Here is a 144,179-nt window from a genome sequence, read left to right on the forward strand (position 1 = left end):
GTGAACGGTTTACAAGTTCCTAAAAAACTTGTTGGCGGCTCCCTACTTTATTTGTCCCTAATCGTAATGTCAATTCCCACTTCCTATGAGTGCCAAGCATATTCACAACATGCTTTTAACGTAGGCGCACTTCGAACGACGCCTACAATTTGGCGACTCCACTGGGGAGGATTCTTAATTATTTATCGATTTGAGTGATCGGTATTTAATTAAGATGAGTGGATGAGACTTGAAAGATTCTTGAAAAAATATTCCTGTGATTAATTTGGCATTTTTGCATCTGCATAGACGTTTTAACGTCACATTCAAGTCTGTCCCGTAGGAAAAACTGGATAACTCGGTTGCGCGCAAAAGCAAACAGGGCACCAGTCAGATTTTTTGACTGCCGTGTCACGGTACAGTGTACCGTCTGACGGTAGACTGTACCGTGACACGGGAATTTCTGCCGTGTCACGGCAGTCCTAAAATCTGTCCGGTGACCTATTTTCTTTTTCCACAGTCGACTTCCTTCGATTTTTCTAAAAAAACGTATGTGTTCTACATGCGTCTTAGCCCCGGGGGATTTAAGCTCTATCAACCCAAAAACGCTCATGGCAATAAGGGTTCATCCGAGTTATTAAATCCACCCAAACCATGGAGTCGAGTTCGATTTCATCACGAACTCGCGGAGCCGCCCGTTGGCATACACCCTCAAGGGAGGCTGCCTTGCTAACGCGTCCAAACTCTTAACCATGGTACCCTTTTGACACCCAAAGCTTGACCAATAGTTGAACATAGACCTCGACTTTAGGTTGCGAACTTTTTTTACATCATCGTGCCTACATGCTATGTGTTTGTTCGGTGCTAACCCTAATGTGTTTGTTTTTTTGTTTGACCCATGACCGAGGGTTTTTTCTCACATAGTAATTAGTACGGACTTAAATCGATTAAAAAAAAAAAAAAAATATCACAAAACTGACTTGGAACTGTGCACCGTGTCACGGCATTTTATGCCGTGTCACGGTGAACAGTGCCGTGACACGGTAAAAACTACCGTCTGACGGTTAGTCTTAACCGTGTCACGCTAGTCTGCACCGTGACACGGTGCCTAGGAAAGTGTCCCGTCAGTCTTTTTTCTCGATTTTGTGTCCGGTATTAAGTCGTGTCTAGTTATATGGTCAAAACACGCGTCTATAACCTCACCTAATCACCTACATGTTATGTCCACACACTTTTCTTTTTAGTCGTACATCACTTTTGCCGTATTTTAGGGAAGTCTCGTTTTTTGTGTCGTTTTTTTTTCGGAGTAAGTCGGATGGTATCCTCCCATGTTTTTTTTTTATTTATTAAAAAATAATAAGTAGAACTTCGCTTTTTTCTTTTTTTTTTTTTTTTTTTTTTCTTTTTTAATCCGGATGGGTTAAGGTTAAGTGTGGTCATTAAAAGGTGCATTTGTTTCGGTGTCACAGCGCTTGGGCAAGAAGCAAGGGTAGATTATTACGGTGCGAGTCCATACCTCAACAACCTCTCGTACTAAAGAGGCGTACAAGGAAACCACCTCAGTCATCTCCACAAGATCCGTCTCCAGTCTACTTTCAACCAATGGCCACTAAGGAAGACATCGAGAACCTCAATAGGACAATCGAAAGGTTGACTGACATGATGCAGACACTTACTACTAGAGTCAGCACTGTAGAGCAAGACAAGCAAAACAGTGTTACTGCTGCTGCGATGGACAAGATCAAGGAACAGATGAGTAAGATTTCAGAAGAGTTCACTTATGTGGAACAGCCTGTCACTTCCTCGTCCATAAGAGAGAAACTCCCTAAAAAATTTTCAACTGCTGATATTCCCAAGTTCAAGCCTACTGATAACCCGTTGTTCCATTTGAAGGCTTTTTCTGCAACCATGGCTCTTAAGGGAGTAGATGTGACACTCTTCCCTACGGTGTTTCCTCTTTCCTTAGAGCATGCCTGTCAACACTGGTTCTATTCCCTAGAATCTAAGCATGTCGCGACCTGGGAAGATGTTGCTGAAAGCTTTATGAACCGATACAAGTGCAACATTCAGGCCAAGACTTCTGAACGTGAACTCTCCATTCTCAAACAGAAAGAGAATGAAGGCTTCACTACTTACCTAAGTAGGTGGAGAGAAACAGCTGCACTCCTGGTAGACCCTCCCAAGGAGAAGGAAATGGTTCGCTTGTTCATTTCCAATCTGACGCATAAATACAAGCAACACTTGAAGTTTCTGCCTTTAAGTACCTTTGAAGCTGTATACGATATTGGAATCAATATCGAAGATGAACTGATGAAGTCTGTTGGTAACAACAATAACAGCAGCACTTGGAAAAACAAGAAGAACGACACTCCTTCTTCTTCGTCTTCTAAGCCCAATAATACTACCAACAACATCGACATTAGTGATGTGCTGGCCCTTAATGCTCCTCCTCAAAAATTCCAAAGGCAAAGGAGGATTTATACGCCTTTGGGAATGACCTATGATGCTGCTTATGACCGTCTTCATAGTAAGGGATTGATTATGCCAATTGGACCATTCCTAGAACCTCGACCTGAGAATAGGACCGCTAGTTATGACCCCAATGCTTATTGCAAGTTTCATCAAGGCAAGGGTCATAACACTGAGAAGTGTTGGAGGCTGAAAGACGCAATCCAAGACCTGATAGATGCTAACCAACTTCCTGTCCCTCCGGGGGGCAAGAAGCCTAACATTCAAACAGGTCCTCTTTCTGATGCTCTGGCTATCATGGGAGATGAAGTCTCCTTTGATCCGTCAATACTCATTCAACCTGTGAATTAACCTCTGCCAGAAGTTGTATTTATCTCAAACACTGAAGAAGTGAATGGGATTTGGGATAGTGATGATGAAGATATCTATCTCAAAGATATAGCCTGTTCGTCTCTCGGCACCAGTGAAGATGTTTGGGGGGACCTTGAGGTCAAGGTTCTCACTAGAAGTGGACGGTTGCAACAACCTAACCCACCTCCACCTCCACCACAATCAGATCCGATAGTTGATCCCATCGACCCTGTGAATAGCGATGTGGTCAAACAGCTACAAAAAACCAAGGTGGAGATGAATGTATGGAAGCTTTTGGCCACTTCCCACGAGCATCGAAAGGCTGTAATGAATGCTCTGGTGAAGATAGGAGTCGATGACGACATGACTCCCCAAGGACTGGTCAACTTCCTCACTACTGAGCTGCCGAGTACCAGCAATCTGATTTCCTTTTCTGATAAGGATCTACCCCCGGAAGGGGACCAACATAATAAGGCCTTACACCTCACTATGGTGTGTAGGCAGATGAATGTTCCTATGAGCCTGGTTGATAATGGCTCTGCAATCAATGTGTGCCCACTCCGTACTGCAAAGAAGTTGGGTATAAAGAATGAAGAGTTGACTCCCTCCACTCAGGGGATTCGCGCTTACGATAATACTCGCCGTCAAGCCGTGGGTACTATCATACTGAATATAACCACTGGGACCGTTGAGCGTCGCACCAAGTTTCAGGTGGTGGATATCAAGGCCTCTTTCAATCTGCTGTTAGGACGCCCTTGGCTTCATGAGCTAAAGGCGATTCCGTCATCGCTCCACCAGAAAGTGAAAGCCATAGTGGGAGGGATTCCGATTACTATTGATGCTTCTCCTATGCGCATTCAAGTTATTGATACCCCTATCGTCCATGTTGAACACGACGAGGAAGATGAAGATCTGTGGGGTTTTTCTTTAGATGATGTTCTTGCGATCGAAGAAGAGGAAAAGTGTCTTCTCGACTTCGATCCTTATTCAAACACTAGTATCAACGCCATTATGAAGAAGCAAGGTCACTTTCCTGGAATGACCCTTGGGCTCAAGAAGAAAATGGCTAAATCTTGGGGCCATCCTGGTGCAATCAAGAAGGACACTTTCGGCTTAGGATTCGAACCAACAAAGGAAGACTTGAAACGGGCCGCCTAGAAATTGAAGGCTCGCAACAATGCTCGAATCACGAAGACAGAAATGGCCATGGATCCATATCCGTTCACTCTCAACGGCCAGTACATCAAAGAAGGGGAAGACTTCCCATGCTATGAATTCCCCGAGCCATTTGTCCATGATGGGATCCGTGAACCAGGATTCGAAGTATTCCTCGATTGTGACTTCCTCGATGAAGAACTCTCCACAGTCGAGAAGTCAACCAACCTGAACTCTGATGATCTGGGAATTAATCTTCTTTTTGGAATGGAGAAAAATGAATCCAAGCCGGTCTGCAATGATAACTCTAAGCTCGTTCAAGCGGTCATAGCAAACAAGGAGTTTGACCCCTCCGAGTTAATCGTCCAAGCTGACAACATTTCAAGGGGATGGCGCAAGACATTGAGGATCACTACGCCAAGTGGAGAGAAGTTGGAAATAACCGCTGGCGAGGGTCCTATGTTTGATGAGTCTGAATCATCTGGGTCCGAGTCCGAGTCTGAGTCTAAGTCTGTAGATGAGTCCTTAGAGTTTGAGGCCGACCCTCTTTCTGCTATAGAGTTCAGCCCTAAGTCTCTTGTTGAGCCTTATCTTTCTAGTCCTAGTAATTCTGGTGAGGTCGCAGCTGACCTTGCCTCTCTTGATGTTTTAGCCAGTGAATTCAATAAAATGAATACCTTTGCTTACGATGTGTGCCATTTCCCTAGCCCTGATCAATATTGCTTTGCTAATGATAAAAATGACAAAGAAATAATAAAAGCAATGGAAGAACACGAAAATAAAACAACAGTTATTGAAGATACAGAAACAGTTAATATTTCCAATGATACAACTGATAAAGAAGTAAAAATTGGATTAACGCTAAGTCAAGATGAACGCAAAGAGCTAATTAACTTGCTTAGTGAATTTGTTGATGTATTTGCTTGGTCATACCAAGATATGCCAGGAATTGACAGGGATATAGCTCAGCACACGATACCACTCATCCCAGGTATGAAGCCTGTCAAACAAAAGCTGCGCCGAATGAAACCAGATGTGGCTCTCAAAATCAAAGAAGAAATCAGGAAGCAATTGGCCGCAGGTTTCATCAGAGTATCCAAGTATCCGGAATGGATAGCAAATGTGGTCCCAGTTCCAAAGAAGGACGGAAGAGTCAGAATGTGTGTTGATTACAGGGATCTCAATAAAGCAAGCCCAAAATATGGGTTCCCTCTACCTCATATTGACATTCTGGTCGATAATACAGCAAATCATGCACTCCTGTCATTCATGGATGGTTACGCCGGATATAATCAAGTACTGATGGCCGAAGAAGACATGGAGAAAACCACATTCATCACACAGTGGGGTACATATTGCTATACGGTAATGCCATTCGGGTTGAAAAACGCGGGTGCCACCTACCAAAGAGCAGCTACAACACTCTTACATGATATGATGCATAAAGAGGTGGAGGTTTATGTCGATGATATGATTGTCAAGTCTAAAGATCGCCCAGGCCATATTGTCGCACTTCGCAAATTTTTTGCAAGACTCCGTAAGTACAACATGAGATTAAATCCAGCAAAATGTGCATTCGGAGTCACGTCAGGCAAATTACTTGGATATGTGATCAGTTCTCGAGGGATTGAAATAGATCCTTCAAAAGTAAAAGCGATCATGGCCATGCCACCACCCAAAAATGAGAAGGAGATTCGAGGCTTCATTGGAAGGTTGCAGTACATAAGTAGGTTCATATCAAAGCTCACAGCGATATGCGAACCTATATTCAAGAAGCTTAAGAAGAATGTCCCAGTCACATGGGATAATGACTGCCAAAAGGCTTTCGACAAAATCAAAGAGTATTTGGCAAACCCACCCGTGCTAGCGCCGGCAATATCTGACTTTCCTCTTCGACTCTACCTTACGGTCACAAGAGAAACGATGGGGGCGATGCTAGCACAAGAGATCGAAAGCAAGGAGAATGCAATCTATTACCTGAGCAAGAAACTCCAAGGATATGAGACGCGATACACGCCACTCGAGAAATTGTGTCTCGCACTTGTATGGGCCGCACAAAAACTGAGACATTACATGCTCACTCATACAGTGCATGTTGTATCTAAGATGGATCCTCTCAAATATCTATTCGAGAAAGCAACACTCAACGGTAGATTATCAAGGTGGATAGTCAATCTAGCTCAATTTGACTTGAGATTCGTACCACAAAAGGCCATCAAAGGTTCTGCAGTTTCTGACTTCTTAGCAGACTTTCCGCTAGAAGAAGCTGAAAAAGAAGAAGATGAGTACGATTTCCCTGACGAAGATTTACTCATGACTGAAGACGATAGTTGGACACTCTATTTCGATGGAGCCTCAAACCAAAAGGGATGTGGTGTGGGAGTCTTGCTCGTATCGCCCAATGAAGAACACATCCCAATCTCCATGAAGCTTGACTTTGATGTCACCAATAATGCCGCAGAATATGAAGCATGCATTTTGGGATTAGAAACAGCTGTCGCCTTGGGAATCAAGAAACTCAGAATCTATGGTGACTCCTCACTAATCATTAACCAAATCTCTAAGAGATGGAAAGTGAGGAGTGAAAGTCTCGCTACGTATCAAGCTCATCTGGAAACTCTCACGGAGCAACTAGATGAAGTGGAATATACGTATTTGCCAAGAGAAGAAAACCAATTCGCCGACGCACTAGCTAAGTTAGCATCAATGGTGCGAATTCCAGCTGACACGATCAGAATGCCACTTACTATAGAGAGAAGATATGAACCAGCTTATGTTCATGCACTTGATGATGAACAAGAAGAAGATGAAGAACCATGGTATACAGACATCCTCAATTATGTGACAAGAGCAGAGTATCCTCCTAATACTGATAAAAGGGCACGCCGTGCTTTGAGGCTCCTGGCCTCACAGTATGTGCTCATCAGGGGAGAACTCCATAAGAGAACCGCAACAGGAAGGAATCTCTTATGTGTAACTAAAAAAGAAGCACATAAAACCATGGAAAACCTTCATGCTGGTATATGTGGAACTCACATGAATGCAAAGATGTTAGTCCAAAAGATTCAACGACAAGGTTACTATTGGACTACTATGGAGCGAGATTGTCACGAGTACGTCAAGAAATGTATGAAATGCCAAATCTATGCAAACTTACAGCATGTTCCACCTTCACTTCTCTACACGTATACTTCTCCATGGCCTTTCTCTACTTGGGGCGTCGACATCATTGGAAAAATCACACCACCAGGACAAGGGGGGCATGAATTCATTCTCGTAGTAATCGATTACTTCACCAAATGGGTTGAGGCAGCCTCATATGCCAAGCTGACGGCAAAACATGTAGCTCAATTCATTGAGAAAAATATTATATGCCGCTATGGGGTACCACATGAGATGATCAGTGACAATGGAACACATTTCCAAGCCGAATGCGCGGAATTGTTGCAGAAATATCACATCAAACATCATCGATCATCACCTTACAAACCACAAACAAACGGAGCAGTCGAATCGGCCAACAAAAACGTGAAAACCATCATCGAAAAGATGACGGAAAATTATAAAGATTGGCCAAGTAAGCTACATTTCGCCCTTTGGGGTTATCGAACCTCTGTCCGTACATCAACAGGGGCTACCCCCTTTTCCTTGGTCTATGGCGTCGAAGCGGTACAACCAATCGAGCTCGAGATACCTTCTCTCCGAATCGCATTGGAAAGCCAACTAGATGAAGTCGACTAGATTAGAGCAAGATACGACGAACTGGTCTTGCTTGATGAAAAACGCTTGGCAGCTTTGCATCATGTCCAAACCTACCAACAGCGTATGGCACGACATTTTAATAAAAAAGTCAAGACCAGGAACATCAAGGAGGGTGACCTAGTGCTTAAGGCCCTCCGCAAAAATGTGTTAGATCCAAGAGGAAAATTCAGACCAAACTGGTCAGGACCGTACATTGTTAAAGCCATTATGTCCGGCGGCGCGGCACAATTGGTAGACATGGACGGTAACGGCTTCCATAATTTAACCAACTTGGATCAACTCAAAAAGTTCTATGCCTAGTCGCATGGGTTCATGACCCAATAGAGCTACGTCTGGCCTGATTCCTTTTTAGGATACGTAGGCAACCCCTCAAGGGGGCCCGGCCACACTAAAATAAAAACATACTCCCTCCATTGATTTAATATGTGCCCGGTTCAACATTGCGTCACGGCAAAATTTAAAAAAAAAAAAAAAAAAAAAAAAAAAAAAAAGTACATATGCCGCGACACGGGAAGAATTCCCGTCTGACGAGAGAAAATCCCGTGTCACGGCAAAATCCCGTGTCACGGGACCTTTTGACCGTGACACGGCAGTTTTTTTTTAATTTAATTTCCCGTTTTATTTATTGGCGCATTTGTTGCGAATTTCCTGTTCTAGCTTTGTTCTTCCATTGCGTCCGATTCCTTGACTCGGATAATATATAAAAGTCATTGTAATTTTTATTTAAGAAATAAATGCGCTATTATTATTAAAATAAATGCGACTACAATATTGGCATCATACGCCTTATTTTAAATAAAAATTAAATAATAAAATGCAAAGCACTATTGATCTAATCTCTCTTCTCTTTAGGAACATCCTTCTCTTTTAGGTCGGCCCTCACCATTAGTGTGTCTTTTGTAGCCCGAACCGTCACACCCCTAGTCGAGCTTTCGCCCCTCTCACCTTTCTTGAACTTTTTTGGTTGTTTCTCCCTATACACCATCTTTTCTTTACCCTTTCCTTTCACATAGGTCTTCTTCCTTGGCATCTTAGGAGTCTTAAACTCAATTCCTTGTGTTCTCGGACCTAGGCGATCTTTAAGAGGAGCTTTCTTATCTCCAAGACGACTCTTCACATCAGACTTGCGTGATCCGAATCGTTCCCTCTTGCTTCTAGGGTTCAACCATGCCTTGTATGCACTAGATAAGGGAGGAGGAGCTTGGTCACTCGCAGAAACGGTCCACAAAGGTCTTCCAATCCAATAAGTCTCGTACTTGTGAACGTTACTTTCATGCAACGATACTTCACGAGGACTATCGTTATAGCGTGGAATTACTTGTTCAAGTCCATACTGCCGCATCAGTCGAGAGGGACAGTAAAAGGTCAATTTGGAGATACTAGGAACACGGCAATATGGTGTTTCATTCGTGCCCACCATCCTAGTAAGCCTCCACCAAGGCACCACCCAACGAATGGAAAATTCTCTCTTTGCAAAGAAATTTTTCCAATCTTCATACGACATGTTCGCAGAATAATTCTTCTTCCTACGGACTAAGTCGTTAGGGCCATATTTTTCAATATCATCGGGGGCTTCAAATAATTCCAAACGCTCCATCAACCAAATCTGCAAAACAAGAAAACAAAAAGAACATTATTCGTAAATAAAAAATAAAAATAAAAAAAAAAAAAAAAATTGCAGATTCCCGTGACACGGCATTTTTGACCGTGTCACGGCAGATCCTAACCGTGACACGGTGACTGTTTTGTGTCACGGGGGCTATTCAGAGCGTATTTTTACCTGTAATAGTACCAGAGAGCCCTTCCTGATGGCTTTCCGGTCAGATTTTGCCTCGTCTAAACCACGAAGTGTTTCTCCAAGGCACGTCCGCATAGGAGATCTTCCGGATTCTACATGCTCAAGCACAGACGCTAGACAAGCATGTCCTACCTTACCGTTTGCAAAAAGTAGCTTGCTAAACATGCAAAAAATATATGCCCTTCTACGATACACATGATAAGACTCAGAGACAGGGCGATTAAAATATAAGTTAGCAAGTTTTTCTATATCTACTTCATTACCACAAACAATTCTATTTAAATCTGGATCTGTTAGATTCAGATGGCGTTCAAAGTCTTGGTAATAGTATTCACGTAAGGTAGGCATGGCTATAAGATTCCTAGCAGGAAATCCAAAAATTGCGTCAAATTCCTCCGGCAGAGGACAGATTTCATCATAATCAAATTTGAAACAGTGCGTTTCTGGACTCCAATAATCTAATGCTGCCCTAAGAAAATCATGTTCAATAGCTACATGTCGTAGGGCTAGCAAACCCCTGACATGAAATAATTCTAACTCTCTTTTTTCAGCATTGGTCAAAGAATAAGACCAGTCGCGCAATGTATTATCAAAATTCTGAGACATGATTATTGAAATATGAAATTCTAAATTATTTTGTGTTTCGTAATTATGCATATCATGAATAATCTGGTCTTCTTTTATAGCAAAAGCGCTCGAAACTGCCCAGAATTTATCTTTTCGCACGCGTGAAAAAATTGCTGAATACTAAGCTTCCCGTGACATGGGAAATTCCACCGTGTCACAGGAATCTTTGCCGTGACACGGCTGACTTTGCCGTGACACGGTGAACAGTGCCGTGTCACGGCACCTTACGCGCCTGCTTTTGTTTCATCTTTTCCGTATCTATCCGGATTTTTTTTGTATTTTCTTATCTTTAACGCTTGTTTTTTCAGTCTTTTCTGAGAGTTCTATTCCTAATACAATTCTCACTTTTTTTTTTATTTTATTATTTTATTTTTGTCTTTATTTTACGATGCTTTTTTTTTTTATTTATTTATTTTTATCTTTTTTTTACGATGCTTTTTATTTTTTATTTTTTTTATTTTGGGGAAGATTTTTTTTAGTCATTTATTCATCATTTTATCTTTATTTCGTTTCTTTTCTTTTCTTTTGGGGAAGGTAATTTTATTTCTTTTCTTTTGGGGAAGGTCGGTACCCTCCATTACTCCACTTATGTCTTCTTTCATCGTGTCATTACTAAGTACACAATCACACACAAAGAGTCTCAAAACACACACTAACACACACAATAGTAGATATATAAACTGTAAATAATGTACAAAGAGTCGTAATACATAAATGTATCAAGTGTCATCACAGTATGCACATAAACCCTCGGTCAAAAATCTCTAGAATCAGAATCAATCTCATCTTGTCCCTGTGCACGTGGACCTCCCTGTGTGTATGGAAACGGCGAACCAAAGAGTCCCTCGACCATCCGAGTACGGGGAGTAGCGTCCCTACTAGTCCCCGCAGGCCCAGTAGTAGTCAAGCTCAAAGCAGGACCCGTCCAGCCGGAAAGCGGAGTAGACTGGCCAAAAGATACTGGAATCGTCGGCGAAGGCATCGTCCCATATAGCGGAACCGAGAACAGGCCCGACAGTGGTGGAGGAACCCCGGATAATGGGGCCGAGAATGAACCAGGATCCAAGGGAGACCCAAACTCAGGAACGGGAGGCTGTGAAAATGACGGACGCTGAGAAGACTACCCCTGCTGCCACTGAGCCTCCTGGAATGGCTGAGTAGTCTGCGGCTCTCGCTGAGAACGCCGGTGAGCCTCAGGAGATCGTCTACTACGACCAAGCTCCTCCTCGTCCGAGCCTCTAGGCCTCGAGCGCGAGCGGGACCTACGTCGCTCCTGAAAAAAAAAAAAAAAAAAAAAAAAAAAAAAAAAAAAAAAAAAAAAAAAAAAAACACAAAATCAAAAGGTGTCAATGATGCAAAACAAAACAAATGGTAGAAATGAAAAAGTAATAAGTGATACCTCAAGGACGTCGCTAGAGCTCCGACAACTCGCACCACGCCGAAGCTTGATAATGCAATACTTCAGCGCGTCCACCAGCTTCATAATTCCCATCACCTCCGGGCGGTTAGGCTGAGGACAAAACAAAGAAAAATCAGTAATAAGCAGCGTTAAAAGAGTGGATAATACGTCGAAGAAAACTCACCGGCTCAAAAGCCTCAGGCACTGACTCCTGCGCCTGTCTATAACCCTCTGGCGCGTCAGGAATATGGTCCTCCGTGATACCGATCGGCCCAGGGTAGCGGACAGACTGAGGAGGAATCTGAATCCTCCCCACAGGGTGAATGGTCGTCTGAAAATATGATCGAATAATCAAGTTATTCGACTATTTAAAACAGAGACTAGTAAAGAAGATTCTCAAAATCATACCTCGGGAAGACGGGGTGGAGGAGCCAGAGAGGGAAGCAAATCCCGCGCATAGTCACTCTCCATGTGAACAAGCTCCTGCCACGGAAAAGTGTAGCGCTCTCCCCTGTTGATCAACCCTCTGATCAAGCGGGAGTCCAGCATCGACTCTGGCGGGGAAGAAGGCACCACAAAGCGATCGCCGCTATGCTGACGGACGACTCGCTCCCCCAAATACCAGACGAAGCGCCCAGTACCAACCAAAATGGTACGGTACACTGAAAGACGTAGGGCCTCGGGCAGATCAGTCATCCCGGCCCAAGGACGATACTGAACATCAATGGGAACCTGAAAACCATAAAATGTTAGGCGTGAAACGACAGAAACAACATCAGAAGGAAAAAACGCAACAAAGCTAATCCTTACGCCAACGGAAGAGGTGCCTCGGCGTAGTACCCCACGAAGCGCCGGAACAGACTCCACCCGTGACTCTCCTCGGTCACGCCAGCTGGCCCCGACAGGGAAGTCATGGACCACTCCCCGACGCCGGCGAGGAGCCAAGTCTGGGAAGTACTCATAGAACCATAACTGCCACAAAAACAACATTCAGCATACGAATCGAAAAGCCGAAATGGAACAAGAAAAGGAAAAGATCATCACCTCTACGACTCTCCATAGGCCGTAAACAGTGACAGGGGACTCGTCATTCAGCTGACGGCAGCCATGACGTAGAGATAGAAGAAGATCCGCGTATCCAAGACTGGCCCAGCTGTAGGATCCTATCTCGGGAATCCTGGCCAAAGAAGGGAGGTAACAGAGGAGCACGCGTGAACTCCTGTCAGGAGAGAGGGTCATAGAGATCAGGATCAAGATGAAGATCTGCACCCGCTGCTCGGCCGTCGTGTCCTCCATATCGAAGCCGCGAGCAAGAATTGAAGCCGACTCCGATCGTCCACTTCTAGGACCACCTCGTGACACCGGACGAGTCCTGATGTGCTGAACGATCGGACCTAACAAATCAGCTACCTCAGCCGATGTCCAGGATAGATCAGACATCTGGCCTACTGCTCGGTCGGTAAAGCGCAGCCCGCTGATCATGCTGAAGTCTAAAGGGGTCACCGTCATCTCCCCCCAGGCAAAGTGAAACGTGTTGGTAGTATCCCAAAAATACTCCAACAACGCACGAACAACCGTCGCGCCGCAACCCCGGGGGCTGCGATACCCTACAATCGCCGCATAGAAATCGACCAAGCCAGACGCCTCCCATAGGGCGCTCGTAGCAGGATCCTCCGTAATGACCTGGTGAAGTCGAGGGATCAAATCACCGGCCCCGGACCCATGTTGGCGAAGTGTGCCATCGACTATGCCGGAAAGTGCACGATGAGAAACGTGGTTTTCACGGCAGAAAACCAACTGGTCTGGAGTCCAGGGAGGTGGAACCCACCTACCCCTACTCGTAGAAGTCCGAGGCTCGGACTCCAAGACGTCGTCGTCCACGCCCTCAGGGACAGTGGGAGTGTCCTCCCGAAAAGCCCGACGCCGACCGCGGGTAGAAAGGTCGCAATCTCGTCGTCTAGGCATGCTATTGTCAAAATCTAAATGTCTAGCATCATTTCCTAAACATTTAATTCAAATTGCATATTTATAATAAAATCTAAATAATTAGCATCGTTTCCTAAGCTATTTAGTTGTTTATTGAATTATATGCTAAATTTTATCAAAACCTAAATGTTTAGCATCATTTCCTAAACATTTTAAATTGCAAAATAATAATCTTAATACTCGGCATCATTTCCTGAGTTATTTAATTGTTTATTGAATTATACGCTAAATTTTTACCTCAAGGCTAAAAATTGGCAAAAATTATAGTATTTAGTTTCTCCATGACAAACTAATACTACAGTGCTCCTATCCGCATGATACTATGTTCTCCATGACAATATAGTACATATACATCATCACATCATTTCACAAGATTTATCACTATTTTTTCACCATTTCAAAACATGAACATTATCTCACAAAGTAGCACCCAAAGATGGTGATTTGCTCAATTCTCCATCTAATCATGCAATTTTTATCTCGAATTTCTCACAAACACACATGTACACATATACAAATAAAATCATGGCAAGAATTTCAACATAAAGCTTCAAAATCAAAAACCCCCAAATTGATTTTTTTAGGGTTTGTCATGAAATTGTTAATGTAAAGCAAATTCAAAGAAAAAAATCAAAAGAAACTTACATGAATGTAGAGGATCGAAAATGAGGAGAATATCAGAAATTACAGCAAATTGGTGAGATCGAACTCCAAAATTCAAAAAAAATTTCCGGCCACCAGCACGACTGCCGCGACACAGTCAACAACAACCGTGACACGGCGAAGCAGTTCCGTGTCACGGCGAGCTTCAAAGCCGACGGAGCTCCGATGATTTAGGCGGCAGTTCCGGCGGACACAGCAACAACAGCAGCAAACAACAGCAGCGAGGCAGAAGCAAACGCGACAAAAGAAAATTAAAAAAAAAAAAAAGAAAACAAAAATCAGAACAACCGTGTCACGGTTGCCCTTAACCGTGTCACGGTAAGCTTTGACGGCCGGCGGTTCACCTTAAACGTGGCGCGGCAGTTTTTGGTAAGAGAGAAGCAAAAATGGTGAAAGGTGAAAGCAAGTGTGAAGAAGAAATGTGAAATGGTGAAATAGTGAAAGCAAGTATGCGAATTTAAAGACAGAAAAAGACAAAAAGAAAAAGTAACCGTTGCTTTGACTAATTCAAACAGCGAAAAGAAAAAGGAAAAAATAATAGGGGTCCCGTGACACGGGATACTAGTCCCGTCTGACGGAAAACCCTGACCGTGTCACGGGAACCTTGTGACGTGGCGCGGCAAAACTGAGCTTGGTCAGGGAATATTCTTGGCCTTTTGACCAGTTTGATTGATTTTCCGAGCTTATTGGGCGATTATTTTTCGCTAGAATTACGCGGAAAATCTCAACTGATATTTAAGGGGGACTAAAATTACCATTTTACCCCTAGCAAGCGTCAAAGTCTATTTTTTGGCATTTTAAGCATTCACTTATCAATTTTCAGTAATCGTCGGTTTTCCTCAGGCTTGGAAAGCGTTATCGGTGGATTTTTTCTTCAAGTATAGAAAACCGCCAAGTCGGCTTTCCTCAGGCTTGGAAAGCGTTATCGGTGGATTTTTTCTTCAAGTATAGAAAACCGCCAAGTCGGCTTTCCTCAGGCTTGGAAAGCGTTATCGGTGGATTTTTCTTCAAGTATAGAAAACCGCCAAGTCGGCTTTCCTCAGGCATGGAAAGCATCATCCGTGGATTTTTCTTCAAGTATAGAAAACCACGAAATTCCTTTGTCGGCTTTCCTCAAGTATGGAAGGCATTAGCGGTGGATTTCTTCAAGCATAGAATGACACCAAATTCGTTCGTCGACTTTCCTCAGGCATGGAAAGTATTATCCGGTAGCTTTCTTCAGGCTTAGAAAGCTACCAAACTCATCTGTCGGCTTTCCTCAAGCATGGAAAGCATTTCAACAAACGTCATCCGGTGGATTCCTTCAAGCATAGGAAGCTACCAAATTCATTTGTCACCGATACACTGGTGCCAGATATGTATTCTATCCCTTTACTCTTTTATCTGTAGAACTAACATTTTTCTGCAGGTATCGGCGTATACAGAATGATTTAGGATCGCAGAACGTCTTAAATCATTCTCCGTCCCTATCGACTACTTTGACTATCGTTTTCGAAACTAACGTTTCTACAAACTCAGTCAAAGTGGGGAATTCTGTAGACACCTAAAAATGTCTCCCCAAAACCAAGCCCGATGATAAATAACCTTTCACCGCCACTGTTGGTCGGGTTTAGTATTTAATCCCGAGAGTGCTTAAAAAATCGTATTTTATTAAATTCATATTTTTGAAAGGTCCGTGGATCAGTCTTGGTGTTTGGTAAAAGCATAGTTTTAATTTGTTTTAAGCCCAAACCTTTTTTATTTTATTATTATTTTTGGCCCAAATATTTTATTTAATTTTATTTATTATTTTCTTATTTTAGCCCGAATATTAAAAGTCAGAAAAAAGGCCGTAATTATCAATCGGCACTCAAAAAGCCGAAAGAAATTAGGGTTAAAAAAATGAATTTAGACGGAAAAGTGGACTGGAGTTGACCGTGTCACGGTCAGGCTTGACCGTGTCACGGTCAGGCTTGACCGTGTCACGGGAACAGTTCCCGTCTAACGGTGGGACTTCCCGTGACACGGGAGATCTGCCGTGACACGGGAAGCTCCGCGTCCTTTCCGCGTAAACCCTTAACGCGTTTTCCGTTCCGTTTTCTGAAAATTTCCCGCGACACTCCAAAGACTGACCGTGTCACGGGAACTTGTACCGTCTGACGGTACAGTCTAACCGTGTCACGGTACAGTCTGACCGTGTCACGGGATATTTTTTAGGGTTTTTTATCATTTTAGGGTTCCGTGTGCTCCCTCAGCACATTTCCCTATAAATACCCCCTCATTTCTGATGAACGGGGCAACCAGAATTCTATTATTCTTATTTTCTCTCTTCTATGCTCTTAACCTAAACACTAGCCTACCCTTTTTCACTTCAAAATTCCCTCTTCAAGCACTCAAAGGAGTCCATATTTTACTCGAGGTTCTATCCTTAAACCAAGGCGTGAAAGGTAGAATCGTTTGAGGGTTTGGCCCCAAAATTAACCTTGTTTTTATTTAATTTAATTTAATTGTTGTTTTATTATTTCCTTGAAGTTACTAACTCGTTTTATTACTTTGTAGTTGCAAGCAAACAGATTCAAAGTAAGAGTTATGCTCTTTTTATTATTATTTTTCTAACGATTTTTCTGTTGTTAGAATTATGATTAAATTGGTTCTTTTATGTTTGTATTAATTCTATTATCTATTTTGATCACAATATTGCATGTTAAAGGGAATATGTAATTGAAAATCACGACTAATAAGATAATTTCGACAACCGGTTTAGGTTCCTTTTTAATCTTGTTGTTTAATCAAGTGATCACCAAATATTAAGAATTATATGTGCATTAATTTTGAACCAATTTAGTTAAATAATAGTTTGGAGCGAATTGAATTATTGTTTGTATGCCTTTGAGATTATAGAAATACTTTTCACTATAAGAATCGAGTAGAGGCCAATACGGGCGAATGTGACTCCATGACTCACTTCGTACCATCATCCCCGATCCTCCTTTCGTTGTTCCGAACCATATGGAGTTAGTAATCTCATGGATTATGAATGGGGTGTAACCTTCACGGGTCAATCGTTGCCTTCGTTGTCCCTTTATCGTGGTTGCCTTTTTATGATCCGTGAACGGTTTACAAGTTCCTAAAAAACTTGTTGGCGGCTCCCTACTTTATTTGTCCCTAATCGTAATGTCAATTCCCACTTCCTATGAGTGCCTAGCATATTCACAACATGCTTTTAACGTAGGCGCACTTCGAACGACGCCTACACATACCGGCCAAGGTATAAAAATTTTCCAAGTTAATCAAACCTTTTTTAATTGAACTAGACAAGATGTCAAATTCAAAGAAGTTATAAATTCATTTTCGAGAGGTATAATCCCTCTTGAGAAGAGAAATCACCCCTCTCGAGGGGCTTATGTTTCGGGGTATTTTTACCCCCTTTTTATAGACAAATGAGAGGCCAACAAGTGGCCCGATTATAAGCCAAAACGTGGCATCCTGCTCAGCTAAATAAAGGCCAATAAGAGCATGACACGTGGCCTAAAGAAAGATATCAGAAAATGAAGGGCTCAAAGCCCATTAAGGAAACATGCCTAGCATGAAGGAAACCCTAATACACGTGTCAACCACGTATAGGGCAGCCAATCTTCCTAGGTTATGAAACCCTAGGAGCATGATCTCCCACTTTCCTATAAATACTCCATCATTTCATGATGAAAAAAAAGAACACACAATTCTAAAAAGCACAATGCCCAAAATATGCTCTCACTTCTCTCTACTTTCTCTCTCTAAAATTCCGTTTTCCGGTTACTAACTTGATCGTCGGAGGCGACACCAGAGATCCGTTGTTTTGCAGGTGTTCAAGCCGTACGAGTGTTGCATCCCGGATCTGTCTCCCGTGGGAATCCATACCCCCTTTAGGGTTATCCAAAAAATGCTCGAAATAGTATTTTCCTTAAAAACACTTCTTTTATTCTGATTAAAACTCTAAAAAGTCAACTAAAGTCAATTTATCAATGCTAATTAAATTAGGAATGAAAAGAACCTTCTAGAAGAATAAAAATCAATTCTAATTGCATTAGGAATGATAAATCAATATTAGGCCCTCCTCTAGATCATTGGACATCACATTAAGATCAAACCGGGCCCAGTTTAGTAATTTGGCCATAACTTCCTCATTATTCATCGGAATTGGGCTTATAATATATCGTTGGAAAGCTCTTTTCAAACCCCATCCAACTACACCATTATTGGACCCTTGCTATGGACCAAACCAAACTGGATTGGTTTTTTTATTAAAATAGGTTTTCAAAAACATAGAGAAAGAAAATAATTAAAAACTATCCGCAACACTAGACCTTCCACACTTTCACCTGATTCGACTATGATTTAACGCAAAAGGTACTCATCACCGGGTTTGGTTTTGGGGAGACACAAATGGGTGTCTACAATTGTATATATAAGATGTCGTAGAAAATTAATTTAAATTTGAATTTTTTTTTTTTAATTTTAGAGGAAAATTCAAATATACTAATACCAATGATGTATGCAGTTGATAATGTAAATATAGAAGACAACATCAATGAAGAAAGAAATGATGAAGAAAGAGATGAAGATGATGCTATAATAGGTATACTGATAATTAAATGCTCTGTAATTTAATGATGTAAATGCAGACAATTAATTTAATATAGTCTAATTTCTGACAAAAACAATATAATTCCTGACTAATAGAACCTATTTCCTAAGAAAAATAATATGGTAATTTGTGAAAAAATCTGATTCCTGACAATTTTAATGTATTTATGACTGGATAAAAAATCTAATTCTTGTATGCTATAATCTAACTGACTATTATTATATTAAACCTGACTATTATTATCTATTTCCTGACTAATATTATTTATATCGTTTTCATTTCCTATATAATTCCTGACTATTATTATTTTTTTCCTAACTAATGTTATCCTAAACTTGACTGAGATAATTTATTTCCTGGCTAATATATTGTAATTCCTGATCCGAATAATCTAATTCCTGACAAAGACATGCTAATTCCTGAGTATAATAAATTTTATAAAATATATAATTACTGTGTATAATATTGTAATTCCTGACAAAAATACAGTATGATATGATTTATATTTACTTTCGTTGCAAATTATTACAAATATGACAAGGATAAAAACATAAGTAGGTGTCTATAGGTTATATTGTGTTGGACTACAATGATGGGGTTTTTTTATACAAAGCTCATTCAAGATCTGTTGGTTTTAGTGTCAGAAAATCAACAAAAAGAAGATATACCAATGATAAACTATATGAGTTTTATTTTAGATGCTCTAAGGAAGGACATACAAAGGGTAAAATGAAGATAGCAGGTGAACAACATTCAGTGGAAATACCCATATTGGGTAAAACTGATGAAAAAAAGAGAAAAGGAAGGGAGGTAAATGAGACAAGAACTGGATGCAAAGCTCATATTCATTTCAAGAAAAATAAAGAAGGAAATTTTGTAGTTCTTACACATGAGTTGGAACATAATCATGAATTGGTAATAGCAGTTTAACGACATCATCTAAGATCTGAAAGACAAATATCAGCTCCAATGGGTGAACTAATTGAGAGCATGGTTGAAAGTGGTATAAAACCAATGGATGCTTATAATTATATAAACAATGAAGCTGGAGGAGAAGAATGTATAGGTCATACTAAGAGAGATCACCTTAACTATGTATCAAGGGTGAAAATGAGTAATGTTGAAGGTGGAGACATGCAGAATGTATTAGACACCCTTCAAGAAAGACCGGATCAAGATCCTTCATTCTTTTATAGACTGAAATTTGGAGAAGAAAATAATGTTGTGAGCTATTTTTGGCGTGACTCTCAAATGCTTGAAGATTTCAAAGCTTATGGTGATGTTTTAATCTTTGATACAACATACAGAATAAACAAATATGGGTTGATAGGTGCTCCATTTGTTGGTATAAACAATCACTAGAGAACAACAATGTTTGGATGTGCATTCATAACTGATGAAAAGACTGACACATTTGGTTGGCTTATTTCAATTTTCAAAAAGACAATGTGTGGAATAGAACCAAAATCAATCTTCACTGATCAGGATCTTGCAATGAGAAATGCCATACCAGAGGTAAGTAATTTGTTTTTATAATATATGGTTTCCTTTTTAAAATATTTTAATAACTGATAAAATTAAATCAATACCTGTTTTAACTTTTCTAAGAACTATTTAATTCCTAAATAATAATATATGTTTTAGCTTCATAATATATGTATTCTATAATTTAATGTATCCTAATTCCTCACTAAAATAATAATATTTCTGAAAAAAAAATGCAATACCTGACTAAGATATATTAATGACTTCAAATTATTTAATCTTGATTAACATAATCTTATTCATGATAGCAACATTCTTAATCTTGACATAAGTAATCTAATACATGAACGAAATTATATCATTAAGAATTAAAAATGTATTTAATTTCATTTTAAGTCAATTTCTATGTTATAATTCCTGAGCAAAATATTCTTATTCTTTTTTAATTTATCTAATTTCTAACTGATTAAGATAATATATCTTATAACCAGGAAAAAAAACCAATACATGAATAAAGAAACAAAACAAAACTTTTTTATAATAACAACAACAAATATAATAACAGCAACAAATAAAGAAGTATAATGTATTACTAAATTTGAAGTCATTACGTATCATTTTTTTCCATATATTGTAATGATATTGATTGAACTTAAAAGTTAACAGGAAAAAAAAAAAAAAAAACCCTAGAATCTGAATCTTCTTCTTGTTCTTCTTGAGATTTTAAACTTGTTTTTTCTTTTCATCTTTTTTTTGTTCTTTCTGTTCCTTCTTTTGTTGAACTTCTTCGTTCTGCTTTTTTTGTGTGCTTCCTGACATTTCTCTTGTGCTCTCTTTCTCTTCCTCACTTCTTCGATTTCATTCTTTTTCACTTTTTCATAGAGCTTCATCAGTCCATCCTTCACTCTATCTCTCCTTTCCAACAGATCATTTATTTTTTTTTTTCAAAGTTTTCAATAACATTTTCTTCTGGATAGTTTGATGAAGTAGAAGACTGAGAATTGTTTTGCATATTTGAGGAATACAGAAAAAAAAAATTAAATTTTAGGAGAGATAACATAACAGAACAAAAACATGAAAAAAGTGTGAGAAAATAATGGTTTTATAGACAAATAAAAAATATTAAAAAAAAATTATTACATATTTTTTACCTTATCCAAAACTCTAAGTAAATATCTTTATTATTACATATTTTTGTCCTTATCCAAAACTCTAATAAATATCTTTATTCTAAATATCTTTTACCAAAACGTAGAGTATTCACAACCACGCTAAGTAAACTTTAAGACTATTTAATTCTTGATAAAATATTTTTATACCTAACATATATTAACTAATATCTGACTAAAATATGCTAATTTCTAATTAAAATATGCTAATTTCTGACTTTAATATATTAACTAATATCTGACTTTAATATGCTAATTTCTGACTTTAATATGCTAATTTTAGAATTTAAAATATGCTAATTTCTGACTTTAATATATTAACTAATATCTTACTAAAATATGCTAATTTCTGACTTTAATGCTAATTTATGACTAAAATATGCCTGACATAAATATACCAATATCTTACATAATTTATCTAATATCAGACTAAAATATGTTAATTCCTGACTTGAGTAATCTAATTCCTGATTATAATAATCAAATATATCCGACTAAAATAAATATGCTAATTTCTAACTAAAATATGCTAATTTCTGACTAAAATATGGTAACTAATATCTGACTTTAATATGCTAATTTCTGACTTTAATATGCTAATTTCATAATTTAAAATATGCTAATTTGTGACTAAAATATATTAACTAATATCTGACTAAAATATGCTTATTTCTGACTTTAATGCTAATTTTTGACAAAAATATTCCTGACAAAAATATACCAATATCTTACATATTTTATCTAATATCAGACTAAAATATGTTAATTCCTGACTTGAGTAATCTAATTCCTGATTATAATAATCAAATTTCTGACTGAAAAATATAAAATCCTTGTTTAAATAAATTAATTCGTTTTTTAGGTTTATCCAAATTCAAGACATAGATTATGTCTATGGCATTTGCAAAAGAATTTTTTGTCACACTTTGGAACTCTAAAAACCAATCTTGAATTCAAAAATATGTTTCACAAATGCTTAAGTGGCTGTGATTCAGAATCCGAATTTGAAGATTGTTGGCACAAGATGGTTCAAAAACATGGATTAGAAAAGAAAAATAGAATGGTTTGACAGGTTATACGGGCTACGAGATAAATGGTGCACAGCATTGAGTAAGGACATTTTCTCAGCTGGAATTTTTTCATCTCAAAGAGTAAAAGTAACAAACAGAGCAATTTCATTTAAGGCCAACAGAACCACTAAGATTTTAGAGTTCTTTCACATATTTGAAGCTACTGTGAAAAAGATGGAGAAGTAATGAAAAGAGTGACAACTTCTGATGTACTACTGAGAAACCAAGAACAACAAAAAAAATATTAAAACATGCAGCTGAAGTTTATACTCTAAACTTATACAAGGATTTTAAGTTGGAATTTGATACAATTCTAGGAGCATATGCAAGAGAAAAGGCCACTTCAATGCAATATGTTAAATTCTTTGATATTTCTCTAGATGAAGATTATAAGCACACCTATCAAGTCATATATTACACTCTAAACCATGAGTTTATGTGTTCTTGTATGTGCTTCACAGAGACTGGATTGATGTGCTTTCACATCCTCAAGATAATGCAAATGTACAGCATACATGCTATACCAGAGAGATACATTCTGAAACGCTGGACAAAGCTTGCTAAATCAATGATATGGGATAAGAATGAATCAGGTACGTACATACTTTGTTATTTTAAAATTTATTATTTGTTAATTAAATATGAAACGAAAGTAATTTACTCCTAATTATAAGAATTTATTTCTGACAAATATTATATAATTCCTGACAATAATAGTTTTTTTCCTGAAATAAATATAGTTACTTCTGATAAAACAATTTAATTATGACAAACATAAACTTATACCTGATATAAATATTATTATTTCTTATAAATATAAACTTATTTATTACAAACTTAAACATAACATAGAAACTTATACATTAATACCATTTTTTGCATAAGTAGGAATCCTCTCATTACCATCAGCAGTAAAAACTCTAATGTAAAATTTTGAATCAATATCATGATAAATATTCAGTCTTTCTCCTTCAACAATACTATTGGATGATACAAAGCTTGTCCATTCATCATCAATAAACATGCCACCACAGGTTCCTGTATTTTGTGGTACGCTTAAGACTATAACTTCCCAAAATCTGCCATTATTCCCACGATAGACTCTAACTGGACCTCTGAGTCTTAAAAGAAAACCTTTCCAATCTGCAGGATGTGGCTGAAATATTAGAAGAAAAAAAAACACACACACACACACACACACACACAAAATAGAAATAAAACATTAAATTTTTACTAAGGTACAAAACAAATATATAAGTTAAAAGCTTAATGTATTTACCAAACTAAGCCGATAAATTAATCTGAACTTAACAGAACATTTTGCCAAATTTTTATAGAAATCATTCATTGTCTTCAAGATTGTACAAAAGAAAAAATATAACTTATTCTGAAGTTATGATATAAGACTCAACCTTATATAGAAACAATAGAGGTTGTTAATTTAATGTTTTTTTATAGAAAAAAACTTGATTTAAACAGCCTTTAAATAGAAAATAGTTATGTATGAACAGCAATAATTGACATGTAATTTAACAGAAGAAATTATGACTTTTTTCTGTTTTTTAATGACTTTTTCATGATGCAATAAATTACTTTGAAATTATATGACTTTTTCAGTTTTTTCAGATTTGTATGAGTTTTTGAAGATGCAATTAAATACTTTTTCAGTTTTTTCAAATTTGTATGACTTTTTGAAGTTGCAAATAAATACTTTTTCAGTTTTATATGTCTTTTTTATGACTTTAGTCAAATTTCTATAACTTTTTCATAGTAAAATATATTAAATTATCATTTTTTTATAACTTTTCATGATACAAGAACACTTATGGCCCAAGGAGAAAACAATATTGTTTTTACTGAAAATTTTTAACTTACTTTTGACCAAACGTATTTTATTCCTGACATTTAGATTCTTATTCGTGATTAAATATATCTTATTCATGCCTATACGTATCTTATTCCTGACATTTAGATTCTTAATCCTGATTAAACATATCTTATTCATGCCAAACATATCTTATTCCTGACATTATAATCTTAATCCTGATATATATATTGTTATGATTGACAATAATAATAATTGGCCAAAATAATCTTATTCCTGACCAAAAGAATCTAATTCTAGACTATAATCTAATGCCTGACTGAAACAATTTTATTGCTTACTAATAACTTAAGTCCTGAAAAACATTTTTTAATACCTGATACACATATTTTAATTCCTGACAAAACTAATAAATTACAAAAATAATCTAATTCATGATCTAAATATTTTAAATCCTGAAAAAAGTACCACCACACCCTCATGTATTGTTTATTATCTTATTTATCATGAATTAAATCAAAGTACTCAGGAATAAGATCAATTTTGTAAGGAATAACTTATGGCTCAAACAGAAAACACATACTAAAACTTATTGCTGACTTTTCTTATATTTTTTATGACATATATAATTTTATTTCTGATGTTAATATTGTTATCTCTAATAATTATAATATTATTCCTGAGCTATATGTTTTTATTCCTGAGTGAAATTGTCTAATTACTGACAAAAATGTAGTAATTTTTTTTTTTTTTTTGTTAGGAAATTCAACTACAGATCATTCATTTATAAACACTCCTTGGAGGCAATCAATAACAAAGAATTTTTACAACCTTGTGACAATATGTCAAGGGAATGAAGAAGCATCAAAAATATGTGATGATACTTTGAAACAAATGTACAAATCTGTAAGGAAAGTGTTCCAAACAATGAAGAAAAATCACTACAAGAAAAATGTCTTTTCGTAGCGATTATTTCGTAGTGGTTGTACATTCGCTACAATATGCAAGTCTGTTTGTAAAATAATTAAGGAATTCATATCATTTCACAATCGCCATAGTTTTCCCATATAAAATCAATACGGAAAACATAATAATACATATCCACACTATTTTTACACATTTATAAAATTTTGAGAAATCGTATCATTTACAATCGCCACTAAATCCTAAAAATCGATACGAAAAGCCTTTTCAACACTAGATATATAAATATTGTTCGACAAAGAATACATAAAATATGTCATTGCTTATTGGTGAAACATTTAATATAAGAGTTTGAGGTTGCGTGTTCGAATCTCGTAAAGATCATACGCATTTTTTTTTTTTTTTTTTTTTTTTTTTTTTGGTTTTTGTGAAGAGAATGAGTTAAACATTTATAGCAATTGTAATCGCTACAATAATCACCACGATTGGATGTAGTTTTTTGTATCGATTATTGAGGCCAACTCCAGCGATGTTGTAAACCACTACTAAAGGTTAAGACAACGGGGCATATTGTATCGAATGACCGTTCATTGGGAAAGCTTTTTGTTGCAATTACAATCGATATTGAAGGTTAAAATAATCACTACGAAAAGGTTATTTTCTTGTAGTGAATTCGTGAACTTGATGAAGAAGAAGAGAGAAGAAATACAGTAAAAGATCCAAAATGACCAAAAACAAAAGGAAGGCCAAAGAAGAACAAAAGAATTAGAGGACATTTTGAAAGAAGAAGAACAGCAACTAGAGATCCAAATGAGTTTGAAACAAAAAATCCAAATCCACAACTCATTTAATATAGGGTCACTCATCAAATAATTTTTTTTTATATTCAAATTAGTTGTAAAATATACTATGTTTCGATATTTTAAATTTTTAAAATTAAGGTTTGATATTTTTTTATAATTCCTGACTGAAGTAATTAATTTTTGACTAATATAATTTATTCCCTGTTAAATATCACTTTATTCCTGATCAAAATAAACTAATTCCTTACTATCATTTTCTTATTCCTGATAAAGATAATGTAATTTCTGACATAAACAACAATATATCTGACTGGTATTATTAAAGAAAAGAGACTTAATACCTTACTTTTAATATATATATATATATATATATATATATATATATATTTATAATAAAAAAGAAAATATATACATATATAAATAGTTGTAAAAATAACTAACAAAAACAAAATTTATATATATCTATACAAAACAAACCTAATATCTGACTACAAAAAGACAATATATATACATATGAATAATTGTAAAAAAAAAAAAAAAATTGTCTTTATTTTCCTAAATCAGTTATTCAATTTCTTTTTGTTTTCAATTTCTTTTTGTTGTTTTTGCTCCAACAACCATTGCCTCTCTTTTGCTCTTTGAATGGCAGCCCTTTCCTTCTCATATTTGGCCTCAAGCTTCTTTCTTGCAGGATGAGCTTTCCAAATTTTATGCTTGTTTATAGAAAATGCAATGCAATCGTTCCACAATTGCTTCCGCAAAAAATTCTCTTCTCTATTAGCGAACTCATAAGCAACTCTGCATCTATACAGCTTCTGATTTTGCTTCTACAAATTTATACAAAAATACAATATAAGAATATTAAAAAATAATAAGTAAATATCCAAAAACAAAAGATAAAAAACACTTACATATTTAAAGTCAATAAGACCTCCATCTAATCCAGTGTATTTTTTCATACACAATTCAGGTTCATCCCATTTCAATTTTGAAATATGATTATTACCTTGTGGATGTTCTTTCTTTTGTAAAAAAAATACCAACAACTCTAATATATATTACTCAGATATTTAATTTTATATATATATATATATATATGTAAGAATCTAAAAGTATAATTTTCAAAGAATATACTCAGATATTTAATTTAAAATATCTTACCAACACTTTATCTATTCCTGCAATATCTCGAGTCATATCACTCCTGTTATTTATCCAATCTATTTTTGGTTCAATACCAGGACTGAAATTAAAAACCAGCAGAGTAAAATGATTATGGAACCCAATGGGAAAAATTATCTGCAAAATAAATAAAACATAATAAGTAACACAATTATTTGTATAAAATAAATTATTAGGTTAGTAGCTGATACTTGGTTAAATATAAATCTAATTCCTGACTAACAGAACCTAACACCTGATAATAAATATATAATACCTGACTAAAACAATCTATTATCTGAGTACTATGAATTATCACCGGGCAATGAATATCAGCCAAAGTTGTTATTCCTGACAAAAGTAATTTAAAACCTGAATGATTCAACCTAATATCTTACTAGAAAAATTTTATTTTTAATAAAATTAATTTAACTCCTTACCTAAATAATGTAATATCTTACTAGAACAATTTTATTACTGACAAAAGTAATTTAATTTCTGACTTAAATAATGTAATACCTGGCTAATACATCACTATAAACCTAACCAAAAATGATATAATACCTGACAATAACAAGATAAAACCTGACCAACAAAAGCTTATACCTTAATAAGTTTAACTAATTCTTGAATAACCAATATATATTACCAGACTTAAAGAAGAAATAAAGTAAAAAATTACCAACTCTGTTTCAGCTACGTTGATCAATGGAAAATGCTCAACTCACTTGCACATGCAGTTATAAATTTCAAATCCATTATGTTGTTTCAATTGCAATTCAAGCTCCTTTTTTTTCAATTTCTCTTTAAACTTTTCATATTCATCTGGATCATTTTTCAAAGTCTCCATAATTTTTTCTTGTTCCTTAATGTAGTTAACTTCTTTTCTATAAGCAGCTCTTCTTTCTATGTATCTCTTTGTAAGATCCTACAAAACAAAAAAATTAATAAATATATTATGAAAAACAAAATATAATAAATAAAAATTGTTAAAAGAATAAGTATTGAAAAAGAAAAAACTTACAACAACTTCAGTATGAAAAACAAATCTTTTATACTGAAAAGTTTCTACGTCTGTTATTTTGCTCTCTTCAATATTGAGCACAGAAGCCGCATCATGAATACCAGAATTAATCCACTCAGAGGGACGCAGAGAACAAAACTCCTCTTTCACCAAAATAATTTCGCTCTGTGAAATATCTTGAGTGGGAAACTGACAAATAACAGTACATGTATCTCTTACATACAGACTGTTGTTACGCCTCTTAACTCCCTCATCTTCTCTAGTAGGATCTAACTCAAGCTCCTCAAAATATTGCATAAAAAATAGGAAATCACACATATATTTTTCATGTTCACTTAATTTTTTCAGATACAAAGGCTTATTTTCTTGCAAATTCCTACATACAAGAATGTCTTGATTTTGAATCGGAATCTTGTGAATAGGTGGTTCATCCCAATCTGAATCACCACTTGCTTCCAAATTAGCCTGCAATCTATGCTCCTATTTTTGTCTGAATTCATGCCATCTCTTCTCCCTTATTTAAGAATATTTATCAGCAGCAATAAAAGTAGATTCACCGGGAACATTTGGAGCAGTAGGAGTACTATCAATATCAATTAACTCAATGTCTTTTTTGGGAGGCTGATTTCCTGATACGATAAACTCATCACCAACAATAGGAGGAGTAGGAGTTTTATCTATTTCAATAATGTCAGCAGTAGCAGCAGTAGGAGATTCATTTGTTATAGATTGCTTTGGAACAGATTCACCAGGAACACTTTTATTCCTCAATAATTGTAAAACTACACATGCATCTCTAGGCTGAGGTTGTACTTCCTACAAGGAAAAAAAGAAATGTTAATATTCCTGCTACAAGTGTTTTTTATAATATAAGTTAATTTTTTATCAAATTCTTCTTTCTTCATAAAATTAATATAATATCTGTCTAGAACCATTTTATTCTTGACAAAAGTAATTTAATTACAAATTTAAGGAGTAATTTAATTCCTAACAAAAGTAATTTAATTAGTGACTAGAGCAATTTTATTCCTGACAAAATAATTTAATTCCTGACATAATCAATGTAATTCCTGACAAAAGTGATTTAATTCCTAACTAGAACAATTTTATTCATGACAAGAACAATTTTATTCCTGACAAAAGTAATTAAATTCCTGACAGAAATAATATAATACATGACTAACATAATATAATACCTGACTTATATAACGTTATTCATGATATATTTAATCTAATTTCTGACTGAAAAAATCTAAAATATGACAAAATTAATCTAATTCCTAACAATGTATGATACATTCTGAAACAAATTAAAAATATGACATACATATTTTAATTCCTTACAAAACAAATATAAAATATGACAAAAATAAACTAAATCCTAACAATGATAACAATCAAATTTCTAATTAAATTATATTTATTCATGACAAAATATATTTAATTTCTGATTATAAAGATTAAATTACTGAAAAAATTTATCAAAAAACACTACCTGATGCGCCTGATCAATAGCTAAAGGAGGTTCTTCTGTAACTTTAGACTGAATTACTTCATCAGATTTAGTAAAAACCTGAAAGCATCACTAGTGCATAATTGAGTTTATGTAACACATGATTGGTAACACTTCTTAAAATGCAAAATATTAGATTTATAAGTAACACTTTGGTAACACTTTATTAAATTGTATCACTTAATGTAGCACTTTTAGCATAGGTAACATTTTAAAGTATCACTTTTAAAATAGGTAGCATTTTATGGTAACGCAAATATAGATGTTACCTTATTTTTTGGAAAAACAAAATAAATAAAACATTTAAATAAAAAAAAATACAAGTGTTAATCCCAAAACTTATACCAATTCATTAAAATAGTCAATTAGCCGCCAAACTTAATAGAAAATTTGGGCCAAAACCGCCATATTAATAAAAAAAAATACAAGAAGAAGAATATTGCAATCTCTCAAAAAAAAATTTCATCTTCATTCCCAGTTCATCAACAACGCCCTAGCAACGATAGATAATCAATTGGGTTTAAGCAAAAATCTATAATTCCATCTCCATAATTTCATCATAATCTCGTGCAATTTCATCTGAAGTTTCGTTAGATAATCAGTTCGTCTCGCGCAATTTCATCTGAAATCAAGTCATCTTGGGCAATTTCATCGTGATATTGGGTTTCATTGTATTCGTGCTTCTAATTTCAGGTACTTTATTATTTGTGATAGATGGTTTTCTAATTTTTTGGTTATTAACCTTTAATTTTCAAGAATGTATGATCTGAATTAAAGCTTTTGTTTTTCGATTGAATTGTGAATGGTTATTGCCTTTGTGTTTGATGTGGTTCTATTTTTTAATTGAATTTTTTGATTTGGGTATTTCGAGTTTGGTTTGTGATTCTGAATTTTAATTCTGTGCTATTGGTTTTTTTTTTTTTTTTTTTTTTTTTTGGAGTTCATGCATGTCGTAGAGGGCATTCTAATTGCTACTTCTAAAGCTTGTTTGCATTATTCGAGTGAATTTGTGTTTCCTTTCTTTTTTTTTTCATTGCTGATGTAACAATCCATCTTGATGGTAATTGCCTCTGTTGGGTAGCATAGTTAGTGGATTAAATTTCCAATTAATTCCATATAATGATATAAACCATGATTAGTAGTAGAATTATTGATATTGAAGAAGTGAAAGCAGTTGTTTGTTGTTGTTGGTAATGGAGTTTGAGGTGATAGAGAGCAAAGATCATGTAGGTCCATGTGTGTGGCTCATAATGGAGGATTGATCTTCGTAGAGGCTCATAAGAGACTAATTGTCCATTTCCTATAATCTTTTGGAGATATAAATATAATTGCCACCACCATATAGATAGTGTGCAGAACTTCTGAACCTGTTTATGTTATTTTTCATCCTAAAAGTGTACACATCATAGTATGTGGTAATGTGATAATGAGTGAGAAACTTATTTTTTCTTCTTCCAAAGTCCCTAGAGTAGAATCTGTCTAGTATTGTATAACATAATTCTATTGGAACAATACTATTTCTACATGTCTTACTTTATGGGAGTATGTGTCTATGAATATTGTCATCCTTTTAAACATGTTAAAATTATATGTGATTGTTTACAATCTCTCAATTCGTGTATGTTTAACTTTTCTTAAAGGAGACGAAATGAGTAGTTGGACCAACTTCTTACAATCTAGTCATGAATATGAGAAAGGTGTAGAGGATTATTTAGATAAAGCGTTCTCTACACGAGCAATTGGAGATCAAATTACTTGCTCGTGTAAGGCGTGTTATCACCGCTTTTGGCATCGTAGGGAGACAGTGTTCAATCATTTGATTGCAAACGGGATCGAGTTTGGTACTGAAGGATGGCATTGCTATGAAAAGGGCAAGTCATCAACATCAAATACTAAGAGGGATGTTGAAGACATGCATGACGATATTGAACGTCTGATATATGATGTTCATAGAGATATGGCAGAAAGGTATGAAGGTGTTGGAGATGAGCCCAATGATGAGGCTAAGTTGAAGATGGAAAACAAGTGTTATATCCTGGGTGCAAAAAATTTTCAAAGCTATCATTTCTTATTCGTTTTTACCTTTTGAAGTGTACTCATGGGTTAACTAATATAGCAATTTCAGAGTTTTTAGAGCTTTTTCGAGAAGTGTTACCAGATGCATCCAATTTGCCTAAATCTTTTAATGAGGCAAAGAAATTGATAAAAGATCTGGGTCTTCATTATGACAAGATTGATGCATGCCGTAATGATTGTATGCTATATTGGAAGGAGCATGAAGCTGCCACGTCTTGCTATGTTTGTCATGCTCCAAGGTGGAAAGAAACATAGACTGAATTCCAAGAAGATATTAACAATCAACCATCTAAGAAAGTGCATCAGGTCCCTGAAAAAGTTCTTTGGCATTTCCCTCTTAAACCAAGGCTTCAAAGGTTGTACATATATTCAGAAACAGCAGAGCTAATGAGGTGGCACGATGAAGAAAGAAAGAAAGATGAGTTATTGAGGCATCCTGCTGATGGTGAGGCATGGAAAGAGTTTGATCAAAAGTACCCAGATTTTGCTAATGAGACACGTAATGTTCGTTTGGGCCTCGCAAGTGACGGATTCAATCCATTTCGAACTATGAGCACACAACATAGTACATGGCCTGTTGTTCTAATTAATTATAACTTACCACCATGGTTATGTATGAAGCCAGAATTCTTAATGCTATCTCTCCTTATTCCCAGGCCCACCTCTCCTGGAAATGACATTGATGTCTATCTTCAACCATTGGTTCAAGAACTCAAAGATTTGTGGGAGTATGGGTTGGACACCTATGATGCGGAGAAGCGTCAAACATTTAAAATGCATGCAGCTTTACAATCAACGACCAGCGACTTTCCAGGTTATGCTATGTTATCGGGTTGGAGCACCAAAGGGAAGTTTGCATGCCCTTATTGTCACTACAAGACTGATCATCATCACTTGAGTAATAGTAACAAATCCTGTTATTGGGCTCATCGTCGATGGTTAGATGAAAATCATCCTTGGCGGCATGATATGGTGTCTTTTAATGGGGAAAAGGAAGAGAGGACAACTCCAGATCCTTTAACAAGGGATCAAATTTCAAGCTTGTTGGAAAACTGGGAAAACAAGTTTGGAAAGTTACAACCAAAGAAGAAATATGTAGATTGTCCTTGGAGAAAGTCCTCTATCTTCCACATTTTTCCTTATTGGAAAGATTGTGGTTGTCGTCATCATTTAGATGTCATGCACATTGAAAAAAATGTTTGTGATAATGTGCTCGCAACTTTGTTAGACATACCTGGAAAGTCAAAAGATCATCATAAGGCTCGATTAGATCTGCAAGAAATGGGTATAAGGGGAGAACTACATCCCGTGGATGCAGATGACGAGCGATATGTTTTGTTTCCCAAAGCATCATTCTCAATGACGAAGGAAGAGAAAAGCATATTTTGTAGTGTTTTGAAAAAGGCAAAGCTGCCCCAAGGTTGTGCATCAAATATTGCAAGGTGTGTACAAGTCAAGGAGGGGAAAATATCAGGGTACAAGAGCCATGATGCTCATATAATAATGCAACACTTGCTCCCGTCAGCTATTAGGAAAACTTTACCAAAGCATGTTGCTTTACCTCTTATGAGAATTAGTGGCTTTTTTAGGGAAATATGCAAGAGATTCATCAATCCGAAAGATTTGGATCGCCTCCAAGAAGGAATTGTTGAGACTCTTTGTGAACTAGAAAGAATATTTCCACCTTCTTTTTTTGACATAATGATCCACTTACCGATTCATTTGGTTGATGAAATCAAGCGTGGTGGACCGGTGTGTGATTGGTGGATGTACCCTATAGAAAGGTACCTCGGAAAGTTAAAATCATATGTTAAAAATCGATGTCGCCCTGGAGCTTCTATAGCATAAGGTTATTTAGATGAAGAGTGCTTGATATTTTGCTCTAGGTATTTGAATGCTAGTGTAAAGAAGCGATCTAAGTGGTTTAACAAAAGTCAAGAGAAAACTGATGAAATTGATGAAGAATCACCTTTATTCCCTAAGGCAGGTTATCCTCTTGGGAGGAAAAATAAAGGGAATAAGAAAGGGAAGGTATACACTCTTGATTCAAACACAATGGCTCTAGCACATCGTTATGTGTTGTTTAATTGTCAAGATGACCAAGTTGAGAATTATATCAAGTGAGTAATTTTTTAATATCTTATCCATTGTGTTTAAATTTATATTTTATTTTATTACCTTACTTATATGGTTAATATTATGAAGGGAACATGAAGAGTTTGTGAAGAAGAAGTCTAGAGACAAACGAAAAAGAAGGTGGAAAGAGGCGCAAGAGCATAGCAATGAATTCATGGTTTGGTTTAGAGAAAAGGTTGTGGTGGATAATGTCCCGGATCATATTAAGTGGCTATCAAAAGGTCCTTCTACTATTGCAAGGAGGTACATTGGATATTTTTGTAATGGATATAAGTTCTACACTAGAGATCATGATGAAAGGTATAAAACTTAAAATAGCGGAGTCTCTTTAACTGCTTTGACTCCAAGCTTCGCAAGTAGCAAGGATCACAATCCTGTTCTTGGTAACATCACATATTATGGGGCTATAAAGTCGATTATTGAGGTCAATTATTAGAGTGCGTTTAGTGTTGTGTTGTTTTAGTGTGATTGGTTCCATGTGGAAGTAGATGATTATGGACTCACTCGCGTTAACTTTAAGAAATTGTGTTCTAAAGATGATCCTTTTGTCTTGGCATCACAAGTGCATCAAGTGTTCTATACTCAAGATGGCCTTGAAGAAGATTGGCATTATGTGCACAGAAATTTGCCAAGAGACTTTTTTTATGCCGAGGGGCAATCTGAACACACATATATGAATGAAGTTCGTGAGCCCGCAGAGGATGTAATTCTGGCTACAGACCATGATGAACACCAAAGTTGGTACAAAGAAGCTGCTTATGATAGAGTTGAGGTGCCTGTTGACCGTGAAATGATAGATCAAAATCACGAAGAATGTTCTGATATAGATGACACAGATTGGGATTGGATGGAACCATCAAAGTGACATGTTTAGATTGTGATTTTTTTGGATAATTAACCTTCGTTTGAACTTATTATTTGGATTTGACAAACTATTATTGAAGTGTGCTATTTTTCTGTTTGAGCTTGTTTTCTTATGAAAATTATAAGTTAGTGGTTAAATTTGGTGTTGTGCTTTAGAATTTACTCTAACCTTTATTTTAATTGTTAAATTTATTTGAGGTTTGATATTATAGTGACAGTATTTACTATTCTGTCTGCATTTGAGTATTCTGTTTGTTAAATATGTATATAAGATTTTTCCTTCTGTTTCATGGGCTGATTTTCCCTCATAATTCATAAGAGTTGATATTACTATTGCTGGTTGAAATATCTCATCACCTTAGGTGTGTAAGGTGTATTTCTATGATAAACTTGTGTTTGTCTTGTAACTTGTTAGTTGGAAAATGGAGACAAAGAACATTATAAACTTAGCTGTTGGTATCATGATTATAAATATACGGCCAATGCTAAATCACTTTTTAATTTGAAAAGGTCTTCATTTTATCTTGTGCACAGACAAAGATCTAGCCTTATCTTTATGCATTCTAAAGGTACACCTTTTTCTCTCCCTATGCATTCAACTTAGCTTTCCTCTAAATAGTATGCCTTTCCTGGGCAGCTGAGTTGCATGAGGCACATCTGTGAGGCATACTCCTATTTCATCCTTTTTTTCTTCTTTGTTTGCTCCTCTTACTCTGTTTATCTCATGCTTCTGCTTGGCTGCTCCTTTATTACCTCGTATTTTATATCTTCTTTAGAAAATTAGAGAAGGGGGGAGGGGGGGAGCAGCAACAGAGCATTTTTGCATAAAATAAAGTAAAAGTGCGTAGTTTAACTGGTAAAACTAAGCTTTTGTGCAAGAGTGCATATGGGATATGGGTCGTGCGATTTTTCCTCAATCATGATGCCTGGAGATTCTCAACTCACAGACCTTCGCATCCTGTTTAAATCAAGGTGTTATTATCAAAATGTATCATGGTATGTAAAGACCCTTAAAAGGTCCTCCCCCCCCCCCCCCCCCCCCCCCCCGCAAGATCATGTGCAACAAATGTTATATTTTAATCTAGTGCATGCAGGTTATGAAAACTAAGTACGGGATTGTAATGGACTCAGACCACTTCTCAACTAACAACAAGGCCCCAAAACACAAGTCCTAAGCTTACAACTCTCAATTAGTGGGTTTAGCCCATAACACTCAGAGATACTCTACTACAAACTGACTGCCCTAAGCTTCCCCCTGTTTTCATTTATATACACAAGTCCCCAAACTGATCTAGTGGCTGGTTTTGTCTTCACTTGCTGAATTCAGAACTGAAATCCAGAGCTGAATTCATAATTGAAATCCAAAACAGAATTCAGAACTGAAATTCAAAACTGAATTCAGTTCTGAATTTCAGAACTGATATTCAAAGCTAAATTTCAGAACTGATATTCAAAGCTAAATTTAAATATGTGAATTGATTATGAGCATGAGAATTGAATGCTTTAGTCCCTTACATTTTAATGAACCTGATGCAACTGATATTCTGCATGTATCTATCAAAAGCTACATTTTTTGCTTCAATGTTTCCCTCCTTATATTCTTTTAACTTAGAAAATCTCCTCACCATTTCTGGCAAGAGAATGGAAATTATTTTAGAGACCAAGGTAAAGCTTATTAACATTAGTGGACACTAGACAGGTTATATAAATTCTTGCTTAGCAATTTAAGTATAAAACACATGCTCAAAATTTTTTCTCGAATCTGCGAACAGATATCTGTTGTAGACATTGTAAAAACTTCTAAACTGACTGCCTTGTGTGTTATTTGTAGGAAGAAAGATTTAGATGGCAGACTATGAGAAACTTAGACAAAAACTATAGAACAAAATAGAATCAGGATGAAGGATTTAGGGGTTACATTCCATGGCTTATGAAATGAAGCAGTCGATGAAGGGATCGAAACAAACGAAAAAAAGGAAGAAGGTGACAAAAGATACTGACGAGTATACACCTGATGAAGAGGCTGAACTGAACCACTCAAGTGAAGAGGATGAAAATGAGATAAGGAAAAACGCTACAAACTTGAGGTCTCGTTCAAAGAAGGTGGTTTTTTTTTTCAACTTAATTTTGTGAATCATAATTGTTCAAAAATCATGTAATACTTGTATAATGATTTTCGTGAATACTTAATTTCAGGTTGTGGCATTGAGAGGGAAGATAACCACAAACATCAAGGACACGGCATGTGTCTCTTCAGTACCAATGGCTAATCGAATTAAGATGCATCTTCAAGACACCGAGAGACAACACTTAGATCAAGGGTTACAAGCTAAGGGAGAGATTCAACGCAAAGAAAAATCCAATTGGGCAAATCTACTACATAGAAAAAATCAGCAGTCCATAATCAGCAAGAGAAAGAGGTTGAGATTGGGAATGGTGCCCAAACTAAGACAGGGCACATTAAGACAGTGGTTGCCCCTGGTTCACTCAGTGCTTATAGGCAAATACAAACACAGTTGCTAGAAAAGGAGAGGAGAGCAAAACAAAGTGATTTATTACTACGACGGCAACTACGACCTATTAACATAACTAGTTCATAGCCTTTTAACATGGCTACTTCACAAGTGAATTTGGGGAGTCCACAAGCACAAAGTTTTTCACAACCACAAAGATTTGGACATGACTTACAAGAAGATTATGAGAATCATATGGGTTCAAATGAACGCATTTTGGAACAATATGAAGATGAAGAAAATGATTCTAGTGAGGATTTGAGTACTCTTACCCCTGAGGAGCTAGGAATAATGCAAGATGCACCACTAATGAATCAAGATCACGAAAGTGAACAAATAGGTAATGATCACTATCATTCCGTTCTAAATATTTTAAGATAGATATGTTAAGAGCCATATATGATTTTAATGACTATGTCGAGTTAATATTCATGTAGCACTTCCAAAAAGTAAGCGAACCAGAGGACCAACTATGTGTAAAGATGTCCATTAATGGACATTAGAGGAAAGTAAGCCTATTGTTCTTAATGAAATGGGAAAGCCTATTGGTCCCGATGATCAGACTGTGAATACATTTACAAGATTCTTAGGGACTTTAGCTCGTAATTCTTCTCTAGCGCCGTTAAACAAGATTAGTTGGCATTATGTTCCAGACAAGGAACAAATTTGGAGTTACGTGAAGGTATGCACTTTTTTTTAAACGAATTCAAAAGCTGGCATAATTTATTGCTCCCTAATTTTGTTGTTTAATATTTTACTTAATACAGAAGAAATTCATTATCTCGGAAAATGGGAAAGATTGTGTTTTGTCATCTGTGGGAAGGCTTTGGCGTAGATATAAATGTAGTGTAAAGGCAACACACTTTACTCCGTACGACAATGATGGTGATAGGTTGGCAAATCCACCTAATACAATTCCAGAAGCACATTTCAAAGAGTTGCTAGAATTTTGGAATTTGGAACAAGTCTAGGTAAAGTTATGTTGTTTGTTTCCATTTATATTACAATTGCTTATTTCCCTCTCAAATTGAAATGTGTTAAACTATAAACCGTGTGGTATGCATGCATGCAGGAAGACGGCAAAAGGAAAAGGGAAATAAGTATAGATCAAAAAGATAGGCACACTATGGGTCCTATGACTTTGGCGAGGAAACAACATAAATTGGTATGTTTTTATACCATTCTTCCTTCTTTATCTTTCTCACTATGATCATGTAAACAATATTTATTCAATTCTTATTTGGATGTGTTTTTTTATTTTAGCAACAACTAGATGTTGAAAACAAGCCACCATCCTTAGCACTCATGTACAAAGAAAGTCGTAAAAGGAAAGCAGACAATAAATACAAGACAACTTATGAGCCCACCCAAAGTAACATCGTAAGTCCTGTTGTCTGCATATTTTTTTGAATATGATTATTTGTCTAAAATCAGTTTTTTAATTGTTATATTTCCATTATAGGACAAGATGGAGGAGGTACAAATTCAAAATGAAATTGATGGAGATGTTGCATACTATAAAGTAATGAATAAACCAAATAACTTTGGCCATAGAAAAAAGCAACCAGGAATATGTTCACTAAGGGGAAAGAGCAACAATCCAATAATACCCGATGAGTTTTTAAAGCCCTATAAAGACCAAATTGTTAAAGAAACTGTAGCAGAATTGATCGGGAAATTAGATAGGTCGTTGGTTTACTAACCCTAACCAAATTAACAATTTATAATACCTAAACTACCCTAATACGAGTATAGGGGTAAGTAAAGGGTCGAACCCAAAAGGACTAAGTGTATCAATCTATGCTAATTAGACTACTAGGAAAGCTTGTGAGGTAAATAAAGGTTCAACTAAACACTACTAAGAGCAAATAACTAAAACTAGGGAAAGTGGAATCCAATTACATCAATACATTCAATAACATCATACAATTAGATGAAAATGACCTTGATTAGGAACAATCAACACATTTAACTCACTCTCGCACAATTAAGCATGTTAATTATCCTACTAAACTAATTCACTCTCGTGCAACTAGCCTAGCAAAGGTATGGAAGAATTTAGGGCTCTCAACCAACTCACTCTCACACAATCGATTGAAAACACAATTAAAAGCATAGAATCAATTAGCTAGAAAGATTCTAATACATAAAAGCATCATCCATACGCAATAATCAAGAAACAATTCCACACTAATCACAATCAATCATTCAATTTATTAACATGACCTTCATCCATTTCCCTAGAACAAAACCTAAGCTAACATAATGAACAAAAATATGGAAAACAAGGTAAAATAATAATAAAAGCAATAATCAACAACTAAACTAATTAATCTACTCAAATAAACAAATAAATAAGCAAAAACAATAATAAATGAAAGCAATAAAGGTGAGAGAAAGTTAGGAAAACTCATTGAATTTATGAGAGGAAAAATCCACAAATTTGCTTCTTCAAAATCCCAAAAACTCCATGAAAAATCCAATCTTTCTCTCTCTAAACTACTCCTAAACTAGAGAGAAAAACTCCTAATCTAACCCTAAGAGAGAGAAAATAAAATGAGCTAAACTAATCTAATCTAATCTAAAATAATGTTAAGTTAAAAAAGTTATGAGAAAATAACCCCAAAGGGGTATTTATAATAAAAGGCTAAATAAAATAAAGTAAAAGAGAAAACTAAAAAGAAATAAAAACTAAACTAAAATAATTGAAATAACTAAACTTAAAAAAACAAAAAAAAACAAAACTAAAACTAAAATAAAATAAAAGGAAAATGAAAATGAAAAGGAAAAAGAAAAACCAAACAAAACCCAACAATTTCCCCAAAACCCACGAAAACCATCAGCTCTCCCCATTTCTTTCCCCTTTTCGAATTCGTGGCTGCTCTGTTTTTTTCCATCATCACCATCACCATCATCAATTATCATAATCACCACCATCAATCCTCATCGTCATCAATCAAGCATCAATCAAGGCCGTCCGATTCTCATTAAAATCACGTGAAAAGCTCGTGATTGACCCACGAATGCGCGCCCGCACAGAGGTCGCGCAAAGCTTCTGCCTCGACTCTGATTTTGGACTCAATTGTGTGCGCTTTCTGACAGGGCTGCGCGTCCGCGTTTGAATGAGGTGAGTAATTTGGTGGCTGCTCTGTTCGAAATCGCTGCTCGTAGTGGTTGTTGATGGTGGTAAATGGGTTGGTGGTAATTGGGCTGAGATGCGTGTTGTTGCTGCAGTTGTTGTTGGTTGCAGTGGATGCGGGGGAAGGTGATTATGGTGGTTGTAATTGGTGTTGTTGTGGGGTTGAATTGAGGTGGTAATTGCTGGCGGTTTGGTGGCGTTGGGTGGTTTCGATGCGATTGGGAGTTTGGTTTGTGGGTGTGATTGTGGTGGTGCGATGTGGGGTTGCGTGGTGGGATTGAATGTGAGCTGAGGGAGCGGGGGAGGTGCAATGTTAGTGTTGTTTATGGTTGTTGTCGCTGCTGTTGCTGTTGGTGTTGTGATGTGTGGTGGTTTGTGGTTTTGAGAGGGCTGAGAGGTGGTGTTGCGAAGGCTGGTGGTTGAAATTGGTGGCGGTGGCTGGTTTAATGGTGGTGTTGGGGTTTTCTTGGGTGAATTGGTTGTGGTGGCTGGAAATTGGGGTTGTTGGTGAGTGTGTGACGTGGGTTAAAATGGTGTTGAGGAGCTGGGAGCAGGGGAATTTGCGAGATGGAGTTGTGATGGTGTTGGCGCTGCGTGGTGTGTGGTGGTGTTGCGAGGTGAAGCAGGGGAGGTGCGATGTTGGTGTTGTTAGGGTTGTGAGGTGGTGTTGAGAAGGCAGGGAGCAGGGGAAGTGATGTTGTGTGTGTTGTTTGGGGTGGTGTAGGATAGGAGATGGGTGTGGTGTAGGTTAAGAGGTGGGCAGTAGGTTGGCTTGTGCATTATGCCTCGAACCTTGACCTCCGAACACAAATTTGACTTTGAAACCCGATCGACCACGGACCCGAAAACACCTACAACCAAAAACAACACGAGGGTGAAATGGAAAATAAAATAAAATAAATAAAATAAAGTAAAATAAAATAAGATAAATAAAGTAAAATAAAATGCTAAAACTAAAGAAATAATAAAATTAAATGAAATAAAATAAAATAAAATAAAATACGAAACTAAAATAAATAAGAAAACGAGATAAAAAGAGAAATTATTAAAAATAAAAACTAACGACTTAAACTACAAACATTAAATAAAACACGAAAATAAACTAGAAACTATAGAAAATTACAAAAATACTCAAAATAAAGATAAAAAACGAGAATAATAAAATAATAGAAATAAAGGATATAAAAGGTGAAATTATTGGAAAATAAGCCGGAATACGACTCAATAAACACCCTAAAAGTGACATAAAAGTCACTTATCAAGAATTAATGAAGACGCTCAAGCAAATTGATCCTGAAGTGTTGAATACTTTGACACGATCACTTGAAAATGTGTCATCCAATCCAGAACTTACAGATCATATTCCCATTGTACACTCTAATGAGCAATAGCGAAATGAGGTAATGGTTAATGTATAATATTTTAAAAAGCACTAACTCTTATTATTGAATTATTTCATCTTTGTTCTAGTTGTTTGATACATGATGCTTTCACACATAGGATCAAATGGATGAAGATGAAGAATAGGGATAGCAACTGATGATCTACAAGAACTTAATTTTACCGCTTTTTTGTTGCTGCTACCGTTGTTTTGCTGCTGTTTTCAGCTGTTTTGCTGCTGTTTTTTTGTTGTTACTGCTGTTTTTTGCTGCTACTGTTGTCTATGTTGCTGACTCTTGCTCATTCGGTTTGCTGCCACTGTTGTGCTACTGCTAGTTGCTGCCAACTGATGTCTACTACTGCTAGTTGCTGCCAACTAATGTATGCTACTGCTGGAAGCTTCCACTATTGTCTGTTGTTGCTAGTTGCCGCTAAAGACTGCTGATGGCAGCATCTGTTACTATTTTTTTTTTGTCCTTACTTTTTCCAAGCTAGAGATAGAACTTAATATTCTTTGTGTTTGGATTATCATATTGTTTGGCCAAACATTAAAATTGGTGTTTATGGATTTTTTTTTTTGTGAGAATTATGAAAGTATTTCAATCCAAATTGTTTTCTATCATGTGTTGATTACTTATTCATATAGTTGTTGTACATATAATTTTTTTTTTCTTCTTATATTTAAAAAAAAATATAGTAAATAATAATAATAATAATAATAATAATAATAATAAGAAATGTTACCTATTAATCTATAAAGTGTTACATTACTTTGCAAAAAGTGATACATAATGTCGAATAAAATGCTACTATATGTCGTAACATGATTGAAAAATGTTACCTAATAATCAACAAAGTGTTACATAAGTTCAAAAAAGTGATACATAATGTCGGATAAAGTGATACTATATGATTGAAAAATGTTACTAAAGATAAGTAAGTGTTACATAAGAAATAAATAGTAACACTTTAAAAATGATACTAATCATGTTAAAAGTGATAAATAAAAGGGTTTATAATAAAATTTTTGAAAGTGTTACCTAATGTTACCCAAAGTGTTACATTAGACCTTAGGTAACACGGGCGGATGTATAATAAAGTGTTACTTATTGTCTATAATAACACTTTTACCACTTTGTGTAACACTTTTAGGGTGTTACTTAAGGTTAATTATGTACTAGTGCATATGAATAATACAAATAAAAAATAAATACAATAAACACATTTATTTATATAAAATATGATAGTTAAATACAAAAACTACTTATATAAAATATTCAGTTAAAATACAAATATTATACCTTAGACGACGTGATGTCATTATCTTTGTCATTTTTATTTTCTTTTTCAGATTCTTCTCGAATTTCTTTTTCAGAAACTTCTGCGTTCTTAAGATAGTTGTGGTTCTTGTGGGGTAGGAGGAGTAGGAGTAATTAAATTAACCTAGGCATAGAATTATCTCCCTTCAAGAAACTCTTCCCTTCTTGCACAAGCCTAGCCTAATTCTCATTGATACCAGAAGAATAAATTTCATTGAGTCCCTTAGGTTTCTTTGGTGTTCTTGGAGGTGATGTGGAACTAAGAACACCTTCATCACAAACTAAATGAACCAGATTTTCTGATGGTTCTGTGCCAGGGTTAGAAAATACAGCATCTTTTGCACCAACTGAAACATCAACTAATTCTACTTCTCAATTCAAATTTTGATCAACATTAGTTTCTTGAACAACATTCAAGACATTGAATTCATCTGCATTATTCTCTGGTATCTTTTTATTCCCACCAGTTTCAGGCATATCAGTTTCAATCTCTACATTAATTTTGCTTCCTTGGTTTGCATCATCTAAATTGTGTTCATTATCTTCAATTTGATCTTTTTCCAAACCAAGATCAGAAATAATATTATTCACCTACATAATATGAAGATTAATATCAGATTCAAATCTTAAATGACTTTAATATATAATAATAATAATAATAATAATAATAATAATAATAATAATAATAATAATAATAATAATAATAATAATGATAATAATAATAATAATAATAATAATATAATAATAATAATAATAATAATAATAATAATAATAAAGATAATTAAACTTACAATTTCATCAGCCTTAAACTTTTTATCAAACCGATCCAAATCAGTAGCTAAACTTTTGGTCTAAATAGCAGCTTCAACTATTGCATCAATGTTTGCTAAGAATTCAGGATTAGAATAGATATCATCTTCTCCTTGAGATTGAAAATCTTGTGAATATGTTTTTGTTTCATCCTTCAAATAAATAGCAAAGTCTATTTGGTTCTCTGATACGATCTTCAAGTCACGACAAATTTCATCATTTTCTTCTTCACAGGCTAATAAAAAATAGAATAAAAAGAGAATAAGTTAAATATAATAAAATATCCTAATTCTTATTCCTAACAGAAGTTATATAATGAAAAAATAAAAATATGTTAATGCTTAGTGTTGTAATTTAATTCCTGACTAATATAATTTCTTTCCTGTCTATAATAATTTAATTCATGATTGAAATAACTTATGTCCTTAATATATTAATTTCATTCTTGACCAAAATTAACATATTCCTGACTAACAGTTTTTTATTGCAGATAAAAGTAATCTAATTTCTAACTGACAATATTAATGTTGATTGACATAAAAGCAAGTTAATACAAAATCAAAACTTGTAATATAAACTTTAAAAAATTAATAAAAAGATGAAATTTTAAACTTACATCGATATCCATATTATCAATAACAACATCAGTGGGATACTCTTTAGGAATCATGTACATTACATATCTAGCTTTGTCATCTTCAACTTTCTTCAAATCAATGCTAGTAAATTGTACACTTTGGTCTTCCTTCTTTTCAACTTTCTTTTCATATAAATCTTCATCATCATCAGCGTCTTCAAGCTTAAACTCAATATTGTCCAGCCGTAAAGCTTTTAAAAGAGCTTGTTCACTTTTGCCAACATATTGTTTTGGTATGGCATGAGGAAACAGTTTGACAGTACCAAAATCAATATTTTCTGCAACAGACTTAATCCTCTCATCCAAACTCTCACAACTCCAATTCATTACAAATGGCTTCCGATGCAAAGTTGTTCCAAACTCAAACTTTTGCAAAAATGCAATTACAAAAGCAACAAGACATCCATTTACTTGTTTGGATTTAGTTGTCAACTCCTCTCCTGCCTTCTTCTTCAAAAGAAATGCTTGAAAGTCTGCTATTGAACAACATAAGAAGTCCATAACATAACCAGCCCAGTTGAAATACTTAATGAAACGTACATCTTCTAAAGACTTGATGATGTTAAAATTGGGGTTTGGGGGACTTATCACCCATTGGAGCCAAAAAGTTAGAGACAACAAACATAACAAATAGTTTCTTAAAAATCAGAACCACCCTGTCTATTTTTCTCAAATATTTGATAAGTAAGAAAATTGACATATGTCTTCTTCTTCTTACTCTGCACAACTTTTTCAGATTCCTTCTAACTTGGAACAACTTTTTCTTCTGTTTTCCTCTTCTTTTTATTCTGTGCTTCAGATTCATTTCCCTTTTCTGAATCATCTTCTACATCCAAACACAAAAACTTCCTCCACTCTATCTTCAAGTACTCGTCAGGATTAAATGATTTCTTGTTTTTAGAAATCACTTTCACAGCTATATCGGTATAAGGAATACCCAACACATCAGCAATATCAGAACTATCAATATGAATTGCATGTTCTTTTTTACCCACAATCAGATTTCTAGACTTGGAATTATAATGAGTTACTATATAACTATACAACTGATGGCTAATATTTTCCTTCAGATTCATATGAAGCAATCCACCAAAACCAATGTCTATTACATCCTTCTTTTGCCCATCACTTAAATCTTCCAAAATTTGACAAAGATAATTAGGACCAGATTTATTTCCAAGTTCAAAGTCTAAATATCATCTTCAGTAAGAGCATTGAAAAATTAAAAAGTATAAAATAACATTAAAATTATAAGATGAATAAAACAAACTTATTCTTGACAATAATTATGTTATTCATGATAATAGTAATCTTATTTCTGAGGCTAATTATCTTTTTCCTAGCAAAATTAAATTAATTTCTGACCAAAATAATCTTAATCCTGATTGAAGAAATATTATTCATTACTGAAGAAATTTAAATACTGACAAGAAGAACTTAATTTCTAATCAAAATCATCTAAATCCTGACAAACATATACTAATTTCTGATAGAAAGAATATAATTCCTGACAATATAATAGTGCATCCTGACAAAAATAATGTATTTAGATTATAAGATGAATTAAACAAACTTATTCCTACAATAATTATGTTATCCCTGATAATAGTAACCTTATTTCTTTGCATAAATATCTTTTCCCTAACAAAAATAACTTCATTTCTGACTAAAATAATCTTAATCCTGATGAAAGCATTATAAAATGTAATGACACATATCTTAGGCCTAATTTAAATAATCTTATTTCTGAGCATAATTATCTTTTTACTGACAAAAATATCTTCATTTCTGACCAAAATAATCTTAATCCTTATAAAAGATATAATCTTAATCCTGATTGAAGCAATATTATTCATTTCTAATGTAATTTCAATACTCAGAAGAACTTAATTTCTGACCAAAAATATCACATTAAAATTGTGAAAAGAATAAAACGATCTTATTCCTGAAAATAATTATGTTATCATTGATAATAGTAATCTTATTTCTGAGGCAAATTATCTTTTTCCTGACAAAAAATAACTTAATTTTTGACCAAAATAGTCTTAATCCTAATTGAAGAAATATTATTCATTACTGAAGTAATTTCAATACTGACAAGAAGAACTTAATTTCTGACCAAAATCATCTAAATCATGACAAACATATACTATTATCAAAATAAAATAATAAAATTCAAGATAATATTATAAAATGCTAATTTCTGATAGAAAGAATATAATTCCTGAACATATAATAGAGAATCCTTACGAAAAAAATGTATTATCAAATTACAGCAATATAATTACATACAACAGTAAGCTAATTGTACACAAAAATATTCTACATAAAAACCTTAAGTGCTATGTTTACTAACAACAAATTGCATTTTATCGAACATCTGGCATGCATCTGGTTATACAAACAAATTTTTTTCCCGAATTCAAAAGAATTTATTTCGAATGTCACACCTAACAGATCAACTTCGTTTAGAACCTGGTTTAGGACCACGCTTCTCCAATGGAGGCTGTGAAGGATCCCTACAGAACAAAATATTAAATTAGTGAATAAGAATTTTTTTAAAAAAGTATAACCTAAAAATAACTGAAAAATAATAAACCTTTCAGCCATGCATTGCAACTATCTGAATCTGTGTTGGTTCGTTTCTTATAAACTTTTAGAGATTAAAGGTCAGCCATTAATGTAGTCGAAAAGGATGACTATTAGGGTGTATATAAAAAAAAATTAAAATTAAGTAATGGAGTGTAACTGCAAATAAAATTAAAGCTAGAAACTGAAGGAGTTATGCGAAATATTCGGGAAAATGGAGGCAATTTGATAGTAATGGAGTGTAACTGCAAAAAACGTGGGGAAGAAGAAGAAGGAGAAAGGCAGAACGTTGGAATGAATTTTGATTTTTTTTTAAAAAATGAAAAAAACAGTTTATTTAATGTTCGAGCCGCGCGCGGGCTGAACTGTTAATAAACGGGCCGCGGGCGGGCCAACTAAAAGAACGGACTCACATCAGTCCATTCTACACAATATTTTTCGATATTAAATTAACAACACTAATCTACAAATAAGAACACCCAACCAAAGACTAATTCAAACTACTATTCCCCATTATTCACAAAACCCATTGCAGCAACACTAAAACTAAAATTACTTCAAAAGAAAAAGAAAACAGTAGCAGCAAAAAAGTTCAATAATTTCTAACTTCAACACCAAAACTACCCAAAGCAATCACAAATTGTCAAACATTATTAATATAGCATAGATTTACAATAAAACAACAAATAAATTTGATAATTGAATTAAAATAAAATTAGGGCATTCAAATTAATTCAACTACTTACCATAATTCAGAAAATATTGAGCGTCGTACACTTGAAGACAATTGAGTATTTGAAACTCAGCAGTGGTGGGTACGGAGACGGCGGAGGCAGCGGCGGCTGTGGGTGTGGGTCCCTCGTAACTTCGCAGATTACTTGTTGAAACTTTTTTTTTATTATTTGGAGGAAGTAAAAAGTGATTTTGTTTAAAAAAATTTACTTTATACAAAACCGCTACTTGAAGTAGCGGTTTACTGATACAATAACCGCTACTTCAAGTAGCAGTTTTATTATACACCGCTACTTGAAGTAGCGGTTCTCTAATAAACCCGTAAAAAAATTAATTACTCTAAACCGATGACGTGGACGGTAAGGTGGAAATTTAATAAAAAGGGAATGTATTTAGGGAATTGGAGTTTTTCCCAACATTATTTTGGGAAAGAACTCTGACTTGGCTCCACATGAGCAATATGTGTCACCTTATGTGTTTCATTCATTACCCTAAAACTCTTCACATGTATAACATTTATACTTAATTTCCCCATAAAACGTAACTCCTAAATAATTATTGCAATTAAGACATTTTGTTGATTCCTTGGATGCTAATTTCCTAGATTCAATACTAACCAAGCAATATACAAAATACTCTGTATCATTTACATAAATTATTATTTTATTATTATTATTGTATTCTTATTCACTTATAAATATTGTTGAACACAACCCTTTTATATTTAGTTTTTTCAAATATACAAATATATAGTGATCCGGGGCATCTCTTGGGCTAATAACTAGTTTAATTTAATTTATCTATGTGTCAAAAAAAAATTAAGGAAAAATTCAGATTTACTACCAGCAAAAACACCCCGTATCAGATTTACTACATGTCTAAAAAACTATTTTATATTACTACCACCATAATTCCTTAACTGTATAAATAACTACCAGTGACTAACTCCGTTATTGTATCTGTTTGAGGGGCCCACAACAATGGCAGTCACCCCTCCACTTCATTGCCAACACCTCCCCCTTGCCGGCACCGGCGCGACCCCATCACACCCCTCTGCCGGCGCAACCCTACTCCCTCCCTTTCCCCCACCTACGCAGACAACACCCCTCCCTTTTCCCGTTGTTGCTACCCCAACCCCCACCCTCTACAGGAAATCGCTCCCCTCCCTATTCCCCACTTCGAAATTCGCCCCCCTCCCTAATTCTAAATTACCAGCCCCAAACCACCCTAAACGAGGGTTTTGATTTCGGTGGTTTGGGCCTTGTGGTTAAGGATTCCGAATTCGATTTCGATTTATAATTTTAGGGTTTCAATTGGCTGGTGGTTTGGGGCTGGTGGTCGGGGCAACAAGAAGGAGAAAGGGGTTCGTTGGCTGTGTAGGGGTGGGGGAAAGGTCAAGGCGCCGCTGATGAAGAATTTGGTGGAGTTTCGCGGCGGAGGTGACGGTTTAACAACGGACAGGTGACAATTTCGGTGCACCGACCACGAGGTTAGGGGTGGTTGGCAGGTGGGGAAATGGAGGAGGTGGGGTTTGCCGATTTCAGGGAAACATTTGGCCGCCAGCAAGTGGAGGGGGGAGGGTGGATGACGCCGGGAAGGGGAGGGGAGGTGTTTGAGATTTTTTTTTTTTAAAAAGGTTTTTTTTTTATATAATTTAAATTATTATTTAATGAAATATGGGGTCCACTTAACGAAATCTTAACGGATTATGTTAAGTGGTAGCAAAATATACAGTCAGGGAATTTGTGTGGTAGTAATTTAAAATATTTTTTTAAATAGGTAGTAAATGTAACACGGGGTGTTTTCGATGGTAGTAAATGTCAATTTTTCCAAAAATTAATTCATCTCGATACCGTTCCTTTGGGTTCGATCATTGACTTGCCTCTATACTTCTATATAGGTTTGTTAAGTGTTTATAAATTTAGTTTGATCGAGGGAGGATTAGTTTCAACGACCTAGTTCCACCCCTCGTCAATATTTTACTCCATGACTTTTCATGGTCTCCAAGACACGTCTTACAATGCTTTTATCTCCATTTTCATACGTGTAAATATTAAAAAACATAGATATTAAAAATAAATATACAACGAGATTAATCCAACAAAATCCCACATGACTATATCATTTCTTATAAATTTAGAGGATTTTAAGGACAAAGATTTTAAAGTTGTAGCCATATTTTACAATGGAGCTAAACATTAGGAACAGGGGGAGTATTAGGTCTTGTTCACTTCACCTTATTTTTTCTGAAATGAAATTATTTTAACTGAATTGAAATTATATTTGCTAAAATTAAATTATTTTTACTGAACTAAACTTATTGTTATTGAAATGAAATTAGTTTTTGCTATAGTGGAACTATTTTATTAATTCTCTATTATATGTGTTTTTTAAAGTTACTGATTTTTACTAAACTGAAATTATTTTTAGTGAACCGAACTTATTTTTACCGAAATGAAATTACTTTTGCTGCACTAACATTAATTTATTTAATATTATTATTGTGAGTTGAACGAAGTGAACAGGGCCTTAATGGTTATAGATTGTATTTTACTCGAGAAAATTATATTTACTTAACTAAACTTAGGCCTTGTTCACTTCACCATAGCTTACAAAAATAATTTCAAGTAAAAATAATGTCAATTCAGTAAAAAACAATTATAATTTAATTAAAATAAGTTCAGTTCAGTAAAAAATAATTTTAGTATGTTATTGTGAAGTCTAGCACGGCCATCCGATTTAACAACTAAGTTTTGATTTGGGAGGAAATAGTTTTGATTAGAAACGGGTATGTTTGAAATGAGTTCATTTGGTTGGAAGGACGGTTCAATTTGGTTCTGATTATTTTCGGTTAATTCGGTTTAAATTTATTTGTGCACTTTAGTTTTGATTTGAAACAGATCCATTTAGCTAGAAGGACGGTCAATTTGTGATTATTTTCGGTTCAGTTCAGTTTATAACCGTCTTGGTTTATAATCGGGTTGGTGATTATATAGATCTGGTTTATTGGGTAGCATGTCAAACTGGGTCGGATTAAAATGGCTTCATTTCGTTGGTGGGTCCATTCAGATCGAGGAAAAAACTTATGGGTCAGTTTGATTCAGATTAATTTAGGTCGGGTTAAAACCATGTTCTAAGTAGGTTTGGTTGAGTTGTAGCAATGTCAATTGTTACTCTCGTCTGTTTCGTAATAACTGCAACACTTTTCTTTTACATTCGTTTCATAATAATTGCAACACATCTTTGTTTGGTAAGGACCAACTATATATCTTTCTATAATATCTCCCACTAACCCTACTTTTACAAATATATTATTATTTTTCTCTTCTACCAATCCCGCTGACACTACTTTTTTTTTAATTGTTTCTCTCTCTTACCCAACTACAATTTTCCTAATATTTTTGTACACACCCTAGTGTTACGATTATTATGGAATGGAGGGAGTAGTTCATATTCAGTTGTCAGATTATATCATCTTAGTTTATCATACATACTTTAATTTAAACTACCTCTATTTTATAATACATGCATTGTTTTGACTAATCTATTTTCTAACACACTACATTGACTATTAATTTTTGTATGCATTAAGTGTTATAAAAATTGTACAACAATAATATTCTAAAAATATACATTGAGACCAATCCAACAATATTTTACATAAATGATTTTGATTTATTTGTATATGTTAAAAATGTAGTGAAAGTTAGTAAATGACTAGTACAAAAGGTCAAAACAATACATGTATTGTGAAAATAAAGCACTAGTGTAGTATACAGATTTATAAGGTACTCAGTATTAATAGTGTTACATTCTCACGTTATTATTGGCTTTTTTTTTTTTTTTTTATCAATTTAGAAATAATGCCACGATCATATTTAGTTGTTAGATTTAATATAGATCATCATTAATTTTAAGCCATACTGAGATAATTTTCCTATTTTATGGAACTTTTGATTTTTACCACTAAAAAAATAAAAATAAAAAATAAACCTGATACTCCCGCCGTGTTTTGATAAGTGTTACACTTATCAAATTCGGTCATTTTTTAATAAGCGTTACATTTCTTTTTTTGGGAAAAAACTAAATTTTAATATTATATTTCACTCTACTCATGGTCCCAACCCAAACTCACTACTACTTTTTTATTACTTCTTTCCTCTCACATTATATTCATTACTTTTCAATAAATTATTAACTTCACTATCTTTCTTTTACAATTTTATAATACTCCAACTATCCCACTTATCTCTTATTATATTTAAGTCAATTAAATTGCCTAAAATTATGTGACGGTTAAAGTGTAACACTTACTAAAACACAGAGGGAGTATTGACTTTTACCACCTACTCTTTAATTTTTCTTGGTTTATTTTACCACCACAAAAAAATGTTATTCACCACCGATATCCGTTAAATGTAACGATTTAATTTTTATTTTCGAATTTCATGCCAAACACATGGTCTCTAGTAGTTTTGGTGGTCATTTTGTCCCTTAAGAATCCGATTTGAGGTCGAAATTGACAAAAAAAAAAACTTTAAGAAGTGCATCATTTTTCTTACTTAAAAATAACTCGACTATTGTGAAACACGCAAAACGAGACACTTTCAATAATCTTTTGTCAATTTTTTAACCTCAAAACCCTTTTGGACCAAAATGACCCCCAAACCTCTAAAGACCATGTTTTTGGCATTAGTTTTAAAGAAATTTTTTAATTCCGTTAGATATAATGAAAGGTTCTTGAAGACATGTTGTGAAAAACAATTTTTGGATTTTTTTGCGGTGGTAAAATAAAATATAATAAATAAAGTGTAGGTGGTAAAAGCCAAAATCGGGTTTTTTAAATAGTGGTAACAATCAAAAGTTCTTAATTGTATGCATGACACTACAACAATATTACAAGATTTATACTACCTCGGTTTCAATTTTTTGCAACGATGTGACATTTACCTAACATTTTGGTAAATTTTGTATTGAAAAAATTGAAACTAGTAATCCCACCTTTGGCTCATCTTCTCAAAATAATCCTTTCTTTGCGTGTTTCAAAAATAATCCCAACTATATATCTCGTCTTCTCAAAATGAGACTTTTTACCTTTAACCTGCTTTATTGGTTAAATTTATTATTATTATGATTATTTTAATCCCACTTCTCCTACCTCACACCCTTCATCCATGTCAACCACCATGACCACCACCCATCCATCACCCTAACTACTATGGCACCACCACCTTGAACAGCAGCCCGACACCCACCCTCACACCGAACACTACCCAGAAACACTGGAATCCCAACCCCCACAGCATAATCCACCAAGCAACCTCTAAATCCCTACCTTCCTGCCTCGATTTCCCAACTAGTCATCCCTAAAACCCCCACTCTCGCACTAAAAACCTACCCTCGACCTCGAAATGCCGGACTGAAATCCCACTGGATCGAAACCCTATCAAAACCCAAGCTTGAAATTAAATGGGGTAACAGGGGAAGGGGGAATTGAATAAATAAAATCAAAACATCTCATTTTCACTATTCTATTTATTTCAAACAAAAATAATATTGAGAATGAGGATATTGTAGCAAGTAGAAGAAAGAGAGGTGGAGGAGGAACAAGAAGACGGAGAGAGCTGCCATTACTTTCGGGAAGGGGATTTTTGTTTTTTTGTTAGGATGTTATTATGTGGCGGTGGTGAATTGGGTTGTAGGGAATTAAAGGGGGTGGCTGGCCGACTAGCTATTCTGGCAGATGGCTGGGTCCAACTAGTCTGTAGCGGTTGATCTAGCGAGAGAGAGGGGCTCAGGTAGGGGAAGACTGTTTGGGAAAAGGGATTTTTTTCTTCCTTTATTTTTTAAATATGAAAGATAAAAATATCCAATTAGAAGACAACACGTGGCAAAATACCCTCTAAACAGGTTACCAATTTCAGTAACAGGTAAAGGACTCATTTTGAGAAGATAGAGTATAAAGGTGGGATTATTTCCGGAATACGTAATGAAAGGATTATTTTGAGAAGATGAGCCAAAGGTGGGATTATTAGTTCAATTTTTCCTTTTGTTTTTAAGTCGTAAATAGATAGATAAAAAAAAGGAGCATGTGATGAAGAGAGAGAAAGAAAGAAAAGACAAGTACAGAAAGGAAAAAAAATATTTGTTGCAAATAATTTGTAGTATTCATTTATAATACATGTTGCAAATAAATTAAAACGAAAGTTGTAATTCATAGTTTTATGACTACATTTGGAAATTTAAAATTACGAGTATACAACTTCCTGTTAAAATTTTATAACTACACTAGATTAGGTCTCGTTCCATACACGATAATTTCACTACATTTAAATGATAAAATATAAAAAATTGTATTAAAAATAACTTAAATAAATAAATAATGCAACTATAACATATGTATTATTTTCCTATTTTGCATACATAATGACATAAAACATGAAATATAATGAAAATAGTCCATTAGACAAATGAGTATATTAAAACCACATGGTACACCATATGAATGTTTTAAAAATTGCCGTTATATAATAATAAAAATAATAATTTATGTAGTACGAATCTATTATTCAATAGATTCATCATTTGAATATTGTTAAAAATTTACCTAATTTAAAATATGTTCAACATTTGTAGAAATAAATTATGATGTATTAAAGATGTGACATACAATGTAATACAAAGTATTTATTATAATATATTGCCCCATTATTAAAAGATATTACGAAATGGAGTAGTAATAGCTATAAGGAATATGTTTATTACTCCGTATTATAAAAGATTTGGAATAATACTATAATCTATAAATATAACTAAAGTAACAACCGCTGATATCATCCCCTATTTAAAATGTACAAATGTCAAGTTGCAGTAAAAAAATTTCCCTTCTAAATCAATTGCTGACATCATATTTTTATTTTTATTTTTACTTATATTTTAAACCTTCTTAAATTTTGCCTTAAATTATTAAATTATATATTCGGAGTATTTCTTTTTTTTGTTTTTTTTGGGTAGACAATTATTGTATTATGTTATTTTCTATTTAATTTTTTTACATTATTATGGATTTATAAAAAACTATGAGGCCTCCAAGTATAATTTCTCCCGGTTTAAGAGTACTTTTTATTGTATAATTTGGTTAAAAGTTTACTATCTTCAAATTTATTTAGATCTAAATACCATTGCAATTAATGATTATGTTTATATATATTTTTTTCTCATATGACGTACATATATTAAATATATTTATTTCAAAGAAATTTTTTATGTCGTGCATCGCACGGGGCTAATTTAGATTACAACTATAGATCATCGTGCATGGCACGGGATCTAACCTAGTAGTTATATTATACGAAATTCCCAAAGAAGATTTTAGCAAAAAAAGGAAGTGTGCTTTTGGAGGGAAAAAAACTACACCAAATATTGACACATGTCATTTCTGGTGTCTGTTTTAGTATTATACACAAGTTTAGAACCCACGGTTTTAAAGTACAATAATACTTTCATTATTCGTTTATTTTAAAATGTGTAAAACGAATCATTGTCTATAAGAAAAACATAAAAAAAAAAAAAAAAAAAAATATTATAAGAAACATTATATTGTGATATACAAGTAATGTGAAAAGGAAGAAATATAGAGTAATAAGATTTTAATATTTAAGCTTAATCTTATTCTCAATAAAGTAGTATAATATAGTATTACATCACATTTTTTATATACTTTACTACTACACTTTCATATTTTAATTTAAATTATTATGGTTATATATTATTCCCTTTTCTAAATATAAGGCTAAACTTAACAAACTTCTTTCAATAACAAAGAAAAAAGTAACAAACTTTTTAGCGGGAAAATTCTAATGATATAATGCCAAGTGTACTTTAAGGTTATTTATGGGGATTACTTTAGTATATAGTATAGATTACATCACATTTTTTATATACTTTACTACTACACTTTCATATTTTAATTTAAATTATTATGGCTGTATATCATTCCCTTCCCTAAATATAAGGTTAAAGTTAAAAAATTTCTTTCAATAACAATAAAAAAAAAAGTAACAAACTTTTTAGCGGAAAAATTTTTAATGACGTAATGCCAAGTGTACTTTAGGGATACTTATGGGGATTACTTTTGTATATAATATAGATTATGATTATTATTATTATTATTATTATTATTATTATTATTATTATTATTATTATTATTATTATTATTATTATTATTATTATTATTATATCTCAAAAACAAAAAGTCATACAACCTACAATAAATTAGTGGAAAGCCGAGATACAATCTGGGCCCCCACTCCTCTAGCTATAGCAAAGCCTACCCTAGTAAAAATATGAGCTGCAGCACGTGCTCCAATGTCTTGCGTCGTCGAGAACTCTAAATTCGCTTAAGCAACGCAACAACCTCCTTCTCTAATACACTAAATGAAGAAAAGGAGAAGGGAATGAACCCATATCCAATTGCATGACAACGAGCCTCATACTTAACCCGCTTTCGATGAGCTGCATCAGCCACAACCTGTCCAGGAATAAAGTCAGATAGCCCTAACTGTGTCAAAGGAGAAGATCCTGTCAAATCTACACAAACATCGCAACCACGATCCCAAGAATAAAGTAACACATCAGCAAGTCTGAGGGCCTCGTCGTTCCTTCCAGACAACCCAATATCAACCTCTTTCCTTGCTGAAATCCCAGAATGATAGCAAACATCAACTAGGGTATCCCGAACAGCATTATGTCTATGTTTAATACCCACGATACCAGCACACGACACCGCGTGATCGCCAAAAATATCCCCTGGAAAAACCCTCGAACAAGTAGAGCACGGTGTCGAGGTAGAGAACAACGGAACACCCAATCGGTAGCATAACACACATCGGTAAGTCTTTGCGTTCATAGTCTGACCCAATCCTGAAATAGGAACGGCCCGAAGCCAAGTAGACATGTGATCTCCCTACTGAGATTTCCACAATGCTGATAGACGAGGGGATAATGAAAAGGTGGATTCTGCAGAATCGGTAACCTTCGTGAAATATACATCTGCCAATTTCTTCATGAGTTTCGGGGAAGCGACCTCACTAGGATTACTTAAAAAATCAGACTCCACCGCGCCATTAAATAGACCCAAAGCGTCTTCAAAAGCTCGACCATGACCAACAATGTCAGCATGTCGTAGAAGCTTTGTCTGCAACCTATTAGAATGTAACCGAGAAGCAAGAAAAGCATAATGCCGAACATCACCTGCAGAATAAACATTAAGCCCTCCAAGCGCAAATGGTAAAGTGGCAAGCCACCACTGCCAATCGCCAAACCCAGGTCCTGAAGCAGTAACAATACGCTCCAAAGAAGATCGAAGAGCCTCGTCAAAAGTGCGCTGAGCTGCCTCAAAAGTACTAGGGGGACAAGTACGCAACGCAAAGTAGAGTTTAGAAACTCCGGTACAAGCCCTAAGTAACAATAGCTCACACTGAGGATCATCTAGCGTAGCAACCTTATCCATAAGCGCAATGGTCTTGGTCACCCTATGCATCACTAGCTCACTACTAAAACCAGAATCAAAACTAGCAGGACCACAAAGCAACTTAACACCACGCGAAGGTCGAGCAATGTTAGGTGGAAAGACACCCACAAGCCTACTTCGGGGGTCTTCTGTGGGCCAGAAAACTTCAGTTTTGTCCACGTTAAGATGTAACCCAAATAGAGGCTCTTCCTTCATAATCAGCTGCAAAATCTTCCCCACCACCAATGTGTCACCAATAATAGTGTCATCATCTAAATACCAAGCCTGAAGACTTACATCAAAAGTATATCTGATTTTACACACCAAGGGTTGTAAAACCAAAGCAAAAAGTAGAGGACCAAGGGGATCACCCTACTGCACACCCTTAGACGACCATAAGGTGTGGTCCCCATAATACAATCTGGCTGGATTAGAGTAGCAGAATTCAACCCACCGCAAAATACCCGAACAACAACGACGGACTTCATGTAACATGACCGCACGATCAAATAGATTGAAGGCATTACGAAAATCCACCAACAACATTGAAAGACCAACATCAGATCCACGAACCTCAAGTAATCGATTCACAGCATGAAGAATGGCCTCACCGCCTGAAGAAACCCCAACGCCAAATTGAAGACCATCAAAGTAACTTCCCAAAGACTGCCCAACCATAACAACACCGACTTTCGAAACCAGACGTCGCCAAACGGTACCCACATCTATAGGACGAATTCCACCACCGGGCTTGACAAGGGGTGTGAGTGCTAGTAATATTATTATTATTATTATTATTATTATTATTATTTTATTATTATTATTATTATTATTGTTATTATTGTTATTATTGTTATTATTATTATTATTATTATTATTATTATTATTATTATTATTGAAATATTGATTATTGATTTGAAAAGACCAAAACCTAAATCACTACCTCTCAACTGACACATCACATACTAGAAAGTATTCAAAATAATCTATACTTAGTATTTAAAAACTATAACCAAGATACTAAGAAAGACACATTACCTCATCCATTCTATTACACTTCTCTAACCATAGTGTCACATGTCATCTTTCATTAAACTTATACTCCGTCTTTCATACACACTTTATCTCTTCATCTTCATATCTCCCCTTTAATTAAACCTTTTCCTATTCTCTCTTTAATTTTAGCCATTTCACCTTCTATTTAAGCCTCTTTTTCGATTAAAGTTCCAAAATTTTAATTTCTTTAATCATGTTTTCGATTACATATTATACCCTATAATAACTTATTGACATATTTCTCCAAAAAAAAAAAATAAAAAAAAAATAAAAAAAAAATAACTTATTGATATTTTTCCTCACTTATCTCTCAATACAATTTTATATGAATAATCCGTGCATTGCACGGGACAGAAGGCTATTTAAATCTTTAATTAAGAATCAATCAAATTTTTTTTTAAAAAAAAGAGAGAGAGAGAGAAGATTACGTCTCATTTAATTTAATGATATAAATAACTAGAAGAATTAGTTTCTTTTGACCTAAACTAATACATGCAATGTCTAAGATTTTTTACATTTATGTCTATATTAATTTTATTTGGGGCTAATCAAATCACAAAAAGTGATAATATTTGGAAAGATTATTGACATTATAATTATAATAAAAGGAGTATCAATATAATTTTAATTTTATGAATCAGCATCTCCATATTTTAATGACTTTTATGATACAAGTACATTGCAGTTTTGCAATTAAATTAAATTTTTTATTTTTATTTTTGTCAAAAATAAATAAATTGTCATTTTCTCATTTTTCAAATCTTATCACCTCGATTCTTGCATTGTTACTCTTTAGAATAGATTAATGGAGAGCTAATAATTAAAATAATAGATTAGGCTCATGCGATGCATGATTTAAATATTATTTTACGATTTTAACAATATTATTTAGTTTATTTGTGTGTAATATGTACGTATTATAAATAATTTAATCAACATCTAATAAATTGGAAAATTAATAAAGAGTGGAAGCCTCAATTCATATAATCTGTATAAAATATAGGGACTAGGAGAAAAATATAATATTTATAAGAAAAAGAAATGGTCTGACCTTCCTTTAATTTTTCCACTCGAAATTGCATAATTAGTCAATTTAAATATAAAATCTATTAGAGAAATGTATAATTAATTTATCATTTTCAAATTTTTATTTATTTTGAAAAAAAATAATGATGTCATTATTAGTTTTGGGGGGAAATTTTTTTATAAGAGGTTGGAATGTGGAAAATAATGACATTAACGGTAATTACTTTAGTCATATTTATAGAGTTAAAAACAAACCCATCTTACAATTACCACACAAAAAAGATAAAATTGCTATACTTATTTAACTACAATTATACTTAATTATTTTATAATAGATAATTTTATAGTAAATTCAGACATTTAATGCAAGAAAAATAATCCCTCCATTTTTTAAAGTGCGCATTACTTTAATCGGCATAATTTTTTTAAGAGATTGACTTAAATCTATACTTATATATTAAAACGCATTCTTAAACACGTTTATGTGCCATGTGGCACCCTTGCCATGTCATCTTTCAACTATTAGCATATTCTAATAAAAATGTCTATCATGAGATTTGAACTCACAACTACAAAAATATGCATTAGATGTCTTACCATCTCATCCATATATTAATCATGTTTTTATACTCGACTAGTAAATATATAATTATATGGATTGGATGGAAATCTAAACATTTAATAACTACAATTCTTAAAAAAAAAAAAAAAAAAAAAAAAAAAAATCCTATTGTTTGCTAATTATGATAATTGAGATAATACATACAAGCAAGAAAAATTAACTATTGTTATAAATTTTAGTTATTTAATTATTTTGATAATAATTATGTCTTTATTTTCATTACATTATAAATTATATACAAAGGATATGTCCATATAATTTTTTTTTTTACAAGAACATGTTTTTATAATTAGTAAATAGTTGTTCCATAAATAATTTATTCAAAGGTTTAATGAGAAACTATTATAAATTATAAACAAATAATGAATAAATAAATAATAAAGAATTAACTTATCTATTCAATTACAAGTGGTAAAAAAAATAACCCGGAGCATCGCTCAGGCCACACACTAGTTCTATAAATAATATGCACAAAGAAATTGAAACACTGTATTAAATTTCATAGTATCAACTAATTATAATAAATATACAATCAATATTATTAAAGGTAAAATAATGTTATGTATCAACAAAAATGTATATTAAAGTGTTTCAATTACTTTAGGATTATTAATTTTGTAGGGTACCCCTATGTTTCTTTTTATTGGTTATTATCATATTTTAAATACTATTCATAATACTTCTTTTGTTTCATTTTATTTGTTATGTTCAGATTTTAAACATTATTCATAATACTCCCTCCGTCCCAAAATATATGAGAGGTTGGACTTTTTTTACTAATCATGTATTAGTTTTGATTGTAATTTTTTGCTAACATAATAAAAACATATTTTATCATAAAATATGCTTTTAAATAGGTATATATATAAAGTTTCAAAATATAATTTTAAAAATAATTTTCATTAATATTTAATTATATACAAATAAAGTCAAAGTAGTGCATTGACATGTGTGCAATGTTGACTGTGCCATGTATTGTGGGATAAAGAGAGTATTAGATAATCTTCAAATTTACTCACATAAGTAAAAGATTCATGTGAGATCTTGTTCATTTCAACGAATGCTCTATTAATATTCAATTGTTATAATTTTAAAAAGTATGTTATGAATAATAGTCAAATAGGTGTATTGACAAACGTGTAAAAGTCAAAACTTATCCAATATAAAGGGACGATGGGAGTATTATACTTTAAATATAGGGTAATTTTGTGATAATTTTAGAAAATTTTACCAACAACTACCATTATAATGCCAACTTTTGAGAACAACTACCATTTATTTATTTTTTTTTTAAAAAAATCTATCATAAAACCTTGAGTAACACAACTAAATTTAATTTCTTGGAAATAATCTCCAATTGAGGGCTAAAAAATCGGCCGTTTTGACGACGAGGGAAGGGAGGAGGGGCGGTTTCATTGACCTAAGAAGGGAGGAGCTATTTTGGGGATGGCGGAAGGGGGTGGTTTCGATGGGGAAGGAGGGTCACCTGAGTGGTTTTAGGAGTAAAGAGGGGTCGACTAGCTGTTATCGGTTGTTAGGGGAGGCGGCTGGTCGAATTTCAGTCGATCTGGAGGTTGGGGCTAAATGAAGGAAGGATGGTGGATGGCTAGGAAAGGTTTTTATTATTTTTTTTCTTTTTTTACAAAAAAAAAATAAAGTAAATAGACCAATTATGTTGCGACACATCACACATGAATTTTACAAAATCAAAGTCACCATTTATTTAGGTCACTGGTAAATCGATCTAGTGGAAGAAAATTAACCCAAAAGTTCATATTGCTCCCAAGTAAATGTAAGTTGGGATTATTGAGAGTAAATTGTTGAAAATTTGGGTTAATAAATTAAAGTGAATTTTTCTAAAAAACAAAACTTAGATTTTAGAAGCAGCCAATATAATAGATTGAAAAGCAAAGACAAGTCGAATTCAGGGTTAATTGGAGGATAAAATGGAGTCGTTGAACTCTTGAAATTGCCCTTTTTAATCTCTTTAATTTTAATAAAATTGTGTTCCTTCAATGGAAGTGGTGTTACTTATGTTTGTTGGGAGATGTAGCAAAATTTCAATTTCAGATTTACATAAACCCTTTTTGAATGAGGATGGTATTAGGTGTTGTTAAGCCCATTTGTATGTGATGACGGTAAAATTCATTACAACATGAGAAGGTATTACGTTAGTCCGGACAGACGAAATGTAGGTTTTTGATATCCTCAATTGGAAAGATAATATCCTCTACTAACTGGATGATATCCTTTATTAGTTATATGATATCCTTTATTGGTTGGATGATATTTCTACTAGCTGGATTATATCCTCTATTGATCGGTTAAATCTTAGAAGATATCCTCTATTGGCTATATAATATCATGACTGGATGATATCATATAGCAAATAGAGGATATCCATCCAGCCATCATGATATCATAAAGCTAACAAAGGATATTTTTTCGGGGTTTTCTGGTCCCTTGGGAGAGTTACGTCACTAAGTTTGGAATCTTCTATCTATACCTGAAAAACAACGGAGACTCCAGGTGGTTGGATTCTGCCTTCGACGATCAAGTGAGTACATGTAAGGATAATGTAAAAAGATGCTGAAAAGGTAAAAGTGAGATGTTCTTAGATTTCGAGATTAGGTGTATTTCTGATGCAAGAGAATTCAGGTATGTTGTAATAAATAAAAGGGTCCCAAAAATGGGGTAAATCTCCCTATTTATAGGGTCATTGGAAAATGTGCACTCTCTTAGGTCATTCTGACCTAAGCTTAGTGGGCTGCGCCGCATTGTGGCTTTCTCAAGATTTAGGCCATAAAGGCATCCTTTTTCGCAGTAGCTTGGAAGGACACATGTCGTAAGGAGATAAGTTCATTTGGGGCCTTCCCTAAGGTGACACGTGTCTCATTCTAATAGGGCCGCGTGGCCTGGTAATTTTACCCAAAACATTTGTCCCTCATAGATGTGATGTGGCGCGCCATGTGGCATTTGTGACATTTTTCACTCATGCATTGGTGGGTTAGTTTTACTGTTCACCATCTGGGGAAATTACGGGATTGCCCCTAAATTTACTCCTCTATAAATATAGCTTTTACCCCTCATTTTTCGCATATTCATGAAAAACCATTTGAGAGAAAATGAGAGAATCTTTGACTTATCTAAGAGAATTTGATATCTGTCATTTGCTTTTAGTTTGCCTGCTACAACCAATTCAGATAGTCTTCTACAGTACCTTCATACAAGGTAACCGCCTGCTCCTACTCTCTCTTTTAATTTTTGCTTTTTGTTTGTGTTTGTTTGTCCTTGATTTTCATAAATGATTTCACAAACACACACAACACGCCCTAGGATAGCTGTCAGTCGATCACCTGGAACGGCTGAATCTATGACTAGGAGTGCCGCCTGATCCATTTTGCAAAAGTCCCCAAATCTGACCATCTCCGTGTCTGCGTAGGACACCATGGCCAGAACTAAGAGGACGTGTAACACCCCCAAATCTCCCTCTACATAAATACTAGTATGATACGTATAATTATACCGTAGAGATAGACTTGGGCATATTACCGCCACGTGATTACGCAAGACTACTCAAAATACTTAACTCAACAACAAAACTTGCAGCGGAAACTAAACTTTCTTTTTATAATACTTATAAAAATAGTAACATTGTTATGAGTGCTCAAAAATAAAGACAAGACCAACATTCCTAAACTAGGTGAAGCAAATCCCTAGACTCCCATATGCTCATTCATGACTCTACCTGAAATAGTCAACACTGCTTACCATTATGATAAACAAGGCGAACATGCTTTTAAAACCAATTCCAATAATTATGCTAAGTACGGATTAACAAATTATGCTAAGTATGATAAGTGCAAGATAGTGTTAACTTTCAATTTATTTGCAAACATGCTTTTAAAACCAATTCCAATAATTAATTCAATAAATTCAAAACTCATTATTCCAAAACTGATTCCAATGATTCATATTCATAATAATAGTTAATAAAACCAATTCCTTTATTAAGAACCAATTCCTCACCCAAGTGTGCACACACCCCAAGTTAGTCTCCTTATATTACAAAGCTATTCTTGAGGAAAGACCTGGTCATACAAAGTCCAAGGCCTTATCAATAAACCAAATCCGCATAGTGGGATTATTAATATGCTTATAAAGCATTAATAATAATAATAATATTCAATGGTTCAATAAATCCTTTTAATATCCAATAGTTCTAACATAATTCAAAGTCCTTTATAATTAATTCCACATGCTTTCAAAATCAAACCTTGTAAATAAATACTTGAGAATAAAATCTCATATTAATAACTTTTCAAAATCAACAACTCTTCCTTGAAAATCTTTATTTAATTCAACAAACCTTTTAAAAGCAATTCCTTTATTTAAACACGATAAGTAATCCAAACCATTTAAAACATGATTTAAAAATCAATCATTCAAAATAATATTATTAAAATCAATAACTTCAAACATAATTTATTTCAAAATCATAATTCAAATCAATTTAATTCAATCACCAATCAAATCATGTAAAACATGTTATTCAAACCAATCACTTTCAAAGGTATTTAGCCACCTAAACGTACCTTGATCCTTGCTAGAAAAACCACACAAAAAGAACCTCAAGAACCTTGATCGAACACTCCCTACAAATAAATATAACCTTAATCAATATAAGGTTAACAAAGGATGCAAAACCTTATATATATATATATATATATATATATATATATATATATATATATATATATATATATATATATATATATATATATATATATATATATATATATATATATATATATATATATATATATATATATATATATATATATTATCTAAATGTTAGATTAAATTTGAATTAATTTGTAAAGAACCCAAAAATTGAAATTTAATTATGAATTTGATTTCAAAATTGAAATAGGTATAAATATTATGAATTATTTCAAAAGACCCAATTCAATTTAATTTTAAAAAATATGTTTTATTAAATTAATTCTAAAAAAAAGGGAATTTGAGAAGCGACAGTCATGGTTGGGTGGACGAACCATTGTCAGGTGGCCACAGCGCTTGTCCGAGTGGTAAAAAAGAAGGGCGGGGAGGGCCCAAACGATTGCGAGATATGGGTGTAACTATTGCGCCACTGTCACTACAGCCCGACGTTTTGCCACATGCGGTGTTTTAGGGTTTTTTATGACCCTTAGGAGAGTCATGACTTATAGACTGGATCCAAGCCGCCTGTACCTGCAAAATAACGGAGCTCCGTATGTTCGGAGGTCTTCCTCCGACAGTTAAGTTAGTACGAGATTGGAGTAAACACGTGCGGAAAGTAAATATCTTTTTAGATTCCAAGATCGGGCGTTTTCTCTATTTTAAAGGAAATAAATTATGTAATGATTGTAAAGTGCCCTAATAATTGGGGCAATCTCTCTATTTATAGGGTCCTAGAAATTCGTGCCCTTGCCCTAGGCTCGATCGGGCGCGACACATAAGAATGGGCGTTGTAAAAAAGGCGGGCCCGATTGGGCGGCCCTTCGCCCGATCGGGCGCGTGTTTTTCCTAGAGTCTGATTAAGTTTAGTTTAATTCTTGTTTTAGGAGAAGTTTAAATACGATTTGTACGGAATAATTACGGATCCTCTTTCTTAGACTTTCTCTCTCTACTTAGTTCTCTCTCTTAAACTCTCTCTCTAAACCCTTGTTCTTAATTCTTTCATTAATTCCAGATTTATTTTGGTAACGATTTCTCTTCCTTTAATCTTATTTATTTTATTCCTTTCATCATGATTTATTTTATTACTTTGATTAGTTTAGTTTTTAATATGTGTGAGTAGTTTAATTTCTAGGGTTTATGGGGATCTAATAAATAATATGAAGGGGTAAATTATTGTTGTTGATTATCAATGCTAGATTAATTTCCTATTGATTGATTTAATGCTCTGTGACTAGATTAGGCCTATCTTTTATGCATGAGTTTGACAATATTTATTCAAGAATCGAGAGATGAGAATTAATGTTTAGGTCTAGTTTCAATAGGCAAGTTAATTTATAAATGGTTAAGTTAAGATTCGAGAGATGAGATTTAATACCGATAAATTAATTGTGTGATTGTAATACGTAGCGAGAGCCCTGTACAATCTGGTTAATTGATGCATTGATGATTGACTATTATTAATTATTGGTATTGCATGATAATTTCTTATTGGATTGTTTTAATGTTTTACAATTGCGACTTGTAAAAGTATAGCAATATTAAATTGATGAATCGAGCAGATGTTAATTTGATATTAAAGGCTATTTTCAATAAGAACGTTGATCTAGAAAATTGCGAGAGCCTGTTAGATCTATGTTGATTAATAAATTGCGAGAGCCTGTTAATCATGTTAATTATGCCATGTCAATGATTGATTACCCTGTTTTACCCAGGAGTATTATTTATTGGTGAACCTATGCCCTAGATTCTTTTATATATTATTTTCTCCCTATTCCTACTCTTTGTAGTTTAGTTTCATACTTAATTATAAATATTGGTTACTTAAATAATTTAGTTTATAATAATAAATTAGGAGTAAAAAGACTAGTTTCCCTGTGGAGATCGACCCTACTTCCCTATCTACCTTAGTTAGTGATCTAGGTAATTATTTTTGATTAGGGGGCTATAAAATCTGGTCGTGTTTCTCCAATGCTCGTGATTGCTCCAAAATATCTCGGGAAAATACTCCAAAAGCATAAATCCCTGCAAAAGTCAACCAAATCTACGAAAACACTAGAAAACACCAATTAGTAATAAAAGTGGCTCTAAAGAGCCAAAAACACTACTAATTATGACCAAGGGACGGGGGTAAAATACTATATAAAATAGACACATCAAACTCCCCCAAGCCAAACCTTTGCTTGTCCCTAAGCAAAGATCTCATCAATGAATCAATAAATATGCTTCACCCCAAAAAGTAAAAATCAAGCACAAACGATCCAGGGTAAATCAAATAAACATGCTTCAAAGTCAACCAATCAAATCCATCTAATTACCAATATTCCCTAACAATTGTCAAATAGAGCAAACCACAAGAGCATATAGAATTCAAGACTAGTGCTCACACACTCGACTCTCATTTTTGTGGCGAGTAAAAGATGTACTCAATCGCTCTCCATCCAACCCCTTTTTGTGAACAATGCCCTCCCAACTCACACTCTCGTGTGTATAAAACAATGAACGCTCAACCTACTAGTCGACTTGAAATATGTCAAATCATAACTTGCATTGATAAACAACACTTTCACATTCATATAATTCTATGCACAAGGTCGGAAGGTCTTTTAAGCTTGTAATGTAAGGCTAGGGTAAAGGGTAGGAATCATTTGGGAACAAGTGAGAGTAAAGCTATGCTTAAAGGAGCCATATCCTAATAAAACCCATGATAAAAATAAATAATGATCAACATCTCCTACATAACCAACTTTAACATCAACCAAATATACTCCAATCATAAAAAATAATCCCAACTCTTACAATTTCACAAATAAGATATAATAATGGAGTAATAGAGTGAATAAACAAACTTTATTTTCCAACTTGAATTTTTTCAATGAAGCTCAAATTTTTTTTCTTTTGATCGACCTCCAACTAGAACATTTGAACATTGAACACTTTTCTTTTCTTTTGAAGTTCACTTATTTTTTTACATTTTTTTTTCTTTGAACTTCTATTTTTTTCATAACATCATGCTTTATTTTTTCAAGAAAATATAACTCTCAAACTCATCAAAAATAAACATGATCAACAACAAAACAACTTCTCAAAAGCCCACCCAAATTGTGCAAATAATAAGTACACTACAAACTCCCTCACCTCACTCACTAATAGCTCCCCCAAGCCAAGCTTGGGACTAGTAACCAATGGGGCAAAATAGGCTTGTAATGTGGCTAATAAACAATAAAAAGTCAAGGCAACAACATGGGTAGCAAGAAGGGAACAAATGTATCTACAATATCTGGAGACTACCTAAAAGAACAAATGCCTTCGTCTTCCACAATGTGCATAATAATGAATCATATAAACATTACTAATAGTAGCAAACTAATACTCAAATTCATTGACATACCAGGAATTATGGAACTATCACACATTTCTTACCAAATAAACTAGTCAAGCACTATATTCACAAATAGTTGGACAAAATTAATGCATGTTAAGGTTTCAAGACAATCAAACATCAAATCATGATCAACTAATCCACAATGCCTATCATCAAATACCAAGAATCAAAAACAAATTTTCTCAAGTAAGGGGCACAGGGAAGCATGATTTACAATTTATTGGAACAAAACTAACCTAAGAAAGTAATAAAATATATACTAAGAAAAATAAAAATAAAAAGAGAAGAGAGAGAGTGAAAGATGTACCATACGAACACGAGAACCTCCCCCCAAGCTAAATCAGACAATGTCCTCATTGTCTTAAAAGGAAGCTAGTAGTCAAGGTGACTACTCTTCATCATCACCACATCAATGTCACCAAAGCCTCGAGGATTGCAATGCATCTCTTTGGAACAAAATTGGGCAAGAAAGAAACAAAGTGTTAGTGGGAAAAAGTTCAAATTTGAGTCAGGTGCACTATTATGATCATAACTTTTGATATGTAAAAGATAATACAGTGATTCTAATTGCATTGGAAACTACACTTGAAGATCTTTCCAACGACAGGTCACACGCAAAAATCAGATAAGAAACACAAAAGTTATGGCCTGTCGAAGTTGACTAAGTTTGCTGACGCGTACGCGCGCCCGATCGGGCGAGCTCTGCCCGATCGGGCCCGTGCTACTGATTTGACGGGGCAGCTTGCTGCTGCTAATTGTCCCGGGATTCCTTTAGCCCTTCGATTTTTTCTCAACTTTTCTAGTATCTCTGCACAAAATCACAATCCCACAAATATAAGATATACTCTCCTCTACCTCTCTAAAACAAAACAAAAAGAAAACACACAAACAAATAAAAAAAAATAAAAAAAAAATAAAAAAAAATAATCAAAAAGCAACAAAATACGGGTTGCCTCCCGCAAAGCGCTAGTTTATCAAGGTCCCGCTTGACCATACTCCTTCTCTCAATCGGAAGAATTCAATGCCTTGATTAACTTATCAAACGCTCCTGCAAACATTTCATTAAGCACTATATAGGGCTTAATAGCAAGCACATTTATCCCTACAAAGAAAAACTCAAGTTTGGAAATAAAGTTTGATTATTCACTCCACTTCTTCATTATTATATTTTTATGAGTGAAATTTTAAGAGTTGGGATTATTTATTATGATTGGAGTATTTTTGGTTGATGTTAGAGTTGGTTATGTAGGAGATGTTGATCATTATTTATTTTGATCATGGGCTTTATTAGGATTTGCTCCCTTAAGCATAGCTTTACTCTCACTTGTTCCCAAATGATTCCTACCCTTTACCCTAGCCTTACATTACAAGCTTAAAAGACCTTCCAACCTTGTGCATAGAATTGTATCAATGTGAAAGTGTTGTTTATCAATGCAAGTTATGATTTGACATATTTCGAGTCGACTAGTAGGTTGAGCGTTCATTGTTTTATACACACGAGAGTGTGAGTTGGGAGGGCATTGTTCACAAAAAGGGGTTTTATGGAGAGCGATTGAGTACATCTTTTACTCGCCACAAAAATGAGAGTCGAATGTGTGAGCACTAGTCTTGAATTCTATATGCTCTTGTGGTTTGCTCTATTTGACAATTGTTAGGGAAGATTGGTAATAAGATGGATTTGATTGGTTGACTTTGAAGCATGTTTATTTGATTTACCCTGGATCGTTTGTGCTTGATTTTTACTTTTTGGGGTGAAGCATATTTATTGATTCATTGATGAGATCTTTGCTTAGGGACAAGCAAAGGTTTGGCTTGGGGGAGTTTGATGTGTCTATTTTATATAATATTTTACCCCCGTCCCTTGGTCATAATTAGTAGTGTTTTTGGCTCTTTAGAGCCACTTTTATTACTAATTGGTGTTTTCTAGTGTTTTCGTAGATTTGTTTGACTTTTGCAGGGATTTATGCTTTTGGAGTATTTTCCCGAGATATTTTGGAGCAATCACGAGCATTGGAGAAACACGACCATATTTGGTTTGGGGGAGTTTGATGTGTCTATTTTAATGGCCCATTGGACGTGAGGTAAATCATCTGCCCATAGATCGCCAGCTATTTCAATTTTGTTTTTATACAGTTTGAGATTAGCTTGTTAAAGGCTTTAACCTAGCCATTTGCTTGGGGTCGGCCAAATGATGGAAAACGGTGTGAGATCCCTTGATCTCCCAGCAAAGTCTTTAGGTGAGACGTCTTAAACTGAGGACCATTATCTAAAACCATATACATAGGCACCCTAAACCGGGTGATGATGTTCTTCCAAATGAATTTGTCTTGATGTTTTTGACTGCCTCTTCTTCTACCCATTTGGTGAAGTAGACCACTAGAACAAGGATATACCCCCGTTCGCCTGATGCCAGAGTATACGGCCCAAGAATGTCCATGCTCCATTTGGCGAATGGTACCGGGCTGTGTATGGCCCTTGTTTGCCAAATTTTTGGCACTTGTCACATTTCTTGACCAAAGCCATGTCATCTTCCTCAAGGGTGAGCCAAAAATAGCCCTGCCGCCTGGACCTTTCTACTAGAGACCTACTACCTATATGTGAGGCATAGAAGCTTGCATGCAAATCCTCCAAAATCTCCTTCCTCTTTTCTGGGGTGGTGCATTTCAAGAGGGGTTGTAGAAACCCTTTCTTTAAAAGCCCTCCTTTGTGAATCTAAAATTTGACCGCATGCTTTTTTAATGCGGCTTCTTCTGGAGCTGAGTCTAGCAGTGTGCCGTCTGATTGATATGCTCGGATATTATCCATCCAGGTAGAGCTTCGATCACGTACTCCAATAGGATCTTCTTCAATGCTTTGCTTTTCCATTACTTCCCAGAAGACTAACCAAGGTGCATCACATGAGGCGAAAGATGCCAACTTAGAACGAACATCTGCTTGATTGTTATTGGACCAGGGCACTTGACTCAAATTGAATTCTTCAAGTGTCCCAGCCTTAGTGACAGCCTTAAAATATTTCATCATAGTTAGATGAGTGGCCTCATAATCACCATAGTATTGGCTAATGACCACCTGAGAATCAAAGCAACCGTCAATTTTAGTTGCCCCAGCCGCCTTGTAGATGCTGATACCGGCTAGCCGGGCTTCGTATTTTGCCTTATTATCCAAGGCCTGGAACTAGACCTTAGTGAATAATCGTACTTATCTCCTTCAGGAGATTTATATATAGTCCTTGCACCACAGCCGTTCATAGCAGAGTTCCCGTCCACATACACTTTCCAAACCTGATCAGTGTTTTCTGGTGCAGCCGGCCTTGTCATTTAGACAATAAAGTCAGCGAATGCCTGCCCCTTTATTGCCTTCTTTTGTTTGTAAGTGATTTCAAGACTTTGCATTTCAATAGCCCATTTTAGCAATCGGCCTGATGATTCCAAGGTTGTCATTAGTCGCTTGATCGGTTGGTCGGTATAGACCACTATTGGATGTGCCAAGAAGTAGAGTTTCAACTTCTTGATAGCCATAAAAAGAGCGGGGCCAAAATTTTCAACTATGGGTACCGAAGCTCTACATTTCCAAGAACATGGCTAATGAAATAGATACGGAGTTGGGTGTCGTCTCTTTCAGCAAGAAGAACAGCACTGACACCATAGTCTAAGACAACCAAGTACATTTAGAGCATCTCTTTAAGAAGAGGGCTAACTAGCCTTGGCAAAGTGTGCAAATGTTGCTTTAAATTTTGGAAGGCTGCCTCAACATCATCCCCCCATTGAAACATATCATTCTTCCTTATTGCTTAGAAGAAGTAAAGGCACTTGTCGTCTGACCGGGTGAGGAACTTCCTAGGGCCGCCAGGCAACCTGTTAATTTCTGCACATCTTTGATAGTGCGGGGTGACTTCATGTCAATGACCACCTTTATTTTCTTATGTTTGACCTATATCCTCCTCTGGTCAATCAAGAATCTAAGAAACTTCCCAGACTGAACACCAAAGATGCACTTCTTAGGATTGAGCACGAACTTGTGCACCTCAGTGTCATGAATGTTTCTTGGAGGTTAGAAAGGTGATCCGCCTGTGATTGAATTTGACTATCATGTATTGATGTGCCCCTCTAGATTTCTTTACAATTTGATTAATGAATATTGTGTAAATCATTCGTTAGAATGTAGCAGGCACATTCTTCAAGACAAACGGTGTTAATCATTCGTTGGAAAGTAGGTAAATGAAAAATGTCATCTTCTCTTGATCTTTTTTCCATAGGACAATCTTATTAAAGCCTTAGTAGGCATCCATGAAACTCATCAAGGCATGCCCAGCTATAGAATCGACTAGTCTGTCAATCTTTGGAAGCGAATAACTGTCCTTCGAATGTTAGGTTTTGATGAGTCTGACTCACCGCGAAAGAAAACCCGAGCCAAGATCACACTCACAATTAATATAATAACAAGACATAATTAACTTAAACAACAAGAATTAAGGAAAGATTAATTACCGTTGACGCGTGCTTTACTCGTAACCCGAGCTCTTACTTGTAAAAGCTTTTAGTCTCGCACGCGAGAAGTCCTTCTACAGAAATCAACTAGCAACTCAACCTCGAACAGGTCCAATGCTTAGAGGTTAGCTAAGCCCGACCCAATATTCGAGTGATTATATGTTTTTAAAGGTTTTATCAATGGAGATGCCTTTTCTAACACCTTACTCAAGTGAAAAATCCCAAGGTATGCTTTGGCTATTTATAAGGACTACTTCCTTGTGAATTCCACTCATCTTTCAATGTGGAACTTTTTTACAAAAATATCTCACATAGAAAGGATGTTGAATTCAATCCTTAGTTAAATAAACAAAGGAATAACAAAGTAACAAGTGTCACATGGTTAGATGAGGACCACTTCCTCACTTGCTCCCCAAGGCGACTCACATGCATTGTGATATAACCATGTGGCACCTAACCTTGAGCCCCAATTAAGTTGGGTTTGGTTGGGCCGCCACCTTTTGACCCGCGTCCATGACCCGCCACCCGAGTTCGCGGCCCGTTGCCACATGGCATTGCTAACGTGGCACACCACCACCTTGGCACGCTGACACGTGGCATAATTTTATTTGGTGCACTTCCCTAGCCTTTCGAGCTGCTAGGGTTTTTACTTGTTACTTGAAGCATTTTCCCGTCTCGCCAATTCCTAAATTATTGCTAGACTTTTAAGATTTGGTTATGACGCTCTAAGCTCGAAATCCGATGTCTTTTTTCACAATATTCGAGCGACTCATTAATTCCTTCCGAATTTTTTCTTTATCTGTTCGTTAGTTTCTTGGGTGTCACCTGAACGGTTCAGTTAAGATTAAGCTGTAATATTAATTTTACATTAATATTACTGATCGAAAGTGGCCTCCACCTAGGTATTCCTATCACTTGACCTCACTGAATAATTAGCTTTCTAATAATTTTGAACACTCTATCGGAATAATACAGTTGTTTGAAGGACACCATTCCTATCAATCTCCCACTTGTCCTTCCGGATAAGTGTGCTTTTAGTGTATAACCTTTTTTTCCTATGTCGCTTAATGTATCTTCATTAATTATAAGGTAAGATTTATTCATCATCCTTACTACGTTCATAAATGTTTCTCGATATCCGAGTCCAACTGTCAATAAACAGATGCTTTCTAAAATCCGTTCTAGCACAACCATGCATTTTCACAGTCTCGCTCTTCGAGAGGCCTTGTAAAGAACAAAGGCATATTTCCAATTTTTAGTAAGGGGACATTCCCAGTCTTGTAATGTAGTTGTTCTTACTTAAAGGACCTAGCCGACTAAGTGTTTCCGTTTGTAGGGAATATTTCAAGTCATCCCACACTTGAGCCCCAGTGTGATTGTACACTTAAGCATGGTGGCGTCCAAAGGGAAGGAAGGTAGGGAAAAAGAGTCACAAACATGTTTTAGGAACTTGTAAACCGTTCAAAGGGTTAAGGTTACACCCCTTAACGATCCAGGAGATCGTTAACTCCAATAGGTTTGGAACCATGACTGGAAGTTCGGGGATGAAGGTACAAATCCAACCTAAAAGAGACTAAACCTGCCCTAATAATAGGCCTCTACTTTATTCTTCTCGAATTCATGTGCGCTTTCTCACTATAATACAACCAATAGGATTAACCCTAAATCTGTTTAATTTATGTTGGTTGAATATTAATGCACAAACAAAACTATTATTGGCGATCACTTGAATTATAATCATATTATCCTAAACAAGATTATTAATTATCTTATTAAGCGTGATTACAAGTACAAGTTCCCTTTAAACATGCATAAAAGGCGTGATCAAGCAATAACAAGAAATATAAACATCAAGCAACATAATAGTCATAATAATAATAATCATCATAACAATTATAATTATATTAACCATGTTAAAGCATAATATTAATAGCAAGATCCTAGGCATGATACTAACAAGATTAATAACAAACCCTAGTATGTCACTAAACATTAAAGATCAAAGCTTTATCCCTAACATGACACTAACATGATATAAGGAAAGACATAGGAAGCATTCTTCAAATCATATTTGATATTAGAAGTTACCCTAAACATGATACTCAGAAACAATAAAACATCCTAACATGATACTAGGAATCAACAAAACAATCTAAGCATGATTTCTATATAAAAGGATCAATAAAGCAATTAAAGTACTTACCTCGAAGCCTCGTACCTCTTTCTAATAAAAAAATACACACATTAGTAACTTCAAGGAAAATAGTAAGCAAAACAATTAAATTAAATAATTGAAATAACAATTAGGGAACAAACCCTCAGAAATTATCAAACCTTTCACGTATAGGGCGAAGGCAACTTCGAATTTGACTAGGTGTTTCTAGAGCTAATGTATGAGAAATTTTGTAAAAGGGAAGGTTTAGAAAAAGATTAGAGAGAGAAGGAAAGCTTCAAGCTTTTAGAGAGAGAGGGATGATTGTTGTGAATGAATGATTTGAAAATAAGGAGATACGACCCCTATTTATAAGAAAAAATAGCACAGGATCAAAGAAAATCATATTAGGAATAAAGCTCCTCCCATCGCAAAAGACAGGCCGAACCAGCGCCAAACGACGAGCTCGTTGCTAGGCGACGAAGGTCAGCGCCTGGCGACGACTCCGTCATCTTGCGCTGATCCAAAAGTCAACAACCTTTTCCACGCGTAGTTATCTTCAACACCAGTTGCATGTAATTATGCGTCCGAGCAGTTTTCAAAATCAGATTAATATTTTTTATCTTAAATAAAACATTCTTTTAAAATTATAGGCCCTCCTCTAGATTATCGGGCCACCTTTGAAAATCATTGGGCCTAATCTAATTAAATCCATAACTTCCTCATAAGTCATCGGAATTGGTCCTATAATATATCATTGGGAAGCTCTTTTCGAGCCCAATCCAACTACACTATTATTGGACCTTTATTATGTACCAAACCAAATTGGACTGGCTATCTTTTATAAACAGGAGTAAGAAAAGAAATATTTTTAGAAAATAGAAAGAGAAATATTTTAATAAAAAAATCCTCATCATTAGACTTTCCACACTACACCTCGTTCGATAATCAAATGACGTGAAAGGTATTCATCACTGAGTTTTGTTTTGGGAGACACATTTGGGTGTGTACACCATTATAATCCCCTTTTACGGCATATGTTAGACTAACATCAAAACGGACTATTACTCAAACAAGAGAACTCAGAATACTCATGGTTAAGGAAGATGTTTCAATAATTATGAAGATTTTTAAATCTCTTAAAGTACTCTTAGAGGTCAATCTAGTATGGTTCTAAACCAATACTTGTGAAAATGATTCATAACAATCATGTTCTTGCAGCACAAGAAACGGTGTTATAAATCAAACTACACACTAATCTCAAGTGGTCATTAATATTCTCGATTATAATATTCAGTGTTCACTCAATATGTGTTTCCTTATCAAGAATGGTCTTGATACCCTATTTTTAATATTCTTATTATTGAATGAACTCATTATTTAAACCTAAACCACAATTAAATAGCAAACAGAGTGATAACATTGCATGAAATTGAAATTACTCAAAAAACCTGAATTGTTCATCTTATGATAATTGGTTTTTTTGAATGTTTAATGAGTAACACTCTTTAAAAAATATTTTTAGAAATGACACCCATATCTAATATGCTTGAGTTCTTTTGTGCAATTATGAATGTTGTCGTTCACTTATTGCATAAGTTTAGTCATAATTATATTGATGATCTTAACATCTTCATTATTGATCACTTTCATAATAAGATGATAAAATTTTGAGAGTGTCATGGATTATAAGTGATTTAGGATTTATTTTCCAAGTGATGGCTCCCACTCATTTTCATGATTGAAATTTTAAGCTTCACAACCTACAGTCATTAACGTTTAACAATGAACTTGCCATAAAACATCTTCCTTATTATTGCCTTTAGGGCAACCATATTCTCAACATATATTTTAGCAGACTTCCTAATGATGCTTTGTTGGGTTTCACTTCATGTGGCTCACAATAATATTAAGATACTCTAATCACTTGTGATCATGGAAATTTACCTTAACTTTCCGCACATTACACATGGATGCACATCCAAGTTACCATTCTCAAGCCACGACTCATTATTAGCTTGTGCTTATAAACGAATTCCTTGTTAAGGATCTAATTCTTGTTAAGGTTTGTGCTTGCAACATCATTACTCAAATCATATTAGTTTCCATGCTTGAAGAACTCATCCTTATACTTATCCAAGTACTTTGGATGTTCTTGGCCATAATCTAATGATCTATTACATAGATTTAGGTGTTGGTACTATTTACATACTTCACATGCTCTAAGCAAGTAAATCGTGTGACGATTCCATATCGTAGCATACATGATGTATTTAATTGTAGATGATTCTTAAACTTTTTCCATCCACGTTACATTTTAGCTCATCTAGTTTCATTAAGTCTTGCTAAACTATGTGCTATGTAATATGGTTGAAAGCCTCTACTCGAGTCTTTATTGTTTGATTTAGTATTTAGCCTAGCTTATACTTAGTTAAAACATTTACATAGTTTTATACATATGAGTCAAAATCCTTTCAAAGCCCTTCAATTCATGTTTAACACGGTAAATTTGTTTACTGATTTAAACATTTTATTAAATCTATACAATAGATCTTAATTCCCAATATGTACTAAGTACCGTCTTTTTCTTGGTCCATTCTCGAAAATACTTTCAAATCTGAGCATTTAACATTTGATAGTTAATTTACAACAGAGTTAGTAAACTTATTGTTAGACCTTACAAGATTGACTCTTCCTCTCACTAAACTTCTTATTTACAAGAATTTCTATGTTTCCCCATAAGTCAATCCTCTTATTACCTTTATGAGAAAACACGTTCCAATTCCTTTATGTAATGCTTCCTTTAATCCCATAACGGATTTCTTCAGCTTGTTTTCAAATCTAGCATTATTTAGATTTTCAAAACCCTTAGACTATCTTCATAGTCACTTCTAAAATTATATTTTATAGGAAGGGGGTTTTGGTATCTATTTTTCCATATTTCATATGTGTAATTTTGCTAGAATAACCACGAAAAGACTTGAGCATTCCGATTGGTGAATAGGTTTCTATTAAAATCAACTCCGTGAATTTAATTATATCCTTTTCAACAAATCTAGCTATGTATACATATACATTTTCACATTTGTTAGTTTTCTCCTTGAAAACTTATTTGCAATTGACGGGTCTTTCACCCCCCCATGCAAATAAATCAAGTTTTAAACATGATTTTCAAACATGGATACTATTTCAGATCTTATGGCCTCTAAAAATTATTTGGAATTTGGATTTGTCGTAGCTATCTTACAAGGCATTATTCCCTTACTACCAAATACTACCTCTTTTCTTTTTAGTTGACACGCATTACTTTTTAGGAAGTTTATTTTTGACACGTTTCCTTTTGGGGTAACTTTTTTACCTTGCATTTACAAACTACCCCACTTTCTTTTTCATTTTCTCTCACTCTCTCTCCTCTCATTAATATATGTGCCTAAATCAAACGCGTAAACTAAAATAGAAACGGAGAAAGTAGGAAATAGTATGCTTGTAAGTTTGTTGAGGCTTAAAGGTTTTAATGATGAGGAACTTAAACTAAAGCAAACTCATCTAATAAAGGTTTTCAAGTGTTTGATTAGTTTAGGTGAAGTTGATCGTGGTGATGGAAGAAGTAACTTGAACTAAGAAAACATGAGGAGATCTTTATACAAAAAGTTAAACAGAAAAGAAGAAGAATTCTCTAACAAGAACTAAGTTCTCTAACAAGAATTGAGTTCCCTAACAGGAACTTGAAGTCAGCAAGCTAAGGTCCCTGAAGGAACTTAGTCTGCGTCGAGCTCAAGTAACCTACATGTATAGAATCGTGGCGCAGCAAATTAATTTAGCTAAGGTTTTTATCTTCTAGATTATTGTTAATATGTTAAGTAGGTTAATGCACGAGATTTATTAGAAGCGTGGAAAGTTTGCTTGGTAAATAAATTAATAAGGAAAATATAAAAGCTAGATTTTAGAAAAGATTTTCTAAAAGGTTTAATTTCTTAATATCGGTTTATTAAAAGATATGATTCTTTTAAACAATATCTTTCTATCTTATTTTTCCGGAAAAGATTTTCTTCAAATATGATTTTCATAAAAATGTGCTTTAAAGATAACTAAAGTTAACTTATTTATCTTTTAGAAAACCTACTTGCTATACAAGTGCTACTTGTATAAATAGTAGAGATCGAAATGGTTTTAGGTTTTTGCGAGTTTATGTGTGGAGAAATCACTGAACATTAATTGAGTAAGTTAACCAAGCTTCTAACTTATCATACTAGTTTCGGATTTTGTGCATAGCTTGCCTATCATATACTAGGTGTCTTTAATTTGTATTGGTTGGGTTATTTGGGTGAGTTTGTTATCTTTTAAGATTGCATACAAGTTATGTAATCTTCTAGTGTGAAGCTGAGAGTTTTGTACTTTGGCAGTACGAGTGAATCTAAGTGTTGTACTTAGATTGGGTAGGATAGGGTCTAATCGAGTAGCAAGTATGGAACTTGTTAATAAAGGTCTGTGTTTAATAGGTTGTAACTTGGTGTTTGCCTTATTATAGTGAAGTGGTTTGTGTTTGAAATCCCTAAGGTAGGGTCAAGGTTTTACTTCCAGTTGGGCCCTAGAAGGTTTCCTTGTAAAATCTGTGTGTCCTTGCAAGTTCCTATATGCATTGTTTTATTATTCCGCAAAAGTAGCTATTAGGAACTCGATACAATTCACCCCCCACTTGTATTAATCGTCTCAACTAACAATTGGTATCAGAGTAAGGTTCTCACGTGTAAGCATATAACTTTGCTGAGAAAAGTCTTGGAGAGATGAATTACAAGGAGAAACTTGAAGAAGGGGATTTCACCCACGTCCACCCATGTTCAACGGTAATTTTTACACCTACTGGAAGAATAGAATGGAGATCTTCATCAAGGCTTAAAATTACCAGGTTTGGGGTGTTATTGAATCTGGTGATTTTGAAATAACCTCAACCAATGAAAAGAACGACGTAGCTCCTAAACTTATATCTAATTATGATAAAGAAGATTATCAGAAACTTGAACTAAATGCTTTAGCTATAAAGTATTTACATTATGGACTTAGACCTCATGAACATAATCGTATCATAGGATGCAAGTCTGCTAAACAGAGTTGGGATCTACTAAAGGTAACTCATGAAGGTACTAATGAGGTAAAACGTTTTAAGATTGATTTATTGATGTCTAGATATGAAAGGTTTGAAATGCAATCTAAGGAATTTATGGAGGAAATGTTTACTAGGTTCAATGATATTATTAATGAATTAAATTCCCTTGGCAGACACATTCCTATTGATGAACAAGCAAGGAAGATCTTAAGGAGCCTACCAAAAGATGAACGTTGGAGATCAAAGGTTACTGCCATGCAAGAAGCTAAAGACTTCACCAAGTTCAACATGAAACAACTAGTTGGATCATTGATGACCCATGAACTGCACCTGAGTTCCAACATGAGAGTTCCAAGAACAAGAGTCTTACTCATAAGGCTCAAGACTCAGAGGAATCAAAAGTTGACGAGGAAGAAATGGCAATGCTAGTAAGAAGATTTAAAAGGATGATGAACAACTAGAAGTTCGATAGGAATAAGAAGTACACAAGTTCCAGGAACACAACTTGTTTCAAGTGTAGGTCGGAAGATCATTTCATTAAGGACTCTTCAGTACCAGATGGTGATTGACAAGGCAATAATTGTGTTGTTGAGCGACTACACCTAAATCAAATGAATTTATAACGCTTAACTGACCTAATACGTGTATAGGGTAAATAGAGGGGTCGAACCACAGGGAGAAATGCTCAAGCACTGCATTCATTACCTAGGGTCTAAGCTATCTCGGAACAAGAAGTGTGAATAACTAAAAGGTTAAACTAAGAACGAAATGGATTAAAATTAATATAGCTAGGCACCAAGGGATATGGGTAGGTGAAGTTGACGCTTGATCATGCAATAACAAAGTAGCATATCAATGGTAAACTAAACATGCATGAATACCGAAGTAAAGGGGTCCAATCTAACCGCGTTCCGGGATTAATTGGTTTCTCCTAACATAGCCTCTATGTTTCCACATTAGAATCATATATTAGATGGTGCAAACAAAGAATTATCGATAGTAATGAATCTCAACTAAGTCAACTTCCGTTACTTGTTAGTAAAGACTCATCTTTGATCAACTAACAATGTGCACTTGCAAGAAAGACCAAAGAATATCAAGCATGGAAATACTTTAATCACCATTAACATAACCCCAACATTATAAGCATGAACAATTAGCAACTACACCATCCCCACACCCTTGGCTAGGTGACTACTCACAAATAATATTGAAAACAATATCAATCATCAAATCAATAAGCATCAACATGATTAATAAGAAAAGAAGAAAAATCAAAGCAAATAAGCAAAATAAAAAACAAAGGTAAAGAGAAAGAGTAAGAGATTGCTCATTAATTGAAGATGAAGGTCTACAAAGGATTGAACAAACTCCTTCTTCAAAATCCAAGTTCATCAATGAAGAAAACCACACTTTCTCTCTCTACCAATGAAGACTAATAGTGTTTCTCTCTCTAGATTAAGCTAAAATGTAGAAAAATTAAAACTAAGTTAATCTAATCTCTCAAAACGTTCTAAGATGGGACTTATATAGTCCGTACAGAGCCAGCTGATAAAAGGAGAGGTCCGACCGAACAATGGGAAGGTTCGGCCGGACTACAAGGTAGGTTCGGCCGAACTACAGGGTAGGTTCGACCGAACCATGGGTAGGTTCGGTTGAACCTCCCTGATCCTGGTCTGGTCAAACTCCTGTAGTTCGGCCACTCCTGCAAAACTGCCAAATTTCATCTTGCCTCGACCTCAACGTTCGGCCGAACCACTGAGCAGGTTCGGCCACACCTTCAGGAGGTTCGGCCGAACCTCTTCTGAATCATGCTTTCCCCAGCTTCCCTTGAGCTTAGCTTCCTCCTCTTGAAAATCCCGATGGTTCCTACAAAGCATAAGCATGAAAATCACAATAAGAACAAAGCGAGAAGACTAAGAAAAAGGGAAGATAAAGGAGAAAGAAAAGGGGAAGCAAAACTAAGTAAAAATGCTTAGAAAAAGGGCCAAACAAGTGCAAATGAGGGGAGAATCCTTAGAGAAAAAGGATAAAAGAGTGGCATAAATGCCACTCATCAGTGATAAAGGAAAGACAAAAGGCAAGGAGCAATCCAAGGAGTCAAGAGTCTATAAACCTTACTTCACCAAAGACAATGTGAAGAAAGATATGTTAGCTGCCTGGGGAGATTCAGATTCAGAGGAAGAAGAGGACAAACATTTAGAGGAAACTTCCCATCTGTGTTTGATGGGAAAAACAAATGAAAAAAGCATAACTGAAGGAGCTAGAATCTGAGGTATGGTTTTCTCAAAAAGACCTAAGACATTTTTCTAAAGAAAACTTGATATATGCTGTTTTGGAAATACAAGAAGACTTGAAAGAATTACATAAAGAAAAACAACAAAGTGATAAAGCTTTGATAAATTTTTAAGAAAACAGTGAGTGGGTTGATAATATGAAATTTGATATTCAATACAGGTTCTTTAGTCTGTTTGATGACATTAATTATTGCAAAAATGGAAATAAATAAACCCACCTTTGCTCGAACTGAAAGTAACAAACCCACCTTTGCATATTTACAAGACAAATCCACTTTTATTATTAATCTTCTTTTAATACACCAATTTACAGGCTACCTGTTGAATTGGTTAATCTTTCCCATTTCCCTCCTAAACTCTCTAGGTGTTCAACTAATTTTATTCTAACACCATTTCTACTGGTTTGATGATGAACTGAGAGGAAATTCCCTAAAAAAAATAAATTTAAATTGACGTTGTTGATCTATAGACGCAAAGCTTGGAGCTTCAGTAAGGGGAATTATGAATTGGGTTTCATCAATCTTGGGCAATACGTGTGTTGTCGAGGCAACTCCAGAAACCCTAAGTTTTGATTTTTTTTTTAATTGGATGAATTGAAGTGAAAGTCTTGTGCTTGGGGTAATAATTAGGGTTTATACATTACTTTAACTGAATTACTTACTTTCGTTTGATAATTAAACATGGAAAATGTGTGTTTGAAATTTTACCATGGGGGGTATTTAAGATGCGCAAAAATGGTGGATGGGAATATGTGGGAGGGCGATACAGGACATTTGCAGTTGATGCTGATGAGTTGTGTTGGTTTTATTTAAAGGAATTAGTAGATAAATAAATGTGGTAATTATGGTCATGTGTACACGATTTATTACTTGATGCCTGGGTTTGATTTTGTTGATGGGTTAAAGAGTGTGTATAATGATGATGTTGTTAGAACAATGGGAGAAGTTTTGCATGATAGTAGATGTCTGGATTTGTATGTGGTTCAAGATGGAAAGCAGCCTAATTTCTTAGACCCTTTGTATGGATCCCAGACTGGATCAACAAACACATCCCACCCCATTAAAAGCCCAAAGCTCTTCCCTGGTCCACCCACAAGGCCCAAAAAAATGACCCCAAGAAAATGCCTTATGTTGACTCAGGAATCATGTGTTGCACATGATGAAGGGAAGACAACTCCTGTGCTGGTCCCCACAGCCACAGTTGACCAAAAAAAAAAAAAAACCTACTAACAGTTTAGGTGTTAAGATCCCATACTAACAACAACAAACAAAAAACCCCACTAAAAAACAAAAACCAGAAGCTGAACCCAGAAAAATTGTTGAACCATCAAACAACTTTGATAGATCAGAAGTCCCTTCTGATTATGACTAGGAGGATAACAGACCTTGTAGTCCAATTCCCTTAGATTTGTTGCTGCATGGTGTTAATTTTGATGAGGATAAGTCAGATGAAGATAAGTCAGATAAAGATTATGAAATAGGGTCAAATTAGTGGGTGGATGAGGATGATGATGAGTGGTTGTTTCAGTCTGCTGATGAAGTAAATGAAAGAACTCAGGAGGATGAGGATTGGTTAGATGATTATGAGATATATGAAGCAAATTTTTTTTTTTTTTTTTTTGGGGGGGGGGGGGGTTTGAATATAATGACTTAGAACAATTACAAGATCCACTGTTATTAAATGGATTGGATAGTAGTGATGATGAAATACAAGAAGCAAGGGAAAGAGTGAAGGGATTCAACTGTAGCATTGTTGAATTAGCTCATAAACTCTAAGCTGAGGCTGATCAGTGTGGGCTTATTGCACAGCAATTGGGATCTACTCATAATCTAGCCTAATCTAGAGAGAGAAGATCTCAACCTAAGAGAAAGAAAACTATTCTAAAACTAAAGAATTACATGAATGAAGAATAAAGAAATTCAGAAACTATATAAACAAAAGGAGAAAAGAAGCTTAAAATCGTAAAAGACCCAGAAACCCGCGCCCGCGGAGGGGAACGGACACCCCGATAGCCGCGCCCGCGCCCTTGGGGAGCCCTCGGGACAACCGCGGGTGCTTACTGCCTAAATACGGCAGTTTTGGAGCTGCAGCAACCCCACGCCCGCGGTTACTGTAGCCCACGCTCGCGGCAGTTTTTCAGGGCCAACTTAAGAAGGCTGTAACTTCTGATCTAAGAATTGTATGAAGGCGTGCAACCTATCATTGGAAAGATCTTTAAGTCTAGTTTCCAACCCAACTTGAATCACCCTAATCCAATTTGCAGAACTTGAGATATGACTAAAACAATGCACAAAGGTCCTATTTGATACTTTGCAATCCTTCGTTTTCCTTTGTTTCAAACTCAAATTCAATTCCGAAAAGTGCATATTGATCCTAGTGGGTGCTATTTTCAATTCCCATGCATATAGCCCGCGACGTACCTACAAAACAATACAAAGAAACGGAGAAGCAAGAGAAATAGCCGAGAAATGAATAAAATGATAAACAAGCCATTAAAAGCATGCATTTCTCTAAACTAACACAAAAACACGCGAATCGAGCATTATTCTCTAAAAACATGACATAAATGACTACAAAGGAGCATAGAAATATAAAGAAAACATAGCCTAAAGGTGCCATAAATGGCACGGATCAGTTAGTCACATTTTGGACACAATGAGTGTTGACCTTGAAAATAGGAAGTGCACTTGCAGAAAATGGGATATGACAGGAATCCCTTGTTGCCATGCTGTTGCAGCATTGTTCTTCACACATTGAAATGCAGAGGATTTTGTTGATTATTATTACAAGAAGGATAAGTACCTGCTGTGTTATTCAAATTCAATCCCTCCCTTGGAGGGGGAAAGACACTGGCCAAGGAGTGATTTGGTGTTAGACCCACCACCAATTAAGATGGGGCCTGGAAGACCAAAGAAGAATAGGAGAAGGGACCCTTTTGAAGACCCCAATTCAGATATATGAACCTACTGCTGTTACACAGGAACCCAAGGAAACCTAGGTTCCTGACACTAACGTATGATTTCTCTTGCACGTCCAATGAGGGGGAACAACACTTGGTACCTCGATAGTGGTTGTTCTAAGCACATGACTGGAGAAAAATCTAGATTTCTCTCACTGGATGCCTACTGTGGGGGAACTGTGACCTTTGGTGAAAACATGAAAGGAGATATAGTTTCTATTGGCATGGTAGGAAGGTCAAGTTCCTATGCTATTGATAATGTATTTTTGGTCGAGGGTCTCAAACACAACTTTTTAAGTATTTCACAATTTGGTGACATAGGTAACTCTGCAAGCTTTACATCTAATAAATGCAGAATCAATCACAATGACACTGGGAGCATTATTTTAGAAGGAACTCATAAAGGGAACACATATGTTGTTTATCTTAACGAGATTCCTAACAGCAGTTTAACATGTCTCAGTGTTATTGAGGATGGTCCTCTATTATGGCACAAGAGATTTGGCCATGCAAGCTTTACTTTACTTGATAAACTTAGATCTAAGGAACTAGTGGAAGGACTTCCTTACATTAAGTTCCTTTATGACAAAGTGTGTGATGCTTGTGTTAGAGGAAAATAGACTCGAATTTCTTTCAAGTCAAAGAAAATTGTAAATACCAAAAGACCTTTGGAACTTATTTATATGGATCTATGTGGTCCTACGAGGATCCAAAGTAGAAGTGGTAAGAGATATGTAATGGTTATTGTTGATGACTTTTCAAGGTTTATTTGGGTTTTCTTTCTTGTTAGCAAAGATGAGACATTTGATAAATTTTTAGCCTTTGTAAAGAAAGAATAGAGAAGAACAGGTAATCCACTAATTCACCTTAGACCAGATCATGGAACTGAATTTGAAAACTCAAAATTTGATAAGTTTTGCACTGAGCATGGAATGGATCACAACTTCTCTGCCCCAAGAAATCCACAACAGAATGGAGTTGTTGAACGCAAGAATAGAAGCCTTGAAGACATGGCCAGAACAATGCTAATCTCAAGTGGACTGCCTAGGACCTTCTTGGCAGAAGTAGTGAATACAACATGCTATATTCTTAACAGAGTATCCGTTAGAGCCATCACCAACAAAACTCCGTATGAGCTAATCAAAGGGAGAAAGCCTAATATTTCTTATTTTAGATCTTTTGGATGTATATGATTTGTTCATAATAATGGTAAAAGGAACTTGGGAAAGTTTGATGAACGTAGTGATGAGGCAGTATTCTTAGGATATGCTTCAAATAGTAAAGCCTATAGAGTTTATAATAAGAGAAAAATGTGTGTTGAGGAATCTATACATATTATATTTGATGAAGCTGAACAGTTAAATGATGTAAAGGATTGTGATGATGATTTTGAAATTGGACTTGTGCCCAAGCCAGATCCAGATGAGGAATCAACATCATTGCAGAAGCAGCAAGTTGAAAATGTAGAAGAAACGAATCTAGAAGCAAATGTAGAATCTGAAATGGAGAATGCACCAAGAACTCCACCTTAAGAAAAAAATCAAGATCAGGTTAAGGAATATCATGTTGAAGTTCCAACTGAGACTCAAGACCAAGTTCCTACAGAAGAACCAGTCAACAATAATCACGAAAGGTTGTATCTAGTCAAGGACTTTCCACCAAAACGATGGAAATATCAGATTTCACATCGTGTGGATAAAATCATGAGTGATATTACAAAAGGAACTCAGACTAGATCTCAGCTTAGAAACTTCTGTGCATTCTATGCATTCCTTTCTTCTATGGAACCTAAGAACTATGTTGAAGCTTTAACTGATGCAAACTGGATTGATGCTATGCAAGCTGAATTAAATGAGTTTGAAAGAAATAAAGTTTGGCATCTGGAACATAGACCCAAGGATATGAAGACTATAGGTCTAAAGTGGTTGTTTAGGAACAAGCTAGATGAGCATGGTATTATTGTTAGGAACAAAGCAAGACTTGTTGTTCAAGGTTTCAATCAACAAGAAGGAATAAACTATGAAGAAACATTTGCACCAGTGGCCAAGTTAGACGCTATTCGCTTACTTATTGTTTTTGCTGCTTATATGGGATTCATGTTGTTCCTGATGGATGTTGAATGTGCATTTCTAAATGGATTCTTAAATGAAAAAGTGATAAGTGACTTTTATGTCACTTTTACGGTGATTATTGAGTCGCTTTCCGGCTTATCTTACAATAATTTAGCCTATTTTGTTCTTTATTTCTATTATTTTATTTTTCTCGTTTTTTATTCTTTATTTTGAGTATTTTTGTAATTTTCTATATTTTTTAGTTTATTTTCGTGTTTTATTTTATTTTTCTTCCTTTTAATGTTTGTAGTTTTAGTCGTTAGTTTATATTTTTAATAATTTCTCTTTTTATCTCGTTTTCTTATTTATTGTAGTTTCGTATTTTATTTTATTTTATTTCATTTTATTTTATTATTTCTTTAGTTTTAGTATTTTATTATACTTATTTATCTTATTTTATTTTACTTTATTTTATTTATTTTATTTTATTTTCCATTTCACCCTCGTGATGTTTTTGGTTGTAGGTGTTTTCGGGTCCGTGGTCGATCGGGTTTCAAAGTCAAAATTGTGTTCGGAGGTCAAGGTTCGAAGCAAATGCTCTAGCTGCTGCCCTCTTGCTAGCAGCTTAACATACACCGCACCCTTTCTAAACCTACACCACGCAATCCCCTGCTCCCACCAGCCCTCACAGCAACCTCCACAACCAACCCAACACCACCAAAACCGCAACCAATTCACCAATTACTCCAATCCATAGCCACGCAAAACCACCAAAATCACCACCCACAGCGCCCCTGCTCACCTCACACCAAGAACCACCAAAACGCCTCCAATTAGCTTCGCAATTCACCCCACACACCACCAATTTCCAGCCACCGCAACCAATTTACCCAAGCAAACACCGGCAACCAAAAAACTGCCTCCAATCGCACTTCCCCTGCTTCCTCACGCAAACCCCAACAATCAACCACCACGCGATTCTCACACCACCAGCCACAACAATAACAGCTACCCATATCATCGCGGCCGCGCACCCCCTGTCAGAAAGCGCACACGATTGGAGTCCAAATTCAGAGTCGAGGCAGAAGCTATGCGCGACCTCTGCGCGGTGTCTTCGCGGGCGCGCATTCGTGGGTCAATCACGAGCCTTTCACGTGATTTTTAATGAGAATTGAACGGCTTTGATTGATGCTTGATTGATGACGATGAGGATTGACGGTGGTGATTGAGAGATGATTGATGATGCGTGATGGTGATGATGGATAGAAAACCAGAGCAGCCAAAATCGAAAGGGGAAGGAAAGGGGGAAGCTGATTTTTGGTTTTGGACGGTTGTGAGGAATATTTTGGGTTTTTATTTTGTTTTCTTTTTCCTTTTTTTTTCCTTTCATTTTCTTTTACTTTAGTTTATTTTTAGTTTAGTTTTATTTTTGGTTTTTAAGTTTAGTTATTTTAATTATTTTAGTTTAGTTTTTATTTCTTTTTAGTTTTCTCTTTTACTTTATTTTTATTTAGCCTTGTATTATAAATACCCCTTTGGGGTTATTTTCTATGACAATTCACTTAACATTAGTTTAGATTTTATTTTCTCTCTCTTAGGGTTAGGAGTAGTTTAGAGAGAGAAAAGACGGGATTTTTCATGGAGTTTTTGGGATTTTGAAGAAGCAAATTTGTGGATTTTTCCTCTCATAAATTCAATGAGTTTTCCTAACTTTCTCTCACCTTTATTGCTTTCATTTATTATTTTTTTTGCTTATTTATTTGTTGATTTGAGTAGTTTAATTAGTTTAGTTGTTGATTCTTGCTTTTATTATTATTTTATCTTGTTTTCCATATTTTTGTTCATTATGTTAGTTTAGGTTTTGTTCTAGGGAAATGGATGAAGGTTATGTTAATTAATTTGATGATTGATTGTGGTTAGTATGAAATTGTTTCTCGATTATTGTGTATGGATGATGCTTTTATGGATTAGAATCTTTCTAGCTAATTGATTCTATGCTTTTAATTGTGTTTTCAATCAATTGTGCGAAAGTGAGTTGTTTGAGAACCCTAAATTCCTCCATATCTTTGCTAGGCTAGTTGCACGAGAGTGAATTAGTTTAGTAGGATAATTAACATGCTTAATTGTGCGAGAGTGAGTTAAATGTGTTGATTGTTCCTAATCAAGGTCATTTTCATCTAATTGTATGATGTTATTGAATGTATTGATGTAATTGGATTCCACTTTCCCTAGTTTTAGTTATTTGCTCTTAGTAGTGTTAGTTGAACCTCTCTTTACCTCACAAGCTTTCCTAGTAGTCTAATTAGCATAGATTGATACACTTAGTCCTTTTGGGTTCGACCCTTTACTTACCCCTATACTCGTATTAGGGTAGTTTAGGTATTATAAATTGTTAATTTGATTAGGGTTAGTAGACTAACGACACTATCATACCTCGATCAAAAAGTCTATGTGGAACAACCTTTGGATTTGAAAATCCAGAGTTCCCAAACCTTGTCTATAAGCTTGACAAAGCTCTTTATGGGCTAAAGTAAGCGCCTAGAGCATGGTATGAAAGATTGTCTAAGTTCCTACTACAAAATGCTTTTAAACGTGGTAAATTAGATAAAACTTTGTTCATAAAATCAAATGGAAATGACATATTAGTTGTACAAATTTATGTTGATGATATTTTATTTGGTGCAACTAATGAATCTTTGTGCAAGTATTTTGCTAACCTTATGAGTGGAGAATTTGAAATGAGCATGATGGGAGAATTAAACTTCTTTATGGGATTGCAAATTAAGCAAACTGAAGAAGGAATCATGATCCATCAACAAAAATATATCAAGGAACTGATCAAGAAGTACAAGCTAGATAATGCTAAGACTAATAACACTCTAATGGGTATAGCAACCAAATTGGATGAAGATCCAACTAGAACTTGTGTTGATCAATCTATGTATAGAGGTATGATAGGTTCTTTACTTTATCTAACAGCTAGTAGACCTGACATATCTTTTAGTGTAGGTTTGTGTGTCAGGTTCCAAGCAAACCCAAAAGAGTCTCACTTGAAAGCAGTAAAGAGAATCCTTAGATACTAGAAAGGAAATTATGATTTGAGTCTCTTTTATCCTAGAAGTGACTTCTTTGATTTAAATGGATTTACTGATGCTGACTATGGAGGTGATTTGGCCAATAGAAAAAGCACTTCACGCATGGTACAGTTTTTAGGACCTTGTTTAGGTTCTAAGAAGCAAAACACAGTTGCAATGTCTACAGCTGAGGCTGAGTACGTGGCAGCAGCAGTATGTTATTCACAAAAACTTTGGATAAAGCAACATGTTAGAGATTTTGGTATTATTTTTGAATGTGTGCCTATTTACTGTGATAATATCAGTGCTATATGTATTTCTAAGGATCTAGTTCAACACTTAAAGGTAAAACATATCCACATTAGGCATCACTTTTTAAAAGATAATGTGGAGAAAGGGAATATTAAGTTAGAATTTTGTCATACTTAAAATCAAATTGCAGATATTCTAACCAAGCCCTTGAGCATAGAAATATTTGAGAAATAAAGATTGGAACTTGGGATGATCAAGCTGAATTTATTGCTTCTGAAGTTCCAAGATATCGCAAAGTCAAAAATAATGTAAATAGAGCTAAAAGAGCATTTAGCACAATCTTGGTGTGCTAAACATAGCTGAAGTGTCAGTGTTGTTAATTACTAGAGGTAAGCTCATTAAATGCTTGATTGTAATAATTAGTAGTAATGTACATTGCAAATGTGTAGAAAGCGTGTTACAATTGCGTGTTTTATTTTTAGAAAGTATTTTTTTTATTATTTGACTTTGGAAAGTAAAGATTTTTGGCAAATTCATCCTGCCTAAATGATTTTACAAAATTAATTGAACATGTTCAATTAAATAACTGAACAGTGAATCCATTAATTTCCATCACACCGCTTCATTAATTACAAAAGCATCTTTCACCCACCACTTTCACCTCACTGTCAAATCACTTTTACCTTCCTTCAGTAAAAACCATCAAAACTCAAAACCACCATTTAAAAACCATGGTTATTATTGCCGAGATTGTTTCATCAGAAAACTCACACAACTCCGAAAGAACAATCCAAGAAGAAACCTCTCCCTTAGCCATTGTAAACTACAAAGCTTCTCCAACATCAATTAAAGACTCGAAAAACCCAAAACCCTCAATGTCAAACCCTTAACTCAACGAAGAAGTGGATAGCAAGAATGAACAAGAGGAATCCTCTGTTTTTGAGAGGATCAAAGAATGGAAAGAAAAGAAGTTGAGAGGACAAACACTCAATGAGAAAATGGTAGAGGTTGATGATTTGGCTAGAGAGGTTAAGTCAGATGATGATAAAGACGATGGAGAAGAGGAAGGAGGAGAGGAACATAATGAATCAGAGGACAGAGAGGAGGCTGAGGAACAGGATGATGGTGAGCAATCAGAACTCAATGCCGATGCTAAGAGGTATATTGTTGGCCATAGACTAGATTCATCTTGGTTTAAGAAATCTAGGTTTTTCGAATTTCTTGATTTAATCAAATTTCAAGGGTGGGAGTACTTGTTAACTAATGCTTCAAATAATGTTATGTATCCTGCTGCAATGACTGAATTCTGTGGAAAATTCCAAGTGAAACAAGGAAAAATATCTAGTTTAACTAACAAAAAGAAAATTGAGTTTAATGTTGCAAAATTGGGAAAATTTTTGAAAGTACTAACTAAGGGTTATGAGATGTACCTTAAAGGAAAGGGAACTGTGAAAGTAGGTGAGTATTTAGGGGGTGATATTGCTGAAGCCCTAGGAGGAAAAAGGGGGGAAGAATATCATGAGACACAATGATCTTAGCCCACTGAACAAGTTGTTATTCAACTTGGTTCGAAAAACAATTCTACCCAGAACACAAAAGATGAGTGAAGCATGTTTGATGGATATGGCTGTCATCTTTTTTCTCTCTAGAAAAATCAAAGTGAACTTTCCTTCACTAATGTATCAACATCTAGCACACTGTGTTCCAGGAAAGAACAAAGTGGGCTATGGAGCTGTTTTGTCTACTGTTCTTGAGTCACTTGGTGTAAAATTGAAAGGGGTCTATGAAGGTTTGGAAGAAAAACCTAACGATATGATAAATGGTGAGACAATAAAATGCATCAGTTTAGATGTAGTGAATGGGAAGGTGAGGAGAGTAGAAGACAAAAAGAGTGCAGGAGGAAAAAGAAAAGGGAAAGAGGTTTCAGAGCAGCCTGTGAGGAAGAGCAGGAGACTGTCTGCCAGCTTTGTTCCAAAGACAAGCATAGATGAACCTCTTGAGCTTGATACTAAAGTAGAAAAGGTTCTGGTTGGGCAGGTGGCAGAGCTTACTGATCGAGTTGAAACTGTTGAGAAGCAACTTAAGGTAGCCATAGGGGAGATCAAGGTTGTCACTAGGAAGGTGTAGCAGTTGGAGAAAACTGTGTAGAAACTTAAAAGCAATCTTAGATCTCAGAAGGAGGAGTTCCAAATGGCTATCAAGCGTCTGGAAGACAAGCTGGAGGCCTCTGCACATCAAACCAAGGAGGACAACAAGAAGATTCTTGAACTCCTTTAGACCTGATCTATTTTATTCCTAACCTAGCCTATCCCAGCCTGTCTTATTTCAGTCATGAACATTTTTCAGTTTATGTTTTTAAGTTTCTGAACAATTTTATTTTGGTTTTGTAAAAAGTTGTTCAGCAGGATGTTTATTTTGGTTTTAATGAATGCTTTTGGAACCGCTTATACATGTGTGTATTTATGCATTATGAAATTGTTGCAGGAAAGTGGAACTTACTTAAGGTAAGTTAGCAGCGCTGCCTTCAGTTTCCCACACTCGATGAATTGCTTGTGGGGATGTGGCTAGAGACTTAATAAACTTTAAAAGGCAGGACTTTTTGATAATGCCAAAAGGGGGAAAAGAAGAAGCAAACTTGGAAGCGAAAGTTGTTCTGGGTTCCAGTTGATAAAGTATCAGAAATTTCTTCTGATATGATTCTAAGTAGCTTAGTTTATTTCTTAGTTTTATTTATGTTTTGTTTTTTTTTATTTTTGCTTTCTTGTTTTCGTATTTTTAGTTATTTGTGTGTTTATCTTTTTGTCGATAAATCAAAAATACAAAAATACGCCCTTCTATTTTGTATAACTTTTCTCAAGAGTTTGCTTAACTTTGTCATCATCAAAAAGGGGGAAAATGTTGAAGCTTAAAGGTCTTGATGATGAGGAACTTAAACTAAGGCAAACTCATCTAATAAAGGTTTTCAAGTGTTTGTTTAGTTTAGGTGAAGTTGATCGTGGTGATGGAACAAGTAACTGGAACTAAGAAGACATGAGGAGATCTTTATACAAAAAGTTAAACAGAAAAGAAGAAGAGTTCTCTAACAAGAACTGAGTTCCCTAACAGGAACTTGAAGTCAGCAAGCTAAGGTCCCTAAAGTAACTTAGTCTGCGTGGAGCCCAAGTAACCTACTTGTACGGAAGCGCGGCACGACAATTTAATTTAGCTAATGTTTTTATCTTCTAGATTATTGTTAATATGTTAAGTAGGTTAATGCACGAGGTTTATTAGAAGCGTGGAAAGTTTGCTAGGTAAATAAATTAATAAGGAAAATATAAAATATAGATTTTAGAAAAGATTTTCTAAAAGGTTTTATTTCTTAAAATCAGTTTGTTAAAAGATACAATTCTTTTTAACAATATCTTTCTATCTTATTTTTCTGGAAAAGATTTTCTTCAAATATGATTTTCATAAAACCGTGTTTTAAAGATAAGTTAAGTTAACTTATTTATCTTTTAAAAAACCTATTTGCTATACAAGTCCTACTTGTATAAATAGTAGATTGAAATGGTTTAAGGTTTTTGCGAGTTTATGCGTGGATAAATCACTGAGCATTAATTAAGTAAGTTTACCAAGCTTCTAACTTGTCATATTAGTTTCGGATTTTGTGCATAGCTTGCCTATCATATACTAGGTGTCTTTCATTTGTATTGGTTGGGTCATTTGGGTGAGTTAGTTATCTTTTTATATCGTATACAGGTTGTGTAAGCTTCTAGTGTGAAGCTGAGAGTTTTGTACTTTGGCAGTACGAGTGAATCTAAGTGTGGTACTTAGATTGGGTAGGATAGGGTCCTATCGAGTAGCAATTGTGGAACTTGTGAATAAATGTCTGTGTTTAATAGGTTGTAACTTGGTGTTTTCCCTATTATAGTGAAGTGGTTTGTGTTTGAAATCCCTAAGGTAGGTTCGAGGTTTTACTTCCAGTTTGGCCCTGGTAGGTTTCCTCGTAAAATTAATGTGTCCTTACAAGTTCCTATATGCATTGTTTTATTATTCTGCAAAAGTAGCTATTAGGAACTCGATACAATTCACCCCCCCTCTTGTATTATTTATCTCAACTAACAAAGTTTAAGGTTTATTTCTAACTTAATAGAAAACTTGTCGGATTCAATCCAAAACATTGTTGAATTAATACAAGAGGGGGTTATTGCATCAAACATTGAGTTTCAAGGCGCTTCCAAAGCTCATTGATTTTCTTGATCTTACTCAAACTTATAAGTAGTTTTGTGAGTAATAGTTTCTCTTTTAAGGCACTTGTAAATTTCTTTTGAGTATTCTTGATTAATCATTCATATTGAAGGAATTATGTCTTAGATAAGTGCAATTACTAGATATATTAAGGATAACTATTATAAAGATAATAAGTTCATTCTTTTGGGTCGTCATTATCTGTTGCTAGACTATGATTAATGATCTTTGGGCTAGTAAAATAGTCCAATGCCCGCTAGAATGGATCAAATGAGGTCACACACAAGGGTGTTGGGTTAAGCAAGTTAAAGGCCCATTTATGGGCCTTATAAGCAAGTAACTAATCATGAATTAGATTGGGCTAGCATTGTTAGATAAGAGTAAGATTTTTAGGCTTTGTCATGGTCTCTTATTTAGAGATGAGATCCATAAATAAGATCCACGGCTAGGGTTGATCAATTAAGTCATAATCAACTTATAGTAGATTGTGAAACAAGGCAACCAAATACCAAAAACCCTAATTCTCTCTCAAACTCCCAGCTCTCTCATCTCCCCCCTTTGGACTCACGGCTAGCCACCCCTAGTGGCGCGTGTGGTGGTTCGTGGTTGGTTCGTTGCTCTCTCTTCTCCATACAAGGTCAATTGAAGGGTTCAATTGCAACTAACTAGCGTTAGTGGAGGTCTTAATCCGTGTCCGTGGACTAAGTAGAGGAATCAGATTTGAGATTCTTTGTATCCCTTATTCTAGCTCGATTATACGTGGAATCATGCTAAAAAGGTATCAATTCTTATTCTTTATGTGTTATGCATGATCATGGGATTAGGTGCATTATGAATATGGTTCATGTTTTCCGCAATTAATACCTATAAACTCCTACACTCATGAAGTCCTTTTGAGTCTTCGAGATTCTTAGTTGCTAAGCTCGATAGTCATCAAGTTCATTTCCCTCACACTTGTCATTTTGGAAATGTGTTACTTTCCAGAAAGACACCACTTAAAGCAACAAACATTATGTTCACATTTAGGTTGTGGAGGTAATGCACGTAGTCGCACTTGAATACTTACAAGGAGACATGTACTGAGTGCTCAAAAGAGAATTGATTTGTATTGTGACAACAATGTCACCATTGCTCAATCAAAGGAGCCTAGGTCACACTTCAAATCCAAAGATGTTGAAAGGAAAAATCATCTCAATCGAGAGATTGTTGGCAGAGGAGATGTCAATATGTGCAAAGTTCATACGGATGAGAACATCGCCGATCCACTTACTAAACCCCTTCCATTGCCGTAGCATGAGAAACATTCTAATGCAACTAGATTGAGACTAATGATGTAGTTTATGTTGTATTTATTTTTTAGAAAAACTTATTACATATTTAAAACATTCATTGTTTCTCTTATTTAATTATGGTTTTTGATAATAAATAAAATGTCAAAAATAATAATGGATTGATGGGCTTATCAGGTTGTCGACCTGGTGAATGAAACCTAACGGGTGAACAAAATCCATATATTATTTAAGTTCCTAGTTCAGAATCATTAAAGTTGACATAAATGATTTCATTAAATGGACTAGCATGTAAGATTTATTGGATAGTGCAGTTTTATGGGCTATACGAGCGTAGTGAAGCTCGGTCAATCTCATGGATATGAATGAATGATGCATGATCGAACTAAAAACCTACTTTGAAGTTCAAATATATTGCTTCTGGATATATTACTGGATTCCTTTGACATGAGTAGAACATTGATTCCATTCAATTATTGATATAAATGTGTACACTCAAATGTCTACCCATAACTTGAGATTATAAAGGGTGTTTCCTGGTTACTTCATGAGTTGAGTGGGAGCCTTAATTGCCAAAATATTGGATTGAGTCTACCTATTTAATTAGTAATGTGTCTTGGCCCCTTGAAGAGGGAGAACTCATAAAATGCATGGTTGTGCTAAAATGAATTACATAGTTTCATTTGTTTTGTAATTCTAACTCATATTTAAAAAAAAAGATTTGTAGATTAATATGATCACGACATGAGATGAAACCATATATAAAATCGACACAAATTGACTTAAGGAGTTTGAATATTGCGCACTTGTCCCAGAAAAGTGGAGACAAGTAGGAGATCGAAGGAGTTTTGTCTTAGATAAGTGCAATTGCTAGATATATCATGGATCACTATTATGGAGATAATAAGTTCATTCTTTTGGGTCATCATTATCTATTTCTAGATTATGATAGATGATATTTAGGCTTGTCTAATAGTCCAAAGCTCGCTAGAATGGATCATATGAGATCACACACAAGGGTATTAAATTAAGCAAGTTAGAGGCCCATTTATGGGCCTAGTGAGCAAGTAACTAATCATGAATTGGACTGGGCTAGAATAGTTAGATTGGAGTTAGGTTTTTCGGCTTTGTCGTGGTCTTTTATTTAGAGATGAGATCTATATATAAGATACATGCCTAAAGTTGATCGATTCTGTCATAATCAGCTTACTGTAGATTGTGAAATAAGGCAACCAAATACCAAAAATCCTAATTCTCTCTCAAACTCACAGCTCTCTCTCCTCCCCCCTTTGGACTCACGGCCAGCCACGTCTAGTGGCACGTGTGGTGGTTCGTGGTTGGTTTGTTGCTCTCTTTTCTCCCTAGAATGTCAATTGAAGGTTTCAATTGCAACTAACTAGCAACAGTGGAGGACTTAATTTGTTCCCGTGAACCAAGTAGAGGAATCACATTTGATGTTCTTTGTCTCCCTTGTTCTTGCTCGATCATACGTGGAATCATGTTTTAAAGGTATTAATTCTTATTCTTTATGTGTTATGCATGATCTTGGGATTAGGTTCTTTATGAATATGATTTATGTTTTCCGCAATTAGTACCTATAAACTCCTACAACGTTATTAGTTAGCTTATGCATGTACATATAGTGAATATTAATTCTTTGAAAATCCACAATTTTAATTCAATTAGGAAGGAGAATAATTTAATTAGGGGTCAATTAATATTTTATATGTGATTTATTAATATAGAATCATTAAAAGTTGTTTAATTTGTTTCAAATTGGCCATCAAAAGATCCGAATTTCGCCCTAATTTACTCAAAACTTTCGACCCCCCATACCCTAATTTTGAAAATTTTAAAACCCTAATTTATTATATTTATGATTTGGTTTTAATTTAATTCGATTTCTATGTGATTAATGAATTGTATCTATTTGATTTCATGTTAAATTATTATTTTTCATGATAAAATTATTTTATTTAAGAGTTAAATTAAATTGGGGATTAATTTCATACAGAACCCTAATTTCAAGATTGAATATGATTTAATTTTGAAATTAACTGGACCACATTAAGTTAAATTAAATTTAAGAAAAAATGTTTTGTTTTATTTAAATTAAAATTAAAATTAAAATCAGAATAAGGTTTTTATGCGCGGCAATCACGAATGGGTGGCGCAGCCATTGCGGGTGCTGCTACAGGTGGTCCAGAGGTTGGGTCGGGTTGGGGCAGCAGGTCGAGTCAGTAGGGGCAGCAACAGCAGGACCGCGCAACGGTTGCGTGGCACTACTGCTGCTGCTGTGCACCGCTTTTGAGTAGGCTACACCTCACGGTGTATGGACACCGTGGCTGGCTTCGACTAGCCATACCACGGTGGCTAGCGCACTGTTGTTTTATTTTATTTTAATAAAAAATAGATTTCAAAATTAAAATTAAAAGAGATAAGTTTTGATTTTGAAAAGATAATTATTAAAATTAAAATGGTTAGTTTTGTTAAGTTTGGATAATTATTGGGCAAAAGATTCTATATGGATAATAATTGATTAAATAATATGATTATCCCATAATTATTTAGGTTAATAATTGATTTAAAATTATGTGATTGGCTAGACAATTAAGATTGAATCTCCTAAATTAGTTAGGATAATCATGAAAAGTAAATATGATTTATCTTCCATAATTAAAATATGATTTAATTTTATCAGTAACTTTAAATAAAATATATGATGTTTTATGATTGGTTAAGAATAATATATGATATTATCAAATTGTAGTAATTAATTAAAATATGAGATATTTAAAGCCATGTTTCCTTTATTGTGAACATTTGATGTTGTAGTTTAGGAAAGCATGACGAGTGACTTATTATCTGACACTTTATAATATATGATATTAATTATTGCTATATTAGATTAGTATGACCCATAGATTCTAAATACGATCTACGTATCATTTCGTAGTTTTGAAATCTAAATTCGGTTTGCATACCTATCAATAGTTTTTTAATTTAATTTATTTTATTTAAGTATAGAATAGAATAATATTACAGGTTGCAAATGATCCAAGAAGCTAATGAAATGGAGGCCTGATCGGGATTAAGATAGTGTCGTTGGTCTACTAACCCTAATCAAATTAACAATTTATAAAACCTAAACTATCCTAATACGAGTATAGGGGTAAGTAAAGGGTCGAACCCAAAAGGACTAAGTGTATCAATCTATGCTAATTAGACTACTAGGAAAGCTTGTGAGGTAATGAGAGGTTCAATTAAACACTACTAAGAGCAAATAACTAAAACTAGGGAAAGTGGATTCCAATTACATCAATGCATTCAACAACATCAAACAATTAGATGAAAATGACCTCAATTAGGACGATTAACACATTTAACTCACTCTCGCGCAATTAAGCATGTTAGTTATCCTACTAAACTAATTCACTCTCGTTCAACTAGCCTAGCAAAGGTATGGAAGAATTTAGACCCTCAAACAACTCACTTTCGCACAATTGATTGAAAGCACGATTAAGAACATAGAATCAATTAGCTAGAAAAATTCTAATCCATAAAAGCATCATCCATACACAATAATCAAGAAACAATTCCATACTAACCACAATCAATCATTAAATTAATTAACATAACCTTCATCCATTTCCCTAGAACAAAACCTAAGCTAACATGGTGAACAAAAACAAGGAAAACAAGGTAAAATAATAATAAAAGCAAGAATCAACCATTAAACTAATTAATCTACTCAAATAAACAAATAAATAAGCAAAAACAATAATAAATGAAAGCAATAAAGGTGAGAGAAAGTTAGGAAGACTCATTGAATTTATGAGAGGAAAAATCCACAAATTTGCTTCTTCAAAATCCCAAAAACTCCATGAAAAATCCAAGCTTTCTCTCTCTAAACTACTCCTAAACTAGAGAGAGAAAATCCTAATCTAACCCTAAGAGAGAGAAAATAAAAGAACTAAAAACTACTCTAATCTAATCTAGGGTAGAATTAAAATTGTTGATAGTTGGTTAGAAAATAACCCCCAAAAGGGGTATTTATATACAAGCTAAATAAATAAAAGAAAATAAAACTAAACAAAATAATTAAGTAACAAAACTAAAAAGAAAATAAAAAGGAAAAAGTTAACAAAAAATCCCCAATATTCTCCAACCCCACGAATTCCATCAGACCAATATCCCACTCCCTTTCATGACTTCTCAGCTCTTTGATCTTCACCATTCACGCATCATCACCGTTCATCGCAATCATCAGCATTATCATCATCGCATCTCATTGAGCATCGATCAAGGCCATTCAATTTTTTAAACAACCACGTGAGAAGCTCGTGATTGACCCACATTTGCGCGCCCGCACAGAGGTCGCACATCAAGTCGCGCAAAGCTTCTCCCTCAACTCGATTTTGGACTCGATTTTGTGCGCTTTCTGACAGGGATGTGCGGCCACGAATTGGTTGCTCGATAAGTTTGGGTGTTGGGCGAAATGCGGCTATAATTGGTGTGTAATTGGGTGGTGATTTGGGTGGTTAATTGTGGGTGAAGGGCTGGTGGTTTAATTGGTGTTGCGGGGGTCGAATTAATGGGTGGTTGTTGATGGTGGTTTTGGCGGTGGCTGGTGTGATTGAAGGTGGCTGAAATTGAGTGGGTTGCGAAGGCTGGTGGTTGAAATTGGTGGCGGTGGCTGGTTTTGTAGGTAGATTGGGTGATATCGGTGCGATTGGAGGTGGTTTGGTGGTGGCTGGTGCTGCGAATTGTTGCGGTTTGGTGATTTTGGGTGGTTTCGGTGCGATTGGGAGGAGCAGGGGAGAACGAGGAGATCGAGTGTGTGGTGGAGGATAGGTTATGTTGTGGTGAAGGATAAGGCTGACAACAGCTAGGTTGGTTAGGGGCATTGTGAAAAGTGTTTGGCTTGAGTTCGAAACTCCATTTATGACTCAAAACTTGAGACACGTATATTGAACCTCAAACCTTGGACCTCCGAACTCGAACATGATTTTGAAACCCGGAACACCTACAACAAAAAACACGAGGGTGAATTGAAAAATAAAATAAAATAAATAAAATAAAGAAAAATAAAGTAAAATAAAATAAGATAAATAAAGTAAAATAAAATAAAATAAATAAAATGCTAAAACTAAAGAAATAATAAAATTAAATGAAATAAAATAAAATAAAATAAAATACGAAACTAAAATAAATAAGAAAACGAGATAAAAAGAGAAATTATTAAAAATAAAAACTAACGACTTAAACTACAAACATTAAAAGAAAGAAAAATAAAATAAAACACGAAAATAAACTAAAAACTATAGAAAATTACAAAAATACTCAAAATAAAGATAAAAGACGAGAATAATAAAATAATAGAAATAAAGGATATAAAAGGTGAAATTATTGGAAAATAAGCCGGAATACGACTCAATAAACACCCTAAAAGTGACATAAAAGTCACTTATCAAACTCCCCCAAGCTTACCTTTTGCTCGTCCTCGAGCAAATTAACATGAAACACGGGAGAAGGAGAATGATTTATTCAAGCAAAGCTAGAACACTTAAGGAGACAAGAATGTACACTAACTCACTTTCGTAGGAATCACGGTCACTTTTAGCAACTAATGACAAGCCCTTTAAACCACTAGATCGCCCTAGAGGACGAGTGAGCTCTCGTGAGGGTGTCCTAAGAGTTTAACCCACAACTCTAAATAAAAACCAAGGCACGACAATAAAAAAGAAAAGAAAAAGAAACATAAAAATAAAAGAAAGAAAACACAATTTCATATTTGGACAAGAGATAGGAACAAACACTAATGAATGCGAACCTTTCTAAATAGACAAATGTATGCACGTTCTAAGATGTCAATGGTTGATTGAAACATAACATATGCTAAGCATAGAGAACTAATGAGGACTCAATCCACCCTAGCCCCAACCAATCGGGCCGCGTTCTCTCCACTAGCTTCAAATCAACCCTTAAGCTTGCTTCTCATGATTCCACGAAGGAATCGGAAAAAGATAAAGAAATGAAAAACTTTGAGAAGGTTATCCCGACATCTCAACTATGCATACTCTCTCCATAGGTTTGAAATCTATCTCCCTCCACCGTTCTTTGACCTAACCCCACTAAAGTCTAAGGGACTTTTATTAGGTTGTAATGTAAGGCTAATGGTTAAGGCAGGGTAAAAATTTGAAATTTTTTGGTGATATTTCCTAAATGAAGCAAAAGGGTGATCAAACCTCAAAAACAAACTCAAGAAATCACCAAACATCAAACAAAAATACCAATAATGCCATCTCCCCCAAGCTTATTCGACACCAACACTCAATAAAAACAAAAAAGAGGGAACGCTTCCCCCCCCCCCCCCAAGCTTGAACGAAGCATTGTCCTCAATGCTTAAACTAGGGTAGAAAACGAAACCAAACAAAAATATATTTGTGTTTTTTGTTTCTTTTTTTTTTTTTTTTTTTTTTTTTTTTTTTTTTTTTTTGCTCTTATTTGATGTCCTTGCCTTTTCTTTATGGACGGCTTTTTCTTGAAACTTCATTTGGTTTTCTTGAATTGCATCTTTCTTTTCAAACTTTTCTTGCATATTCTTTTCAAGCTCTACTTTCAATTCCGTACTTAAACCAATTCACAAAGTTTTCTTGCTCATGAACAACACTCTCAAAACTCAAACCTCACATGCCTATGCTTCACTAATTAAAAGGGTTGGTAAACATAGGCCATTGGGTTTGTAATGCGGTTTAAACAAAAGCGGGAAACATTAGGCTCAAATTGGTTAATAAGTAGGTTGATGCAAAATAGAAAATCAAATTTGTAACAAAATAAAAAGAAGATAAAGAAAAATGAGAAAAGGTGCCCTTTTCCTCCCCTAGAGAGGTCCGGTCACGATTTTGGGAGCTAGAGGTCAAAACAAGGATTAAGACATGCATAGTCAAGGATCCTAAATAGCCGCTCAACAAGGTGATGAAGGCTAGAACAAATGAAGCTCACAAGGGATTATAACCAAACAAATACCAACCAAGGGTTTCAAATCCACTATAGAGAGCAACTCCATCTTACCACATTCCCGTGAACTATGGCTTCATGGACCCCTAAAAGTTCTTAAACTGGCTACCTTAGCATATAGTATCCTAGAGTCAACCAATGACACTCTCAAACCGTGCATACATTTACCACTTAGGAAGAAAAACATTCAAGGATTCAATTCCCAAATCAAAATGTAAAAAAAATAAGAACAAACAAAACACATTTTGCCAAAATTACCTTGAAAGTAAACAAAAATCTTTTTGGATTTTTCAAAATATAAGAAAAGACATGGAAATGCATATACTCAAGTGCATGGTATAAATGAATCAACATCCTACCCAACATGATAGAATACCCTCCCCCCAAGCTTGAATGAGACAATATACTCAAACATAAACCAAATAAACCATGGGAGGGGAAAAGAAAGAAATCAACCCAACAAACCAACACATGTCCAAGGAGTCACCAACCATTAGAGAAAGAGTTAGGAAATATATTACCGGATATTGGTGGGTGTAAATACCCGCAAATGAACCAATTTCCTCTTGAATTGAATCTCGATTTCCATATGCTAGCAAAAATAGGCATCAAACTTCCTTGATTCTTGATCCAAACCAATGCATAAGTGTATATCAAGTTATGTACCTAGAAAAAGGCACACAAACATTTCCATGAGAGAAAATCTAATCTAAAAAGAAAAGAAAATGAAAGCAATAAAAACCTCGGGTTACTTCACGAGAAAGGCTTGTTTAACATCCAAGGCTCTAGTAAATAATATTGCAACGAACGCAAGAGCTTATCAAATGCACTACTACACATCTTATATGATAACAAGTAGGCAAATGAAGGGAGGAGGACGTGCAACAAGATTATTGCACGTAAATGAGGAGGAAGATGCCAAAAAAAAGAAGAAAAATCAAAAGTGAAATCAAGAAAATAAGAAGAGAAAGAAGAAGAAAAATAAGGAAAAGAATAAAAAGGCAAAACCTCCTCAAAATCTTTTTTGGTGGCACAATCACCCATTTCCTCAATAATAGGAGGATGAAAAGGAAGAGTCTCATCAAAGAAGAGAGGGTCCTCAATAGGCTTTAAGACAAAAGAGGGGAGGAACATAGGATAGTAGGGGATGTGGTCAAATTTCCTTGAGAAAGGGACATGACGAAGGGGAGGAGAAACAATGGTCTCACAAAGCCTCACATCACCAATGAGGGCATGAAAATAAATCATTGAATCCTCAAAAGAACACTCTTGACTCTCATCTCCCTCAAACAAAAACTCTCCAATAGAAACAACCTCATCCTCCTCTCTTTCACAACGATGAACAACAACTCCCTCAAGATCCTCAAAGCCTAGAGTCTCTAAACCATGCATGAAAGGATAAAGGTTTCTCTCAAATTCATCCCTTTCCCATGAATCATTGCCAATGAACTCTTTCAAGAGGCTATAATGATTTGTTACACCTTCAATGAACATACTAGCCATAACCTCAAATGAGTCCAAAGACTCGTGGATAGAAGGGTCACCAACATGCAAGGTAGACTCATAAAGATGGGGAAGGGGGTTGGAAACCTCAAAATCGATATTTTCTTCATTAAAAACTCTTCCACCATCACTCAAGGGACTTTCAATCTCTCTTGATTGCTCAAACTCATCATCATCATCCTCATGAAATCCCTCATTCAAAATTGAAGATGGCTCACTCACATCCTCACCAAGGGAAGCTCTCAAAGGGGGTAAATAAGGGGAAGGATGGCATTCAAGCTCAAATGGGGAATGAAAAGGATCAAAATCCTCAAAAATCCCCTCATCACAAGAAAATCTCCCCTCAACTTCACACCCTTGGCCCACATCATTCTCAAAAACACTCTCACACTCCAAATGAGGTGCCTCACATCCATTTACATCAACCAAAGCACTCATCACTTGGGCAAGCCTCACTTCTCTCAATTTTTGTTCCTCTTGAAGCTCTTGGAGTTGTTGGGTGAGATATTGCATTTGAGAAAGAATTTGGGCTTCAATGTTATTGGGTTGAGGTTCATGATCAAAGTCAAATTGCACATTATCAAAATTAGCACAAACCTCATCAAAATGAGCATAAGGGGGAAAGGTGTCAATTTGCATACTTGGATTATCACTAGGCACATAAGAAGTATCAAGATAATTCATGCAAAAATTAAAAGAATCTTGGCATTGAGAATCAAAGTAAGAAACATGAGAATCTCTATCTAAAGAATTCTTAGCAAGACATGTGAAGAAATCCCACGCATCATGCATAGACAAATGACAAAAATTACCATTATTCATGTCCTCAACCATTCCCCTAGTATACTCATTCATGCCCTAATAAGCTATACCACAAGTATCACTAAGAGAACACCCATGGTAACTAAGAAAACCATCAAGTCTTTCAAAGTAAGCATAGAAGGGTTCACCATCAAATTGAGGAAAAGATAAGCATGCCATTTTTACACAAAGAACAAAGAAAAGCAAACACAAATCAAATTATATACAAGAACCTAGCTAATCTAATCAACACAAATTAATGAACGCCTTAGTCCCCGGCAACGGCGCCAAAATTTGATCGGGATTAAGATAGTGTCGTTGGTCTACTAACCCTAATCAAATTAACAATTTATAAAACCTAAACTACCCTAATACGAGTATAGGGGTAAGTAAAGGGTCGAACCCAAAAGGACTAAGTGTATCAATCTATGCTAATTATACTACTAGGAAAGCTTGTGAGGTAAAGAGAGGTTCAATTAAACACTACTAAGAGCAAATAACTAAAACTAGGGAAAGTGGATTCCAATTACATCAATGCATTCAACAACATCAAACAATTAGATGAAAATGACCTCAATTAGGACGATTAACACATTTAACTCACTCTCGCGCAATTAAGCATGTTAATTATCCTACTAAACTAATTCACTCTCGTGCAACTAGCCTAGCAAAGGTATGGAAGAATTTAGACCCTCAAACAACTCACTTTCGCACAATTGATTGAAAGCACGATTAAGAACATAGAATCAATTAGCTAGAAAGATTCTAATCCATAAAAGCATCATCCATACACAATAATCAAGAAACAATTCCATACTAACCACAATCAATCATTAAATTAATTAACATAACCTTCATCCATTTCCCTAGAACAAAACCTAAGCTAACATGGTGAACAAAAACAAGGAAAACAAGGTAAAATAATAATAAAAGAAAAAATCAACCACTAAACTAATTAATCTACTCAAATAAACAAATAAATAAGCAAAAACAATAATAAATGAAAGCAATAAAGGTGAGAGAAAGTTAGGAAGAATCATTGAATTTATGAGAGGAAAAATCCACAAATTTGCTTCTTCAAAATCCCAAAAACTCCATGAAAAATCCAAGCTTTCTCTCTCTAAACTACTCCTAAACTAGAGAGAGAAAATCCTAATCTAACCCTAAGAGAGAGAAAATAAAAGAACTAAAAACTACTCTAATCTAATCTAGGGTAGAATTAAAATTGTTGATAGTTGGTTAGAAAATAACCCCCAAAAGGGGTATTTATATACAAGCTAAATAAATAAAAGAAAATAAAACTAAACAAAATAATTAAGTAACAAAACTAAAAAGAAAATAAAACCACCTTTCCAAACTGATAGAGATGATTTCAAATCCCAGTCTGGGTACATTTTCTGTCTTAATGTAGGAGTAGTGAGCTAGAAGAGTTCGAAACAAAGCACTGTCGCAGACTATACGACAGAATCAGAGTATTTGGTTATTGTTGACGCAGCTAAGAAAGCAGTTTAAATTAAAAAAAATCCTAATTGAGATTGACATTGTACTAACTGCTCAAAAGAGAATTGCTTTGTATTGTGACAACAATGTCACCATTGCTCAATCAAAGGAGCCTAGCTCACACTTCAAAACCAAAGGTGTTGAGAGGAATTATCTTCTCAATCGAGAGATCATTGGTAGAGGAGATGTTAGGATGTGCAAATTTCATACGGATGAGAACATCGCTGATTCACTTACTAAACCCCTTCCATTGCCGTAGCATGAGAAACATGATAATGCAACTTGATTGAGGCTAATGATGTAATTTAATTTGTATTTTTTTTTAGAAAAACTTATTACACATGTAATACATTCATTGGAATAATTATGATTAATAAGAAATACATTGTTTCTCTTATTTAATGATGGTTTTTGATATTAAATAAAATGGCAAAAATAAATATGTATAGATGGGCTCATCAGGTTGATGACCTAGTTAATGAAACCCAACGGGTAAACAAAATCCGTATATTATTTAAGTTCCTAGTTTAGAATCATTAAAGTTGACATAAATGATTTAATTAAATGGACTAGCATGTAAGATTTATTGGATATTGCAGTCTCATGGGCTATAGGAGCGTAGTGCAGCTCGATCAATACCATGTATATGTATGAATGATGCATGATCGAACTATAGACCTAATTTGAAGTTCAAGTGTATAGCTTCCGAATATATTAGTGGATTCCTTTGACATGTGTGGAACATTGATTCCATTCAATGATTTATATAAATGTGTACGCTCAAATGTCTACCCGTAACTAGAGATTTTAAAGGGTGTTTCCGAGTTACTTCATGAGTTGAGTGGGATCCTTAATTGTCAAAAGATTGGATTGAGTCTACCTATTTAATTAGTAATGTATCTTGGCCCCATGAAAAGGGAGAATTCAGAAAATGCATGGTTTTGCTAAAATGGATTGCATAGTAATCATTTAATTTGTTATTCTAACTCATATTTCAAGAAGATTTGAGGATTAATATGATCACGAGATGAGATGCAATCATATTATAAAATCGACACACATTGACTTAAGGAGTTTGAATATTGCGCACTTGTCTTAGACAAGTGGGAGATCAAAGGAGTTATTTCTTCGATAAGTGCAATTGCTAGATATATCAAAGATCACTATTATGGAGATAATAAGTTCGTTCTATTAGGTCATCATTATCTATTTCTAGACTATGATTAATGATCTTTAGGATATTCAAACAGTCTAAAGCCCGCTAGCATGGATCATATGAGATCATACACAAGGGTATTGGGTTAAGCAAGCTAGAGGCCCATTTATAGGCCTCATGAGAAAGTAACTAATCAGAAATTGGATTGGGCTAGCAAAGTTAGATTGGAGCTAGGTTTTTTGGCTTTGTAATGGTCTCTTATTTAGAGATGAGATCTATAAATAAGATCCATGCTTAGGGTTGATCAATTAAGTCATAATCAACTTACAGTAGATTATGAAACAAGGCAACCAAATACCAAAAACCCTAATTCTCTCTCAAACTCACGGCTCTCCCTCCTCCCCCCTTTAGACTAACGGCCAGCCATCCCTAGTGGCGCGTGTGGTGTTTCGTGGTTGGTTCGTTGTTCTCTCTTCTTCATACAAGGTCAATTGAAGGGTTTAATTACAACTAACTAGCACTAGTGGAGGTCTTAATCCGTGCCCGTGGATCAAGTAGAGGAATCACATTTGAGGTTCTTTGTCTCCCTTGTTCTTGCTCGATTATACGTGGAATCACGCTACAAAGGTATTAATTCTTATTCTTTATGTGTTATGAATGATCTTGGGATTAGGTGCTTTATGAATATGATTCATGTTTTCCAATTAGTACCTATAAACTCCTACACTCATGAAGTCCTTTTGAGTATTTGAGATTCTTAGTTGTAGTTTATTTCTAAGCTCGATAGTCATCGAGTTCATTTTCCTCCCACTTGTCGTTTTCGAAATGTGTTACTTTCCAGAAAGACACCACTTAGAGCAACAAACATTATGTTCACATTTAGGTTGTCGAGGTAATTCCCGTAGTCTCACTGGAATGCTTACAAGGAGACATTTACGTTGTCTTTGGTTAAAGTTCATTATGAAACAAATAGTTAGCTCCCACATTGAGCTATCTTAGCCTGTAATGAGCCATTAAGCTTCCACTGAGCCACCTAGCTTTTACTAAGCCAGTGAGCTCCCACTGAGTCACTTAGCTCTCACTAAGGCTAAGAGTTTTAGACATATACTTGAAAAGACGTTTAGAAGTCATTTCTATCCATAATTGATTATGGTGTCCTTTCTAAGCTTCGACAATTTGTTTAGAGTAACATTAGTCATTTGTAAAAATCATTAAGTGTTTTATAGGAAGGGATGTGATCCATCATTGTTCGTGTCATTTTCAAATGGCATCGAGGTCTCCGTGAAGACACACTATGTTCTTTTTGAACATATATATGAAAATTTTCAATTTCATATTTTTGAGAAGGTCATGTTTGGCTCAAGCAAACAACGCTCGACCAAATCTAGACGTTTTGTTATCTTTCAAAGTCGATTATGTACTTTATTTAACTCTTGAGCTACTCAAGGTCAAGTTTGTTCAAATTTGATGAATATGGACTTCTTCTTTCAAATTCTTTGTTAAGCGTTGAAGTAATTGTATACACTTTAGCTTTCGGAGTCAATTGTCTATACCAAGAACAATAGCTCTTTACTTTGTCAGTTTTTAACAAGTAAGACTTGCTTGTCTTAGGACGATTTCAAATCGATCAACTATCAAGAGCATATATAGCCTTGAGTATGTTCTTGTTAATGTGACATTGCTAAAGATGTTCAGAACACAAATCCTGCCTGTGATTTGAACTTTTTGAGTTTTCATGTTAGGGAAATGTTTGTTTATAATCAAGAATTCTTAACTCGTTGTTTAGACAACCATGCCATTCAAATAAATTCGCAACTATTGCTCTTTAGTTTGAATATGAGTCTCTCCGTGTGTTAACGGATTTTTTGCTGATTATGGAACACAATAACCATTTATTTGTTCATCCTTATCTTAAAGGGTATTTAAACAAAACATATAACCTTACAACAAATGTAGCACCACTTGCTTCATTATAAGCTTGTAAGTCAATAACTTAGCTTATATTCAATAGTTTAAGGTCACTTTCCATGAGTAATACTCAAGCAGTATCTAATAATTGTGAAGATAATAACTTGCTAAGTTAATTAGAATAACAGGAACCCTTAAGTAGAAATGGAATCTTATTCCTTTTTTTTTGTTCCTCGTTTCCTATAATTCTTATCATACTTTATCTCAAAATCTTTCAGAATAATTTCTTTAAGAGTCATTGACTTTTATAATTTGTTAGGCATAATTAAGCATCTAATGCGCCGTACAACAAAGTTCCATCTTTTCCTTTAATTCGTACTTGAATTAATACATCAATGAGTTGTACTCACTAGCATATAAAGCAAAAAGATATGTTGGTTGTCAAGCATTGACAATTTTGAGTTTCTAACTCAATACTTCATGTTTATCAAAACTAACTAGTATTTTGAATACATGATGTCTAACCGTTCTTTTAGACTTGTAAAAGTCATTTATGAGAATTGTATTTTTGAAATGCCTTTCCTTTCTTCGAGAAATATTCTCAAAGATTTCTTTTACCAATCATGGAAAACAATATAGTTTGATTTAGAATTCTACAAATATAAGTTTAAAGTATAACCATTTATTAAGAAAATAACATACTAAGTTTGAAAGTTAAAAGCATTCATGTAAATTTTCAATCTTATTAAGTGTCTTATCCACGCATTAAATTTGTCCCAATTTGGCGAGAATAAGGCAATTCCAAGATCCAAAGAAACAATGAGTGGTTAAGCATGCTTTGGCTTGTCTTAACAATCAATCTTTTAAGGTAATCAACTATTTGCTAATGGTTAATGGCTCCAAGCCACTCTTGATTGGATAAATTAAATTGCTGCATCTAATTTTCTCTCATTAACTCATCCACTTTGCCACGAAATGCATGTTAGGACTCCATCACTCAAATCGTTGAGTTTAACCAAAACTAACTTGCATACCCGGTTGAGTCTTCAAGGGACGACTTTTGCAACTTCATGGCTTCGTCTTACAAGAGCCTCCGTCTTCAAGACATGACCATAATTATGTAATACTAGTATCTACGATTAGGACAATCTAAATATTAAGGTACAAAAATACTCAAATGCTCGCAGACCGTATTTAGATTTACAAAAATACATGACAGAAAGCAGTCCGTATTTTCTATCCTAATCGAGCCCCACTAGTTGCCATTTTTATAAAACTTGCGGGAGAATATACATTCCATTCATCCATTCACTATTTGTGAATGGCCCATGTATTTTACAATGATAAACAAGTAACAATGCATAAACACGCGAAAACTAGTAACTAATTTAGGTCTTTAATCCAATTAACACACCTAATTAAAACTAGTCAAAGTTGTTTAACCGATTATTTAATTAGCTTAATTAAAATTGAAGCTTCCACAAATTTTGCATCCAACTTAACTAATCCAATTAAGTAAGTTGGTAAACAAAAAATTTTGCCAAAATAAAATTTTGCTAAAACTGCTCAAAACCGAGGCCTATCCTCCAATTTAATCTAAATAAGTAAACCAAAGTAATTAATTAAAATAATTAAAACAACAAAATCGCAAATTAACATAGCCTTAATGACCGAGGCACAAGTGTAAGTGAGGGGGTTGTGCGCACAATCGCGGCTCATGCCAAGCGTCACACCCACAACCGGAATACCGCATACGCATAACACTCCCTACGTGGCGTGGTTGCAACACAAGCCACGAAGGCCACCCACGCTTGCTAGTGTGTGCATCGTTCCACATGCTTGCAACACACCCACACGCACACCCCATCTGCACCAAGCAATGCACGCACAACAAGGCTCAAGTACGTGCAAGCGAGCCACAGATAAACAAGCCACGCACAATAGCCCACATGGTTGTCGTGCCATGCTGCTGCTGCTTGGCTGGCTGGTGGTGAGCAGCAGCCACGCACAGGGTCGCACCTCCTTGTGGCAGCCCCTTGGCAACCACTTGTAGGCTGCTATGCAGCTTGGTTCGCCAAGGTATATTTTGCCCATGATTCCCATGCAATATCGTCGGTTTTTCATTCCCAATTTTGTGTGACTAAATAACTAATCCAAATTAATTTTTGCATTAGTAAAATGAGCCAAAAATGAAAAAATTATTACAAGTCCAACATAAATAAAAAATTCATCAAGGTGCATATAACCAAAATTATTTCCAAGAACCATTCTTTAATAAAATTTGTTTAATTTTGGTGCAACAAAATGAACAAGGGTTATAACTCAGTATTAATTTAATTTAATCATGATATTTTGACAAAATAAAGAGGGGTTGGAATTATGAACACCAAAATTCAACTAAAGATTCAAACTTTAACTTGTGAATCCTTGAAAAATTATATTTTCCAATATAAAGATAAATGAAATTTCTATCACAAGATCCAAACTTTATGATTCCAATCGACTTAATACATGATTAAATCAAAAGCTCAACCAAAAATTCTTGGAATTTAGTAACTCAAAGTTTCAATCAGTTAAAATAATAAAAGATTGAATCTTTAGCGCTTAGAATCCACAAAGACCAAATTTTTCACACTTAATGAAATGGATTTGCAATTATGTGAAAATATAAACCAATCTTTCAAGAACCAATTACTACCAAGTAACCATGTTTAAGGAGGTTTAAAATGCAGAAACATTAAAGGAAAGAACCAAATACATAATCACCATAAATATGCCATTAAGTTTCAAGGTTAGAAATACTTAAAAAATTTCATCAAAAAGAAAAATCCTTCAAAAAAGGCATTTCTAGTAAGACTTTGGCCACAAACATGGTCATTAAAGAGTAAAACCATTTCTAGAACACCTTTTCCACCAAAAACTCACTATTTATGGGAGAAAATCATGGTTCGGGGCTTAAATCAGCTCTAATATGGGCTTACAATAATAAAATCGAGATATTAATCTAATTAGCAACATAAAACCAGAAAAATAAAGCCATAAAACACCTTGTAAATTATGATTATTAAAATAAATGAGCAAGGTTTCGATACCGCTATTAGGTATTGATGAGTCCAACTCACCGTGGAAGAAAACCCGAGCCAAGATCACACTCATAATTAATATAATCACAAGACATAACTAACTTAAACAACAAGAATTAAGGAAACATTAATTACCTTTGACGCGTGCTTCGCTCGTGACCCGAGCTCTTACTTGGGAAAGCTTTTAGTCTCGCATGCGCGAAGACCTCCTACATAAATCCACCCTTAACTCGATCCCGACAAGGTCCAATGCTTAGAAGCTAGCTAAGCCCGACCTAATACTCGAGTAATTATATTTGTTTAAAGATTTTCTCAATCGAGATGTCTTTTCTAACACCTTACTTAAGTGAACAATCCTAAGGTATACCTTGGATATTTATAAGGAATGCTTCCTTGTGAATTCCTCTCATCTTTCAATGTGGGACTTTTTCAAAAAAAGATCCCACAAAGAAAGAATGTTGTATTCAATCTTTACTTAAATATACCAAGGAATAAATAAGTAACAAGTGTCACATGGTTAGGTGAGGACCACTTCCTCACTTGCTCCTCAAGGTAACTCACATGCATTGTGATCTAACCATGTGGCACCCAACCTTGACCCCCAAGTTGGGTTCGGTTGGGTCACCGGGTCCGCGGTATGTTGCCACATGGCATTGCCAATGTGGCACACTGCCACGTGGCGTGTTGCCACTTAGTGGCTGCCAACATGGCAAACCGCCACCTTGGCGTGGCACGCTGCCACCTTGGCGCGCTTCCACTTGGCTTACTTTTAATTGGTGCGCTTCCCTAGCCTTTCGTGCGGCTAAGGTTTTTACTTGCTACTTAAAACATTTTCCCGTCTCGCCAATTCCTAAATTTTAGCTTGACTTTTAGGATTCGATTCTGACCATTTAAGCTCGCAATCCTACGTCTTTGTTCACATTACTCGAGCGACTCATTAATTCCTTCCGAATTGATTCGTCATGTAGCTTCGTTAGTTCCTTGGGTGTGACCCGAAGGGTGCTATCAAGATTAAGCTGTAACATTAATTACTCATTAATATTATTGATTTGAAGTGGCCTCCACCTAGGCATTCTGATCAATTGACCTCACTGAATAATTAGCTTTCTAATAATTCTTATTCCTCTATCGGAATAATACACTTGTTTGAAGGACACCGTTCTTATCATTAGACATGCTCCGTTTAAGTCAGTATAATCCACACACATACGCCAGGTTCTATTTGGCTTATTTACAAGAATAATGTTCGCAACCCAATTAGGGAAGTTACATGGCCAAATGAACCAAGCGTCTAACAACTTTTTAATCTCGATAGCTGCAACCTGACTTCTCTCCTCGCCATGATTTCTTTTCTTGCCAGATGGGATTCTTTTTTGGTTCCATAACAAGTTTGTGGACATCAAGATCTCGGCTGATGCCTGGGATCTCTTCCAATTCAAAGGCAAAAAGGTCCTTGAATTCTTTGAGCAGAAAATGCAAGTCTACACCCAACTTCGCAAAAGCAACTGTCCCCGCCTTTAAAGTATGCTCTAGACGACTATCGTCCATGGAGATATCAATGTGTTTTCCAGCTGGCTTGGGACGGAGGTGTTCCGACCGTTTCTCGGTCATTGATTGCTATTGCTTTTCCTTTTTAACCACCACCAGCTGGTCAGCTTTTCTTTTCTTTGCGGCTGGTGGTGTTTGGGGTAATTTTACCCTTCCACGTGGTCCAATAAGAAAGTGACACGTCTCTGCCTAGAGTTAGTCCAAAATGGACAAACCCCTGTTTGACATGTGGCATTCCAAAGGAATGGGAAAAAAACGGCCTTCATGGCCCAAATCCCAAGAAAGCCGCAATGCGACGCAGCCCAACAATGAATAGGGCTCGATGACCTAATTAGGGGCACAATTCTCAAGGACCCTATAAATAGAGAGATTTCCTCCATTTTGATGCACGTTTTACCATTTTATTACACAATTACTCTTTGATAGAGACATCTCGAGCTTGAAATCCGAGCAGATACCAACATAAATTTCTGCAACTTTTTACTCCTATTCAAGTTACTAACTTGACTGTGGGAGGCGGAGCTCCAGTCAACTTGAGTCTCCGTTGTTTTGCAGGTACAGCTCACGCCGGACCAAACTTTGTGACATAACACTCCCAAGGGAAAAAAACACCCAAAACATTTTGCGCCATATATGGGTAGAGTACCTCAAAGATGGTTCAAGAGTCTGTACCACCTCCTGATCCAAGAAACCCTCAACTTATTACCCGACCGGGTAATACAAGCATTCCTCAACCGGTTCATCAACCAGGTAGTTAAGGCATTTCTCAACCGCTACATCAACCAGAGGTCTCTACTGACCAAGATGATGATGATGACGATGTGGAGACTTATGTGGCCAAAGATTGCTCTTTCATTTCTAAATACACTCGTTCTAGAGATCAGCTGGAACGAGATACATACAAGGCTCTGGCAGCTTAGTATTGGCCTAAAATTCAAAGGACTCCAGCTCTGGCTCACCCTTCTCTCCCAAGTAAACAACCTCCTCAGCATACTTGTGAGTAAGTGCCCAAACGACGTACTCCTTCTTTGGGTACAAGGCGTTCCGATCCATCCTCATTCGGGCATCATTATTAGCGTCACTTTTAGCAACCAGGCGCTCTTGTTCCGCCTGCAGGGTCGCTGCATAGTTCAACTGCGCCTGAGCAACTACGTCCTCCAGTTTCTTCACTTGGGCTTTAAGATCGGTGTTCTCTTGGGAAACACCCTTGAGCTTGTCCATATCCGCCTAAGCCTGGCCAAGTTCCTCCTGAGCCTTTTTTAGCGCCGTCTTTGCTTCGTCATCCTTCTACTTGGCTGCCCCCAAGTCTGTCTCTAGCTGCTTAATCCTCGCTGCCTGTGTCATTATCGTGGCTTTAGTCTCAAGTTTATTTATGGTACAAGAGTATAGAGCAACGTTGTCAGCGTCCGTGGCTGACTTATTGGCTCTCTTTACTTGTTCTCGCTTGCGGGAGTAAGGATGTTTGAGACCGTCTACCCGCAACAGAGCCTGCATATACAGATCACATCAGATATGTAAGCGGAATAAAACTTAAAATATATCTTCTTTACATCTCACCTCAGCCAGAAGGGACTAAATGCGTTCCAGATTGAACGTCTTTATCCAAGGGATAACGTCTTTGTCCCTCTTGCGGACGACATAAAGCATGGTCTTGGCATGCTTTTGGACGTCTGGCCAGCAGGGAGATCGATCTGCACCATAATCAACATTTGATGAGTGCAAAATACAGGCGACATAAATCTGTTGTCGACCATTTGAGGAAGAAGTCTGTTGAGAGTGGGATTTTGCTCGAAAAGGCCACCCTAACTCAGGCGGGAACTCAAATGGGTTTCCCTTACCTTTAGAGGCGACGTGGCGAGAGCCACTCGCAAGCGCCGTAAAACCTCCGTCTACGGAAGAGGGTTGGCAAGGTCAAGACCTAGACTTCCGCATATATCCTGAGTCTTCCCCCCAATGCGCATTTGAGTCATCCCTGCTTTGGCTCCAGGAGCCAATGTGGAGGCAGACTTCTTGGACTTGGTGAGGGTAGAGGCAGAGTCCTCCCTTGCCCGTTTGAGGTTCTTCTCAAATGTTTTTGGGATCTCTCCTCCCTTCAAAAAGAATTCAAGTCAAGTATACATCCGGTAAAATAACTTGCAAAGTTAGTTAAAGGAAAAAGAGTCAGGCGTCTTACCTTGGCTCTAATGTTGGCCGCCTGTTTTCCGCAATCTCTCTTTGGATGGTGGCTGAGGACCATTTAGGTGTTTTCTCGTCTGGGAGAATTTCCAAAGCTTCTTTTGCAAAAAGAACAAGGAAATCAGTACTTACACAACAGCTGACATAGAGATAGCCCAGATGGTCATAATGTTTAAGCGCATACGTTTGGTAAACATGGTGCTAAGTCCACAGGCGGACAAAAAGCACTCGTCCCTAAACTAGGCGCTCTTAGGGATCCAGTTCTTTAGAACCTTTATTGATTCCCCGTTTGATAGGGTAGCAGCTCAAGACAAAAAAAAGTTGCTCTCTATTATTTTGTCATAATCTTCATCCGGAATCCGGGGAAGACAACATTTCTGGCCCAGCAGGTTGGGCTTCTTATTGTACTGGCACATCTCAAAATTCTCTTGCCGGCTGGGAGCAGACAGCAAATAGAAGCGGTGCTTCCAGCCGTCAAACTTGGACACTTTGTCCAAAGTCATCTGTATTGAGGATGCGTGGTCAAAGTATACCACGCCCTCTAGCCGCCTTGGTTGCGGCTAAGATATTGCATGTGGATAAAGGCCTCCCAGCCAGGATGCAGCCCATGAAATTCATAGGCGGCAACATACCCCAAAATATTAGCCTAGGAATTGGGGGTTAGTTGCCACACTCCAAGGCCATAGCCTCTCAGAATTGCCTTCACCGCCTTGTGAAGGGAAAATCTTAGTCTGGCTAGGAACGCCGCCTCATAACAGCTAAAGTAGGTATTGGCGTTCCTCTCATCATCCTTCAAGTAGACGGTTCCCTCTTCAGGTGGCACCCTGATGCTGTAATTACCGGCTAGCGGGCGCATGAGTTTAAACTTCTCCAAGTCCTTCTCCATGTTCGCCCTATCTTTGGTAGAGACGTGGATTTTGAAGGGATCGTCCTTCTCACTCCATTTTTTCCTCTCCTCCATCTCACTATCCTCAAGAAGCGACATAGCTTTGTCACTGCTCTCGGAGTAGGAGGCAGAGATTTCTCCGGATGACTCCTCATCCTGTGAGCAGGGCATAGAGACGACTTCCTTACCGTCTCCCTAATCGCATTCGTGAAGGCAGGAATCTGCAGGGGTTGAAGGGGCATGCGGAGGGGACCCCTTAGCAGCCGTCGGGTTTTCTCTACCTGACGTATCCCCATCAGGAGGCTGGCTGCCTGAGCCCACACTCCTATAATCAGGATTTGGGGCCGTCTGCATTATAAGAGCCATTGTGTCCGGAACAGACACATAGACGGTCGGATTCCAAGCATAAGGGTGGTCCCAACACCTTGAGGCGGCACTCCAAGTCTTAGACTCAGCCGCACCCGAACACCGGCTGGACTCTAACCTAGGCTGTGTCGTGTGTGTTGGTGATGCATCCATTTATTGCAAGAAATATTTACAAGCGGGAAAAAATGAATATAGCAGAGAGAAATAGAGACGGTACCTTTAGATTTGATATCTGAAGGTAAGACGGAATCGGCTGTGGCAGACGGGAATGAGCTTGATTGCTTGTGCTTGACACAGACGTAAAAGTGGACTCTCTCTCTCTAAGTTTATCTCTCTTGAAAGTTTTTGTAAACGTAAAAAATAAGTAGGGGTAAACGGCTATATATAGAAAGTAAATCTGGGGGCATCTCCGTAATTTCCTCATATGGTGAACAGTAAAAAACTAGCGGTAAAATCACCCCCAATGGAAGAGTGACACGTGGAATGCCACGTCACATTTATGAGGGGAAAATGTTTGGGGTAATTTTACCTTGTCATGTGGTCCAATAAGAAAGTGACACGTGTCAGTCTAGGGTTATCAAAATGGACCAACCCTTGTTTGACACGTGGCATTCTAAAGGAATAGGAAAAAGGCGGCCTTCATGGCCCAAATCCCAGCTGCAGTGTGGTAGAGCCCACCAACTATTAGGGCTCACTGACCTAATCTGGGGCACAATTTTCAAGGACTTTATAAATAGGGAGATTTCCGCCATTTGGAGGCACGTTTTACCATTTTATTAAACAATTCTCTTTGATAGAGACATCTTGAGCTTGGAATCCTAGCAGATACCCACCTAAATTTCCGCACCTTTTTACTCCTATTCAAGTTACTAACTTGACCGTTGGAGGCAGAGCTCCAGTCAACCTGAGTCTCCGTTGTTTTGCACGTACAGCTAACGCCGGACCAGACTTTGTGACGTAACTCTCCTGAGGGACAAAAACACCCAAATCAGGTGGGTTGGATTAGGACTTGTGACATCGTCCAGGTCTATATTCTCCTTCCCTTGTCTAGTTGTTGTGGTCGTGGATTTGACGTGTAAGAGATAAAATTCTCTAGCCGTCTTCTAATCATCGTTTAGGGAGGAAACAAAGCCATCATCTCTTACATATTTCAGCAACATGAGAGTTGGGATGTTGACGACCTTGCACTCGTTCATAGTGAGATGACCTAGAATAAGGTTATAGGCGGTCGACTCCTCAACCACAAAAAACCGGACGACCATATGGCGTCCTTTCCCTTTATCTCCTAGTCAGATAGGCAGGTGGATCTATCCAATCGAGTACACAACTCCTCCTCTAAAACTAATGAGAGGGTGGGAGACGGTGCGCAGGTTGTCCTTCTTGTACTTCAGCTTAGACAGGAACTTGTAGTTGATGATGTCGAAGGAGCTACCCATGTCTATAAGGATTCGACCAACGAGTTAGTTGGCGACCTTACATTCAATGAAAATTAGGTCGTCATGCGGCCGGCGGACCTTGCCCCGGTCTCGTTTGATGATTACGACCTCTGGGAAGGTGTTGTTGGCAGACGCCTGCCCTTCATAAACAACATTTACCATCTTCCCTAAATGGTCCTTGGTGCCCCAAATGGTCGGACCACCTCAAGCCATTCCTCTTGTTATGGTGTAGACCAGCTCCTCATCAGTGTCCGAACTACTAGGAGGCTAGGGAGTCTTTTTTTACGGCTGCCCATGATTCTTCTTGGAAGTTTCTTTGGACTTCAAGACATAGGATTTTAGCGCTCCTTTGTCGGCCAAATGGTGAAGCAGCCGCTTGAGGTTGTAGCCGTCCTTAGTGTCATAACCGACATCCTCATGGTAGTGGCAGTGTTTGTTTTTGTTCCAATTTTCTACGAAACCTTTCGTTGGATTCGACTTTTTGAAAGTGAGTTAGCCTTTATCTCCATGAGGATGGATTAACTGTCCTTGTTAAACTCGTACCTTGGAACGTACGGTTTAACTTCTAATTCTTTTCAATTGGTTGATTAGAGTCGTCAACCGCTCATATCTCGTTTCTCTTTTTGCTCTCTTCAGACTTTTGAGCCTGCTGAGTAGGCCGACTCTCTTTATTATTATTAGACTTTTTAGAGTTCGATGTCTTGTTGGAGGAGCAGAGATCGATCGCCTGTATTCCGCCTCCATTAGAGCTCCCTAGAGGGTATAAACTTTCGTTCGGACAAGGTCAAACTTGATGGTCAACTAATCCTTCAGACCCTTGAAGAAGTCTGTATAGGCTACCTCGTCAAACAACCCTTGAATCTGGATTCTCACCAGATTGAACCTCCTAGCATAGGAGCGCGGTCTTTCTCTATCTCCCTGATGCACATTGCTTAGATCGAGACTTGTTTTCTTTGTAGGTATATTCATAGAAATGTTTAAAGCAAACAGGAACGCAAGCATCTTAAAGCTGTTTATACATCCAGCAGACAAGTTTCCAAACAACTGTTGGGCTATGCCCTTTAGGGTAGCTGGGAAGCATCAATACCATACGTCATCATCAAACCCCTATAGATACATGAGGTGGGTACAAGCCAGAAGGTGATTTTTTGGGTTGGTGGTACCTTCATAGTTGCCACCAACACGTTTTTAACCTTGGCCTGATGTTCAGTCTCGGTTACTTCCCTGGAGAACGCAAAGGGTTGCTCTTCTAGGTTTGGTAGCCAGAGCTACCAATCTATAGGCTAAAAATTGTAATCCGCCTATCCTCCAAAGAAGCTAGGCTGAATGTAAGGTAATCCGAGAGGCCAGTATAACGGCTAGGATGCATACTGAGCCGAATTAATTACATTGGGACCCATGTGGACGGAAGGACCACCTCTTCTATGTACAGATTGTGAATTCCTCACTGAGGTATTCTTGAAGCTATCTGGGTAAGTCGACGTGGAAGACAAAACAGACAGTTGCTGATTCTTCTTTTGCTCAATGTCAAGTCAATAATAAGAAAAAGGTCTTTTTACTACCGTTCGACTTAACATGCTGGGTGGCTTTTCTCTTTGCTATTTCAGGGAAACTAATTTTAAAAAGGTTAATCAAATGCCGAGCCTTCTCCTTGGGGTTTCAGAGTGGGTGATGAGTGCCATTTATGGGTGATGAGTATTTAGGTTGTTTTTAACCTTCTTTTCATAGCTTTCTTTCTTAATAAATTGTTAGTTTTATGCATTTTCTCTTTGTATCCCATTTCTCTCTTGTTTTGTGTTTTTATGATTTTTCCTGTGTTTTGTCCTTTATTTATCCTATTTATGTGATGTTAAGCATTGTACGAGGTTTGGGTCTCGATATTGGTGGTTTTCTAAGTTAGAAGATGCTTTTGGAGTAAACTCATAGCATTGGAAAAGCTTAAGATACAAGATAGTGGTTGCTCAAAGTTCTAGCTCTTGCACTATCAAGTTGTGCTTGAAGTATTTATGTCTTCATTGTGTGCAATTACTAGATATATAAATGGATCAAATTATGGGGATAATTAAGTTTGGACATATATATTGGTCTTCGTTTTATCATAGCTAGAGGTACTAACGATCTTTGGACTAGCAAAATAGGCCAAAGCCAAATTGGACGGATCCTATAAGGTCACACAAAGAGCCTAGATCAAGCACTAGAGGACGAGGCCCATGATGGGACTGATCCCCTATAGTGGCCGGCCATATGGAATAAGGTAAGAGGGTTTTGGGCTTCCTAACCCTAGTCTAATTAAAATATGATTATAAATAGTTTAGGTGCCTAGGGTATGCATGACACAAGAATTCAATTGATCAGTAAGATCAAAAACCTGAGTAAGCAAACACGAGACTAAGCCCCTCAAACACACACACTCTCTCTCACGGATCTCTCCTCCTCCCTTACGCCAATGTGGTGGTTCGTAGTGATGGTGGTTTGTGGTTTGTGGTTGTCGATTAGTCCATTAAAGGTGGTTATCGCATTTTTACTCAATCACTCGACCAGTCTAGTATTGGAGGACGGCTCATTCGAAGCTCGTGAACTATGTAGAGGAGCAACACTTGGGGCTCTGTTCTTTCCATGATTTGTCAATCAAATTGCTACGTGAAATTCACGCTTTAAAGGTATGATTATGTGTCTTATGTGTTATGTATGCGATCTTGGGATCAGGTGCTTTATGAATATGATTCTTGATTTTCCTCTTTATAGTACCTATAAACTCCTACAGTGGTATAAGTTAGCCTCTTGCATGAATGTGCTTGATCATATTAATACGATTAATTTGAAGTCCATGTCAATTTTATAATCAATTAAGAGGGAGAAATTAATTTAATTATGGTTCAACTGTTATATTTAATGTGATTAAAATTTTGGAATTGATTAAATGTGAATTAATTATGCTCAAATAGCCATGAAGAGGAGCGAAATTTAGCCCTAAAATGTTCAAAATTTTCAAACCCTTATCCCTAAATTTTTAATTTTTCAAAAACCCTAGCCCTAAAATATGATTTTTGTACTTATTTTTGAGTTGATTCGAATTATTTTATGTTTCATATTTTTAATCTGATTAATTTATGCATAAAAATGTTTTATATTTGATCATCGATTTAATTTTAAGATTTATAATTAAATTGTGATTAATTTTATGATAAACACTAATTTTAAAATATAATGATGATTCAATTTTAAATTGTGGACTGATGTAATTTCATTTTGATAAAAGTTATTTTAATTAAATTAAAATAGAAAAAAATCAGTTTTAAGGCCGGCAGCCGCGGCTAGGTGACGCAGCCACGGCGGTGGCGGTCCAAGAGGGAGGGAGGGAAGGAGGTCTGGGAGGTGGCTGGACAATAGAGTGTAAGAGTTGCACAACTGCTATCACAGCCACACTATGGTTGTTGCTACTGCCATAGCGCGGTAGTGGCTATCTGCTTTCGCTCACGGTGTCCTGCAGCCCAGCAAAAGCTGTTGCCACGCTGCTTCCCTAGTGGATGAGGTTGCTGTCTTTGCAGCCAGCCACCGTAGCTAGCTTCGGTTAGCCAACCACGGTTGCCGGCAGTGGTGGCTTGCGGTATTTTCAAAAAAAAATATGATTTTGAAAAATATTTCAAGATAATTACAAAATTATTTTGGGATAAACCGGTTTTATTTTAAATAAATTCTTTACTTGGGATAAAATGAAATCTTTCAAAAGTTGTTAAATTTGATATTATCCATATTTAAATTTTTTAAATTTATAATTATCCATAATTCAAGTGGTTAATTATGGATAAGATTGATTAAGATATTCTGAGTATATTCCAAACGGAAAATAATTGATTTAAATAATGTGATTATCCCATAATTATATCAAGACATAATTGATTTTAAAATTATTCGATGGGCTAGTAATTAGGATAGAATCTCCTATGTTTGTTAGGATAATTATGGAAGATTAAATATGATTTATCTTTCTAGATTAAAATAAGATTTGATTCTATCTCATGCCAAAATTAAAATATATGATATTTTATAATTGATCATTAATAATATATGATATTATCTAATTATGATTTAAAATGTAAGATATTTTAGGAAATGCGTTGACTTAACTATGAACATTCAATGTTGTAGTCTAGACATGAATGTTGAGTGATTTATTATATGACACTTTTGTAATATATGATATTATGTTGCTATTTATATAGACTAGTATGGCTAGTAGATTCTAAGCATCCTGATGTATTTTTGTAATCTAAATACGGTCTGCGTACCGTTAAGTATTTTTGTAACATTTATTTAAAGTAAATTGATTAGTTATTTAAATAGTATTAGTCCATAGAAGCCCATGCACTACATGAAAAAATGAATTTGGCACCGGTTCAAACCCGGCCTAAGGCACCGGTTTGAACCGGTGCCTATGTGGGGGGTGCCAAAAAGGGGTTTAAAAAGGCACCGGTACAAACCGGTGCCAAAAATCAAAATTGGCACCGGTTAACCGGTGCCAAAAAGGCCCACAGAAAATTATTTCAAAGTTTTTGGCACCAAAAATCAATTTTATTTTATTTTATTTTTTTTTTGTTGTTGTCATTTTTCACTTAAAAATCAAATTGACTAAAATAAATAAAAAAAACAACATATTAATCGAATATCATTGAATATAGCCGAAATTTACAGTATATAATCAAGAAAAAATTACAATATACAAATTATAAAATTAAACAATTACAACATATAAATAAATAAAAAAGAACTACAATATAAATCAAAAAAAATATTACAACATCACAATAAAAAAAAAACCAAAACATCTAAATCAATATTCTTGATTCTTGATTCTTGATTCTTGATTCTTCAATTATGTGCAATATTTTGGGCCTGCAAAGCAAATAGTATACCTGCGCCAATTAGTTCATCCAACAAAATCAATTAAAATGTATTAGCTGCGAAATTAGTTAAAAGCCCAGAAATTAAAAAAAAAAATCGAAAAAATTAAAATCGAAAAAAAATTCAAACGTAGAAAACCGAAAAAAGTAAAATCGAAAATTAGTTAAAACCTAGAAAATACAGAAAATGAAGAAAAAATTCAATTAAAACGCAGAAAATCGAAAAAATTAAAACCCAGAAAATAAAAAAAAAAATCCAAAAAAAATTAAAATCGAGAATTAGTTAAAAACCCAGAAAATTATAAAAATCGAAAAAAATAAATCGAAAAAAAAAATTAAAACCTAGAAAATCGAAAAAATTAAAATCGAATATTAGTTAAAACCCAGAAATCGAGAAAATCCAGAAAATGAAGTAAAACCCTGAAAATCGAAAAAAATTAAAACCCTGAAAATTAAAAAAAATCAAAAAAATTAAAATCGAAAATTAGTTAAAATCGAAAAACAAATAGTAATCGAAAAATGAATTAAAATCGAAAAACAATAATAATACCCAGAAATGAAATCGAAAAACAAAACCCAAAAATGAAATCGAAAAACAATTACCTAGAAATGAAATCGAAAAACAAATACCCAAAAATGAAATCAAAAAAAAGTACCCATAATTCGAAGAAAAATAACCCAGAAAATCAAAAAAAAAAAACCTATTAATATCGAATAAAAATGAACGTAAATTAAAAATAATAATCAAAATTAAAAAAATACCAAGAAATCGATTGAAAGAAGTGAGGACGGTGTTGCATGTTGGAAGGTGATAAGGGAGAAGGAGATGAGGGAAGAGAAATAGAAGGAGGACAAAGAAGGAGATCGAGAAAGAGGAGGAGAGGAGAGAGAAAGAGGAAGAGAGGAAGAGAGGAGGAGAGAGAAAGAGAAACGGCTGATTGAGCTAATGTGTTAGGGTTGGGGGCTTTTATGTAGGCCGTTTTTTTTTTTTTAATATTTAATGGCACCGGTTCACTTTAAACCGGTGCCCTTTTATGTTTTTGCCACCAGTTTGAAGTGAACCGGTGCCATATATCCTGGTTCAACTTCCCACCAAATTTTAAGGCCATTTTTGTCACGGGTTTGGACTGAACCGGTGCCAATTAGGGGGTGCCTTTTTGATTTTTTCTACTAGTTATGAAGTGAAGGCCTAAAGGAGCAAGGTGGATGGAGATCCATGATGATTCAAGTGGGAGCTTTTAATATCTAGTTTTCTTAGGATTAAGAGACCATATTATGTCATGTTTTATTGCATTAGTAGACTATGGATGTTAGATTTTATTTATGTTGATTGATGGTGCGTTAGATTTCACTAAATAATCACAACATAATTAATCTAGGTCATAATAATATTGAGATTGCTTTTCCAATTTGATACCCAACAATCCTTGCATAGTGAGTGATGGGTTGGCCTCCATAGAGCGTCACTTGTATTTTTAGGCATTGCGGGGTAAATCATGTTCTACATATTTAATTGGTTATGCTCAACAAGGTTACCTAAAGCGTTTAGAACCTTGAAGAAAAGGGTATTAATTAAGCATGTGATGGTTAATTATTGAACCAAGTGTTACAAGAGTTGTAATCAGTAAAGAGTTTACTCACCTTGAAAATGTATTGCTTGATGGTAGGTCTTTAGTCCGGTCAACTATTACACAAATAAAGGATCTTGGAATCACTTGAAATCTAATTGGTATTAATTAATGTTGAAAAAAGTTTTTTAAAGTTACTTAATTAATTCGTTTATGGTACTTTAAATGTTAATTAAACATAATTATTAAACTTTGCCTTATTTTGGCATAGATGGGTAGCTTTAACAATGATGACAATAATTCTTTACCACCAACAATGAAAACGAGGCTTAATTTTCTCAACTTCAATGATTGGGAAAGCGAACTTACAAGTTTTCTAAGGAACGAAAATCTCAAATTTCGTTTAGATTTACCTATCGAGGGCAGATTTAGTCTAGGCATGACTCCTGAGAAGCATTTGAGAAATGTTTCAGATTCTAAGAGAGTCGCATATGTAATGTTGTCTTCTATTCAAGAGGATTGGGCTAGAAGATTCATGGATTATGAACCTTATATCTTATTCAAGTGCTTACATGATGTTTGCAATGGAATATTGAATTCCCATGTTGATGGGAAATTAGATGGAAACGTCGAGAAAATCATTAATTTGGTTCCCAAGAACGACGATTCTTGGACTGGAAACATTAGGGTTGAAACTTACAAGATCAATGGCGAGATAATTTCGAGAAAACTCCTGCCAAGCCAGTTAGTACAAATTCATGTGTATATGATGGTTCAACTATTTAACCGCATGAGTATGTTAGGGAGACCATACAAAGATTATCATGTTCATGATATAATTTTGCATTATCTATATGATGGTTTGACCTTGAGAAACTTTCTCTAGTTAATGAGGATTCAGCGGTCAGGCTAGTTGATTTACTCAAGAATCATGTAGAAAATTACCTGAAAGGAGAATAAGCCAGAGTTTGAACAAGAATGTCCTCACTAGGATCAAGTGACAGGTAAGAGTTACCTAACACTCTTGTGTATAAACATTTTAACCTTCACTTAGATATGTGATACCAAGTTGCTGTGCTTAACATTCTAAATGTTGCACAGGACCTGCAAGCAAGTGAGGCTAGCATGGAAATGAAGCTTAAAGGTGTAGTAGAAGTGTTTAAGTGGCCAGAGATAGCTTCATAATTTTAATTTCAGAATTTTTATGATGATTTTAGAACATTCCAGTTTTGATGATATAACTTTCAGTGTTATTTTGAATAATTAATTGGTTTTTACGTGGCTTGGACAAGTGTTGATCCATGACCAAGGTAATAAATTGTTTTAATTTTGATAGATATGAGTTTTTTTTATGACATTGATATAAGTATATCACAAAAGTAATATTAGATGATTCAAAGATAAACTTACTTACAACAAAGTAAGGTTAGCTCACATAAACCATTTTGCACATAAACCAAGGTAATAAATTGTTTTCATTTTGATAGATATGAAAACAAAGTGTTTGTTACTCGCGATAGTGTTTTTATAGAAAGAAATCTCTTCCTACAAAGCCAACAGGGAGTAAAATCAGATCTCGATGAGATTCGAGACCGGCAATAAATGGATGTGGATAACTTTACATCAGAGACGAAGGCATAAGAAATCAGCTAATTTTATAAACCATATGTCGAAGCAAGCTAATTCTACTAGCGAGGCTTCTATCGTCCCACTTCAAAGAAAGGCTTCAAAGACTTGAAGAGAATATTTACATTGTTGCTCATACCTATTGTAGGTTACTTGGGATCAAAACAAAGAGTTTGTTAAATTCTAGTAAAAGGTGGATTCTAAAATTTTCTTATTAGAATGGTTAGAACCCACAACCTACAAGCGAGCTTTGGATAAGTACCAACTCATGAAATGGCTTAAATCCATGAAATGAAGAATGGACTCCATGTCTGTAAAGATGTGTTAGTCCATGATATTTTTACAAATAGGGTCAAACTTATTAGTTGGGTAAGCCTATTTTGATTCTTCTAGTGATTGCTGATTTTGATTACGAAGTTTAGCATTGGAGATCAAAATCACCTTCTCAAAATTTTCTTGATGGTGGATATGTATATGATACAACCTAAGGATTTTGAAATCCAGAAATTCCTAGAAAGTTTTGCAAACATCATAAATTCATTTAATGGATTGAAGTAGGCATCAGGGAGTTGGAACATTAAGTCAATTAGGCAATCAAACAATTTGATTTCCTTGGAAGAACGATAAAAAACTTGTAGAGACTAGAAGTTTAATTGGAGAAATTGGTCTTGTACATAGATAACATACAATTCATATGAAATGACATATCCATGCTTGAATCGGTCAAATAATGGTTATAGAGTTGTTTCCCTATAAAAGACTTAAAGATGTTGAGTACATTTAGGAATCAAAATCTACAAAGTGAATCTTGAATAATGATTTGACAACATTGAGAGACTTATATTAATAAGGATATTGACAAGTTCATGAAGCAACACACTGAGAGAGGATATTTTACCATCTTTCATGGTATTACGCTCAGTAAAACTCAGTACCCTCAAAAGCTAATAGGGTTGAGTTGTATGGATAATGTCCCTTATGCTTTTGGAAAAAAGTCCATTATATGTGCCATGATATGTACAAAGAAAGATGTTACATATGACTTGTACATGTGTGGAAGTGTAGACACCCAAATGTGTCTCCCCAAAACTAAGCCCAATGACAAATACTGTTCACCTCACTTAATTATCGAACGAAGTGAAAGTGTGAAAAGTCTAGTGATAAGGATGTTTTTATTAAAATATTTTTCTTTTTGTTTTCAAAAATATTTCTTTTCTTACCCTATTTATGAAAAACAGCCAGTCCAATTTTGTTTAGTCCATGATAAGGGTCTAATAATAGTGTAGTTGGATAGGGCTTGAAAAGAGCTTTCCAACAATATATTATAATCCCAATTCTGATGAATAATGAGGAAGTTATGACCAAATTACTAAACTATGCCCGGTTTGATCTTTATATGCGGCCCAATGATCTAGAGGAGGGCCTATTATGAATTCTCATTCCTAATGCAATTAGGATTGGTTATAGTCTTCTAGAGGAGGGCCTATTATGAACTTTCATTCCTAATGAAATTAAGTTTAATGAGTTTTATTTGGAATAAAAGAAGTTTTTTATGTAAAATTATGATTTTACCCCTCGTACGGACTTTTACGACTTGATTTTATCAAAAATAGAAAACGCGTGGAAAAAACCTTCTGGCGACTGAGGCGTGTTTTATTTCATTTCGAACTCTGATTCGTTTATAACGATTCCGGACTATTTCATTATAAATAGCGTCCTTAGACCTCTGTTTTAAGTCACCAACTCTCATCAAGAATTTCTTGATTCTCTCTCTTTTTCTAAACAAACTTTGTACAAACAAAATTCCGCATTTACAAGATCTAGACACACCTAGCCAAATTTAAAGTCGCCTTCGCCCTAGATGTGAAAGGTTTGTTATTTTTTAAGGGTTTGGTCCCAAATCTCTATTTCAATTATTTAATTTAATGTTTTAACTTTATTATTTTCCTTGAAGTTACTAACGTGTGTATTTTGTTATTACAAAGAGGTATGAGGCATCCAAGTAATTGGTTTAATTGTTTTAATTGATATTATGATATAGAAACCATGCTTAGATTGTTATCTTGATTCCTAGTGTCATGTTAGGATGTTTTATTGCTTCCAAGTATCATGTTTAGGGCAAAGAATAAGTTTCTTATATCAAGTATGAATAAAAGATGCTTCCTATTTTCTTTCTTAATAGAATGTTAGTGTCATGTTAGGGCTAAAGCTTTGATCTTTATATATTTAGTGACATGCTAGGGTTTGTTATTAATCTTGTTTGTATCATGCCTAGGATCTTGCTATTAATATGCTTTAACATCATTATTATTATTATTATTATTATTATTATTATTATTATTATTATTATTATTATTATTATTATTATTATTATTATTATTATTATTATTATTATTATTATTATTATTATTATTATTATTATTATTATTATTATTATTATTATTATTATTATTATTATTATTATTATTATTATTATTATTATTATTATTATTATTATTATTATTATTATTATTATTATTATTATTATTATTATTATTATTATTATTATTATTATTATTATTATTATTATTATTATTATTATTATTATTATTATTATTATTATTATTATTATTATTATTATTATTATTATTATTATTATTATTATTATTATTATTATTATTATTATTATTATTATTATTATTATTATTATTATTATTATTATTATTATTATTATTATTATTATTATTATTATTATTATTATTATTATTATTATTATTATTATTATTATTATTATTATTATTATTATTATTATTATTATTATTATTATTATTATTATTATTATTATTATTATTATTATTATTATTATTATTATTATTATTATTATTATTATTATTATTATTATTATTATTATTATTATTATTATTATTATTATTATTATTATTATTATTATTATTATTATTATTATTATTATTATTATTATTATTATTATTATTATTATTATTATTATTATTATTATTATTATTATTATTATTATTATTATTATTATTATTATTATTATTATTATTATTATTATTATTATTATTATTATTATTATTATTATTATTATTATTATTATTATTATTATTATTATTATTATGTTGCTTGATATTTATTTATTGCTTGATCACACCTTTTATGCATGTTTAAAGGGAATTGGTACTTGTAATCACGCTTAATAAGATAATTAATAATCTTGTTTAGGATTAATATGATTATAATTCAAGTGATCACCAATAATAGTTTTATTTGTGCAATAATATTCAACCAACATAGATTAAATAGGTTTAGGGTTAACCTAATTATTGCATGTTAATCAGAAAGCGCACATGAATACGAGAAGAATAAAGAAGGTGCCTATTATTAGGGCAGGTTTAATCTCTTTTTGGTTGGAGTTGTATCTTCATCCCCGAACTTCCAGTCTTGGTTCCAGTCCTATTGGAGTTTGACACGAACCAGGCATTCTTACCCATATTCCTAAAAGCTTGTTACATCGAAAACAGATAGAACATTAGAGTATACTGTAGAATTGCACCTCAGTAAAACAACCACGGTATATGAAAATGTAGAGATAAACTATTGTTCAAAAGTTAAAAGTCTCTGAAAGAAAATAAGAGAAGCTATATGAGCACTTTGAACTCATGCACAATTCTGTTGCAATTCAGGATATTTCAGAGACAAACACCAAGTAAATGCTGAAAAAAAAACATCAACCAAAGAACCATTGAAACCCACATAATTTCACCTTAAAACAATATACACACATATTAATCCAGAAAAATTACGCCAAAACTCACAAATTTATTGAAACATACGAAAATTCAGCATCAAAAACACAACGAAATCATGTAAGTATAGTGTGAAAGAACATTGAGTTAGAGCCAGCAAACGTGAAACATTTCAAGATAAGAAAACCCCGTTTTCCATGATAACAAGAGCTAGCAAGCATGGAATGAGGGTTAACATGTAAGCGGTTTTGTCTTAGGTGGTTAAGTGGTCGATGCCCAGTTTGTATTTTTAAATCAGGGAACCAAAGAAGAACAAAGTCAACATCAAGCTTCCTAACTGTACATACAACACAAGATAGTCGAAGAAATAATGAAGATATATTATATGAGAAACTAGGAACTACTTTAGTGAGAAACGATATGATGCAGATAGTATACAAAAAGAGTAATATTGTAGGTCCAATTAAACATTGTTAGATTCACAACTCCTTTGTTGATACCTTTGATTTCAAAACTTGTAAGGCCTGCTCCAATCCATTTATATTTTGGCCCTACAGATTAGAGGTAAAATACACTTAGAACCCTAGAAAGAAGAGTAGAAATTAATAGACAATCATACTAACAAGTGACAACTCATATGCAATACTCTCAAGAGTTAAAGCATCTGAGCTACAGCTTCCAAACTTGTAGATAATAATGCAACGACAATTATGGAGCTAAAAGAGCTTACTCTCCATTGATAGAGTTCAGAAGCTCAAAGCCAGTTTATCTAAGACGAAATTAGATCCCAAACAAAACAGTAGCAGAATTAATAGTGAATAAAATTTTATATAGATATGCAGAACATCATTTAGTTCATAGATACAATCAGGCCTCACAATCTCACATAGTCACATTTGAACAAATTCACATACTCCCTCCGTTAAATATTACTCGCAACAAAGGGGTATTATTTTTGAGACATAAAATATTCTTTTGTTGCAAGTAATATGTAACGAAAGGAGTATTTCAATAGTTACAAAAGCAAAATGACAAAAGGTTAACCATGCATGGATGTATATGGCTGTCTACACAATGGGCAGATCCCTATTCTAAGAGATTAGTCAATAACTTAATATTATATAACCTTCCAATCATAAACAAATTCATCAACAAGATTGATTAAACTCCCATTCAGTAGGATGATTATACTTCGTATAAGATTCATATAGGGAGAAGGAATTTTCATATATAACAGTTTGAAGATAAAGTATGACACCTCGGTTTCTATTTCTCCAAATAATAGAAGTATAATATCATCCCCAAAGCTTCATAAGTTCATAGGAAACAACTTATAGAAACAAAGTAGAGTTATTGTTAACTACCCTACAACGACACAAGCCATTAATTAGAAACTTAGCATAACTTTCAGCAAATAGACCGCACTTTCCTATACAGTTGAATAAAAATTGAACAAAAATTATAAGTTGGTGTTCAATATAGAAGACTTGATCATGTTGCAATTAGAGATAGGCACATGACTTAAGGATATCCAATGCCTCAGAGTGTCTCTCATAAGCTACGTACCTGAAATTTCAGCAAACCAACTGAATAAACACAAATAAATAAAGGCAATAGCCAAAATAAATACTAGTACAAGTAAATTACACAATGCACCGAAATGGTAAGTCAATAAAATGACTACAAAGAACTGTAACATAGATCTTGTATGTTCTAAGGTGGTGAGGCGTCCATCCTAATTCAATCCATTATTCATGACTATATTTTACATTCTCTGTTTTTACTTTTGCAATCCCAATTTAGTTTTGCTTATTATTCTAATTGTCAGTGGTTCATGTTATCATCAGATTTTGGATGAAAGGTTTTGAATTGTTGAAAGTGCCTGCAATAACAAAGTTGATTCCAAGTAATTGACTAAAATGCTGCAATTAATTTTAACTTAGTATTGTACAATTGTTCAATTAAAAATACAGGATTAACACTACAATCACAACAATTTTTAGAATTTTAACCTAAATTCGCACCACTACCTAATTTTAATCAAAAACTTTTTCCATTAAACTACAATAACAACAACAATCAAAGTATAGAGAAAAATCAAGCCTCTTCCTCCGTATTAAAAAATAATCGTTATCAATATCCGTATTAAAAAAATCGAATAAAAATCAGAAAGAAGAGAAAGAAAGTAGAAGTTATGATAACCGTGAGGGCCGAAAATCCTTTGAGTGATGCTGATTCTTGGAGTCGCCCAAACCCTTGAAGGAGGAGTCAACCCTTGGAGCAGTGGCCAGCAGCCCTGACTTGCAGCCGGAAGGATAAAGGAGGAATCCTTGACTCGCGGCTGTAAGGAGGAAGAAGATCTAGACCGAGGGCGACCTCGCGACAACTCTTGAAGGCGGCGTCGGGAGAAGAGTCAGCATCAAGAAGGATAATTGACGAGGGAGAAGTGGATTATTGGTGTATTCAATAGGGGTGTTTGACAAGTGAGAATTGAGGGTGGGATTAATCCCAATTGAAAAAATAAGTCTCGTTTGTTTGGTGAGAATGAGAATAAAGAGGTTTGGGAATGAGATTATTTAAAGGTGAATTCCCATCATTTTATTACTAAAGAGGGTAGGTAATAAATGGATGGGAATGGGAATAGGGAAAAAATGACATTTTTGTCATTAATTAAAAGAATGAAAAATTAATCTTAATAAGGGTATTTTTGAAAAATTGTTATTTATTCGCTATATATTCTCACCCACTATCCAAACAAGGTATTTCCATGTTTTCATGTATTCCCATCAATTAATTCTCAATCTCATTCGCACCTTTTAATCCCCAAACTCTCATTTCCACAATCCAAACGCCCCGTGAATGGCGTGAAAAACAAAGTGATAGTTTTAGACTTTTAGTTTTAGTTATAGCGCTACAATTTCAAACAAAAACGAAGTAAATTAGTTTTACTGCCCCAGGTTTTTGTATAAACGGAGCCTTTTCTAATTTTCTTAAGAGTTTTCTAGTTTGGCACGAAAGTACGTCTATTTTGCTCCATTTTTCTATAATTTGACGTAGTAAAAGATGTTTTTCCTAACGTTTTTCCTACTACGAAAGCCCCAACAAAACGATATATATTTGGGCAATCTTAATTTTAAGAGTAATTTTTACTATTTATGATTAGAAAAGCCGCAAATTGGGAGCTGTAAATGACTTTTTATACCAGTTATGGGCTATAAAAAATATCAAACAAGCAATTCACAAAGAGAAATCAAATTTATGAAAGCAATACACTTGTTGGCGTTATTATGAAGGAAAACAAAGCATATTTGTAAAGAAAATTTAAGCGTCTATTAGAAATAGATCATCTATATAAATATATTCGACCTCAAATTTGTACTCAATATATTTAATATTCAAGTTTAAAAGTAAAAAAAATTCAAAGTAACATGGCTAATTCATGGTATCTAATTAAATTGTATGCATGTAAATATATATTCTTAGTAAAGTTATATTGTATGCTACAATTTACACTTTTTTTTATGACATGAGCAAATAATTTAGCTACATTAAAGTTTTTGATAGCAAAACCCGTGGCATAAAATGTGTGCTTGTCACATGAAAAATTATTACCTATGACATTAATGCAAAGTTTACCACATGAAAAAAATACTCGTCGCACAATTGTAAAGTTTGCCACGGAAAAAGAGTTACCCGTGGTACAAAATTAAAGTTTGTCACATGAAAAGAGCTACTCGTGACACAGATGTAAAGTTTGCCACAGGAAAAAAAACTACTTGTGGAACAAGTGATATAATTGTCACGGGAAAGAAAAACCCGTGGCATAAATTATTCTACATATATAGGTTTTGTATCATAATTCATTTTTCCCGTGGCTAAATGAAATTATGCCACGAATTTTGAATTCCCGTGGCATAATTCGTGGCACAAGTGATGATTTGTTGTAGTGTTAGGATCATTCTCATGCATCCCATTAGTTACAATAAAATCAAGAGAATAAAGAAACACAATCCATAAAACTCCACTTTAACAACTCATTCTCATGCAATCATTAAAATAGAGATGATCTTAATCTAGTTCAAATCAATTTCATGCCTTTAAACTAGAGAACATCAAATAAACTGCCACAATAATCTCAAGCTATCAAAAATCATGTCTTTCATCAATTTATGGCATGAGTTCAATCAAATCATCATCATTCATCCAATATCAACACATATTTTCCACCCCATTCCCCTAGCTAATAAATTAGCCTAAGGAAGGGAGATTAAGCTTAATAACAATACTAAACATGAATTCAAGAAGCACAAAACTAAGCATGATTAAGAACAATGAAAACAATACCAACTAGTTCAACTAAAAAGATCAATAAAAATAATCAACAATAAAGCAAATAAATAAAGCTAAAAGAAGGGATTCGAGATTACTAAAGATGAACTTGAATAAATATGAAAACTTGGAAATATTGCTTTATTTAAATGAACTTGACAAAAAGTTGAATACAATAGAGAAACTTGAGCAATAATCTACTTTCTCTCTCTAAAATCATCTAATCTAACCCTAAGAGAGATAAGCTCCCTCAAACTAATCAACAAAATAGAATAATATATGATTCTAATTATCCCCAAAATGGGTATTTAAACTAAGCTATGAAAAATAATAAAAGAAAAAAAAAATAAACTAAGAAGAGGAAAATAAAAATAAGAAAATAAATCAATTAAGAAAATAAATAAGAAAAGAGAAAAAAAAAAGGAAAAGAAAAATGAAATAAATAAAAGAAAGAAAGAATCCCCAAAATGAAGTCAGACCCTCTAATTCCCCGTCTTCTCCTTTTGTGGCTGCTCTGAACTTCATCACACCACTATCATCACCCACAAATGTTCCATCATCAAGTAAAAACCATTAACAATTTTCAGCAAATAATCTTGACCGCTCGATCTTATTAATTATCACGTGAGAAGCTCGTGATATGGGTGTTTTTCACACCCAGAATATCGCGCCAGCGGAGAGACCGCGACACCCCCACGACTCCTTCCTTCCACAAATTGGAAGATTTAGTGCATCGAGCCCCGCGTCCTCTCCTCTCACACCCGCGCCCGCAGGGAAATCCAATTGAATTGGGGCTTGATTGAGTTCGATTGGGGTTGCTCGGTTTGGGAGTTGATGAAGAGTGGTGGTCGGAATTCGCTGATGTGCGTGGTTGCAGTTGATGTGGGTAGCAGGGATTGGTGGTAATTGGTGGTTTGAATCGATGGTTGGGAATTGGAGTTGTGGTTCAGGGTTGCAGCTCGTGGTGGTGACTGCAATTACAGGAGTGGTTTGGTGGTGAACTTGAGGTTTGCGCGGCTGGTGGAGTTGTTGTTGAAGGTGAAGCAGGGGAGGAGCTCCTTGTGTGTTGGTGTGCGTGGTGGAGTTTAAGAATATGTTGGGTGTAGGACAAGAGTGCTGCAAAAAGGGCAGCATGTCACGTGCTAACTCTTTTGCCTAAGTCCCTTGCACGCGGTCCACTAGTCGACAACACCCTTTAGTCTCCTAGTCAGGACTCCCCTTGTTTTGCTAGGCTAAGTGTGCTACGAAATTAGCTAAGTAAGAGAATAAAGATGCTCATAAGAGATTTCAAAGGAATGCTTGAGAGAACTTTACAATTGTTGCTCTGAATTGGCTAAGGTATGGCTAAGTTTACAAATGAGGATAACCTATTTATAGGCATCTAAGCTAACCCCTAAGAATCTAGATAGTTCCTAACCTCCTCAAATGGAGGGTTCTAGACTCCTATTCTCTACATGACTCTAGAACGTTCCCACCTCCAAAGGAACACATACATACAAGGAGGTTTCTACATACACTCTTACTAGTGTGTTCAAGACCACTCTAGAACACTCTAGAACGTACAACTCTTATGTACATACAAAGAAGACTCTAGACCCTTATACTATGTACATGACTACTCTTGAATATTCTAGAAACATCCCCTCTAGAATACTCCACCAAAAGAACCCTTTAGAATAGCCCGGAACCTTCTAAAAGCATCTCACGTATTCCGGACTGCTCGCTGCCCAAACTCATATCTCGAGACCTCCGTTTAGAAAACCATCACCTTCATGGTCTTCCTTGGCCCAAAATTTAATGGACCCCCAAATTTGATAGGGACTTTCCCCGCTCTCCCATGCACCGGCGTGGAGTCGGTGTTGACGACCTTCAATTCACCATCCACTTTGTTGAACTTTATGCCTAAGTCCTTGGCTTCCATCAAGCTCACATGGTTGTGTGACGCACCTGTGTCCACAAGTATCCTAGCATAACCCCCGTTCACCTCGCCATTGACAAACAAAAAGTCTCCTTGCTGCTTCGTGCTTGCCCCTTCATTTGTCGAGTGTGCCTCTCCAATGGCCACTTCATCCTCGACTACCCTAGCATTTAGGAACCGCATACGGGCTAGTGTGGCCTTCTCTGGTGCGGATTCCTCCCCAAAGTTGGCGATGATGGCACTCAATGTTTGTCGTTGCGGGAAAGTGCGAGCCATATGCGGCCCTTGGCATAACCAACAAGAGAATGGCTTGCGAGACTTACCTTCCTCATTGCGACTATCCCCCTTGGACTAGGCCTTGTCCTTGCCATATGCGCCGTGCTTGACCCTTGATTGGAGTGATGCCTCCTCCCCCTCATGGTCGTTCTCCTCAAGCGTCTTGCCCTTGTCGCGCCTTGACCCATTCGAAACTTTGACCAAGGACTCTGCCACAACAATTTCTTTTGCAATAGTCTTGATCCCACGTCTTTTTAACTCTTTCTCGGCCCACCTTTGTAAGCCATCCATGAAAAAGATAAGGAGAGTCTTCTCCTCCATGTCGGGGATCTTGAGCATGAGTGACGAGTACGCACTGATGTAGCCCTGAATCGACCCCGTTTGCCTTAGACCACGTAGCTTCTTGATAGCTAGCTCTTCGACATTCTCCGGGTAGAATTGCCTCTTCAAGTGTTTCTTAAACTCGTCCCACGTTGCAATCGAACACAACCCCTTCTTGATGTCCTCTTGTCTCCTTCTCCACCAAAGGATAGCATCATCCGATAAGTACATTGTGGCGGTGTAAATTTTTGAAGCATCGTCCTCCATGTGCATGGCCTCAAAGTATCTCTCGACACTCCATAAGAAGTTGTTAAGAGCCTTGGGGTCACGCTTCCCCTAGAATCTTGGCGGCTCTAAAACCTTTACCCTTGGTCCCAACCCTTGTATGGCACACCTGACCACTGCCGCCCTACATAGAGCCACATCACCCTTTAGTGACTTTACTTGCTCCTTCATCGCTTGGAGCTGCCCCTGATGGGTTTCTTGGATTTTGGCCAGCTCTCCCCTGATCGCCTCGGCCACTTGAGAGACAAGCTCATGGGCCGCCTCCTTGGCTCCCGCTGCCGCTGCCTCTGCCCCTACCTCTAAGACTTGCATGCAGCTATCGATTCCATCGATACCACGCACCAGATCCTTGGCAAGAGTCTTCACCGTTTCGACGTCTTTCCCCATTGTCGAGGTGACCACCTTCATCCCCTTAACGTCGTCGGAGATAGCCCCAATGCTACCCTCCAACTTAGCAATACGACTTTCCATAGTCGATTGCTTCTTCTTCTTTGACGTCTCCTCGACGACCTCCGGTTGACCAACACCTGACGCCATTGCAACCCTCGGTTTCCTACTTCAGCACTTCGTCCACACAACAGCTAGCACCCCACGCAACTGACCGCCCCTCACGATCGACATTGCTCTGATACCACTTGTCACGTGATGACTCTTTTGCCTAAGTCCCTTGCACACAGTCCACTAGTCGACAGCACCCGTAAGTCTCCTAGTCAGGACTCCCCTTGTTTTGCTAGGCTAAGTGTGCTACGAAATTGGCTAAGTAAGAGAATAAAGATGCTCACAAGAGATTTCAATGGAATGCTTGAGAGAACTTTACAATTGTTGCTCTGAATTGGCTAAGGTATGGCTAAGTTTACAAATGAGGATGACCTATTTCTAGGCATCCAAGCTAACCCCTAAGAATCTAGATGGTTCCTAACCTCCTCAAATGGAGGGTTCTAGACTTCTACTCTCTACATGACTCTAGAACGTTCCCACCTCCAAAGGAACACATACATACAAGGAGGTTTCTACACACACTCTTACTAGAATGTTCAAGACCACCCCAGAACACTCTAGAACGTACAACTCTTATGTACATACAAAGAAGACTCTAGATCCTTCTACTATGTACATGACTACTCTTGAATATTCTAGAGACATCCCCTCTAGAATACTCCACCAAAAGAACCCTTTAAAATAGCCCGAAACCTTCTAGAAGCATCTCACGTATTCCGGACCGCTCGCTGCCCAAACTCATATCTCGGGACCTCCGTTTGGAAAACCGTAACCTCCAAGATCTTCCTTGGCCCAAAATATGGTGGACCCTTATATTTGAGCCCATTTGGATCCCATTAGCCCGTCCAAATGGCCCATAATTGTGTTACTGTCAAGTGGGTGTTCACTAGAAATACAAGCAAGGTGCTAAATAAAGCTCTTTAGGGGGAAGTGCTTACTTGAGCACCAAGGTAGGCCCCGTAGCCCCGATTGTTGCCTTGCTGCCTAGTGACCCTCTTGACGTCCCTCCTTGGTGTGGGAGGTGACCCGTGACAAGTAGCATGCTTGTACAAGGAGTATTGTGCATTTTTCTCAAACCTCGGACCTTGAACGCGAATATGACTTTGAGTATAACCAAGCCTCGACCCAAACTTCCCTACAAACAAAACCAAACACGAGGGAGAATTGGGATAAATACTAAAGTAATAAAATAAAACAAATTAAAATAAAATAAAATAAAATACGAAACTAGAATAAATAAGAAAACAAGAGAAAAGAGAAATTATTAACTAAAAGTATGAAATTAAACTAAATACACTAAAAATACAAAAATACTCAAATTAAAAGACAAAAGACAAGAATAAGAAAATAAGAGAAATAAAGACTAAAAAGAGTGAAATTATTTAAAAAATAAGCCGGAAAACGACTCAATAAACACTCTAGAATTGACATAAACTTCACTTATCAATATTACATAAGGAATGCATATATTTGTAGAATTATGTTTAAAATTGAAATTTCATTTCTCTTATTTAATTATGGTTTTGGAAAGTAAATAAAATGTCCAAAATAATTATGAATTAATGGGCTTATTAGGTTAATTACCTGGTGAATGAAACCCCACAAGTGAAAAAAAAATCATATATTATTTAAGTTCCTTGTTCGAAATCATTAAATTAGACATAAATGTTTTCAATAAATGGACTAGCATGTAAGATTGATTGGATAGCGCAGTTTCATGAGCTATAGGGGCATAATGATGCTCGATCAGTCACTTAGATATGCATGAATGATGCATGACTGAACTAATGACCAAGTAGAGGAGCAACGCTTAGGGCTTTATTCGCTCCCTGGTTTGTCAATCAAATTGCTACGTGGAATTCACTCATCAATGGTATGATTATGTGTCTTGTGTGTTATGCATTCGATCTTGGGATTAGGTGCTTTATGAATATAATTCATGATTTTCCGATTTATAGTACCTATAAACTCCTACGGTGCACGAAAGATGGTGTTGAACTCACCATGGAGGTCCTTAGAAACTGCTGCATCGATTTTTGAAAGAAGTTTTAGAAATAATTTTGACATAAGTTTAGCTTAGTTTAGAGTTTATCTCTCTAGTTTTAGGGTTTGTTTAGGTGTAGATTTAGAGAGAGAAAGTGAGGAACTTCAATGGCGATTGAGAGATTGAAGATTCAATGGTGACAATTGTGTTGAAGATCTTCTCTTTAATCAATGAGAATTTCAAACTCAATCTCATTTAATTGTTTTGTTTAATTTCATGTTTGTTTGTTTTGATTATGATGTTCGATTCTTGATTAGGGTAATTGTTCTTCATATTTTGTTGATTCTTGATTTCTTAGTTGCTTGATTGATTAGATGATGATTCTTGAGTAGTTATTTGGCTAGGGATTGGGTAAAATTTGTATGATTGACTGATTGTGATTAATTTGGGAAATGTGTTGATTGATTCTTGAGAATAAACTGATTAATGTAAGTTTTCATATGAGTAATTCAAAGAGACCTTAAGAATTAAGACCGTTACAAATAACTACTTATTCGTAACAGGCAATTGTAATGTCCGTTACAAATAACTTCGTAACGGGCAACTGTAATGTCCGTGCTATATAATTAGTTATTTGTAATGGGAAATTGTAATGTCCGATACAAGTAACGGGTTATTTGTAACGCGCATTGCAACTGCCCTTTACGAATATAATTTGCCACAATAAAAAAAAATCTCAGGGTAATTTGCAAGGCTGTCAGCAAATGTAAATTTTTATTTATTCCACAATTTTTAATAAAGTACATTTGGCTACAAAGCTAATAAAAAATCCAAAAACAACATTTGTTTTTTTCTTTAAACACTAGTACAATTTACAAACTTGGTGCTACTCAACTAACAAAATAGGAAGTAGTTTTGAACTTAATTACGAAGTAGTCTTGAATCTTACGTTCTTCACATGTTCGTAACTGGCAAATTGTGTCCTTTTTCTTTCCCTATAACAATGGGACAAACACATTCCAGGAAGAAGAAAGCCACCATAGATGAGCAACGGCACAATCACATCATCGCCAAGCCTCTACGTTGCATCAGTAACCAAGACACTTGAGGGGTTAGGAGTGTACGGGGTAATTTAGCCAAACGACTCGGTGAGGAATGACCGGTAAGGCTACACGCTCTAAAATAGCCGGCATGAATGACCTTATACCATCTCTTGAGGGGCTAGCTGTAAGGGATAGCTCTTGCTGAGCTATTCCTTCCAGCTAGACTCAGACGGAAAGAATTCGCCGTGCAGATAAGAGCCGGCATGAGTGACCTCATACCACCTCTTGAGGGGCTAGTTGTATAGGGTAGCTCCTACTGAACTATCTTCCGGCTCCTAGGGTGCGCACTCATCGCTAGAAGAACAACTAAGAGGGGCTTAACAGCCTAATTAAATCAGCCTGCCGGACTAGCCAGGTAAAACTCTCCGCAAAGGAGATCGTACACTTATAAACAGAGGACAAATTAAAACTGAAAAGAGGTTAGTCAGACAAGTTATTACACTCTCTACATCTCTCTAAGCACACTTTGTCTCTCTAAACATATTCTAACTTATGCATCGGAGGGGGGTTCCTCTAGCCACCCCCAAGGGAAGTTCACACCTGTTGCCTCATGCAGGTAATCAACTAGGCCCAGCTTACTCTAGCAGAACCCTTGGATCCACACTGGGAACACTAGTATTTGCATAATTAAGGTTTTGTCTTGAAGACGGGGGTTCTTGGAAGATGAAGCTATGAAGTTGCAAAAGCCATCCCTTAAAGACTTGAAGACTCAAGGGGTCATGCTAGTTACCAAATTCATCTTTATTAATGTTTTCGATATATATTTTTGAGTATTTATATATGAATTGTATGTTAGTTGCATGTTTAGGATTTTGAATTTTGTGATGATTAATTAAGTTTAAATCAACCAACATATAAACCCTAGGTCCCTAAAATATTGAGTAAAATTTCCATTCCAAAACAACACTTATCGACCTATTGAGAGTAGTGACGGGCTACGCCAAAGCGAGGCATCACTATTACTCCCTATGATACATAAGTAATACCGGATATGCAAGTTGGTTTTTGTTGTACTCAACGATATGAGTGATGGAGTCCTAATATATCGTGGAAAAGTGTATAAGTTGTTGATAGAGCATTAGATGCGATAATTTATCCAACCAAGAGTGACTGTTAAGACAAGCCAAAGCATGCTTAATTACTCTTTGTTTCTTTGGATCTTGGAATTGACTTATTCTCACCAAAATAGGGACAATTTTAATGTGTGAATAAGATGTCTAAATAAGTTTGATTAAAATGCATGATTTCTATATTATTTAATTATTATGAATTGTTCTTCATTTAAAATTCTTTTATTTGTAGAATCATGTCTTCAAGTAACTCAAACAACCAATTCACGTGAAGCTCAATTCTCGATAAGGAGAAGTTGAGTGGGCTAAATTTTCTTTATTGGCAAAGGAACTTGCGTATAGTTCTCATCCAAGAGCAAAAGGAATATGTCCTTAATTAGGAAATGCCCGAGACTTCTAATGAGAAGGTGACTCAGGCTGCCTTAAATCGATGGCAAAGTGATAATTGAGATGTCAAATGCATCTTGTTTGCCATAATGTCTCCCGAGCTTCAAAAGACTTTCTTTGAAAAGGAGACAGCTTTTGAGATCATTTCTGAGCTATAGAATATGTTCCAAGAGCAGGCCTGAACTGAGAGGTTTAAAACCCACAAATAGATCCTTGAGAGCAAGCTCAAGAAAGGAGAGTCAGTCAGCCTGTACCTGCAATATAACAAAGACTCCAGGTGGTTGGAGCTCCGCTTTAGACAATCAAGTTAGAACGTGCTAGAGAGAGTAAAATGTTCAGAAAAAGGTAAAAGTGAGATCTTCTCGAATTCCAAGATCATGAGATTTTTCTGATGTAAGAGAAAAGTAGGTGTGAGGTAATAAATCAACTTGTCCCCATTTTGGGGGAAAATCTCCCTATTAATAAGTTAATAGGAAAATATGCCCTTACGTAGGTTATATGACCTCAATTTAGCTAGCTGCTCCCGTTTTGGCGGCTTTTTGGGAATTGGGCCCTTGAAGGTCTTCATTCCTTCTCTTGATAGTGGATTCCACATGTCATTCTGTTGTTGGCC

General features: G+C 35.2%; 1 protein-coding gene across 1 annotated transcript; it reads right to left on the reverse strand.

Annotated features, from left to right (window-relative positions):
- Positions 1-137,993: 137,993 nt before the first annotated feature.
- On the reverse strand, positions 137,994-138,506 carry LOC145640058 (uncharacterized). Its single transcript, XM_081691367.1, has one exon. The coding sequence runs from the start codon at positions 138,504-138,506 to the stop codon at positions 137,994-137,996; it is 513 nt and encodes a 170-aa protein (XP_081547493.1).
- Between the last annotated feature and the right edge of the window lie 5,673 nt (positions 138,507-144,179).

This window comes from Chenopodium album, chromosome 7 (assembly GCF_948465745.1).
Source record: "Chenopodium album chromosome 7, dcCheAlbu1.1, whole genome shotgun sequence".
Lineage (NCBI taxonomy): Eukaryota > Viridiplantae > Streptophyta > Magnoliopsida > Caryophyllales > Amaranthaceae > Chenopodium > Chenopodium album.

Excerpts from the sequence above, each read along its gene's own strand:
- LOC145640058 (XM_081691367.1), bottom strand. The coding sequence starts at position 138,506 with ATGGAGGACGATGCTTCAAAAATTTACACCGCCACAATGTACTTATCG.